The 115,547-nt window shown below is 38.9% G+C and overlaps 12 protein-coding genes across 16 annotated transcripts; 7 read left to right on the top strand and 5 right to left on the bottom strand.

Annotated features, from left to right (window-relative positions):
* Positions 1-1,314: 1,314 nt before the first annotated feature.
* Positions 1,315-13,839, top strand: myhb (myosin, heavy chain b). The gene is made up of 40 exons (XM_072684515.1): positions 1,315-1,371; positions 1,772-1,987; positions 2,255-2,398; positions 2,494-2,650; positions 2,741-2,768; positions 3,303-3,414; positions 3,522-3,614; positions 3,711-3,774; positions 4,383-4,481; positions 4,685-4,788; positions 4,982-5,120; positions 5,277-5,395; positions 5,506-5,655; positions 5,746-5,916; positions 6,037-6,343; positions 6,442-6,512; positions 6,617-6,704; positions 6,868-6,985; positions 7,152-7,275; positions 7,389-7,525; positions 7,607-7,862; positions 7,970-8,212; positions 8,303-8,479; positions 8,590-8,735; positions 8,833-8,923; positions 9,012-9,401; positions 9,485-9,611; positions 9,709-9,827; positions 9,920-10,116; positions 10,200-10,383; positions 10,628-10,793; positions 10,922-11,046; positions 11,145-11,453; positions 11,559-11,762; positions 11,850-11,975; positions 12,113-12,283; positions 12,395-12,499; positions 13,017-13,112; positions 13,500-13,631; positions 13,718-13,839. The coding sequence occupies exons 2-40, from the start codon at positions 1,784-1,786 to the stop codon at positions 13,733-13,735; spliced, it is 5,811 nt and encodes a 1,936-aa protein (XP_072540616.1). The 5' UTR covers positions 1,315-1,371; positions 1,772-1,783; the 3' UTR covers positions 13,736-13,839.
* Positions 13,840-15,042: 1,203 nt separating this feature from the next.
* p4htmb (prolyl 4-hydroxylase, transmembrane b) lies at positions 15,043-25,485 on the top strand. The gene is made up of 9 exons (XM_072684514.1): positions 15,043-16,057; positions 17,874-17,955; positions 18,106-18,296; positions 18,456-18,552; positions 18,650-18,812; positions 20,127-20,312; positions 20,474-20,564; positions 20,675-20,798; positions 22,046-25,485. The coding sequence occupies exons 1-9, from the start codon at positions 15,728-15,730 to the stop codon at positions 22,255-22,257; spliced, it is 1,476 nt and encodes a 491-aa protein (XP_072540615.1). The 5' UTR covers positions 15,043-15,727; the 3' UTR covers positions 22,258-25,485.
* A 287-nt stretch (positions 25,486-25,772) lies between these two features.
* slc26a6l1 (solute carrier family 26 member 6, like 1) lies at positions 25,773-34,149 on the bottom strand. The gene is made up of 19 exons (XM_072683088.1): positions 34,010-34,149; positions 33,587-33,726; positions 33,308-33,418; positions 32,716-32,891; positions 32,326-32,490; positions 32,082-32,234; positions 31,699-31,781; positions 30,793-30,940; positions 29,935-30,048; positions 29,492-29,569; positions 28,969-29,064; positions 28,712-28,818; positions 28,234-28,303; positions 27,923-28,015; positions 27,702-27,812; positions 27,110-27,517; positions 26,928-26,982; positions 26,362-26,504; positions 25,773-25,834 (listed from the first exon to the last, which is right to left on the bottom strand). Exons 1-19 carry the CDS (start codon positions 34,147-34,149, stop codon positions 25,793-25,795), a joined length of 2,433 nt encoding a protein of 810 aa, XP_072539189.1. The 3' UTR covers positions 25,773-25,792.
* A 2,251-nt stretch (positions 34,150-36,400) lies between these two features.
* kbtbd12 (kelch repeat and BTB (POZ) domain containing 12) lies at positions 36,401-40,274 on the top strand. The gene is made up of 6 exons (XM_072683087.1): positions 36,401-36,454; positions 36,807-38,003; positions 38,448-38,718; positions 39,009-39,159; positions 39,600-39,797; positions 39,964-40,274. Exons 2-6 carry the CDS (start codon positions 36,922-36,924, stop codon positions 40,131-40,133), a joined length of 1,872 nt encoding a protein of 623 aa, XP_072539188.1. The 5' UTR covers positions 36,401-36,454; positions 36,807-36,921; the 3' UTR covers positions 40,134-40,274.
* A 747-nt stretch (positions 40,275-41,021) lies between these two features.
* Positions 41,022-44,702, bottom strand: ccdc36 (coiled-coil domain containing 36). Its single transcript, XM_072683341.1, has 9 exons — positions 44,660-44,702; positions 44,493-44,562; positions 43,986-44,051; positions 43,507-43,653; positions 43,174-43,313; positions 42,997-43,045; positions 42,824-42,914; positions 42,377-42,483; positions 41,022-41,909 (listed from the first exon to the last, which is right to left on the bottom strand). Exons 3-9 carry the CDS (start codon positions 44,037-44,039, stop codon positions 41,022-41,024), a joined length of 1,476 nt encoding a protein of 491 aa, XP_072539442.1. The 5' UTR covers positions 44,040-44,051; positions 44,493-44,562; positions 44,660-44,702.
* A 682-nt stretch (positions 44,703-45,384) lies between these two features.
* On the top strand, positions 45,385-51,313 carry c7h1orf159 (chromosome 7 C1orf159 homolog). Of its 4 annotated transcripts, XM_072684511.1 has the most exons (11): positions 45,401-45,453; positions 45,749-45,768; positions 45,932-46,007; positions 46,251-46,356; positions 46,701-46,739; positions 47,313-47,405; positions 47,951-47,989; positions 48,716-48,850; positions 48,984-49,009; positions 49,101-49,131; positions 49,670-51,313. In XM_072684511.1, the coding sequence occupies exons 3-11, from the start codon at positions 45,945-45,947 to the stop codon at positions 49,780-49,782; spliced, it is 645 nt and encodes a 214-aa protein (XP_072540612.1). In that variant the 5' UTR covers positions 45,401-45,453; positions 45,749-45,768; positions 45,932-45,944; the 3' UTR covers positions 49,783-51,313. The 4 variants fall into 4 exon arrangements, with proteins under 4 accessions (XP_072540611.1, XP_072540614.1, XP_072540612.1 ...); XM_072684510.1 differs by lacking the exon at positions 45,749-45,768 and having other exon boundaries at positions 45,385-45,453; XM_072684509.1 differs by lacking the exon at positions 45,749-45,768 and having other exon boundaries at positions 45,417-45,453; positions 45,785-46,007.
* A 5,075-nt stretch (positions 51,314-56,388) lies between these two features.
* On the top strand, positions 56,389-58,751 carry LOC140559552 (RING finger protein 223). Of its 2 annotated transcripts, none has more exons than XM_072683086.1 (2): positions 56,389-56,647; positions 57,459-58,751. In XM_072683086.1, the coding sequence occupies exon 2, from the start codon at positions 57,469-57,471 to the stop codon at positions 58,147-58,149; it is 681 nt and encodes a 226-aa protein (XP_072539187.1). In that variant the 5' UTR covers positions 56,389-56,647; positions 57,459-57,468; the 3' UTR covers positions 58,150-58,751. The 2 variants fall into 2 exon arrangements, with proteins under 2 accessions (XP_072539187.1, XP_072539186.1); XM_072683085.1 differs by having other exon boundaries at positions 57,432-58,751.
* Positions 58,752-62,408: 3,657 nt separating this feature from the next.
* On the top strand, positions 62,409-65,924 carry perm1b (PPARGC1 and ESRR induced regulator, muscle 1b). The gene is made up of 4 exons (XM_072683340.1): positions 62,409-63,045; positions 63,322-65,034; positions 65,174-65,290; positions 65,427-65,924. Exons 1-4 carry the CDS (start codon positions 62,409-62,411, stop codon positions 65,510-65,512), a joined length of 2,553 nt encoding a protein of 850 aa, XP_072539441.1. The 3' UTR covers positions 65,513-65,924.
* A 142-nt stretch (positions 65,925-66,066) lies between these two features.
* rereb (arginine-glutamic acid dipeptide (RE) repeats b) lies at positions 66,067-77,080 on the bottom strand. Its single transcript, XM_072684508.1, has 17 exons — positions 76,651-77,080; positions 75,462-75,510; positions 75,119-75,243; positions 74,872-74,971; positions 74,379-74,477; positions 74,180-74,260; positions 73,947-74,100; positions 73,702-73,794; positions 72,585-72,781; positions 71,750-71,926; positions 71,532-71,642; positions 70,158-71,347; positions 69,829-70,057; positions 68,876-69,569; positions 68,382-68,522; positions 67,869-68,046; positions 66,067-67,615 (listed from the first exon to the last, which is right to left on the bottom strand). The coding sequence occupies exons 1-17, from the start codon at positions 76,674-76,676 to the stop codon at positions 67,582-67,584; spliced, it is 3,678 nt and encodes a 1,225-aa protein (XP_072540609.1). The 5' UTR covers positions 76,677-77,080; the 3' UTR covers positions 66,067-67,581.
* A 619-nt stretch (positions 77,081-77,699) lies between these two features.
* Positions 77,700-85,857, bottom strand: eno1b (enolase 1b, (alpha)). Its single transcript, XM_072684507.1, has 12 exons — positions 85,751-85,857; positions 83,992-84,080; positions 83,785-83,880; positions 82,696-82,754; positions 82,328-82,397; positions 81,906-82,039; positions 80,726-80,948; positions 80,428-80,625; positions 79,744-79,945; positions 78,714-78,822; positions 78,518-78,576; positions 77,700-78,054 (listed from the first exon to the last, which is right to left on the bottom strand). The coding sequence occupies exons 2-12, from the start codon at positions 84,074-84,076 to the stop codon at positions 77,988-77,990; spliced, it is 1,302 nt and encodes a 433-aa protein (XP_072540608.1). The 5' UTR covers positions 84,077-84,080; positions 85,751-85,857; the 3' UTR covers positions 77,700-77,987.
* A 10,095-nt stretch (positions 85,858-95,952) lies between these two features.
* Positions 95,953-98,539, top strand: ppil1 (peptidylprolyl isomerase (cyclophilin)-like 1). The gene is made up of 4 exons (XM_072683084.1): positions 95,953-96,108; positions 96,538-96,692; positions 97,643-97,711; positions 98,251-98,539. The coding sequence occupies exons 1-4, from the start codon at positions 96,053-96,055 to the stop codon at positions 98,469-98,471; spliced, it is 501 nt and encodes a 166-aa protein (XP_072539185.1). The 5' UTR covers positions 95,953-96,052; the 3' UTR covers positions 98,472-98,539.
* Positions 98,540-102,413: 3,874 nt separating this feature from the next.
* slc6a11a (solute carrier family 6 member 11a) lies at positions 102,414-110,382 on the bottom strand. Its single transcript, XM_072683083.1, has 14 exons — positions 110,214-110,382; positions 108,770-108,904; positions 108,266-108,406; positions 107,534-107,621; positions 107,169-107,301; positions 106,898-107,032; positions 106,365-106,468; positions 105,372-105,496; positions 104,818-104,930; positions 104,603-104,740; positions 103,664-103,766; positions 103,046-103,146; positions 102,728-102,898; positions 102,414-102,558 (listed from the first exon to the last, which is right to left on the bottom strand). The coding sequence occupies exons 1-14, from the start codon at positions 110,380-110,382 to the stop codon at positions 102,442-102,444; spliced, it is 1,773 nt and encodes a 590-aa protein (XP_072539184.1). The 3' UTR covers positions 102,414-102,441.
* Positions 110,383-115,547: the final 5,165 nt, after the last annotated feature.

The raw sequence follows: 115,547 nt of genomic DNA, 5'->3' as shown, positions 1-115,547 counted from the left end.
TATCACTCTCCAAGCCAAACACCCTGTAGCCTCCTTAAGCAGCATCCTTTTTGTTTAGCATGGGAACTGGCTTAGTTCATCTCACAGCTGTTCCAGTTCCTTATTATCTAAGAAACCTAAGAAATCTAAGAAAAACATGTCAGTACAGACATTTCCACATCAGTTCATAATTCCTCACCGGGTTTGTGAAGCTCTTGCTTGTTTCCAGAATGTAACTGATAGATGAAAATAGACACGTGGAAAGCCAGTAAACACACATTTTGTCACTCCCTCTCTACGACTGTTGAGAGATATGGCTATAAGCACACAATGACTCAAGTGGGCCTGTTGACATCTTGAACTCTGTCACAGTTTAAGCCCCCGAGAGAGGCAGAAGGAACTCCAGCTGTCTTTACTGTGGCGCAGCATAATCCTTTGGCAGCTACTGCCATTTCTTAAAGCTTTTGGAATGAAAGTATGCCAAATTTATTTCTTTATAACACTTTAAGCTTGCATGGCCCTCGCAACCCTAAACCACTGACATTTGGTGGCTTATTCTCAGTGATAGTAGGGAGCCTTGTAGTGCCAGATTTAAAAAGAGGATTAACAACTACCTGGAAGTTATTTGACCTTGTGTTTCCTTTCTTACTGAGTTAACAGTTATAGCCACAACACAAAAGACCAAACAATACCATTTATAACCTTCAGCTTTGATGAGCTGTTTATTTCATTATAGAAAGGAGGGGATGGTCTTTAATCTTTAATGTTAAAAACAATTTTTCTTTGCAAAACCTTGTTCCTGAGCTATTATGTGATGTGAGACAATTTCAGACACAATTAGACATCTTTTAGACCTAATCAGTGGAGGTGCAGGACCACTGATGTGTATGCTATGCTAAGACAACAGCTTGGGGCTCGTTATATGGCTTCAGTTAATCACAGGATAAAAATAATCCACTGTGTGGTCATAAGATGCTGCAAACATTAGTGGACAAACAAGGTAATATTCATGACCAAATAGAGTGGCTCACATGTGCTGACGGCAGAGTGAAAGCCCTATATAAGAGGCCAGCCTAAACCTCCTCTTAGGACTCGCATGCACCCAGCTAAGGTGAGTAACTTCAGGGCTCTCTGTGGCCGTAATGGATATTTGCTTTTGGTGTATATTTTCTAATCTAATAAATAAACAAGTAAGTAAATAGAAATATAATATATATATATATATATATATATATATATATATATATAAAATTATAAATAATTAATATATTAATTATAATTAATTAATCAATCAATCAATCAATCAATTAATTAATTGGTTTTCTTTAACAGTACCACTAGGCAGCCCCCACATACATCAGCTTCAGGTTTCTGGAGAGGCGCCATACAAAGGTAAATCCAGAAGAGTGCATTTCTGTCATGTCTAACTGTATACAGCTACAGAACTCTTGTGCCAAGATTATTCAATTATTTAAGGATTAGATAAATAATGGAAAGAAGGTTTGACTGTGGCTTGACTTAGACTGTGGTCATTTAACAGACTCTTAAGCCTAGAACTGATATTAAACTACTGTGAAGACCAGGTTCCTCTGCAACTTAATTATTAAATGTTTAGTCAAACTGATGAAGGGTTGTCTTTAGTGTCTTTTAGTCGACTGCATACTTGTGTGTAGATTTAGCTACCTATAAATGCAGTTTTTTTCATATCACTTGTTGGTGCCACCTTTAATGAAACATCTTGTTAAAAACAGACATTAATATATAATAAAAGCAATGCCATGTATCTTTCCAGTAAGGTGTCACCATGAGTGTGGACGCAGAAATGGAGTGCTTTGGCCCGGCGGCCATATACCTCCGGAAGCCAGAGCGAGAGAGGATTGAGTGTCAAAACTTGCCTTTTGATGCCAAAACCGCTTACTATGTGTTTGAGCCAACTGAGATGTACCTCAAAGGGGTCCTCCAGAGCAAAGAGGGAGGCAAAGCAACCGTCAAAACTCTGAGTGGCAAAGTGAGTAAAAAAGATTGCCCCTGGCAATTAGGGCAATTCTAAGGGCCTATGATTGAGAGAAGCCCTAAAAATGTATTAAGTATTTTGGCAGAATTTGGTTAGAGTTGTTGGCAGCTGGCAGCAACCCTGGTTGTATGATACTGACGCTTACATTTACTCATCTCTAAATTTTGATCTGTCAGTTAAGTTCAACATAGTTTTTGTCCTGTATTCAACTTATCTAAATGATTCAAATGCTTCATTAATGACTTTGCATGGCATTTACAGGTCTTAACAGTGAAGGAGGATGACATCTATCCTATGAATCCTCCAAAGTTTGACAAGATTGAGGACATGGCCATGATGACCCACCTCAACGAGCCTGCTGTGCTGTATAACCTCAAAGAGCGTTATGCAGCATGGATGATCTACGTAAGCTTGAAGGCTGACATCTACATCTGTTATTAGGAAACTTCATCACAAGAATACTTTATGTATTGTAACCTGTTTGTTTTCTGCATCTGCAGACCTATTCTGGGTTGTTCTGCGTCACTGTGAACCCCTATAAGTGGCTCCCAGTGTACGATGCTGTGGTTGTAGGGGGTTACAGGGGCAAAAAGAGAATCGAGGCCCCACCCCACATCTTCTCCATCTCTGACAATGCTTATCAGTTCATGCTAACTGGTATGGAATGTTCAAGACAACAGTAAATATTAAGACTCAGCAATGAGGTCAGTGTATGTATGTGACATCTGTTTTTGTGCTTTTTTTCAGACCGCGAGAACCAGTCAATTCTGATCACGTAAGTCTTGAAAGGCTGGGTCCAGCAACAATCTGACATTGCTTGCTCATATTTGTGACCTCTAATAAATAATACTAGTCAGTAATGGGCCAGTGATAGGTGGGTGATACAGACTTATATAATATGATATCATCAAGAAGTGTTAGAATCATATTGTGATATACTGTGATGTACTTTTATATTATAACATTTTCCAGCCTATAATGGACTGTAAATACCAGGAGCTAGATCAGGAGATGATGGCCTGAAGCTCCTTCTTAAGCAAAACTGAAATTTTAATTGTGTGTGCTGCCAGCTGACCCAAATTAAGGAATCAAATTTTATGAAACTTTACTAAAACTGAAGAAACTCCTATTTCAGAAGTTTATAACTGTTCTAGGTATTGCTAGAACAATTCTAGTAATTTTCAACAAGTGAAAGATCATGTGCAGGTTTCAGATACCAACGAGTTGTTAAAAAACTTTTATTTTTGAATTTTGTGTTAAAATTAAAAAGTGCTTTAAGCTAAATTATGAACTGTGTTTTTGACTGTAGTGGAGAATCTGGTGCAGGAAAGACTGTAAACACCAAGCGTGTCATCCAGTACTTTGCGACAATCGCAGTGTCTGGACAGAAGAAGTCTGAGCCTGTTCCTGGCAAAATGCAGGTCAGTAAAATGATCTTCACTGCTCATGTCTGTAGTCATAACAGTCTACTACTTAGTGGAATGCTGATCATTGTTCAGAGTTTTAAGTTATGTGGTTGAATCTGCAGGGGTCGCTGGAGGATCAGATCATTGCTGCCAACCCTCTGCTGGAGGCTTATGGTAATGCCAAGACTGTGAGGAATGACAACTCCTCTCGCTTTGTAAGTTTTACTTACTGATATTTAAACACTGAAATCACAAAAGCTTTTTAAAATGGTAAACTATTAAATAACATGACTTTCCAATCTTATGTTTAGGGTAAATTCATTAGAATCCATTTTGGGTCCACTGGAAAGCTGGCTTCAGCTGATATTGAAACTTGTGAGTTGACACATTGTTTAACAACTTATACACATAATTGTTAAACAAAAAGCACCAGCATGTCTCAGTAGAATATCTCCCATCATGTGTTAGTCAGAAGAACTGAATTGATTTGCAGTGATCCTTTCCTAAAAAACAGTGGTCTCTCTTCCTGGAGAGCTATCTTTCTCCAAATCAAATCAAGAACCACCAGATCACTAACTCTAGGGGTTAAGCATCCAGACCTTCACTGTTTTCTTGATGTTGGTCACATATGCACTTAGGCTACACTACACATCTACACATAGGCAATAACATCCCTCTCTTTGTAGTTGTTGATGGCCTATTCTTGCTGATTAAGTCAGCAACCCATGCCCCAAAAATTAACTTTCTTTCATAGTCAGTTAGATCTTATGCTCATGACATGACATTTTGGCAGTTGGAGCAGCTCAGAATTACTATGTCGAAGAGCATGGTAGGATGTTCATAGGAAGCAGCTATTACATTTTATGATGTTTAATTGCGTCATGCAGTACATCTGTCTGGATGTATTTCCACTTGTTTATACACTAATTTATTTACTAATTTATTCACTAATTTACACACCTGTCTGTAAATCCCTTTTACAGATCTGCTGGAAAAGTCCAGAGTAACCTTCCAGCTTTCAGCTGAGAGAAGTTACCACATTTTCTATCAGCTCGCAACTGGCCACAAGCCTGAACTGCTGGGTAATACACTTCTTATTTCATCTGATTTTCATCTGCCCATCAAATTCAACACATTTGATCAATTTTTTCACAGAAATCATTAGCTGCCTGCAGTGCAGTCAGTATACTGCAATACATAATCAGAACAATCACACAGATAAATACAGATAAAGACAAAAAAAAAAAGACAAACAATGAAATTATGATGTTCTTTAATTCTGCAGAGGCTCTCCTGATCACCACTAACCCCTATGACTACCCAATGATCAGTCATGGTGAGATCACTGTCAAGAGCATCAATGATGTGGAGGAGTTCATTGCTACGGATGTAAGATAATATTAAGGCTTCATTTACCTGACTCTGTTTTCACTGTTTATTTATATTGTTTACTCTGTAACTTATAATATCTTTACATGTTGCCCATTCAGGCTCTAGAATTGCATCAGACTCTTGAAATAATTGGCATGTATTAAATGTATGGAATCCTTAAAGGAGCCGGTTTATTGTTTTGATTATTCAGACAGCCATTGACATCCTGGGCTTCAGTGCTGACGAGAAGATGGGCATCTACAAGCTGACAGGAGCTGTGATGCATCATGGAAACATGAAGTTCAAACAGAAGCAGAGGGAGGAGCAGGCTGAGCCTGATGGCACTGAGGGTAAGTGTGACTTCAATCCAAGCTCAAATGACTCACTATAGTAAGGTGTGAGCCTGCATGTATGAATGAACTTGAATACCTTCCTTGTTTATAATAGTGACAGAACATAAAGATTGCTTGCTGTTCTACAATCAAATGTTCAAATTACTCCCCCAGTGGCTGATAAAATCGCTTACCTCATGGGTCTGAACTCAGCTGACATGCTCAAAGCTTTGTGCTATCCCAGAGTCAAGGTCGGGAATGAGTTTGTTACCAAAGGGCAGACTGTTTCACAGGTAATGACCTCACCTAATCAGAACTTGAGAACTCTATGGGAAACATGGGTGATTTCCAGTTATAGACTTAACCAAGAATTAAAAGCATTGTTTTTTTTTCTTTTACAAAGGTCAACAATTCAGTCATGGCATTGTCCAAGTCAGTCTATGAGAAAATGTTCTTGTGGATGGTTGTCCGTATCAATGAGATGTTGGATACTAAGCAGCCAAGGCAGTTCTTTATTGGTGTGCTGGATATTGCTGGGTTTGAAATCTTTGATGTAAGTAAATCAGGTGGCAAATTAAAAAAATGACAAAATATTGTAAAATCGCATGGTGGGGAAAAGCTTAAATCTGTTTTTCTATTGTAGTTCAACAGCTTGGAACAGCTGTGCATCAACTTCACTAATGAGAAACTGCAACAGTTTTTCAACCACCACATGTTTGTGCTGGAGCAAGAAGAATACAAGAAAGAAGGAATTGAGTGGGAGTTCATTGACTTTGGTATGGACTTGGCTGCCTGCATTGAGCTTATTGAGAAGGTAGGCCATGCATATCAAGTCCATATTTTCTTTTAGGTTTAATAGATAAACAATAGGTAATGGATAGATTTATTCTCTCATTCTTAAGACAAAGTAAAACAAATGTCTTCTTGCCCACAGCCAATGGGCATTTTCTCCATCCTTGAAGAGGAGTGTATGTTCCCCAAGGCCTCAGACACTACTTTCAAGAACAAGCTCTATGACCAGCATTTGGGTAAAAGTGCATCCTTCCAGAAGCCAAAGCCTACTAAAGGCAAGGCAGAGGCCCACTTCTCCCTGGTGCACTATGCTGGTACTGTCGACTACAACATTAATGGCTGGTTGGATAAAAACAAGGACCCACTAAATGATTCAGTTGTCCAGCTCTATCAGAAGTCTTCAGTCAAACTGTTGGTCCATCTGTATGCTTCTCATGCCTCTTCTGAAGGTCTGTTGATTTTTGTAGTTCTTGGGGAATGTAAAACTGTTCAGTTTCAAAGTATTGCTGTATTAGTAAGTAACTTTCCCATCATTGTGAATTAACAGCTGAGGGAGGTGCTAAAAAAGCTGGGAAGAAGAAGGGTGGCTCTTTCCAGACTGTGTCTGCTCTTTTCCGGGTAAAAACATTGTTCTACATTTCTGTGTGTATTTCTGAAACAAGAATTGCTATCAGGTGTTTGAAAATGCCACTTATTCATTTCATTTCTCTGCAATTCAATAGGAAAACCTGGGCAAGCTGATGACCAACCTGAGAAGCACTCATCCTCACTTTGTGCGCTGCCTTATTCCAAATGAATCAAAGACACCAGGTCAGCTTTAGTTTCTATTCTATTATGCACAGGAATGTGAACTGTTGTTGTTTAATAGGAATTAGTCTCAGACCAGATTTACTCTATCATCCTAGACTCCAAGGAGAGATCAAACAAGATACCACTTCAAATATTGCCACTGACACATTTGTCTTAATTCTAGGACTGATGGAGAACCATTTGGTAATCCACCAGTTGCGCTGTAACGGTGTACTGGAAGGCATTAGAATCTGCAGAAAGGGCTTTCCCAGCAGAATCCTCTATGGTGACTTTAAGCAGAGGTATTTTGTATGCAGTATATATGAATTTAATTTTAATTTGTATGACTGGTGAAGAACATGATGAACATAATCTCTTTTAAACAGAGTATATGTGTACATTTGTACATTAACTTGATGTCATAACCTTAATCAAATTTCCTTTTGCTATCCTATTGCTGTATTTTAGATACAAAGTATTGAATGCCAGTGTTATCCCTGAGGGACAGTTCATTGATAACAAGAAAGCTTCAGAGAAGCTTCTTGGTTCCATTGATGTGGATCATACCCAGTACAAGTTTGGACACACCAAGGTAAAAGATGGTAACTTCAAAGAATGGTTCATGTAATAATATTAATAATAATAATAACAATAATAGAAAGAAGAAGTAGAAGAATAAACATAAAAAACACTTGTGTAATACAGGTGTTCTTCAAAGCTGGGCTTTTGGGTCTTCTTGAGGAGATGCGAGATGAAAAGCTTGCCATCCTTGTGACCATGACTCAGGCTCTGTGTAGAGGCTTCCTTATGAGAAGAGAGTTTGTCAAGATGATGGAGAGGAGGTAATGTCTGCACATGTAATAGTTTTTAAACCAGAAATATATTTCTTGATATGTCTCAAATAATTTGTACTTTTTTAACAGAGAATCAATCTTCTCCATTCAATATAACATTCGCTCATTCATGAATGTGAAACACTGGCCATGGATGAAGCTATATTTTAAGATCAAGCCTCTTCTGAAGAGTGCTGAGACTGAGAAGGAAATGGCAGCTATGAAAGAGAACTTTGAGAAAATGAAGGAGGATCTAGCAAAAGCTCTGGGCAAGAAAAAAGAGCTTGAGGAAAAGATGGTGTCACTACTGCAGGAAAAAAATGACTTGCAGTTACAAGTAGCTGCAGTAAGTTTTCTCATTTTAAACCAAGTGTAGTTTGTACAGCTTGGATTGCTGCTTGCCATACAATGATTTAGAGCTTTATAAAGCTTTATTAATATTTCCAATTATAGGAAGTTGAAAGTCTTTCTGATGCTGAGGAGAGATGTGAAGGGCTCATCAAAAGCAAGATCCAAATGGAGGCCAAACTCAAGGAGGCATGTGAGAGACTGGAGGATGAAGAGGAAATGAACGCTGAGCTGACAGCCAAGAAGAGGAAACTGGAGGATGAATGCTCTGAGCTGAAGAAAGACATAGATGATTTGGAGCTAACCTTAGCTAAAGTGGAAAAGGAGAAGCATGCCACTGAGAACAAGGTTCGTGTTTAATAGATAAGGCCTTTATCATTAGTACCATATGGTCAAAAGGCAATAATGTTTATACATTATCTTTACATATCTTTACAGGCCAAAAACCTCACTGAAGAGATGGCATCACAAGACGAGGCCATTGTCAAGCTGACCAAGGAAAAAAAAGCTCTTCAAGAGGCACATCAGCAAATTCTTGATGATCTCCAAGCAGAGGAAGACAAAGTCAACACTCTTACTAAAGCCAAAGCTAAGCTTGAACAGCAAGTAGATGATGTAAGTTGCTAGAGATGCAGCTAATACTTTCTGTAATGTAAAAAAAAAACTGCTGGTCTTTGATAAGTTGTAGATGATCTTTCCTATTTGACATTCTGTGTCCATAATAGCTTGAGGGATCTCTTGAACAAGAGAAGAAGCTCCGTATGGATCTAGAAAGAGCAAAGAGAAAGCTTGAGGGCGACCTCAAACTGGCCCATGAGTCCATAATGGACCTGGAAAATGACAAGCAGCAATCAGATGAAAAGCTCAAGAAGTGAGAGTTCAACAATCATGGCACCCTTGATTGATACAACTAATTAATTAAGCTTTCGTTCAAAACTTTAACCTGTTATCTCTGTTATTCCCTATAGGAAGGACTTTGAGACAAGCCAACTTCTTAGCAGGATTGAGGATGAGCAGTCTCTTGGTATAGGGCTTCAAAAGAAGATTAAAGAACTCCAGGTAATTCAAAGTTGTTTGTTACTTAGCACTATAATGTACTGGCCGCTAACAAAGTGCAGCTCATTACAATGTCACTTATTCACCACAGGCTCGTATTGAGGAGCTTGAAGAGGAGATTGAGGCTGAGCGTGCTGCTCGTGCCAAGGTTGAAAAGCAGAGGTGTGATCTCTCCCGGGAACTTGAAGAGATCACTGAGAGACTTGAGGAAGCTGGTGGTGCCACTTCTGCCCAAATTGAGATGAACAAGAAGCGTGAGTCTGAGTTCCAGAAGCTGCGCCGAGATCTTGAAGAGTCCACCTTGCAACATGAAGCAACTGCTGCAGCTCTCCGTAAGAAGCAGGCGGACAGCGTGGCTGAGCTAGGCGAGCAGATTGACAATCTCCAGCGGGTCAAACAGAAGCTGGAGAAAGAAAAGAGTGAATTCAAAATGGAGATTGATGACCTGTCCAGCAACATGGAGGCTGTTGCAAAATCAAAGGTAAAAGCAAAACAACCCAAATCAGCATGTCACAGCAGTGAGTTTGACTGTTTTTAAAACATTGCTTCTGTGGCTTTTGACAGGCTAATTTTGAAAAGCTGTGCCGTAGTCTGGAGGATCAAATGAGTGAGCTGAAGACAAAGAGTGAGGAACAACTTCGCCATCTGAATGACCTTAGTGCCAAAAAGGCACGATTACAGACTGAAAACGGTAAATTATTTTTTAAAACCAGAACAACAGTACATTCTTTCAAAGAATATGCTGACTGACAGTCAAATTTCCTTTTTTACCATTCTGGATGTGGTAGGTGAAATTGGACGTCAGCTGGAGGAGAAAGAATCCCTTGTTACTCAATTGACTCGAGGCAAGCAAGCTTATACTCAGCAAATTGAGGAGCTGAAAAGACAAATTGAGGAAGAGGTCAAGGTAAGCTGTTGTGTTGATGATGTTTAGACAATAATCAGAAATATTACCTATCCAATCATTAATGGCACATTTGTTGATTGGTCTGTTTAAAGGCAAAGAATGCCCTGGCTCATGCTGTGCAGTCAGCTCGCCACGACTGTGACCTTCTCAGGGAGCAGTTTGAAGAAGAGCAGGAAGCCAAAGCTGAGCTCCAACGTGGAATGTCTAAGGCAAATAGTGAGGTAGCAACATGGAGATCCAAATACGAGACTGATGCTATTCAGCGCACTGAGGAACTTGAGGAAGCAAAGTAAATCAGCCATTACATATCCTTTTATGATTACATAATGTAATTAAAGATCTCCATCATTAACACTTGGTTGCTTTTCTAAGGAAAAAGCTTGCCCAGCGCTTGCAGGATGCTGAAGAATCCATTGAAGCTGTGAATGCCAAGTGTGCCTCCTTGGAAAAAACCAAGCAGAGATTGCAGAATGAAGTGGAGGACCTCATGATTGATGTGGAGAGAGCTAATGCACTTGCTGCTAACCTTGACAAAAAACAAAGGAACTTTGACAAGGTAAAATAGCTTGACCCGAATTTGTGTATTTGGCAGTGTACCAAGTTTAGGGCCACTTTAGGTACCTTATTGTACCACACAAAACACACATGCATTGTAGTTTTACCAAAATGTCAATATTGTGCCTCCTCAACTATGTAGAACTCTGTAAACTGGCTCTAGTGTTTATTGTATAGTGTACATGAACCCACCACATAACAGAACCTGAAACCTGAAGGTTTTTGATTAATTTTAATCATTAAAGGTTTTGGCAGAATGGAAGCAGAAGTACGAGGAGAGCCAAGCAGAGCTAGAAGGAGCCCAAAAAGAGGCTCGCTCTCTCAGCACAGAGCTTTTCAAGATGAAGAACTCCTACGAAGAAACTTTAGACCACCTAGAGACTCTCAAAAGGGAGAACAAGAACCTTCAGCGTAAGTCAGAACATGTACCTCCCAGTGAAAAGGTGACATGATAAGTAAACTGGTGAGTTTTTAGTGTTTCTATGAGGATCACCGAATATTTCCAGTATTTTAGAATGTTTGTGTTCCTATTCATACAGAGGAGATCTCAGATTTAACTGAGCAGCTTGGTGAGACTGGAAAGACTATTCATGAGCTGGAGAAAGGAAAGAAGACAGTGGAAATTGAGAAAACAGAAGTACAGACAGCTCTTGAGGAGGCTGAGGTGTGTTAAATATAAATATAAATGTTGCTGGTCGTGCAGTGTTGAGTTAATATGTTCCTGTGAATACTATTATTTGAATATTTAACTCAATGTCACAGGCCACACTGGAACATGAGGAATCCAAGATTGTCCGTATTCAGCTTGAACTCACCCAAGTGAAGGGCGAGATTGACAGGAGGCTGGCTGAGAAGGATGAAGAGATTGAACAAATCAAGCGCAACAGCCAACGGGTGATTGACTCAATGCAGACCACTCTGGATGCTGAAATCAGAAGCAGAAATGATGCTCTGCGCATCAAGAAGAAGATGGAGGGTGATCTCAATGAGATGGAGATTCAGCTGAGCCATGCAAACCGTCAGGCTTCTGAAGCCCAGAAACAGCTCAGGAATGTCCAAGCACAGCTCAAGGTTTGTTTACAACTACTAAAGCTAAAAAACAAAACTAAAGCTAAAACTAATTTAAGAAACAAACCAAAAAACAAAAATCTTACATAACCTTGATGACTTTTCCAGGATGCCCTATTGCACCTTGATGAGGCTATAAGAGGACAAGAAGACATGAGGGAGCAGGTGGCCATGGTGGAGCGTAGAAACAATCTTATGCTGGCTGAGATTGAGGAGCTCAGATCTGCTCTAGAGCAAACCGAGAGAGGCCGCAAAGTGGCCGAGCAGGAGCTGGTGGATGCCAGTGAACGTGTAACTCTGCTTCACTCTCAGGTAAGTAAAGCAGCTCATTGTCAAATTTTTGAATTTTACATGTGAAGCATTAAGCATTAAGCCTTACTCGTTTCTCGTTGTGTTTAGAATACCAGCCTTATCAACACCAAGAAGAAGCTGGAGGCTGACTTTGTGCAGATTCAAGGTGAGATGGAAGACACCATTCAGGAAGCACGCAATGCTGAGGAAAAGGCCAAGAAAGCTATAACTGACGTGAGTAAAAAACTGCACATTGAATAATGGATTTCATGCACCACAGCATATGTAAGGATGTATGACACTGGTGCTTTCATTTTCCTAAGAAACATATACAGGCAACTAATCATGTCATAAATCATTTCTGACTGCAGGCTGCCATGATGGCAGAGGAGCTGAAGAAAGAGCAGGACACCAGTGCTCATCTGGAAAGGATGAAGAAGAACCTAGACGTTACAGTCAAGGACCTGCAGCACCGCCTGGACGAGGCTGAAAACCTGGCCATGAAGGGCGGGAAGAAACAACTCCAGAAACTGGAGACTAGAGTATGTCTCACTACATGCACTACGGAATCAGTCATACACATATGATTTCAATTTCGGATTTCCTTTACTCTCTACTGTAGTGACAACAGAACTCACACGCTAATGTTTCAGGTCCGTGAGCTGGAGGGCGAAGTCGAAGCTGAACAGAGGCGCGCCGCTGAGGCTATTAAAGGTGTCCGCAAATATGAGAGGAGAGTGAAGGAACTCACCTACCAGGTATTGCATCAGCACATATTCTCTTTTCTACTATTGAGACTTTTTGTAGCCCAACCCACACAAGTATTATAAATCAAGACCAAGGCAATAATGTACACATGCAGAAAGTATATTTGAAGATTTGTGCAAAATGTCAATGTTTTGATCTGCCATTTCCTGATCCTCACACTACTGTATCAATCATAAATCAGGATGGGATCCTTTAGCTTGTTTTCTCTCAGTTGGGCACAATATGACCCATTTACCCTGTTTAACTATTATTTTTAATGATGGCTATTCTAGGTAAATCCGTGAAAGTTCCAAATCAAGACTTGTTAGTAAAAGAGTTTATTTAATTTTAGCAAAATATGTGCACACTGTAATTTGCTCAATGCAATATTTCTGCAAACATCCAAAAACTATATTACTTGAGTGTTTCCAATGATGCATTTTTTGCAGACTAAGAACTTTCAGGGCTTTGTGGAATAGACAAAGAAATGTACTGATGTACTTACCTATAAATCATTGCTCTTCACAGACTGAAGAAGATAAGAAGAATGTGACCAGACTGCAGGACCTGGTGGACAAACTGCAGCTGAAAGTGAAGTCCTACAAGAGACAAGCTGAAGAATCTGTGAGTAATCCTTAGGCTTTTTGATACAGCAGTTATTCTAACTTATTATCAGGATTTGCAATGCTCCTTCCAATGCAAAGAAGGTTTAACAGTTTTTGCCACATCATAATGAGAATTTGATGGTTTATTTTTTAAGAGTTTAGTGTAATGGACTGTCAATATAATTCATTTCAGTAAATTACACTGACCACTACTGGGCTCAAAGAAGGGGATGGGTAACCCAAGCAGATAAAAAAAACTTTCAGAAATTCTAAAAATAACAAGAAAACCTGAGATTTTTCCTTCATAAAATACTGAAATTGTCGTGGTTCTAAGTTATTCAAAGTAAATCACTGGGCCTTTAGCCACATAGATTTAAATCCTTACTTCGTACCATTCCCTTTACAGGAGGAGCAGGCCAACACTCACCTGTCCAGGTACAGAAAGGTGCAGCATGAGCTAGAGGAAGCTCAGGAGAGAGCTGACATTGCAGAGTCCCAGGTCAACAAGCTCAGAGCTAAGAGCCGTGAATTAGGAAAGGTATGTACCTTTCATGCTTAAAGACATCAAAAGCATACATACTGTAAATGCATACATGTATTAAATACATTTTATTTTGTTTACAGGGAAAAGATGCTGAGTAACAAGGACATCAAAGAGGATGAGGCAGAGTAGCAAGAACTCATATAATATGAGTGCAATGCAGAATGTATTGAAACTGTTACTCTGAAGAAGGCCTGTCATCAATAAAACAGCTTGTGATCTAATGTCTGTCTTTGTTCTGACTATCTGCATTTCAGGGAAAATACACTGTATCTGTGTTAGCAATGGGTGTGACTCGAAGTAGAATGAAATTATTCATTAGAATGCATTAGAAGGGGTGTCCACAAACATAATAATGAGAAATAAAGCTGTTGTCACACAATCTCTAAACCTATTAAATCAAAGTACACTCAGAACAACTAACAGAAGAGATGTTCAGGAGAATATCTGAATTTAACTAGTAATGCAACCAGTTCAGCTATTCAAATTTCTCTATGGTTAGCAGAGCTTCCCAGGGTTTCAGCTTGGAAGAATGAGCAATTCTCTAGGTCAGTCACTACAAACTGCATAATTCACTGAAAGTAATTTTCATGTGGGGCAGTGGTGGTTCAGCGGTTAGAGACACCATTGTTGTGGGTTTTGATACAGGGGCTCGGCACTGCCACTGTTGGCTGCCCACCGCTCCGAGTATGTGTGCTCACTGTCCACTGTGTGTGTTTCACTGGTGTGTATGTGTGTGTTCACTGCATGGATGGGATAAAAGCGGAAGCCAAATTTAATCTGTGTCCATCACAAGTGGTAAATATGCTTGTCTTGCCTTGTCCAATTATAGTCCAACAATTCAAAAAAGAAGAACAATACATAATGCTAGTACACCCCATAAGCTACAACCACAAGAATCAGAATTAAACATAATATTAATTTTTGCATTAAATTATTGTTGTTTGTTTTTTGCATTAATTTACCTGACTGATATTAAATATTCTTGCAGTTCACATAATCTTTAATTATCTGTATACCTCCGCCTGAGACATGGAACCAATAAGAACGTATCACTACCCACGAAGTTCGAAAGAGGCCAGAGCAATAAAATAGTCCCCTAAAAAGTAGTGATATTTGCTCTTTATCACATCATGCTACAAGATGGGAATGAACAGCTTCTAAAATTATTTAGAAACTACTTCGTTCTGTGCCCTCATGGGTGCTTTTCGTTGCATCTTACTTTCAAAACATGTATTTCACATACTAAAGAAATAACACCAAAATCGTGTATTAAAGACCAAGGGTGGGGGCAGGCAAAGACAACTGGACTGTACCTTTAACCTCAAAGTCACGTCTTTGACTGCGGTCAGCACAGACCAGGATGAGCCTCGCCACCAGCAGGGGGCGCCTCACAGCGCGGGTCAGCTCACTGTCAGGGGGAGCGCGATGCCGCAGTTGTCAGGGCAATGGCGTCTTATCTTCTGCAAAGTGCTCTCTGCGGCACTGATAGATGTAGCAGTAGTTCCGAGCAAGTGACACCATCTAAACAATTTAGCAGATTTCTGAAACTGGTTTACAGCGAGGCATTTTAAGGACGATTTTCAATAATGCCATCAAACGAGGCAGCCGGCTGGATTTAGGGATCTTCCCAGTAGTGTTTACTGGAATTACGTCCCACCGTACACGAGAATGTAAATGTTGACGTCTGTGAGTAGCGCTTTTCCCCAGGGTTAGCAGGCTGAGTTAGCTTGTCAGAAATTGTAGCTAGCTAGGTAGCTAGCTGAGTGCTCCTGAAGACAGCGGTATCGTGGGCGCTGTAAATAAGTGTATCGTTTAGACGAATATGACTAGCAGCTAGCTAACTATTGTATTCACTGTTTATTTGGTTTATATTTCATTAGCTTTTGAAGGTTAGCTGAGAAGCTAGCGCTGTTGGCTGCGTGACGTATGTATGTATGTTTTCATGCGTAAACTTTGAGCAGCTGCAGCCACCAGCTGTGTGTCCGTGTGCTGCTCATACACAGCAGCTCTGTCTGCTCTGTGTAGGGTCTGTTCGGGTGGGTGAACTAAACAACAACTAGCTACATGTGTCTACGCCGATAGCCAGAAAAATGATGGAACCTCAGGAAAATACAAATGATGACACCGCACCATCACCAGCCCCGCCACCGCTGCCCCGAGAACGAATCCCGGTGCAGAAAGGCAGTGTGTGTTCACGGTCCTACTTCATGGTCGTTATGGTCTTCTTCCACGTGTACGTCCTCAATGTTATCGCACTGCTGCTGTATGTGCATTACAACAGCGGATCAGAGGAGGGCAGATCCAGCAGAGATTTCAGCAGCAGGAGCAGCGGCCACAAAGTAGCAGAACCACTGGACACGCAGCCTCCTGATCCTGGGTTTACACGAAAAATGCATCTTCCACGACTCGAAGGAATACGGGTTAGAAAATGATAACATACACACTGTATATGAGACCTAAGAAGGATATTGCATTTGAAAAAACGTAATTCACATGTGATACAGTGTAGGATTGTGTTTTCCCACATATCTGCAATATGCAACCCTTCATCTCAGCAATAAGGACTGTTGTTGCTTGTAAAACCACCAGATCAAACTTGCTAAGGATATTTTAATGTCGAACAGTGAAGCACTTTTGTAAGTCGCTCTGGATAAGAGCGTCTGCTAAATGCTTTAACTGTAAATGTAAGAATATAGATTAGCCATGTTAACCAGTGAGCAAACACATTTCCATAAAGTAAAGCATCTTTTCTTTCAAACCTCTTTGAATCACCTAGCGAGTAACGTAGATACAACTATTTGGACGGTGACACAATTTTTTTTGTCATTTCGTGTCGATACATCACCACAATGGATTTGAAATGAAGCAATCAAGATGTGATGGAAAGGGGGATTTTCACTTTAATTCAAGAGGCTTAACAAAGTATTCATCAAGATCAATCATGCAAATCAGTGCTAACACAGAGGAAGAGAAAAGCCAGATTAGACTGTGTAGACATCATTTCTGTAACAAGATTCTTTGGACAGATGAAACTAAGATTAACTTGAGTATTGGATAAGGAGAGGAAGGATTTATGATCCGTAGCATACCACATTATCTGCTATGTCACTGGCATGAATGCCTGCCGGTGGAACTGGGTGACTGGTATGTATTGATGATGTGACTGCTGTAAGCACCAGCAGGGTGGATTCTGCAGCGTATAAAGCTATACTTCCGGCTCCGAAATGTTTTTAAATGTCAGTCAGTCACCTGACCTCAACCTAATTAAGCAGCTTTTCACTTTCACTGAGGACAAAAGCAGCAACTAAAGGCAGCTGCAGTAAAGGCCTTTAAAGCATATTTAAAAAGTATTAAAAATACTGCTTAAATTAGAATTGTTAGTTTTATCCAATTACTTTTGAGGAGGTGAAAATGGAGGCACTATGTAATTATAAAAATAATGTCACTGTCCAAATATTCATGGACCTGACTGTACATAGCAGGTAATATGTTAAGGATGTTGATATCACAAGAATAGCGCACTAATCCAACCATGTAGAAACAGTGACTACTATTTCATGGACATTATATCATGGATACAATGCTCATTATTCATACCATATTGTGCATCTGAGAAAATGATTTGTACAGCTGTATTAATCTGGACAGTAAGCATTTTGTTGGGATTACTTTATCATAAGTACAAACACATTATTGCTGCTGGTGGATCTGAACTCATCCATACAGTGTCTAGAGTAGGGTTGCAAAAGTATGAGATTTTCACAGTATGATGACCGTCTTAGAAAATATCATGGTTTTACGGTATCACAGTTTTTCACAATTCTTCCACTTGTTGTTCTTCTTCTACTACTTATTATTATTTTTATTATTATCTGACCCTTAAATGACAGGGGTATTCTTTGCTTAAACAAAAGCTTTACTGCAGTTAAAGCTTGAAACAATTTATTAATAAAGGTATATGTAAAATGGCTCCCTTTCAGTTAATGATTATTTTCATTATGGATTTATCTGCTGATTATTTTCTCGATTAATCAATTGATGGTTTGATGCGATTGCATTTTGTTCCAGTACTGATGTTAATAATAACCATGAATGTTTAGACCATGATATATCAAAAAAGCAGCATACCACTGCAACCCTAGTCTAGAGTGAACAGTCAGCAACCGAACTTATGTTCTTCTGACCAATATATTACCCAGCCCTATTTCCTGATAGCATAAAATCTTTCTTTCTCAGGTTGGTCATGTCCAAAAAGTGTCTCTGGTGCCAGGAAAAGTACATGAAATGAAGACCCTAAGTCTAAAGCCCCTGCTCTTTGGTAATTACCCAAGCCTGTTTTATGTCTGTCTACTGAGTCTTGGTGCACATTCTGTCTGTGTTTGGTAAAGATGTGTCATTGATCTAAATGTCGTGTCGTGTAACTGTTTTGTCTGTGTGTGCGGGTGCATTCTCGAATGTGCTGCTGCAGAAATTCCTCATTTCCTCTCTGACGAGGAGTGTGCTGTGGTGATGCGCCTGGCTCAGCTGAAGGGCCTGATGGAGAGTCAGGTAATGGTGCCTGAGGGACAGGAGGAGCTCAACCAGCAACTCAACCTCAGCCCTGAAGAAATTTTCCATTTGCTTGACCTCAACCAGGATGGCCAGCTGCAGCAGCATGAGGTCTGTGTGTATGTGTGTGCGTGTGTATGTGGGTGTGTTTGTGTATTCGTGTCGCTGTGCCAGCCCTGTGTTTGTTTGTATGTGTTATTGCACACCTTTGTTCTATATCTTATGACATGGTATGCAATATGTATGTGGTTCCCTCTCCCTATACTGCAGATTTTAACACATTCTCGAGTGAGAGATGGAATCTGGTTGACTCCTGAGAATCTAAGGGAGATCTATGCTGGCCTCAATGCTGACCAGGATGGCAATGGTAACGTCATGTACTATACTGTGCATGCGCGCATGAAATTAACACAATCAAAAGGAGTTCCTTCTATATCGCGTTGTTTCTTTTGTGTTTTCTTCAGGACTGTTGAGTTTGGAGGAGTTTGGACAGCTGAGCAGTGATGCGTTCCAGCGTTTCCTTTTTCAGCGTGGGGTGAAGAGGAGTCAGTTGGTGAGAAACAGCAGACACACGTGGCTGTATCAGGGACAGGGAGCACACCAGGTCCTCAGAGAGCTCCGCAACAGGTATCCATCTGTCACACTGTCTAACGATCAACTGCCTTTGTGAATAGTCAAATGTACAATTTTTTTCCCCACTCAACCCAAATGTGGTTGATCACCCAGGATGTGTTTGCTGTCAAAGGTCTGGCTTCCTGTAGCTGCCTGCATCAGATTCAATACCTTGATGCTGGCCTACAAAGTCTAGAAAGGACCAGCCCCTCCGTACTTGATGGCAATGGTCAAAAGCCGATCCGCACCAAGAGCCCTTCGAGCTTTAGGTACAGCTTGGCTCGACCCGCCAACCCTCAAAATCCGCGGAAGACAAGCGTCCAGGCTTTTTTCTGTCCTGGCACCAAAGTGGTGTAACGAGCTTCCCCTGGGTGTCCGAACAGCAGAGTCCAACACTCGCTGTCTTCAAATGCAGACTGAAGACCCACCTCTTCTGAGAGTACTTGGGCGAATAGCAGAGTGGTCACCTTATTGATTTGTGTCTAGTAGTGTCTAAGCTTAGATGTATCTTTAAATTATTAGCCTATTCAAACTAGCTGAGGTTTTTCTTGGGTAAATAGCAAAGCACTTTTGTAAGTCACTCTGGATAAGAGCGTCTGCTAAATGCCTTAGATGTAAATGTAATGTAAATGTCTGCTTCTTTAGTTTTGCTTTAGAGATGCAATTGGAAATGTCAACAAACGATTATCGTTTGCAGAATTATTTCAATAAATGATCCTGATCCAAAATCATTTACCTTACATATAACTCACATGTCCCCTGATGGTATAATGACCATATTATTAACAAGGGGCAAGCTTGTTATATTACAAAATGACACTGACTGATATTGATAACTGTATTTTGTTGTGATATTTTCTGAAAAATAATGCAAAACTGGCATGTTGCCTGTTGACTGAAAATGTTATAATCCTTTCCAGTGACATTCAAAGTTCATGTTCGGTTTGTACGGCCTGTAATTAATAGCAAGCCTTTCTAATGTATATATTTTGAACAAACTGTAGGTTGGAATGATTGTAAAATTGTTAAATAAAAGCAACACATTTTTTTTAAACATGTTGCATGTAAGAGAACAAGAACAACAGTACTTCACACAATATTGACACATAAAGCAACTTTCTTTTTTATTTTACTTTAAACAGAATAACAATCACTGTCATGCTCCTATAACTTGTAAGTGCCTTTCTGGCACTGCATGACATACTGCTGTTTGTAGACATGGACAATTGTACAGAATTATATATATATATATATATATATATATATATATAAAATTTATAATGATTTAATTTTTTTCCCCCAAATGATGCTCTGTTTCTGTTTCTGTAGAGTCATGCGTTTAACCAGGCTCCCACCTTCTTTGGTGGAGTTGAGCGAGCCCCTTCAGGTGGTGCGCTATGAGCAAGGTGGTCATTACCATGCCCATCATGACAGCGGACCAGTGTACCCTGAGACGACCTGCACACACACACTACTTGCTGCCAACACCACCTCTCCCTTCCAAACGTCTTGCAGGTAAGCCAGCAGCATCAGTGCAGGGCTGTGTTTCAGATTTAACACGTGTTGATTAACTGAATATCTATTGACTGAATGCTTTCCTGTCAGTATACTACTTGTCTAAACTATTCACATACTTGCTTATTTTTCTGTTTAAGAGATTTATGTTGCATTTGCAGGTACATTACTGTACTGTTCTACCTGAACAATGTAGAGGAAGGAGGGGAAACTACTTTTCCTGTGGCAGACAACAGAACCTATGAAGAAGTGGTGAGTCCTAATGCTTATATTTGGATTGTGTGTGTGAATGTGTTGATTTGATGTTGCTGAATCAGTGTTTAAATGTTTTTAAAATACCTGGATGTTTTTGTGTTCTCCAGTCACTTATACAAAATGATGTGGACCTGTTGGACACGAGAAGGCACTGTGATAAAGGCAACCTGAGAGTAAAGCCCACCAGGGGGACAGCAGTGTTCTGGTACAACTATCTCTCTGATGGCAGAGGTACTGACAAAGATGAGTTGCTTTGTAGTGTCACGTTGTGCTTTCTGTTGTCTGAAGACTATTTCATTGATGCCAAACCCAGCTGAATACTATTCTTCTTAGTTTTTTTATGCATCTTAATTAGAATTTACAACACTACACTGGGAATTCTTTAGCTTGTGTGTTTTAATATACAGCTAGCATCCCTCAACATTTTGTTATCTACACAAGCCTTGTTTTACCCTCCCCCTAAAAAGCAGTTCCCTGTTATTTCTATGTCCTTATATCCTCTTTTTCTACACTATATGTGCAGATGTTTGCGGACTCTCCTTATAATAAATACATTCAGCTGCTTTAAGTTGCACTCCTTGCTGACACAGATGTGCAAATGCTCACACACAGCTTGTTTAGTCCCTGTAGAGAAGTATTGCCAATAGGACTCTTAGGAGCAGATCAACATGAACAAATTGGCACCGAGCCTAATGCCAGGCGTGGGCTAGATGGGCATAAAGCTCCCCAGCATTGAGCTTGTGGAGGAGTGGAACTTTGTGGTCTCTGGAATGAGCAGAAAGCTGGGGAGTGGGGGATGGAGGTGGGATGGTAATTATCTAACATCCTGACCTCACTAACGCTCATTAATGAATGTCACAGCAGCAGTGTTTCAAAATTTAGTAAAAAAAAAAAAAAGTCCCCTGGACAGTTACTCCAACAAAGCAGGATAGGCTCTTTTTTAAATACCTTTTATTTCAGACAAAACAGTGAACAATCAGATGTCCCAATACTTTTGTCCAAAGAGTGTGCATCATAACGAGAGATACGTTAAACGTTTCTATTGAATCTATGCAGTTTTTTAAAAGACAGATTAAATTCAATTTAGAGGAGCAGTATGCTGGAATTCTAACTTGATGAAAATGTTTTGTACCGATTTAGAGGTTCTTCACACATTTCTATTATAAACATGTTTTAGGGAACCAAACATGGTTCTTCAATGACGTCATTTAAATAACCCTGTGAAGCAGTTTACACAAATATGGTTAAGTAGTGTTATGCGATTCAGAGGTATTGTGCAGCTCCACCAAAATTATATGCAGTAACTTGCAGTTGCGTATCCTGGGCAAGTGACAATGACAGAGGCATAATTATTTCATAATTATCACATTTGTTAAAGGTAAAATTACTACTAAATGCTCCTTTGATTGGTGTACAAATAAATAAGCTTTTTTGCTTGCCTGTGTACCCTGAGCTGAGTTGTGTCTGATTCCCTGCAGGCTGGGTAGGGGAACAGGATGAGTACTCCCTGCATGGTGGCTGTGTGGTCACTCGAGGGATAAAATGGGTGGCCAACAACTGGATCAATGTAGATCCTGACTACCATCGACAAGCCCGCTACCAGCAGCTCGTCTCCCAGCCGGAGGAGACTCAGGACCCACAAACGGACACAAACCCAGAGCAGTACACAGACACACACCAAGACCTGTAAACACAAATATTCTCACAGGTAGGGGTGTAACGGCACAAAAAAATCACGGTTCAGTTCACACAATGGTTTGGAACTTCACGGTCAATCAAGAATAATTGTGTATGTTTATTTTATCTGTCCCCCCTGAGGTAGTTGCTATGGCCTGTAGTGTTAATTAAGCAGTAAATGTAAACAGGCCAGAATGTCGGTGAAATACTTGTTTATTCTTAGTCGTTTCACTTGCAGACAGAACAGAAAGAAAAGAAACAAACAAGTCAGTCTCAGTGCGGCAGCAAAAGAAGGAGGAGCGGGAACAGACAAAAAGACTATAGTTACCACAGCGATATTCTTGAATCCACTACAATTCTTGCAAACTTTACTTGCTTAAGGTTTTCGGGTGGAATCGATCACGGACGATTCATCCATAGCTTACCATGTACCATGTATTCTCCTTGCGACTGCGTGCACTGAACCGTGATGTGCATACCATGATGGTTCGGTATGAACACCGTTGCACCCTTACCCACACATGCATTTATCATCACTGTCCAAACAAGTATCTCCTAACTGATAACTTTACAGTAAAGGGGAAATATTTTTAACTTTTAATGTAAATTAATTTAATGTAAAGACATAAGATTTTGGGAACTTTTCTATTGGTCAATTTATCATGGAAGATTCACACACACACACAAAGGACAGCTGATGTGTTCAAATAATTAAAAAAAAAAGAGAATAAAAATATGGAGATATTTTTTTCAGACAGTGACGATATGCACCCAGAAACAGTGTTAACACAGACACATGTAGACAAGTGAACACGTACATAAACTTGCACATATGCACTCAGGCACATACCGCAACCTACACACACACTTGGAAACATGTTCAGCACTCATGTTCAACACACACTACAAAGGTATTTAGTAATCCAGCACAGTGGTGATGTCCCTGTTCAGGCACACCTTGGTCACCTCATTTGTTTATTGCCAGGTTAAGTCTGTGTGTTAAAGCAGGGAAAATACCAAACTTATCTGGCCACCACGAATACACATACACTGAGGTACAAACACATGTTATGAGATCATACCAGAACCTGAACAAAAGATGTCCAGGCTCAGTGTTTAAGTTCAGTGACCTGTACAAAGCCCAGAGCACACTGACCTAAAGGTCGGCAACAAACCCAAATGCTAGCTTGATGTGTGATTGTTGAGAGTCTTTAGGATGTTCTCCCCTATTCTCACCGTTCCTAAATGTTCTTCACCACTATTGTCATTGTTTCAGAATGATGTCCCCCATTACTCACAATGTTTCAAAATGTTCTCCCTTGTTCCCATTGTGCTAGAATGTTCTCCAACACTTTTACACAGTTCTAAAGTGTTCTTCCCTATTCATGTTGTTCTAGAACAGTCTCTCCAGTTGCACAGAGTTGTAGAACATTCTCCCCTATTCGTACTGTACTACAGAACTCTTATTTCATGCTATTGTAGAAAGGTTCTCCCCCATTTGCACTGTTCCAGAACGATCACACACACTCACACCGTTCTAGAATTTTCTCTTCCTTTCACATCTTTTTAGGATGTTCTCACATTTCACAGTGTTCTAGAATGTTTCTGATCCGTTCTCACTGTTCCAGAATACTCTCCCCCCTTTCATGCTATTCTAGAAGGTTCCCCTCTTTACAGTGTTTTAGAATGTTCTCCTCATTCACACTGTTCTAAAATGCCCTCTCCCAGTTCAAACCATTCTAGAACGTTCTTCATTCACACTGTTCTAAAATGCCCTCTCCCAGTTCAAACCATTCTAGAACTCTCTCCATTCACACTGTTCTAAAATGTTCTCTGCTAGTTCTAATTCTGGAACAGCTTACAGGTCCCTTGTGTCTTATTGTGTTGCAGAAACACACATGAGGCACACGGTCACGCCTGTTACCTGATCAAAACTAATTTCCTTGTTCTGCCCCTAAAGAACAGCCTGCTCCGGCAGCTGTTCATTCTTCAAGCATAAATACTGTAGTGGAAAAATTAACAGCTCTGTTGAAGGATATTTTACTTGTGGGTAAGCTTCTTCTTTATAATCGATGCTGCAACTGTACAACTGTTCAGACTTTGTCCAACTTCTTGAAGAGACAGGAAAATTAGTTAAATACTCAAAGATGAACCAAAAAATATATAGCGCAGTGTATGTCCATACCTCAAGTTAGATTTCCAACTAAAACAATGCACAGCTAACACTAAATACACATACACCCTGTAGCATATATGTACACATGTTGTTGGCATACATTTAAAGAGATACTGATCCGTAAATGCTTTCCTGCATAAAAACCTTTGATGCACATATAGAACATGAGCACTGTTTGACCTGCACGATATATATACAGCCTATGGTCCCATTTACAGCCTGCACATGTGAAGTGAAGCTTTACCTAACCCTTCCCTAGACTGATTTTGTATGTAAGGTTGGATTCAGGGAGAAGGAACTTGAGATTTATGCAATTGTGAAAGACAATGTTTGTGTTACACTCTGTAGAGCAGTGATTACCAACTCTTCATCTGGAGATCTACCTTCCTGCAGATTTCACCTCCAACCTGAATTGAACACACCTAGACAGATCAGTAGGAGCTGATTAGGGTTGGAGCATGGCGCAGGTCTGTAGGAAGGTATCTTCAGCAGAAAGGCTGACCACTGCTCTAGGGTACAGAAGGCACCATTATTTATTTATGGGAATGCAGCCATATTTTCTAACCTTCGTTTACATATTTATGCACTACAATACCTCCTAAGGAGTGTGAAAGAATGTTCACTTGAGATTTGATAAAAGTACATATATGTTTCAATGCGTCTGAGGGAAACAGATGTCGTCAGAAACAGCTGGTTATAGTTCAGTTCATCCGTTAAGTTGTTTAGACGTTTAGAATAATTGGTAAGATATTTGTGAAAATCAATCACCACTTACTACTGATGTGATGTGTCTCATAAAACCATTCTCTCAGTGAGAAGCATGTCTACACTGATCCTTGCACAAAGTCATTATTAGGGTTGTGTGTCTATTCGGGTTGTGATTATTTTTTACCTATTTCTGTTAATTATATATTTATTTACTTAGTAGACTTTCTCTTTTTTCACCTGCATCCAAAGATGTCTGACTGCTGGTTGGACAGTTATGTTTTATTTATAATGTTATTTATTGTAACATTGTTCAGTGTTCTCAGAATGCAGAGTCACAAATAAAAAAAATGGCTTTTATCTTTGAATATTTATCTTTTGAAGATGTTGTTCTTTTTCTTAACAGACAATATATAGTTGCCAGTATTTATTATATCATTAAACATTACTCCATAATGTAATAAATGTAATTCACAAATATCAGGGACCAGCTCCCATTCGTGCCCCACTTGCCTGCTACATTATTCAAGTTACAAGACACAAGTGAGCTGCTAACCTCACAAGCAAGCGGTCTAGCTGTACTCATATAGTACTGCCTAAATCGGAGTGTGTTATACACGTGTTTGTGAGGGGAACACAATGCAGGACATGTAGTTAGGACACCTTCTCATAGTTTGCTGCTTTGGTGCGTTGGTTGGTGGTTCACATCCTGCAATGACAGATTTCAAACATTAAACATACTTAAACATGTGACAAACGTCATTCACACTTCATTCATTTAAACTATAATACATTGTCAATTATGAACATTTTATTTCTCTGGCTATATAACATGCTATTCATGATAAACAGACCAATAGATAGAGATGGAAAATTGTTCCAACTGCCTGTTGTTACCTGGCTCAGGTGTGCTAAGAGAAAAAATGGCAAAACTGCTTAACTGCTTCTGGTCCTCTAGTAATGAGTTGCTGTAACCCTCCTTTGATGTAATGTACAACATTGTCTGAAAGGACTAGTAAAGACCTCCTCAAAAACACCTCTCCCTGAAACTAAAGGGTTCTGTAAACTCAACCCACAACACTGATCTTTGCATTTTACCACAGCATATTTATTTCTACTTTAGGCTTTATTCAAAATAGAAATGCATTTGGCTGTTAGAACCTGGAGGTCTTTGGCTTGGAAACTTTCTTTATGATTCCATTCACGTTCATGTGTATATGCGTCTGTGAATCTTACCACTGTTGTTTCATAGCTTGCCAAAGTTCCGGCTGCACGGTGGTTGAGGCAATGCAGTACTGCATCGTGAACTGTTGTGAAGAGACGTTCTTTGGGGATATCAGAAAAAAAGCCGCCTTGCTCCATCTGTTCCACCACTGGGGCTGAAGTGATCAGAATGAACAGATTCACTGGTGAGTCTAAAAGGTTCATGTGTTGCTGAACCAGCCAATGAGGAAATCAGAGAATACAGTACAAGTTTTAACCACTACTTTCACCTGATTTAAAGCAAACATAGTCTACATTTTTCTACAGCTAAAATGCTGTCGAATAGATGAGGGGTCATATGTAAATATATTCAAATAGGACCTTGTTTCCATAGACGGCACTTGACAAAACCTATTTATAAATATGTTATCAACATAATTAATATCTAGCAATGTTTAAATAGTACATTAATCTTTTCTATTTAAAAAAAGGTAAACATTTGGAAAATTCAGTTTTAGCCCTTTCAACATCCAACAAACCAGTAATGATGGATGTACTTATACCTTCACACAGATCTGCATTTGATATGTTAAACTTACCTTGACAACCGGCTATGTAGATATCCACGTCAATTTCTCCAAAATCATGGAATATCTTTCAACAGAGGGAAAACAAATTGCCCCGCTCTGAATTTTCTGTTCCACATGTAATGATGTACTTATGATTACATGTGTAGTTGATTTGTATAACTGTGTGTATGGATTTTCAAATAGTCACTCACATTTCTCAAGGTCTTTATGGCCACTGTATCAATGAAGTTGGCTGGAGAAATGTCCAGGATGATAGAGTGGATGTCCCAGGTCCATTTACCCAGTGACCCCAGTGAAACTCTCTCAAGATCTCTGCTGAGTGTGTCCTCGCTGCTGGAACCCAGCGTGGTGATGTCCCCGTCCTGTAAATCTGACATTGATCCTAGTGTAGTGGTCTCGGGGTCCGTCCCCTTTAGGTACACCCAGCTGTTGTGCGGCGTCTCAGGCATAACAAACACTGTGCTGTTTTCACGTTCCTTCCAACTTAGCTCCTCCTCCTGTACACTGTCCCCACCCATTTCTCTCAATTGCCCTGCCTCTTCTTCAACCGAAAACACGGTCCTTCGGGATCGCTGAGAGGCCAGTCTAAGAGCTTGTTTCTGCACAGACAGATACATTGTAGAAGTTTATGTTTTAATTACACTAAAGGGACATCTGAAATGTAATGTGTCATTAATTATGTTGGAGTTAGTAGAGACTCCTAGCCATCACAATAAATGATCAGTTGTAGGGTTTATTGTAAGATTTAAAATTTCACACAGTAAAATGAATGATAGGTAACACCTGTCTTTTGGCTTCTCTCCTTGCTCTTCTTGCTGCTCTCATCTCTCTTTTTCTCTGCTTGGCTTCCTGTCTGCGTTTATAAGTGATCATCTTGGTTATGTCCAAGCCACTCTGGAATCACAGTCATCAGCACAAATAGAGTGAAAAACATCATCCATGCCACATGCTGGCATATAAGGGGGATATGAGATGGGTATCTTAGTATTAGTAAAATATTGCACCTTTTGTTTGAGAGCCTCCAGGTAGAGTTCAGCATTAGCAAAGTATATGGTGGCTGAAGAGCGGAATATGGTGATACCTGGTACCTCCCTTACCTGTCAGATGAATAAGCACATTCATGTTGCCTTATAATAACAGTATATTATTATATTGTTTCATTATTAGGTTATCTGACCGTCTTTGGTTTAAACAACAAAGCCATATTTGAGAGCCTGTGAGATATATTCAACTATGTACACAAAAAATCATTTACTATAAACAAACAGAAATCCCGTCAGGGGAACATGTTTTAAATGAGCAGAATATGCCTCACTTTTTTGTGTGTCTCCATGTCCAAATAAAGGTCAGTACCAGGAAGATGCCCCAACACAGAATATCTGGGTCTGGGTTTAAGGAGGACAAAGCAGTCGTTTAGACAAGAAGCACTAAATGCAAACACACTGTATATATCATGTTAAGTATAAGTGCAGTTCTTAAATACTTCTTAAACACCTCCACCTCCACTCCACTATTCCTGTGTCTTATAAATCATACCGACACTCTTTCATTTTCTATGCTAACATAATTTGTATTCACCACTTCTTTTCCCATATTTACTCCTATCTCCTACTCTGTTAGAGGTGGTTCCAGCTTCCAGTATCCCATTAAAGCCTCTCAGAACTCCAGCCCAAAATTCATTTCCCCTTCCCCAGGCTCAGTTCGGAGCGTGGTCCACATTCACAAACAGCTTTTGTTATTAAATCATAGGGTGCTTTGAGGTAAAGATAGCAGTTACACAAAATGAGTCTAACCTCTGTGTTCTGAAGATTACGGTGAGCAGGGCAAAGCCAATAGAGGCTCCCAAACCCATATCCAGATTAAAGAGGACAGTGGACACCCACGTTACCAACCACACCAACTACACAGAGGAAATGCAAAACACAGTGCAACAGATGTACAACAATTTGAAGTAAAATAAATAAATAATGAAATACATAATTTACTAAACATATAGAGAAAGACGCTTCAATGAGAATAGAACTGCCTAAAAATGGGTATTAGATCATACCAGATCAATCTTGCTGCTTCTCCACAGTGTCACAATGTCAGTGTACTGTTTGAACATGCCCTTCAGATTCACAAAGACAATGGCAGCAAGCACCGCCTGCACATACACACACACATACATATATAGCATATACAGTTCATATTAAAGCCAGATACAGGAAATGCAAATAAGATATTATGCAGCTAATAATAATATAATATAATACTATAATGAATGTACCCAGCTACAGTATTATTTATAGGATATGGGCAGTGGTGGCTCAGTGGTTAGTACAACGGGTAAGTGATGACAGGGTTATGGGTTTGATACCCCAGTTCGCCAAGTTGCCACTGTTGGGCCCTTGAGCGAGGCACTTAAGCCTCTCTACTACCCACTGCTCTGGGGTTGTGTGCGCACTGTATCCCAGTGTGTGTAGGATTGCTAGTGTGTATGTGTGTGTTCACTGCAGAGATGTGTTAAAGAGAGAGGCCATTTTCCAATATTCATGTGCTACAAATAGTGTATATATTTAACTGAGTCTTACCTCGGGCAGGTCCTGAAACAATGGGCCCAACTTTAAAACAGTCACCAGCACTATCACAGCTGATGCCACACCCGCCATCTATATTAATGAAATGCAACACAGTTTAAGTGTTTATTAGGGATGCACTGATGCTGCATTTATAGCTATATATTTACTATTTTATATAGTGCATAAATTGTGATTAGATTAAGGTGGATAAGCATTATAGAGGAATGTTGTTTTGTTTCATTTTAATAAAGTTAAACAAAATGCAGACATTTTCTAACCATTCTTCTTGTTCTTTTTGAAATACAATGTGCCATCAAATATCACTTTACATTATCAGTCTTGTTATGCTGTAACTTTTCCTAAAAAATTATTTGCTGATACTGATATGTGTCCCTGGTGCATAAGTATAAAATCTTTGAGTTTAAACCTCTCTGTAACCTCTCTCTGTAACTTGCCTGTGTTCTGCCTCCGGTGGTCTCCTGTATGAGACTGCGAGACATTGAGGCACAGACAGAGTAACACTGGAAACATCCTCCAACTGCATTGCTGAGCCCCAGAGCCACCAGCTCCTACAAATCAGAGACTTCAATGGGATTTTACTGTAGGATTACACCTTGTGCATATCAAAATAATTTTTTTAAATATATTTTGTGTAAAAATTTTGAAATGGTCCAAAACTAGTTACATTAGTACAGTTGTTTCTTCATCTATGGTTACAATTTCAGTAAGCTTTTATACTGATAACAACTTGCTGTCATTTATAGAACTGTGATTAGGAGGTTAATCACATCTGGGGTATCCATAGCTAAGGGGGCCCTTGACCATGGCATCTAACCCATAATTGCTCCCTGTACGCTACAGTGGGCTGTGTATTCTCACTGTGTGTGTTGTGTGTGTGTTCACTGCCATGAATGAGCTAAACTCAGAAGTTGGATTCTGCTGTACTGCTGTTCTCAAGTTTCAGGTTTATTTGTCATTTGCACAACATGTCAGGACATTTATGCATTGATTTACTGCTTGTGGTGAGGCTCAGGTTGATGCTCTACAGGAGGACAAAACTATATACATACTAAACATTTTAAAATAAAGTTATATAAAGAATATATTAAATATACACAAAATACAGAATATACAAAGACAGGAGGGATCTGTAGAAATTCTTGATATGTACATTTATGAGACAGGTATAGTCTGAGAAAGAGTGGAGCTAAATATAAATATGTATGTTTATGTCTATTCCTGTTGTATAAAGGACTGTATTAATCAGACTGTAATAATCAGAATTCCTTATCTGGAGTACATGCCAGTCTCACCTGATTGCTGTCCACTTTGTAACCATGTTTGAGGGCAAATGTTTTGCCCAAAGAGATAGAAATGGCATAGCCTACAATAGCTAAGGCAAAGGCATCAACCACCACTTCAGAGAATACACTGGTTTTCGGCATAGTGGGGGGCTGAAGCCTGTGTTCGAAAAAAGACTAGATTAGAATAAAAGCACACATCTTCTGTATTCATGCATAATATTAAATAATATTAAATGTATCTATACTATTAGTAATATTCATATTTAGTCATGTCATACACTCACTGTACACAAGTATTTTGTACACCACCTCAGTGGATTTAAAATAAAGCAATCAAGTGTACACTTTCAGCTTTATTTCAAGAGATTTAACAAAATATAGCTTTGGTAGTGCTGTTAGTCTCCATTTGTCTAGTGGCATATTCTGTTTTCCAGCTATCTGTGTGTGTGTGTGTGTGTGTGTGTGTGTGTATGTGCTAGCTCTCTTCCTCCTTTTCTCTCCTTTTTTCTCGCCAGTCTCAGTCTGTGTTAGAGGTCTGGTGATGACCCCACTAATTTTGCTTTCTGTGGTTGTAGTTAAGATGGACCTTAAATTGCAGTTCAGGTTTTTGTTCTTTTTTCTGTGATACTGTTTGTTTCTAGTTTGTATGCAAATCCTTGTTAACTGATATCCTTCGGAGGAAAACTGTGCAGAGCTGCTTATCTGCAGTTTGATTTGGGGTACAAAATGGTTCATTAAGAAATTTAAAAAATGAAGGACCTTTGTGAAAATGGCTGTAATTCCTAAACAGTTATTGCAATATTTTTTATTAAACCCTTTGAAAAAAAGTTGAAACTCCTGCTTCATGTCATATCCATTGTGGTGGTGAACAGAGAGAGGCATAAGTCATATAAAATTATTAAGTAAATCACTCACCCATTGGGGATTTCTCCCACAACTGAAATCTCATAGGTTTCATTTAGATGAGTGTAGAATGATATTAATGTTCCCACCACAATCTACGATAAACAAGCACACAAACTTAAGTAGCATGAGAAAAATGTTAAATCCTTACCATGTATTATGGGCTCTATTCAAAGTTCTACATTTATCTAACATGTTGTTTACACAGTGTAGAGCTTAGTGCAACCGTCAAAACACAGGATGGTATGAACACATCAATTCTACAATGGGTGTACCTTAAAATAGATACTTTTACTATTTAAAAGTGGTGTCTGAATAGTTTTGGCCATGCAGTGTTTAGTGAATGAATACTGTCATTCATAAAAATGATGGATAGAAATGAAAAGGTAACATACCACAATGAGCTCCACAGGTACGGGCACAGGCAGTTTCTTTCTGAATCTGTTGTTCAGTTCTTTTGCAATGATGAGGACTATGATGGACACCACACTGGCCAGCAGTGTGGGCAGATGTGTACTGGGCAGTAGCATACACACATCCACCAGTGTCTATGTAAAGAATAAAGGGTTTAAGATTGCATTCTGAAAATGCTGATTACGTTTCTTTTGCCAATAAACAACTGAATGCCACAGTACTTACATATACCAGGGATAGCGGTCCACTGAAGCGAGTGGGAGACACTCCAAATATGTATTTTAACTGTGCCACTACAGCATGCACAGCAGCTGCTGAGGTATACCCTCTCACTAACGGCTCTGATAGATATGTACCCACAAAGCCAAACTGCACCAAACCCAGAATCATCTAAGGGACAGAGAAATTGCATTTACATTTTACATGTTCTTATATTTTGGGTGACATTAATATTATTACAAATATATTTCTAATGTAGTCATTTGTACTGTTATTGTGTAAACTCTATGTCCAGATCAGTCTGTTTATTTTATTTTATTTTTTAAGTTAGAGTCACATGATGAGTGTATAAATGTATCTACTGTTCCATCTATGTGTGTGTGAGTGTGCACATACCTGTATTAATCCTGCCAGTACAGTAGTGGCAGCTGCAACCTGTACTCTGTACAGATCTCTAGCAGTGATGTCCAAATCCGCTGTTACATTAGTACCATTAATGACCAGAAAGTTTGTGTCTGGAGCCAGTCTCTCTACAACACTCCCCACCATAATACTGAGAATCGTAAATGTGCCTGCAGAAACACATATAAAGACAGAGGGAGCTGTGTGACGTTTACAGAGTTACATTACCCATACGTAAATCTGATATATAGACATAGGCATATATACACATATATATTAAGATATAATATGGATTGGGCATACATATACTTGTATGTTAAATATATGTGTATATCTAATATATGGATCGTGCAGAAATTCATCATACAAGTCTCCAACATACTAGTCTCCAACATGAACTGTGGTAGTGTTACCCACTATGCCACACCAATCATTTAATTTAATTTATTAAAGTTACTATTCAATTTATTGTTTTGCTTTTCCAGTATTCTGGACATACTATACACGCTATGCACATATACATATATATGCACACTGTACAGACACTATGGTATGTGATTATTTGACAGGACCTGTGTATCTTTACCTATAGAGATGTGTCTGGAGGATCCAAAGAAGAAATACACAAGTGCAGGATAAAATGAGGTGTAAAGTCCAAACACTGGAGGCAGAGAAGCCAGCAAAGAATAGGCCATTCCTATAAAACACACACACACACAAACACACACACACACACACACACACACACACACACAAATGAGAATTTAACACATAAGGTAAGGTTACATGCTCCAGAAGAAGTAACTCTGGGAGAACTGAGCTGGTGAAATGAAGCAGGATCAGACCTCAACCAGTGTGTTCATACCTTGTGGTAGATGCATGATGCCCACACTGATCCCAGACACAAGGTCAGGCATGCCATAGTCCCATATAGAATAACGAGGCAACCAGTATAGCACAGGCAAACAACCTACCACCCTACGCTTCAGTGTGGGAAGAGAACATCTGACAGAGGGAAAGAAAGAAAACATTCAACAAGGACAAGATTGACAGACACTTCACATTAATGATGATGGCTGATAAGGACAACATACACTATATACCAGCTGAACTGCAGCATAATACCTTCAAAAATGTATTCAGGCACACATACGTGCACTGGCAAAAGTGATGCATGTAAATGTGAACAGCTCATGAATAGTCCAGAAGTAAGCAAACGGAAAGATAAATTCACATCTGTACGAAATAAATTACTTTATTGGGTGCACTCAATAAAGCTGAGTCTTACCTGAGTGAGTTTTTCAGGCGGTAGGATAATGGAGGACGGGTTTGTGAGATGTTCAGCCTCTGAGACAGTTCCTCCAGTCTCTCTTCATCCAGGATTTCTCTATCCACACGGTAACCACCACTTTTCCTTCCTGTGACCATACTTGCAAAAGCCTTGCTAAGTCTGACTTAGCCTACAGTATTCTTATCCTAAAGCTTGTTGGTATTTATTTTATTTTAACTTAACAATTTGGCTTTCTACTGTTTCTTCTGTGCAGTTACACTCTATTTATAAGTCTGATCTCTTCTATCTGTCACTCGTGACTGGCACTAATGGAACACTCACAGATACTGAAAATGACAGGGAGGTTGTTTATAATGAAAGGAGGTGTCCTCTTAGCTAACCATTAATTGAAGACATTATCCAAAATACTTATACATAAACTTAAAAAATTATGTTTCAAACACAAATACTGTGATATGAAGTCAATGCTTAATTAAATTTGACTTAATTCAAAATGTCATAAACTACACTCTATTCTTAATTCTGTATTTATGCTGATTCAGCTTGTTTTCTTATTCGTTTCCACTGGGTTGTCTGTCCCAGGTCAGCAGCACATTTTCCATTCTAATGATGGATTCTTTCCGGGTGTTGTGTAAGTCAAGGATGAATTAATAATCTCATCACAGGAAACAGAAAAAATATTTAGTCATCAGTGTTTCGTAACAGACAGACTGTTTTTAGATGCCTTACACTGGAAAAGTGAACCAAACAAAGTATCAAATGCATTATTGTACATCTTAGAAGCTCTACCCAGTTTACATTATCAATGTCATCATATCTTACAAAAACACCAACCAATAACCTGATCTCTTTTGGAGAATTTTCATATGTTTTTTAAAACATATGTGACGTTGGTGCTAGACATAATAAATAATCTGTAGATTCTGATGAACATTTCTCAAGGGCAAAGCCCTCTATGGTTAATATTTTCATTAATAATTGGGCTGCCGGTTTAAAGGTTAGTCTTCAAAGCAAGGGAACTACTGTCTGGAAACTGCTGATTCATCATTGTACCCTTCTTGACTTATTACTCTTGAGTGTAGTAGGGCCTTATGGGGCATTACATTAACTCAGCTTCCTCTGAAGCTTGTTCAGTAGCATTTCTGGTTTAAAGATTTTTTTTTACTGTAAAAAGTTTATATAGGATTTAGTATTTGATCATCGTCATGCGGAATTTTAACATACTTTGAATCTGTCCGTTGTTCTTTACATTGTGACAGAATTTCATGGTGGATGGATCAACAGACATGCTTGAAAATGGCTTGAGTAATGTATTTTTACATTGACATCCATTGAAAGTAAAAAGTTTTTTTCTTTCTCCTACAAAGGTTCCATTTTGTCAGACAGTGACAATATGTAATCTTGTCTTCTTAAGGTGTTGGTTTATTTGCATGATCAGGTTCCTGGCTACACTCAAAAGTCATAATTGAATATGTTTCTGTGAAGGAATATTTTATCCAGGTACTCTGCAGCTTCACAGAGTAATTTGTCATGTGACATTATGTTGTTGGGAAAATGTGTCATGTGAATGTAAATTGAGCACAAAAAAGTGTTCTAAAAAACATTCCTCACGCCTAACTGGACAAGATGGATGTGATAGTTTATAAACTTTATACTCCTTGTTTATTTTTAGGGATATTTAAAGGTGCAGTAATACATTCATGGTTTGATTCACAACTGAATTAAGAAAAATGAAAGAATTTATGTTGTTGCATAATCTACTGATGAAACTGATGAAGCTATGATGAGTGATGCTTGGAGCTGGGACTGTGATGGATGATTGGTCTGGTTTGATTATGACCTTTGATGTTTAGGGAAGGCAATTGCATTATATGCCACAATTAAGAAAATACAGCTGCTGATGCATTTTTGCATAATGATGTACAGTGAATACCACATTAAATATATGTGAACAGGTGTGAAAAGCCATATTTAGGCCACTTTAACTGCTGTGAACATACCCTAATTCACTGCTAGTGCAGAGCCTGTAGTCTCTTTAACAGCATGATGGGTTTGAAATCTGACCCCAAATACCCAACAGCCTGGAAAGCCATTGCACACATGACCCTGAAAAAAAGGAAATAAAAAAAATGCAAAAAAAAATCACCTTCTCACTAAATATTAAAAGTAACCATTAGTATCTAGGTAGTCTACAACATGTCTAGAAACCTGTTAGAACTCTGTTTTTCCTTTCTAATTTTACCCCCTTTGGCTATTTGACACATCATGGTCTATTATTAGCAATGTTGCTTAGCGCGCTGCATAGAGGGTTGAGTAAACAGATTTCTCTTGCACTCTCTCCTCCTCCATGTACTGTCAGAGGCATAGCGTGTTTGTGCGTGAGGCGTGGGTAATGGACGGCTTGTCTCCCGCAGGCAAAGAACACAGTAGGCCAGTGATCTGGTACGACTCATCAATGCATGTGCTAATCTAACCCAGTAGAGCTGGCGCGTCTCTCTCAGTAGTCAATACTACAATTGAAACAGCAGTGACTGTGATCCATATTTAACTGGTAGGCTTGTTGTGTGTTGGTATGTACTGAGTACTGCTGTGTTTTGCTAGGTGTTTGCTTTTGTGGACATGGTTAAAGGACTGGGAACTTACATTATAAGACTATGCATGAAAAGACACTATAAAATAGTTGTGCTCTTTAATGTGTCAACCTCAATGTATTTCAACATGTAAACAGCATGTCTAAAATAGTTTTTAAAATTGTCAATGACAACTAGCTGAGCCTGTGTCTGTGTCTTGCCAGATGTACCTCCCATGCCATTTTGAAAATATATCCTCCAGAATGTCCTTGGGCTGATGGAAACTGTAGTCAAGTTTGGAGCATTTTTTAAGTAACAGAATTCCCATAAAGAAGCAGAATGGATCTAAGAGCTAAGCATGGGCTGGCCTTGTTGGACCAGTTAAATCGAATGCGAGAGGCTGAGCAGTTGACAGATGTGGTGCTAGTTGCTGAAGGTGTCAGTTTTCCATGTCACCGTTCTGTCCTTGCTGCATTCAGCCCTTACTTCCGTGTCATGTTCACCTGTGGCCTGCGTGAGAGTACCCACCGAGAGGTAGTTTTGAGGGACATGCCGTCACAAAGCTTAGCCCTCTTGTTGCAATACATGTACAGCTCCAAGCTCCCACTGACCCCTGGAAATGTGCAGGGTATCTCTGTTGCTGCCTTTTTACTGCAGATGGATGATGTTTTTGGCCGCTGCCAGATCTACATGACTGAAAAGATGGATGCCTCAAACTGCCTGGGAATCTATTACTATGCCCGGGACTTGGGAGCTGAGGACTTGGCTGATCAGGCTCAGCGCTACCTCCGGCAACACTTCACTGAGGTCTGTTTGAGCGAAGAAGTTTTGGAGCTGGAGCCCCATCAGCTAGGAGCCCTGCTGGCTTCAGACGACCTGAATGTAACCCGGGAGGAGACCATTCTTGACATGGTGATGCGATGGGTGAGACACTGCTCTATTGGTCCAGGGCTGGAGGAAGAAAACCGTGCCCGGCATCTGCCTGAGCTCCTGAAGAAGGTACGTCTTCCACTGATTAGTGAAAGTTACCTCAAAGAGACCCTGAAACGCAACACAGCAGTGCTGGCGGATGCAGAGTGTGTACAGATGATGGAGGATGCGATGGAAGCGGCAGGTATGCCCGCAGATGCTCCACCCCGTCGACTGAAGCTACGCTATGGCATGGAGACCACTGACCTGCTACTTTGCATCGGCAATGACAGCGGGGGGATACGGTCACGCTACAGTAGTTATTCGGACCGCAGCTTCTGCTACGCCCCCAACACTGGTCGCATGTTTTACATCACCTCCCCTCGCTATGGTGATGCCCTTGGATATGTTTGCGCTGGTGTTGTCACTGAAGGGAATGACATCATCGTGGCAGGAGAGTTAGGAGCAAGAAGGATGGCAAGACAGAAGGAAAGGAATGTTGAAATTTTCAAGTAAGGCTTCACTAGTATCAATTTATCCCTGTTTAAACTTGTTTTAACCGAATATATATGTTGGAACTAGTATGTTCTAATACATTGCAAATTGAAACATTGAAACCAAGCACAACAGTTTTATTGTACATATAGAGAGAATATGGAAAACTCATTGGGAGAAATCCTTTAAAATCCAGCCACTGATTGACCTTCCCTACCACTAAGAAAAATCAGATATTGTTATCTGGGCAGTCTTGAATTAGGCCAACTGATATAAACTGAACAGGTCAATATGTATCAATTTGGCCTGTTCGACCCTTGAATTAATTCCCTAGCCCTTTTTAATCAGACGTGCCAAAGTATAGAAAGGACTTTGTACAGCAAAGAAAATGTACATGTAGGAACAGAATTTAAGAAGGCTTTTAAAAAATATATATCAATTTTATATTTGTTCTTATTTAGGTATAATCAGGAAGCACAGGGAAGCTGGAAGCACTTGAGTTCAGCAGAATATCGAGATTCATATGCACTGAGTTCCCTGAGTGACAACCTGTACCTAATCGGAGGTCAGATGAAGCTGAAGAACCAGTACCTTATCACCAACAGTGTTGACCGCTGGTCCTTACAAGGCGGGCCTTGGCGCAGCGCAGCCCCTCTGCCTATGCCTTTGGCCTATCACAGTGTAGTCAGGATGAAAAACTGCCTCTATGTGCTTGGGGGGCGGACACCACAGGTAAGGGACAAACGAGTTTAATAACTAAGTCGTACGATACATCTTCAATACACACTGTGTCTGACTGCCCTGACAAGAGTGGTATGGAAGAGAAAGCACTAAAATGTGCAGAGCAGTGAAAACAGGAGTCTACATTGTACTAGATCACTTTTCTGTGATGGATAGGACGGGTTAAAGGAATCACATTGAGAGAGGCAAACAGTAACTGTGTCAATGTGTAACCCTACTCTGCTTCTCTCCTTTTTGCTCACCCCAACTGCACCTGCTGGGACTCGTCTCATGAATGACAGACATACCGCACAGATGAGGAGCCTGACCGTATGAGCAACCGTCTGCTGGAGTATGAACCAGAGACCAACAAGTGGAATGAGCTCTGTCCTATGAAATATTCCAAATATCGCTGTAGTGCCGTTGCACTCAATGGGGAAATCTATGTTATAGGTGCAACACAACAGAACTTTGTATATTAAAGGATTACAATAACCTAGACATTGTACTTGGATGCCGTTTTAACTAGCAAACAACTTTTAAGGCAGAATAAATGTTTCAAATAAAAAATACTGATTTATCCTGACATATTAGCTTAGAAAATAATGGTTCAATGGCACTGTGCCACAGTGCAGGAGGTTAACACTGTTCTGCAGAATGCTGCTGGCTAATATGAATATGACATCATAGGGTTTTTATGTCACTTATACAACATGCCACCCGTGGTATCAAATTTATTTTAGTCAGAAAGAAAAAACTAAATACTACATGTGATAAAGTAATTAATAGCCTACATGTAGACTTCAGATGAAGTCTCGCATGGCATTAAATGTGCATTAGGCGGCAATCTTCTTATGTAATACCTATATACAGCTTTGTCTCTGTCTTTATAGGCGGCATTGGGTGTGAGGGTGTGGATCGTGGGCAGTCACGCCGCTGTCTTGACGCAGTAGAGATCTATAACCCTGATGGAGATTTCTGGAGAGACGGCCCTCCCCTACCCTGGCCTCTTCTTTCCCTGCGAAGCAATGCCCCAAATGCTGGTGTTGTGGATGGAAAACTATATGTTTGTGGCTACTATAAAGGAGCAGGTAAAGTAATCCACTCCAAAGCTAGTTAAAGAGAACCATTATATCTTGTATGTGCCTAAAATGTCTTCGAAATCAATGTGAAATGTATATCTATTTATAAAAATGTCACTGTAGATTTAGATATTTGCGTGTCTTTGCATATCTATATTCATGATATTCTCCCCAGATCGCCATGATATTATCACCAAGGACATCCTGCAGCTGGACCCATTTGAGAATGAGTGGACTGTGGTGGTAAAACAGGCCATAATGCATGACAGTTATGACGTGTGTCTGGTGGCAAACCTTAACCCACGAGGACTCATGCCCCCTCCTGCTGACTTGGTGGATGAATAACAAAAAGCATTCAAGTCTGACAACAAATGGTGCTGTCAGGAACTGGAAATGGCAAACTTTTGAACAGGTTACAAATTAGAAGCTTCTCATCTGTATATAGAGGGTGTTTTTGTGAGGGTGTTTTTTCATTTCATTTGTAGATTAGCAGATTTTGGAAATTCTGATCTGATGTATGTTATTTTGGGTCAGTATTTTGGCACCCTTGAATGATTCTTCAGCATTTTAAGCTACAAGATACGCTCAGTTTTACATTTGTTAAACTGTGTTTAAAGAGCTGCTTCTTTGTGTGAATGCAACACTTAAATCACATTTGTTTGTAGATAAAAGGGTACTTGCTCAATATGACTGCACTATGAAATAACTCTTCAGTTGTTAATGTATTACAAATATGCTGTTTACACACTGTTATGCACCTTATAAAATGTGTACTTTTGATTTATATAATATTATTGAGAATATGCTTGTGAAATATAAATCAAACCAAAGTTACTATTTTACTTTTACTAATCTCTTGTAGTCAAGGTAAATACAGTATTTCTATGACCAGAAAACAGCAGAAAACAGGAAAATCATGTAGGAAACCTAGTAATGATTATTATGATACCACATTTTGTAATTGTGAAATGTTAAATGCAACATTAATGTAAGAATGTACACACACACATCTAAAAGAATGCACTACAAATATATTACCTTAAACAAGCCTGGATAATGAACACTTCTAGATTGCTTCTAGATTTATGGATTTGTGGGTTTTAACTGTCATCAAAAGAATAAACTCTTCTGAACCCCCACGAACAACGAATGTGACTTCCCCATAGAACATGTTTTGCAACATTTATCTGGCACTAAATAGCCTAAAGGGAATTAAAAATACATGCTGGACAATTAATCAGAGTCACTGATGAAGTCAAAGAGCTGCCAGATGCCTCTCTGTCTCACTATGGTATTGGTTTTGTGCTCAGACATCACCATCTCCTGTTCAGCTTTCTTGTATTCCACCATCATCTCAGAGCTGCTGCTGCTCTGAGACCATGCCCAAGAATTCAGGTGCTGTCCACATTCACTTCTGCATGTCAGTCCAGCTGCGCCTTGATGCTGAGTAGACAAATTACGTTTATTTGAATCAGTTTTGATTGTTGATAGAGGCACCCTGTTTTCCTTTTCCTCAATGTATTGGCTATCCTCAAATATGTTTCCCGAAGCCATCCGGTCATTTGATCTCCTCTGTGGCAAAATCAAAGCCCTCTTTTTCCTTCTGAAATTCTGACTCCTCTGTCCTCTCTTGGGCATTTTTCTCTGTCTGGGCACCTCAGCCCAGGTTGTGAACCTGTTCTCCTCCACATCAGTCAAAGGCTTCACATGAACAGGGGCTCTGACAACATAGCTCCTATCAAGATCGTCAGTGACTGGGAAAGATGCACCTGTGTTGAGCTTTTCTGGAGATTTCGCTTTAACATGACACAAATCCCAATGTCCTCTTTCCTCTGAATGAGTAATGCCCCCACTGCACAGCCTCATGCCCTCACAGCAGCGTTTTTCCTCTGAAATGACACAGCACTTTCCTACAAAGCCAGGTGATGTCTGAACGGTGTTGTCAGTCATTCTGGCAGGCCTAGGACAAGCTCCAGCTGACTGAGCAGCAATTATTGTGCCAAGTAGAGACTGAATCTCTCCAAACACGCTCTGCTCCTTGCTCTGCTCTATTCTCAGAGATTCCAAATCCTGCTGCAGACTGAGCACAAGTGAGCTCAAGTTTTTCACAGCCAATGTGGTCTGAACCATGTGAAAACAGAGAAATCAGCCTCAGGGTGTTGATATAAAATATAATATCGGTAAGCTATACAATGCTAGGTTGTGTTTTATAGTTTTTAATGTATGTTTTTAATTGTGACAAATATTATTCCAGTTGATGTTTCAAATGAAACAATTAGCTATATTAAAAGGATGATGCTGACAATAAGCAAATCACCAATTTCTCAACAGAATCATCAGGCAGTAGAAAACAATGTGAAGTGGTGCAGGAGCAAGGTTTGTTATTCATTATCTGTGCTTGCCCTTGATGAAGCACCAGAGCAATTACTAAAAGCAGCCAATCATCACCAAGCAACTTCAAAGCCAAAACTATAACGTTTTCCAAAAGTCTGAAACGGAAGTCGGAAGTGGAAAAAGACTTGTTCCTTTTATGACTACTATAAAGACATGCAGTATAGTTCAGTCTTCTTTCTCACCACCTCTCTCACCTTAGCCTCAATGTCCTTCATCTCTTTCTTTGTCTGGTTCTGCAGACTCACCAGCATTTCTGCCTGACTTGCAATGTGTTCCTTTATATTGGCTAGATCATCTTGAACTGTAATACACAACAATTTTTTAAAAATAATTATTCCACAAATAAAAATATATATAATGGGCTTTAAAGATGATGTTTGTGTTTGAACACTAGCACCCTCTACTTGACAGGAGAGATTTATTGTGTATATGCACTTCATCAGTATATGGTTATTTTATAGAAGAAGAACTTTTAACATACATGACTATTTTAAAATGGACCATTTGAACCATTTCTACAATCATTACAAATTAACAAACAGTAATAGTGTAAAAGTAAATGTTCTATCCTGTCAGTGAGGAGATGGCAGAGAGATAAACAAGTGTAAATTAAAAAGGAAATAACCAACAATGACAGTTACTTGTTTTTCTAAGACCATCAAGTCCTTCTGCCACAACATTTTTAGTGAGGTCACAGCTCCCATCAACAAAGTTTAAAAAAGTCCTTTTGATCTGAAACGGAAAAAAAAAATGAGATGACATCATTAATAAAAAATAATTTAAAGAAAAAATAAAATCCTCTCTCACCACTTACATTTTCCAGACTTTCATGCAGCTGTCGGAATCCATGAGTGAGAACTTCACTGAATAAAACAGTGAAAGTTATTTTAAAAGTCATCATAATTCATATGATTTTCCTAAATATCTTAAATCACCTCTAAATTCTAAATATAACAAAATTAAAGGCTATCAGATGAGAAACTTGACTTACTTCTCTTTGGCCTTTCTCTTGTCTTCTTCAAATCTGTCTAACATGCCCAAGGTTTTACCACCAGTGATATGTGTTGCTTTACCATCTCCAAACAACAAAGGCTTGGAGTGATAACTGGTTGACACCTTCAGTTCATTTATCTGTCAAGGTAGAAGTATTATAAATTTTTTTGACAATACATATAATAATATGAATAAAAAGTAGTGTTTATAGTGTTGTACATATTACACTTAGTCATTTCACAGGCAAGAGCAATTTAGAGTCTATGTGAGATTGAAATGATCGGAAGCATGCCAGCTAACTCAGTGTAACTTACTGTGTGGTAAACCCTACCTCCTGTGAGGCCGGCTGAGAACCTCTGGATGGTCCACTCATCTCCTGGGAAAAGCTTTGAGAGTTCTCAGGCCAGAACTGAGATCCAAACAGAAACTGGGAGTCACTCAGATTGCAGTAGTCACTAGTTTTACCTCCCTTCCCAGACTGTGCTCTATGAAATAAAAGGTCTGATTAATATGTTGAAATCCACATCAGGTGTAACATAATATTTATTTATAACATTTATTTATTGACTTAATCATTTATTTGCACAATGTACAAAACAAGAAAGTAGAAACTAGGACGTACAACACAGTGGTGAGAAAAATAATGTGCAGGGAAAGTAAAAAGCCCAGAGGGAACTGTATGAAGTACTTTCCCCTCAAAGGAAAAACAACAAGATCAAAAACAGGAAATTATTACGTTACATAACAGTGGGAAAAATATAGAATAGTATAATTATGACCCAAAAAAATGCCACATCTGGAGACATACACAGAGGTTGATGGGATATTCAAAATCTCCTTGATGTTCCAAACGTTGGGCTTCATTTTCCGGTTTTGCTGAGAGACACAAAATGACAGACATGGTCGAGGTTATTCTTTATCCTTATCCGACCAAAACTATTACACAATAAATCATCATTAATCAAACAGCACGCAGAACAATCATTTACTACGTATTTTTGAGACGCTGACATAACTTCTTGTTAAGCTGGCTAACATGTTTTAGCTACCCAGCGTTAGCCACATAGCGTGTATTACTATTGGTGCAGCTTACATACGCTAGTTAACTAGTTAACGTTAGCGGTCATTCCTTCCTTTCTTTCCTAATGATTCAGTATTTTGCCACAGAGAAGTATATGGTTCTCTCCAAACGTATTCCGAGCATCTGCGCCTAAAACAAATGCTATTTTAATGGCAGCACTCAAAGCAAACTGTGCTGAAAGTCGGCTGTGGGCTGAAGTAACACCGAGGCTAACAGAACGCGCCACGCGAGCTCACCAGACATGTATCACAGCACGTGACACTAATGAACGAGTCATTCGGCTGCAGTGGATCTGTCTATCGACACCTGTGGATTAAAGACTGAATTAATCTCTTAAAAAAGAACTATGCTGACATCTGTCATCATGTTTATCGGCTTCAATACTGCCGGGATAATCCACTACCTGCTCTCCCAACTAGATAATACACCTTCCACTTTATTATCTACACAAAACCATCCAATGCTTTTCAGATCAGCAGCTTCTAACACATCACTATCAGTTGAGACGTTGTAAATAGAAAACACCTGACAGAGTCACACAGACATGATCTGTCCTCTGTAAGAACCACAGTTAGATCTGTGTAGTCTCTGTTTATGCATCTAATTCAATTTCCATCCTCGGTTCTGTCCCTGACTGCATCGTATTGAAACATTAAATTAAAAATTACACAGATTAAATTTTATTTATTTATTTATTTATTTGCAATTTTAGAGCATTTATATCCATTCTGCTTATGAATTTGTTGAGCACAAACTCTGCAAATCAATTTCAAAAGACATAATGGTTATACTACTGCACTATATGTATATATAGCTACTACGACACACCCGATTTACCTAATCAACTTATAAATAGATAAATTAGCTTCGTATCTCTTCATGAGTTCAGGGACATTTCTACAGTGTAGTGTTGTAGCTCTCTAGCACTGAAACTGCCCGTTACTGGGTTTTTACATATTAGTAATCCCAATTAATTTTTTTCTCTTTTATCGCTTACACAACTAATGCAAAATGTAAAATACATTTAGTTAAATTACATTAAATGCAGTGTCAACTTACAATTAAGAGTAAACATTATAGTGTTTACTTGAATCAAAAAAATGACTTTTATTTTGGCAATCAATTTGATAAACAGGAAGTGCATTGCGGTAGAAACGAATTTCAGAAGCTGTCAGACTCAGAAACTTGATCCAGAAGGTAAGTTGTGTTTATTCCAGTCCTCAGATATCTGTACAGGCACAAATGCTTAATTGACCCGTTTATTTTCACCACTGTGAGACCCTGTTGGCTCTTTAAACGTTTTGGGCGTTTTGGGATTATAAAAAGGCAGCAAGCTAATGCGTTACTAGCCATTTGTCTAGCGTTAGCTGGTGATCAGCTTAGTTTAAATTTAAATTAAAAACAGAAGTCTCACCAGTTATAACTGGGTTTGTTATTTACGCAGCTGCCAGTTTACTTTTTGAAAATATGACTCTTGTTATACTCACTGCAGTGAACCACTTCATCATCAAGGTAAACATTCGAACAGGTGTTGTGTTGGATGTGCCGTCAGTGCTTTCATCTCTGAATCTGAGGCTGAATCTGAAGGGACAAGATAACACTCTCTCATTTCTTCCCTGAGACACATTCAGCACATTTACTGATCAATCCTGACTCTATCCAATATAACTCACAGGACCTCCTTCATCATGATCAGAGTCTGCTTCATCATCGGGGTGGCAGTTTTTTTCTTAGAAGTTGGGGTGGTCCAGGTACCAGTCTTACTTCTTATAAGAAAATGCTTTGTAGGTTTAGGCATTTTACCCTGTGTTAAAGTAAGGCAGCTCCATGTTAATAAAATATCAAAACATTTTTGAAAAGAAACTTTCAACCAGGTTGTACATATGCAGTCTTAGGCATGTAAAGTGGATTATATTTAGATATATTTAAAAGATATAAATTATTAAATGTCAATATTTCATGCATTTTTAATAAGCTGTATGTGTGTTTTGTAGGCTTTGCAAGAAAACACAAATGATTGTTGTGGAAGAATGCAGAAAATGAATGAAACCTGTGCAAACAGCACACATTGTGATCCTGTTATATTCCCCATTTTACATGGTAACTCATAGTTTTATTCATCAATTTATACTCATATATATGGTACAGGGTTATGCACACTTGGCCAAATGACTTTGTTGTATTTTTTTTTATGAAAAGAAACTTCAGTAACTACTTCAACTGCAAACAGTTGTAATAATGTATAATTCTGCAATTGCACAGTTAGCCTACTTTATATTGAGTTACATTTTAAAAATACAACATAGTAATTTAGGCACCTGTACATGTTACATGTACCCTATCCTAACTCAAACTTATCAAGGATCAACTTGTCCTTTATTTCATCTAAATATGCTATTGTGGCAAAAGAAGTTTAATTTTTATTTTATTTCATCCTTCAACAGCACTGTGTTCCAGGATGGTTTTCAGATCCTCAGTGCAAGGTTAAAGCTGACAGTTTTTGATCTGCCTAACCAGTCCTATTGAGTTCATTTAGGTGTTAAAATTTTTGGACATGCCAAAGTTGCTGTTTTTGTTCTATTTCTTATATCTGTCATACTGTGTGTTAAAACTGTGCAGAAAATTGTTACATTTGTAAATAGTTCACTGTCCGCAAATAAAAATATAGTTTGCTTCACTCAAAAAGGAACAAAATATATAATTAAGTCAGGGTGGTATCTATATCAGTGACACTATCATGAAAAATACACGTAGCTATGATGAGAGAGAATATTTGTAGCTTAAAAAAGGTGGAAAATAAAGTAATACGTAGAGTGGCCTAACTGTGTGTGTGTGTGTGTGTGTGTGTGTGTGTGTGTGTGTGTGTGTGTGTTTTTTTTTTATTTTTTTTTTTTATGTATTTATTTTTTTTTATGTATTTATCAGTTTTAAAGCAAAATCTGAACCTAGATCAGCACTCATCCTCTAAACAGGACACTAAATGTGTCAAGCTGAAATGTTACATGATTGGAGAGTTAAACACTTTTCTCTTTATGATGATGCATGTTCTCCGCTAGGGTGTCTCCATGGTCTGGAGAACAACACTGTTGTATGCATGCCATGTGACCCTTTGACTTCAGAGCTGGAAAACGTGACACTGTGCAACTACAGTAAGTGTTATATGAAGGGAAACTGTGGAACTAAATCTTATGACATTTTATTATATGCGGACCATCGTCATGAATGAAGAATCTTGATGTAAGCAACATGGTTTTGTAATAAATAATGTTATGTATAGTCATATGCAGAAGTTTAAATTACATTGTTTATTTTATAAGAGAATTTTATTTCATTTTTTAAGTTTTAATTTTCTGCCAATTTAATAAGAGTACACTTTACTTTTACTCTTAAAATCTATTAACCACGGGTGCCCAATGCTTTTTGCATATGACTGTACCTTTTAGCCATTGAATTTAAGTAGAATTTAAGTAGTTTGTTTATTTGTTTGATTGGTCAAAGTTCAGTTCATGTGATAACATTGCCAATAATAGAGCTTTTGATATGTAAGTAGTATTGTTCATATATTTGTTGTGTAATCTTTAATCTTTATTTAAACAATCTTTTGCAATAAGTGAAAAGTGATATGTTTTTTTTTTTCTTTTTTTTCTTTTTTTTTTTTTGCTCTTTCTTTTGTTTTGCTTTATACGTTTCTTAGCAAGGACCAGTGATAGCCCTTCAATATTTTTTAAGATAGGTAAGATCACAACATTTTAATTTTGTTATATATTAGTAAATATTATGTCTCAGATGGCACATCACCATGACCTTTATGTATCAAAACCCTTGTGTACAGTCCAAGGTGAAACAAGGTTTGCTTATGGTAATTTGTAAACAGGCCTAAGAACAGTTTTGAAGAACAAAAACAAGAACCAGAAACTAATGGTGTTTTGCTAGGAACAGAAAACTTAACTTAGTCTTACCCTCAAGTGTTTTTGAATAATAATCATGTCTTACAATTTCATTCAGGCTACTTCATTCTATTATTGTTTTTTACACTGTTTATATGACCAACATTGTTAATTTAGTGCTTAACCAGAAGATGCATGCAATGCACATGCACAGGTTAGACACCTGTGTCGGCTGTATGATGTGACATACATAGTGGTTCAACCATGTAGTGTACGTTTTGTTTGCATATTTACCACTGTATTAATATAACTTTGTATCTCTAGACAAAGGAGAAATTGTTAAAGGGATGTTGAGGGATTAGACTAGACTCTAACTCCTTCATGTAATTTAGGTCTATATCTATTCTTTCTTTCACTGTAAAATGTTCACACAATGTAAGAGGCAGCTGTTGTTTATATATATATATATATATATATATATATATATATATATATATATATATATATTCTAGATATCATGATGTGACAGTGATGTTATGCAGTTATTAACTTGTTTTCATTTGCAACCACAGGTGGTCCAGGGGTAGCAGCCTCTGTTCTTTTGGGGACTTTGCTGATAAGTCTTTTCCTCATTCTTGCTGTCGCCTCTTTCTTCTACCTCAAGCGCTCCAACCGTCTGCCTGGTGTCTTCTACAGGCGCAATAAAGGTAATGCAAATCAATGAGCTGCATGGGACTGTGATATATTGGCTGGATCAATTTCATTTTAATGTAAAAAAAAAATTAATAAAGTTTAAAGTTTCTATTCATTGTCTAAAAGCATATCTTTTCTCTCCACCAGCTTTCATTTTTCAACCCAGTGAGACAGTAAGTGTGTCTAGTTTATCTACATGCTCAGAGCTGTTATTCAGCAGATATCAAAACTTGTTATATAAAAAGCTGTTGTGTTTATTTTAAGGCTGTGATGATACCTGCCGACACATCCTCAGGTAAGAACATGTTTATGCCTTTTTTATCTGTGTATTAAATCCTTTAGTTCTTGACCATCTTGGCTACAGTTATCAGTGCGGTGTAATGGCACACTGAAGTCACTGTTACAGTTATACAGTTATACAGCACTAGATGTAATATCTAGTGCTGTATAGCGCCCCCCTGAGGTAGTTAATACAGCATGTAATGTGCTAATTAAGCAGTAAAGTGTAAACATTAGCATGTTTAATGTGTTTCCACACACGCACACCCTCCCCCAAAAACACAAACATATTGTCCTCGCCACTGGGATTTCATTAGCTGCAATAAGATGTTAAAAGCCAGAATTTCTGTGAAGGAGAACCATCACAATACTATGAAAATCTAATGACATACTGATTACGGTTTCCGTAATTTTGATGGTTCAGTACAAATACACGTACCTTTACACTCATAGTTCTTGTGTGAATCTTATTGAAAATGAATAGTTAATCAGTGTTTTTGTAATGAGGGGCTGATTAGAGTTATTTATGTTGGGTTTATAAATTTAATCTGCAGTGCGCAAACCAAGATATGTCAGAAGAGAGAGACCCTCCGCATCCTCAGCTGCCAGCAGTGCTACCATGGCAACAGGACCAATAACGAAAGTGTACAATGTCACTATCCAGTGAAGGCCAGCACTTAACTGATGAAGTATTGTTTACACCCTTCATGTTTGAGTATTTCTTTGCTTTTTTTAAATGGGCCAATATGATTGTATGATTGTTTATTCTCCAGTTTCTTTCTGTATGCACAAATTGAGAATGTTATTTCTGTTTCTGGTTCAGTTTTTTTAAAGAGACCAACTGTGTTTGATGCACTACGGGAGTATTTTTTATGTTTTAGGTGTCCTAAAGTAAGTGTTTTTGTTTGTTTGTTAGTTTGCTTTGTTTTTTGCATAACATTTAACTTATATATTTATTTTTATGTTGTTGTCATACTTTTCTGACCTTGCGTCCAAAAGAAATCCTTAAAAGTGTTTGCACATGATGGCTTCTTCCCAGCTTCTTGAGAACACAACAGCCTTTATTGTTTAGGATGTATTGTTTAATGTACTTAACAGATTTCTCTAATCATTTTATGGCTGTAATTTTGCAGGTTACTGCCAGCATCAGCATTTGCTGCTGGTGCTAAATAATGTCACTGTGTTTTGCAGAAAAAGTGGCATTAAGGATGCATATTTAATCCCGAAGTTATTTGATGAGCTGTAAAGTGTCCCATATCTGTGAAACTACAATACCTTGGCATGAAGGATCCTTATTGCACTTTTGCCAATAACAGCCTCTGACATTTGTTTTGAGGAAAAAGTGTCAAATTATAAAGTAACCTATTGTTTAGCTTCAGGTTACTTACCAGTGATTTTTAAAGCACTACAAATTTCAACCAAATATGAAGCTTACGAGAAAAAAAAATGCTGTTCCGTTTGCACTGTCTACCCTTTTTAAATCCAAATTTACTGACTCTTCCTTAGTTCCTGCATTTGCCATGTTAATTTTATGCCACAGAAACACAGTAGAAGAATGTGAACTTGTTTGAATGTGGTCTGCCAATTTGTTGCATTGATTATTGATTGCACAGCTACCATCACTGAAGTGCCAAAAAGATAGATAATATACACTGTGTTGTCTTTTTAGGCAAGGGCTGGAAAGGTCTGCTGTTGAATTACTGAATTATTGTGTGCATCTTATATGGATATTATGAGTAGGTAGTCGATGACTGTTCATAAAATGTCAGCATTCCAGTCTGTATTTTTGCTTTCATCCCTTTTTTTCTAAAAATCAGGTTTTCTGTTTGTATATGGTGTCCTGTTGGATTTAAGGTTTGGCTAAACTTTGCTGTATACTTTTTTTTATATTTTATTAATTCATTTAGTGGAATGATCAAGTTCTTCATTATGCGAGATGAACAATAGCAAAACGTTCTTTAGCTAAATAAAAAAGCAGAAACCAAAACGTGAATTTGTGAGGAAATGTAGTAGCTGTTGAGAATAAAACCACTGAGTTTTTAATTAGCTGTTGTGCAGCCACTGGAAATCTTGTACAAATAGTTTTTATATATTGATGTATAGATTTATGAAGCTGTATTCTTTGTATGTTGGTATTGATATTGTAATAATCATTAAGTTAAAAAAAATCTGATGTCTACTTTAATGTTTACAGAAATAAAGCCTTCATTTACTTAGAAGAAATTGATGATATTCAAGTTATTTTTTACTGTTTCCTTTCTTTTTATCAGTGATTGACAATGTACACTGCTACATCAGGTACATTACCCAATACCTTCTTCCGGTTTATTCCCGACTGGAAAAAGGTTATGCCATAATGTTGTTGTAAAAAACAATTTCAGCTTGAATGGCCACAACTGCAAACACATGATCTACATATCAGTTAAATAAATGATTCATCTGTCAGTTACTAACTCATATGTACACTAATGAGTGTGCCGGTTAACGTGATTGATAGTTTGCTCAAATATCTAATGTACACAGTTAAACATTTTATTCAAACCAAGTCACTTTATTGTTTTGCTATTGCATTTTCAACAATGTTCGGGCTTTAGGAAGGCTGATTTTAGCCATGTGATTCATTTATTTGAGATAACAGTAACAATGTTTATTTACTTTATAAACCAACATTTCAACAGCGCAGCTGCAGTCAGGGCTTATGTTTGATATGCAAAATAGTTGAGCAACAAGAACAAGCATTCCCCTGTGTGTTCGATCAAAAGTAAAAGAAAGAGTCCAACATGAAAAGATATTGCTTAAGGTGAGTGATCCCAGTCATGGCTCCATTAGTATTACATTAGCCTATTTACATGGTAGAACAATTGCCTTGCTAATGGTTAACAAGTAGTGAATGTAACAGAGATTAAAACAGCCATGGTAGCATGAGGTTGTTGTGTTTGCAAAATCAACACCACAGACATCTGTCAGAGGTGGCTAGGAGTCCAGGCAACACTATACAACTCCTGCTGTTGGCTGCATGGTTGACCTGGTAGAGCGTGGAGATGTTACCACCATCCAAAAAGTGTTGTGACATAAGAGCCCACCGAAGCAAACAAAAATGAACTGGTCTATCAGTCACTGGTACAACACAGCCCGAAAACCCACTGTAATCACAAGGATTCAGTTGAACTAATATTCAATCTGTTGAGTTTTCTGGAGATTCCTAGAATGTTTTTTGAACTTGTTTATGTTTATTTCCATAATTGAATTCAGATATTTTACAAAAGGCACTTTTGCATGCCACTGTATAGAGCTGCTATCCAATGAAATACATTTCAGAAGTACACTGTGTAAATATATCAGGATGAATAGACTAATAGAAATGCTCTAAAATCCTTGGAATAAAATCCATTCAAAGTTAAGAACATTTATATCACCATTTTGGAGATACATTGAACAGAGAGTATATAGACATTTATAAGGCTTAGGCATCGGCTGTCATAAAGCCAGCATGGCACATTCGTAAGCAAGTATTATGACAACTGACCCTTGGAAATAAGCCTTGATCAATATCAATACACGTTGTTTAGATCACATGGCCTCAATAATGCTGCCTTTAAGTAAAGTACTGCATATTAATAAACTGCAAAGATATTCATTGTGCAGCTGAGTTTGTGAGAAATATCTGCCTGTGTTCAAGGTGTTTTGCTACAAATGTTTACAGCATATTAAATTTGATGGATTGTACCATCCTCACATCTGAATTATTTCTCACTTACTCACTATATTGCTTGAGTGAAACCATAAATGCTTTTAAACATTCATTACGACTGCTTCACTTCAGTAAACAGAGATAATGAGAGAAAGGCATTTGAGGACTTTGGGCTCACGTTCATCTTAAAGCGTGACTACTTCCTGAAAAAGGCCTTAGAGGTCCATAAACTAATCCTCAGCATGGCCCTCTGTTTACAAGCTCCCTGTTTGCCTCTGTGACTGCAATTATTACTGTGCAATTAATGAAACGGCAGCAAGCACATGCCAGCACTGTCAGGATCTGTTAGAGGTTAGGTTAGAGGTCAGTATAATAGCACACAAATCAAAAAGCACTCATGCAATAATAACTTCTAAATTACTGTAAATGCGGTAAAAGTAATAACAGTAAAGGTTAAAGTGGTTCAGGTATCAAAACCATCTAAATAACCCAGTTACTTTGTATATTTTAAAATTCACTATTTTTGCATTATTTACATTTACATACTACATTCTCTACTCCTAGTGAGCTGGTGTGTGGAGAACTAGAAGTTGGTAAGCAATGGTATAGCAGGCAATGATATAGCAGGGCCAAGTCAGCAAGCCAGTAAATAATTCCATGTTCATTAAATATTTGTCCAGATGCTGAGGCAGCAAAATATCCCCACACTGTCTCACTACCAGGTTTGAGTGTTTTGGCTGGTGGGCAGTTTTATATCATGCTGAGACATGGATTAAAAAACAAAAACAAACCACAGCAGAGAAGGTGTGCCAACCCCACCACACCCCACCCCAAAAAACATTGATATTATTATTATTATCTACATTTATTTAAGCAGTTTGCAGCTGATGATGAGGACATCCACCCCATCCCACCTTCATGTTTTTTTTACCCATTTCAGACTTATTTCAGATTTTTTCATCTCTCATTGACTTATTATGGTATTGTGTGCTTGTAAACTGTTGTGGATACATCACAAGCTTGTATGAAGGAGGTTTATATTCTGCAGAGCTGGCTGTTTTCAATCTAAACCTCATTAAACTTAATTCATCAGAACCACCGGTGGTTCCTGACTTTTTCCACACTGTTATGACTAAGAAACAACTCAGCCAGTTTGCACTGCTTTGCATAAAGTTACCAATTAGTAATCCTTATGATGTGATAAGAGTTACAGAGTCACAGAGCATAAGGGGTTTTTGTTCAATAAGCTGAATGTCACTATTAATTAAATTTGATTAATCTGTTGTTGAGTTACTAGTACTTTTTCACACAGGTGATTGGCAAGTTAGGTAAACTGATTAATAATATAACTATTTGTTAAAAGGTTTAATGTTAAGAATCCTCTTTGATCTACCTTTGCCTCGTTGAAGCCAAATGTTGATGCTTGGGGAAAAAAGACGCTCCTGGACTATTACAGTGATTAAGAGGATTTTTGCTATGATTTTTGAAATGATTTTGATATGATTATGGATTTTTGTGAAAAGAAGAAACTTGCTGACTTCAAGGACTGATAATTAAATGATTATATTTTGATATTTTGTAAATATATCTAGACTGCTATGCTGAGAAGAGGAACAGTATAAAATATACGGATTTCAAATATGCAAATATGCAATAATATGCAAGATATGCAATAATAAAGAAAATTAGGAGGAGGGTAGTTCATGTGTAGTCACTTTATATTGTATCATTGATTAAAAAAATGTAGGCATCTCAGAGAACAAAGGAACTGTAAAATGTCACGTGTACATTATTATCTTAATTATTATTTCGAAAGTTGATTTGGTAACATTATACATGTATAGTATGTATACATACATATAATGTTTTTTAGGCCCATAAGCTGGGTCTATCACTAGGAAAATGTGAGATTATACTGCATTGGCACAATTAAAATTTTCTTCAAAATGTAATTTCTTTTTTCTCACAAAATGTCTTACAAGATGCAAGTTTTGGTCAAAATGTCAGTGATATTTACTGTTCCAGTTTCTGTAAAAAATTATTTATTCTACCTGCTATCTATGGATGGGAAAATAAACATGCAAGCATAAACATTCATTGAGTCCTTCCTTATATCTGACCGCTTATCACCCAGAAAAAACACTAGGCTTTCAGCAGAAAGGCAGCTGTTGTTCTTGTAAGCCTTTGGCAAGGCTTTGAATTCTGCCTGTATTTCCTCAATTGATATGTTTTTATGATCCTTTCTTGCTGGTTATCAATATTATAGAGTAGTAGGAGAAGCCGTAGAGTGCTGTTAGTGACATGTTAGCAAGAGAAACAGTTAGGGTGTGGTGTGTGTGTGTCATTTATCACAGGATCCACAGAGCAAAATAAGCACTAAACCTGTCAGTTGTTGTGTACAATAAAAGTACAGCATCAAATTCCAGTTTAACAACGTCCAACCAGACGCAATCATAAAGTACACAAATAATCTAAATATGTAGTGCATCAAATATGTAATACATATTTTACCCAATGTGTCACAATGTATTATGTATTATTAAAAAAGCCTCTAAATGAACTTTCAGTGGATGGTTCTTTGAAACCCAGAAGAACTAATACTGTGCATGCTGAATGTGTTGACTGTTTAAAGGAGCCGTTTCCTTAATATTCAAAAAGCAAAGTAACCTGCACTGCATGCATGCAGGCAAATATTGCTTGTATTTTTGGGCAGTTCATGTTTTGTGTGCAATCTTAATATAAAGGGATGAAAAAATGTTTTTTGCATTATGCCACAGGAGAACCTCATTTCAAGAGATCTATAAAAAATATTTTTTCAAAGTGTAAAGAGCCTCATATAGAGAGAATGTATATTATTTTAGTTTTACATTATGTAAAAAACAAACAAACAAAAAAAAAAACGTTTTTTAGAGAATTTAGAGAATCATATCAACCCAATCACATTTTGTATTTTCTATTGACATATAAAGCCCTGCACAGGCTCACCCCTGAGTACTTGTGAGACCTCATTTTCTCTTATGAACACCACTATTACTTGGAGCACAGAGTACTGGCTTCCTACATGCTGAGTTCCCAGAATTTAGAAGACTTTGGCATGAGAAAGAGCCTTTTCTTATAAAGCCCCCAACTCTGAAACAATCACTCACTCACTCGTTTAGTTCAGCTTTTGGTAATTAATGTGCTCATTAGAGAAAGGTTGCAAATCCAGGGATTCATGACCATAGGGATTAATGTTTCAGGTATGTTGTGTAAGTGTCCTTGAGTAATTCAGCTGCGTCTCAGTGTTTTACTTCATTTTATTTAGTTTAGTCATCAACTTCAAAGGCATGGAAAACCTTACTCATAGCAATCATACAGGTAAATGCTTTGTCATTCTTACTCTCCAGGATATGAATACCTGCTTGTGTGTGTGTGTGTGTGTACGTGTGCACGTAAGTGTGATACGTGTGTGTGTGTATTTTTTATTGTGAGTGTTATCATTTTCTGGAAAGCCTTCCTTCTTCCCTTTCTCTTTGTCCCCGCCTGTTTGTCCACCATGGCGTGGAGAAAGGGAGGTTACTGGATTACAGAGAGTGAGGAGGGAGGAAAACAACCTTGTATGAAGAGAGAGGAAGACAGACTAACAGTCACAGTTTACTTTATTCCAGTTGTGCACACAGTAGCTGCGAAACAGGGAGAAAGCAGTGGGCTGGGATTAGCACATGGGTTTGGAGGGGAGAAGGAGCTCCATGCTTCAGGAAATATAGAAGCTTGGTCTGATGTGGATTGAAATAGAAGAATCTTTCGGTCGTGATTTATTTCAGCAAGCTTTACACAGAGCAAGACATCACCTTTAACTGTGGTAAGATGTTGTCCTTGTTCTTGATCTTGGGAATAAGTGGGAATTAGGTGGGACAAGTAATACATAAGAGCTGCTTTAGCTTCGCTGAACATATACAGTATATATTGTTAATAACTTACTTATTTCATTGTTACTGAATGAAAATAACATTAGATTAAACAGCTCTGCGTATTATGTGTTTATTTGCTCAGTAAAACCCTTATATTGGAATAAATACAAATAACATTTATACAACAAGTAGTGATTTTACATCACTGTGTTCACTGGAATATTTCCAAAGCTCTCCTCAAGGTAGTCTACTACTATTTTTAGTCATCCAACACTTACAATTGAACAAACGGACGCACTGGCTGAGATAAGCCTAATCTACTACCTACAAATAAAGCTTAGCACCTACATCTTTCAAAATGAAGTCTATTATAAAGCCTGCCTGGTGTCTGTATGTGTACTGTAGTGTTTACAATGTATGTTACCGTATAAACAGCAAAGTGGAAGAATGGAAGCTTTTTTATAGTGTACTTGTAAAATGACAATAAAGCTGAATTGGACTGAATTATTGATCATTATGATCACATTACATACAGTTTGACAACTAGGCTTCAGTGTTCAGTAGCAGGCCAGTTTTTAAATGTACATAATAAATAAATAAATTAATAAAACTATACAAATGAAGTAACTGTCTCAGTAAGCTTTATCAAAATTATTAGAAGAAAATACCAATTTACTAATACTAAATACTAATTATTAGAAAAATACAAATTTCATGTTACCTTTTGATCAACAGAAAATCCTCATTTTGGGTTTCTTGAAGGGGAGAAAGGATGCAAGAACCAGAGGTAATCACAAGGTCTCCTTCTAGCGCATCATCACACAGACATGAGACAACACCCCCTAGCGATGCGGATGATCAAGCGTGGGATCCTAGTCCTGAATGTTCCATCTGCTTCAGCTCATATGACAACACCTTCAAAACTCCCAAGATCCTGGAGTGTAATCATACCTTCTGCCTGGAGTGTCTGTCTCGCTTCATCACAGTTTCACCAGAAAAGGAGGGCACCCAGATCACCTGCCCTCTTTGCCGACAGCCAACCTCTGTGCCTGAGAGTGGCCCACCAGCTTTGACCACCAGCCAAGAGGTGCTGGACCAACTCCCCAGCCACCAACAGCAAGAGGAAAATGTGTGGCTAGATGGAAAAAAACTCTGCTACTCCAACCCTATGACACCCAACTTCGTCTGCATTGACATTGGAGGGAGTAAACAGGAGATTGAGAATCAACAGGAACAAAGAGAGAGCTGTGGGAGCAGGCTTCTGCGTTTTCTGGGCTTTTATGGCAACTGGAAGCGGCTGCTGATTCTCACGGTGGTCCTCCTCATAGTGTTTGCCATTATCCTCTGGCCCATACAGTGCACCTTCAGTAGGGGTATGATGCCAGGCTGCTTCAGGGAGCGAACACAGACCATGAACACCTTCCCTACAGCTTTCACCACCACTCGTGGGTAAAGATTTGACATCTGTGCATAGAATTCTTCAGGTGAGCCCACAGTACGCTTGGTTCAGTCTTCATGTTCGCCATTTCAGATCAGTTCTTCAATATAACAGAACCTTTTTATGCCTATCAGGTTAATCTTGGTCTTAACCAGGCTGCAATGCCTTAAGATTGTTGTGTTGAGTTTTGACAGAATGTTGAAAAGGATTCTTCACCTAAATTGCCTTCCAATAAAGAGACAATGTATATCGCTGCTAAAATGAACTGAGCCAAACATCTAGCAAACTGTCACCAAGGAAGCTATATCTGAAAACAAGGGCAGTTTGCAGGCACTACTACTCTAGCTTTTCTCTCAGGAGCCTTTATGACAATTGTTCCTCTGTTTTGTAAATCATTTCCTTTTTTTGGAAATCACCTTTGTACTGTTCAGATTGTGTATATTTCTATTACAGACCAGAACACATGTACAGTAAATGTAACTATGTTATAATGTACAGCAGACCATTTTTCAATGAAAACCTAACCTACACCGAAAACCTCTTGGTGATTCTGAAGGATGAAATGACTGGAGATGTGAATGTTATTACTGCCTTCTTAATAAAAAAACAGAAATGCACCCAGTGTCATTCCCTTGCTTGAAAACGACAAGTCTTGTCATTGTGCTTCAACTATTTTCATTTAGGATATATTAGGATAGACACAATTATTAACAGTGATCCATGTGTATCCGATGAATGGAGCTCTATCACTCCAGAGAATGCAGTACTACTGCTCCACAGCCCAGTGCTGAGGAGCTTTACAGGCCTCTAGCAGGCACCTGGCATTAGTCATGATGATTATAGACCTAATGTTTTAGGAGTTATCGCGCTCCCAAAACACCTAAGAACTACTGAGGCATGGACTCCACAAGACCTCTGAAGGTGTCCTGTGGTATCTGACACCAAGATGTTAACAGCAGATTCTTCTGCTGCAAGTCCTGCAAGTTGAGAGGTGAGGCCTCCAAAGATCACATCAATGAGCATTTGCACCAATGACCCTGTGGCCAGTTCACTGGTGGTCCTTTCTCTGAGCATTTTTGGAATGTGCTGACCACTGGATCCCAGGAAACACCCCACATTTTGGAGATTTCCTGACCCAGATATCTAGCCATCAAAAGTGGTGTTGCTTAGATCCTTATGCTTGCCTATTTGTACTGCTTCCAACACATTAACTTTAAAAACGTACTCTTCACTTGCTGTCAAACATGTATATTCCAACCCTTTGACAGGGGCCATTGTAATAATTCACCCGGTATTAATGTTATGGCTGATCAGTGTACTTTGTGTCTATGCAGTTACATTTCCTTTCATCTCAGACTGTAATCACCATTACTGCAATCAGGAAATTACCTTTGGAACCTCATGTGCAGTAGCCTTCCCGGAACCACCCCAGTCCAGGGTTGTTGTTTTTTTGCTTGTGTCTGCAATATAGTTTTAAAACAGCATGACACTACACAGTTTCCAACACGGAAAACCAACTTTCCAGGACATGAAAATGCTTAATGATTAACTAGCAATCCCGGAAAGACCTTAAAGTACTTATCAGGAAGACTGGACTTTTACACTATTTGGAATGTGCTAGATTTGAGATCACAAAGATATAAGCCAAGGATGGAATATTGGCTTGTTTGCTGGGAAGACAAGCCCAGATGCCCACATTTGTCTCCTTTGCTGCTCAGAGCACAGTGAACAATGAAGTTAAGCCTTTGACAGCAGCTGGGGTAAAACTAACACCAAGGCGGTGACACACATACAGTGTTAAATGTGTTATGTAAGCACTGAGGGGATGACGCCAGCATGATTGTCCAATAAATTCAGGTGTTTAGTAAGGTCCTCTGCAGTGGAAAAGTTGAAAAATAAAAACACAAGAGCAGAACATTTGGGGTTTCCAATTCTCAAAGGCTGGCCTTGAAGGAAAATTACAATCTTTGGCTATTTTTTAAAGATTAGGCAAGTAGTAGTTCTTTTCTCTGATGCAACACCGTCAGATGGAGTTTGCTGTCAGAGGGGAGTTGGCAACTCTAAGCGTTACTGACAGCGAGACAGCTGAATTGAGTATAGAATACAGAAGCTGAAACTTGGTTAATAGTACAGAGGTGATCAATGATAGATCTGTCCTGTTTCTCCTGACAAGTGCTATTTAAGGCAGAGTAATGGAATGCTTCTCTTAGTACGGCAGCAGACACGCAAGCCTTCATGTGACCAGACACACGTCTCTATTTATAACAGAACAGGACAGGACAGAGGCCCCCCACTCCCACATGCAAGGGCAGTAGGGATACTTCCATGCCAACCCTGTGCCAGTGCTCAAGCATTTGGGAAGTATAACACAGCTAAAGGTAAGACAAACATGAAGGAAACCTTTTTGAGTTTCAATAACCAAATAATTTCTAAAGTCGGATGAATAAGTGCTCTACTGGATTTTGATGATTTTTTAAAAACAGATTTGACTTAATGTGCCTTGTCATATGTAGTGTAGTTGTGCTGTCCTAGCAGTGCTAGTCCTCTTGATTTAATAACATCTACTGTAACATAACTGCAGAGGGCAAAATGAGTCAAATGATGCAAATGCTTTGACTGATGTTTAACTAAGTGCATGACCACTACATCTACGCCCAAAGTTAAGCAACAGAGGAACACTGTTATCATCTTCACAATCATGCTTAATTTACTGCACCCTGTCTGCCAACAACACCCATTTTTTTATTTTTGTTCAGGTCAAACTGACTCATATTGTAAACACTGCACCTGTTCTGAGTAGATTAGTTTATTAGTCTGGCCTACCATACCAATATGGGCCAGAACTGTGTTGTAAGGAATGTTTATGTAGGTTTTCTTTATTTAAATCTTTTAGCTTGAACTCTAGCCCCACCTGTGGACCGTACAGTATAACTTGTAAAACTGTCAGTGCAGTGTAAATACTGTTTACAAAAGAGCCTTCAGAAAAGAGTTGTTTACATGGTTCCTGGTAGAGAGCCGAAGTGGATATGGATCTATTAGTCCTGGCACAGTAAGGGAAATAGATCTTCAGATGTAGGCTGAAAATACCCAAGTAACGTAATTAGACCGTGACTGAAATAATACTGTGCCCAGGACTTCTTATAGCTCTATAGATCTAATTTCAATATTTGAAAAACAGAACTTTCCTGCATGTACTGTGACATTACAAAACTAGTAGGAGATCTATTGGATGCATGACTCTTGGATGCATAACCTGTTTCCTAGCAGCAGTGTGGCTTCTGGTGTATTCTGAGAATTTGTTGTTTGTTCGGTCCATACTGACCCTTGCCAAAGTCTTATGCATATTTCCCCTGGGTACAGCATGCTCTGGGGTCAGTTTACAGTCCAACCAGGACCTGCTCCAATACAGACCAAACCCTGTGACTGCAGTAGTAAACATTAGGTTTTATTATACAGTGTTATGAAATTCAATTTACTGTGAGCTCATCATTGAAAGGGTACAATCTCTTAGGGCTTTTTGTTATTTTAAACAGTCATTATCAGTGCTGGAGTACCCCTGCCCTTCCCAATGCAGTGTTTTCTCCACTCCAAGCACACTTGATCTAACTAATTAGCTAATTAACAAGCTCTTCCAGGTTATATTATATTATATAAATTATGCATCAATTTAATCTAATAGCCATTTGGTGTTTGACCGGTGGCTGAGTTAAGGTATGATACCTTCACAACTACACTATATTGACAAACGGATTGGGTCACTTGCTCATTCACTGTTTCTTCTAAAATCAAGGGTTTTCTGTATTCTGCTTTTGTTGGAGTACCTGTCTCTACTGTCCGGGAAGGTTTTGTACTACATTTCTACTAGCATTGCTGTGAGAATTTGATTGCATTAACAACAAGAACATTAGAGAGGTCAGGATGTTGGATGATCACTACCTCAGCTCATCCCAAACATATGGAGCACCATTATTCCACAGAGCACTCTGCTCCACAGCTCAATGTTGGATGGCTTTATACTCCTCCAGCTCATGCCTGGCACTATGCTGCCAATAGGTTCATTTTTATTTTTAGTCTATTGTTACATATTTTATTGACAAACATTCTTAGCAATGGGTGCAACTCCACAAACATTTGGACATATGGTGTGTAAATGTTCCTGCATACTGTGCAAATGCTACTTTCCCAAGTGTTTCCCTTACAACCCATGCTGAACCTAAGAAAAAAAATCTTTTTACTTTTCAGATGCTGGATCACACTGAGTAAATTCAGCAGTCATGGATGACTTAGACCACAGTGTTCTAATAGCAGAACGAGACTGGGACAGTTTCTATGAGGAGAGTGAGGAGTGCTCAATTCAGCAGGCAAGGCTTGCAGGCCTGGATGACTCAGGCCTCAGTGATACTGATGATGAGAAGAATTCCACCCAAAAGCCGGTTCTTCCTAGTCAGACCGACACTGGGACACCTGAAGAGGAACGTGGTGCTGCATCACAAGCACTGAGTGCAGTAGATGACCGTGAAGTAGGAAAAGCATCAGAGGACTCTGAATGCTTTTGCTGTAAATCAGACTTAGAGACAACCGCACCGATGAGTTTGAATGATAGTACAGCCACATGTGCATGCTTGATCTCAGACAGCAGTCTTAACGACATGCCTCCTAACGACGGCCAGCAAAACAGTGCCTCAGACACAAAGAACATCAAAAGGCATGATCAAAGTCACAGCGAGGATAAATTCAGTCAAGTCGTGGATGAGCCAATCACAGTCACTTCTTCCTCATGTACCCCGGACATGGAGTATGCTGACAGTGCAGAAGGAGAAACTGTCACAAAAGTGGTGGAGAGTTTGGCAACTCCAAAAAAAGAGAAGGAAAGGTGGTTTGTCACAGTGAATGACAGTCCAGTCAAGCAAAGTGTATACTCTGGCACTTCGGGCCAAAAAAAAAAAAGAAAAAAAAAAACCTCCAGGAAACGGAGCCAGCGAAGCAGAGCTACAGAAGGACAGTGTCCTCGCTCAAATAATGAGAGAGAAGAGGGAGAAAAAAGTAAAAAAGAGGGACAAAAAGCACCGAATGAATTGAAGCCAACTATCTACAGAAGTTCAGAATATTTACATTTCAATACATTTCCAGATTATGTTAATGAAGATGTGGTGTCAGACTCAATTAATATTCAAAATGTCATTTTAGCACCTGCAAAAGAGCCTGAAGAAGAAGGCTGTGAAAAGTCTACTGTGCCAAAAACCAAAGTTGAAACATACGCCTTTAGCATACAAAGCAAAGGCACTACAGACGTTCCTACAGAAAATCCAGAAAACAATCCCTTTCCTTCTCTTAACACTCAGCCCTCCTTAATTCTCATGCAGAGTTCACAATTACAAGCTAATATCCCAGAGGTTCCCATGACACAACTTGCTACTGACCAAAGCACAGTTATGGGTCTGACCAACGACCCCAAAAGTAACCAAGATATCACCCCTCAAAATCAACCAGTGACCAACAATTCCAGTGACGTTAACAATGACCCAAAAGAAAACAGTTCAAGATTCATTTTGGGGGTCTCTTCAACTATCTGTCTGTTAGATGAGCAACATAACCAGCAAGCATCTCAAGAAGAAGAGAAAATGTCCTCCATTCAGGAGACACATAATCTGGAACCACCAACCAAAAGTCTAAAAGCAGCTGTAGGTCCATCTCGTCCAATATACGCCCTTTCGTCCTTCTGGGATGAAATGGAAAAGTTGACAATAAATGACATTTTGCATCTTAGAGTGGCTGATAATAAGTCTCCACTCAGTGGAAGTACTTATTCTGAAGAGAACGATGTCCACCTACAAGACAGAGATCTCGTGGATTCTAAAGATGCTAGTCTACAAGACAGTAGCATAGTGGATGAAAGTGCTGACTCTGATTATTTCACACATTTGGATGACTTTAAACCAGACCGTTCAAGCTGTGAATTCTCAACTCTGTCTGATTTTGATGACGAGTTCCTACAAATAATAAACACAAGTGCAAACCCCAGCCCTGCGCCCCAAAATTTGAGGCAGACCGAAAGTTTTTTGGAGTCCACCTACACATCAGAACTTGAGATAACCACAGTGAACAATGAAAGTGAATCAGAAGATGTCATAATGCTGTGTCCTCAGAATGGGTCGCCACTTTACCTGTATCCAGCTACCGAGGCTCAGAGCGTATTTCATATACACAAACCGGACTGTATCGGTGGTCCTTTTGAACTGGAATGCATCAGGAAAACACCTTCACCAGTTTTATCAGTTGGCAACATTCTAGCTGACCAGTGCCCATTGCTTTTCTCTGAGATTGTTGATGGAGAAGGATTTCAGAAAATGAACCCTGACAGATGCAGCCCCGTTGTCTCATTTTATTCCTCAAAGAAGTTGTCAGTGCCTGAGACCTATGATGATTTCTTCACAGATTTTGTAGTTGGGAATCTTTTCTTTCCTTCCATACAAGATCAGACAGTTCCCATTCCCATCTTCTCCTCCTCACGCTCAGTGGTAAGAGATCTGGTATTCCCTGAGGTGGAGGAACTGATGGAGTCAGATTTTGAAGACAATAATTGCCCAATACGGGTCATGACTCGCTTTAGCAATCAGCCAGAAAGGTCTACGAGTCCCTCAGGAACGCCAAACCTTTTCTTTTTTACAAGCCAGAGAAGAAACTGGAGAAGTCTACTTTCTCTGAGAAGAATCAGCTTTATAGGGAAAGGGAGTGCATGGTGCCAGAAAGTTAGCTCATGGATTTTCCCAAAAGAAGCAAAACTTATGTCTCATGTCTCAAGAGCTCAGCCAGTACCACATCTCTTTCACTTGAAGGACCAGGCCCTTGTACAGTGTGTAGAGCAGCAGACGTATGTTCAACATACTGCATCGATCTTAAGTAAGTAAACACCTTTATAAATCTATTCACTGTGTCCACTGGTCAAATTTGTTTTAGGATGTCCATACACAGAACATACCGTATATTTACGGCAGGTGGAATTAATATGAGGTTCAAGAATGTAATATTTATTTTCCAGAAAGAGAGGGTCTCTTCTTTTCCATAAAGCAAGCAGACATGTGCCTAGTGTGCATTGCCTTTGCTTCCTGGGTCCTTAAATCATATAACACACAGTCTGCAGACATGTGGAAAGCAGGTAAGTAAAAGTATCATGAACACTATTATGTGGTCATACTGTTACGTAGTTCAGTGTACAACATCAGTAGGAATTTATGGTCACTTAATCACAGAAAATTAACTGTGTCTTATTTCTCCCCCTAAATCATTCTCAGCTCTGCTGGCGAACGTAAGTGCGTTATCTGCCATCCAATACTTGCGGAAACATGAGAAAAAGGAAGTACATGAAGATGACCCATGATGTCCACTCCTAGAACTTTTTTCCCAGGAATTTCTCAGAAGGGGCCAAAATATGTATAACTAAGGGCTAATTTTGCACAAATTCATGGCACAAAACAATTATTTTTGTATTTGGTTTGATTCACCTTCGATACACCTTCACACAAATAACATAATTCCAACCCATTTCTGCAACTCGGTCACGTAATGTCTTTCAAAAGACAGCATGCAAAGCATAGCAGAAGTCCATTACTTTTTACCATTCACTGTGGCTATTACACTAACATTTGTGTGGTTCAAAGACAGATATTGCTTTAGATATCAGGTTGGTAAGGACCAGAAGAGGGCACTGGTAGGTTTTGTGTCAGTGATATTTTGCACTGTCGATGCGCTAAACATAGGTAAGTTGTGTACTAAACAGAACAGAAGGTGATGCAGTAGGTCAGGTTAAATGTGAAACTTTTTTTTAAAGAAATAGGAGCTATGTTTCATCATTGTTAATAAAATAATTACAGTTGTTTGTCTAGTAAACTGTATTTCTAACAACCTGATGACTGTTTGTGTCATACAGAAGAGTTACCAGAAGACTTTTTTATTCAGTTATAACAATTTCATAAAAGAAAAACAAAATAACGATGTATCTTCCTGACCTTCTGAGCCATATCTAAATTCAAATCATTCATATTCATTCAGTCTCAAGTCACTATGGCTTGGCTTTAAAATCTGTATGCTAACAGACCTATATTGCAATTGATGGCGACAAAATTAAAGTATTTAAACTTTGAGAAAAATGAGTGAAATAATACAGGAAGATGAAAACATCCTGCACCTAACAACTGGGGTTACATACAGGGCCTAGCCCATTTCCTTTTACCACTACATAGCAAGCTCCATCAGGTAGGCACCTCCCTTCGTCAGTAGGATTCACACGTTTCAAGACAGTAATCAGCAGTCAGTAGCACTCAATTCACTTTCAGTTAAGGCACAAATGCATAAATAATACATTTCTAATCTTGAAAATGAACAATGTATAAATACACTATTGATGAAAGTATATGTCTAAACATGTCTACTTTTAAAACAAGCTCAATTCTTTAAAACATACAGACTATGTATTAAATAACGAGTTACTCAGTCAGTGTTGATAGATGTATGATAGAAAATACTGAATTTTTGGTAGTTATAAAGTGGTTTCACATCAGAAGTTGTTGGATAATCAGGTTAGTAATTCTAACTCGTGTCCACTTAAGTACACAAATAAGAATGACACTCCACTTTGTTGTCACAGCTAGCTTTATATTGTTACTTAGACATAATACTATATCCAGGGATATATGACATGGTGTCAATGAATTAGTTATTTGCTATTAATACAGTTTCACTTGTATTGCAATAAACAGTCCAAAACTATTCTCTCTCTCTCTCTCTCTCTCTCTCTCTCTCTCTTCCTTTTGTCTATGTTATATAAACAAATGTTAAAAGGGATAACACAGTGGAATATAGGTGATGTATAGGCCAGTTAAGGAATCACTACTACTGTGTGTTATATACTGATTAGAGTGTCCCCTCTAAGATATACCTGAAAAGAGGAAGTTAAAGAAAGGGTATGATACAGTATGTAAAGCATGCACTTTCTGCACACAGGTTATTTTAGCCCAAAACTACCATTGCAACATTTTAATTTACATGTGTAATATATTATTTGATACATATACTATTTACAATCTTAGAGAGTAAAGTTTCAATAAATTTTGAAACTTTTTTGCTATATTGTGAATATTCATGATATTGGACAGCACCTCGCAAATACTAAATAAATCTAGTGCTTTAGCACTGTAACAAAGTTACATTAAATTGCCTTTTTTAACAGTAAAAACTGCTAAGTAATATTCATGCAAGGAAAACAAAGTCAATGTGCTTGGAAAAGGCTAGTTATTTCATACAATACAACAAAGTAGGGCAAACTCTTAAGTGCAGAAAAAGAGGGAAAACTGATCCTGTACAGGGTTATCTTAAGAAAACCAAAACAAAACAGAGCTAATACCCTGAATACAGAATTCACTCCGTAGTCCACAGTGTTCGTCAATCATTTCAAGACTGCTTATCTCCCTCTTTCTTCAGACGGCTGTTGAACAGGCAACACCACAACATGAGTAAGAGAACAATGAAAACAATTGAACAACAAATGAAAAAAAAAAGAAGTATGGTTTAAGGGTATAATATTAACCAAAATGAGCTAAAACATTAAAAACAATTAAAGCACTACTGTTGCATGATGTATTAGAATGTAAGTAAGTATTTATAAACATCTTTCTACATGAGCCCTGTTTATAATACAGCTCATGTGTAAACTTCATGGTGAAGTCTTGGCAGCTCACCTGTAGTAGTCTTCTTGACTAGGGAGTGGAGCACTGTGCAGGTGCGCGTGACCATGCAGCCACTGCTGCTCCAGAGCCAGTCTCTGCAGCTCCGCCGACTGCGCCTGCATTGCCTGCAGCTGATGTGCAGCTGACATGGGCCCTAGGGGTCCTGGCATATCTCTAGGGAATGCTGCACCTAATCACACAATGCAAAGTGGTGAGTAAAAATTGCAAAAGCAGTTATTTTATACAATCATAAAGAAACTTCCTGATGACTGTGTCATATTAAAGCTAAAACAAATCACATATTTGAACTGCTTGCTACTAGCAGCTATTGGAAAGTGCTTTATGAGGAGTTACACATAGTTACTTCCCCAGCAAGTTAACAACCACTTCTCCCACGACCATATAAATCATTACTGAAGTAAGAAGTAAGGTACTGTCTCTAAATAGTCAACAGCAGCCTACAGTGCAGCCTAGTGGATTTGATAGGGGTCTATACAACTCCTACAGTTGTCCAATACGACTCACCAAAGAGAGGGTGCCGCAGCATTTCATGTTCATGGGGCAGCTCACTCAACAGAGGGTTGGGAATAGCACCTGGTGGATATGGGAATCGTGCCAGAGGGGGACCTGCAGCAAGCGGATCCACCAGTGGATGAGGCCCAGGACCTAAAAAAAAAAAAAAAAACGTAATTTAACTACTGCTCCTCCAGTGTTCTTTCATTTCACACTTAACACTTATGTTGCCTGCTTTACTGGTTACAAAGAAAGCTTGGTGTAATCTGATATTAATTATCACTCATATCACTGAAATTCGTGAAGAAAATCTGCCAAAAGTAAAGAAACTTTCATTTACCACATGTATATTAGTGGGTAGGTTAGAAGGTCCCACACAAACTTGTCAATACAGTGAGTACATTGAATGTAAATGTAATTCATTAAGTCAGTAATATTTATTAAATTATAAGGTCTAATTATTATTATGATATGGTTTTATAAATCTACAAAGCTGGGATTCTAACCCTGGTTTAGTGGGTCCTGCTGGTGCAGATGGAGGTGAGAGTGAATGTGCGAGTGCTGGTGATGATGCGGCGTTACATTCAGCATCTGCAGCCTAGCAACCGGGTCGCCAGCGACAACAGTTGCAGCCATCCTCTCGGCATGAAGCCGCTCTGCTGTCAGACGCTCGGCGTAAGTTATCTCTGGCCGTGGTGGCGCTGCCATGCTTCGCTCCATGGCCGGGTGGAATGGGGCAAAAGGGTGTGGCCCAGCCACATGAGGAAGTGCCAGGACTCCGTGGCGGCCAAAATGCTCCATTGGATTGGCTGCGGGATGGAGTGCATTCTCCAGCTCTGGTGGTTTTACCTCGAAGCCTGGCTTCATCCTCTCTCGGATCTCTCTCTCTCTGAGCTCCCGCAGCTCTCGCTCGCGGAGAGCAGGATCGGCTGCATAGAGGCTCTGCATGTGATAGGCCAAAAGGTGATCACCTGGCCCCAGGGGCATGAAGAAGGGGTGGTTGCGGTTGCTGGGCGACATGACATGTGGTCGGGCATACTCGCTGAGTGTACGCAGGGCTGGGGTGTCTGGGCCCAAGTATGGGGGAACTGCAGCCACAGTGGTCGGGGGAGGTGGCTCAAATGATGCGCGGCCTGGCTGTGCATGGGCGGTGAGCGGGTGATCACTCAAACGACCATCATGGGAGGAGCTGGAGGCTCTCTGTGAGAAAAAAGATTAAGATTAAGATTGCCTGTCCGTGTTACGGACAGGCAATATGGGAAAACAGGTTATTTTCCAGGAGTTGTTTGCATTTTGTCCCCCGAGGTTCACTTATGACATTTATGTCCTAGTATTGTACATTGAAATTGGAATTTTACTTGATCGTTTCCCAACCTCTCTATATTCCTAATTAAACAGGCTGTTGCAAAATATGTGACTATGCAGTAAATCAGCACTTTAAAATCCTCAAAAAACTTACCGAAGCTCTGTCTGAATCTCTCTCCCTCTCTCGCTCCCTTTCTCTCTCCCTTTCTCTTTCCCTCTCCCTCTCTCTTTCTCGACCCTGACGAGCGTTCTGCTCTGCCTCCCTTCTGAGCTTTTCGGCAGCCTCCTCTCGTTTCTTAGCCAGTTTGGAGGAAGCAAGTGGTGTGAAGTAGAGGTCTGTCCTAGAGCAGGAGTTGTAGCCTCTGCTCAGATGTTTGATGAACCTGTTATTGATACAAAACACATAGCAGTGAACTTCATCAGTGAGCAAAGCCCTTACTTTCCATATAATCTAGACTTTGGATTTACTGTATTCACATCTACCTTGCTGACTGGCTTGCATGGCTGGGTATATTGACCACTGTCGGTTCTGGAGAGGGGCTCCTGCGAGGAGGTGGCGGGCTATCGCAATCTTCTTCCTCATCTACTGGCTCCTCTTTAATGGTAATGCTTGGTGCAGAGGAAGTGGAAGGCTGGGGGCCAGGACCAGGGACAGGAGCTGATGATGAGGGCAAAGGGAATGGAGCAGTCGATTCGGGTATAGGACGGGGGATCTGTGAGAGGGAAGGATGAGGGCAGGCAGCCGTTGGAGGTGGTCCAGCAAGATGGCTTTTGACCTGATGGCTTTGAGACTGAGTCAGCACAGGAGGCTGAGGAGGAAGAGGCTGGGGCATGATATGGAGTGGAGGGGGCTGAGAGCATGGGGGGTGTTGAGCAGGTAGAGAGGCCAGGGGCTTTAGGGCTGGAGGAGGAGGCAGATTGGGGTGGATTTGGAGAAATGGAGGAGAAGCAGGGAGGTGTGGAGGAGGATGCTTATGAGAAGAGGGGATTGGAGTGGTTGGTGGGGGTTTGATCTGAGATGTGGAGGATAGAGGCTGAGGAGGATGGAGGCTTTCTCTTGGGAGGTGAACAGGCTTTGGGGGAAAGCTGTGAGTAGGATGGTGTCCTGGTGGGTGGTTCTGGAGCTGGCTGGGGTGGGGATGATACTGAGAAGGTGGAGGGAAGGATTGTCCTTGTCCTTGTCCAGGGACTTGGGCAGGGCCTGGAAAAGATGAAGGCCCAGAGTGAGGCTGGGAGGTGGGAGTGGGTGGTCCCTCTTGGCCCCTCTGAACCCTTCGCTGAGCTATTACAGATGGATCATCTTGGGAAAGGTCCACAGGTACAACAATTCTTGAGGTGGTGCTGGTGGCGGCAGTGGTGATGGTGGACACTCCAGGGGAAGGTACGCTTGAGGGTGATGGTTGAGATGGCATAGGGGATGGTGTCTGAGATGGGGCCGGGGTGGCAGGTGCTGCAGCAGGCTGCTGGACTTGGGTCTGTGGGCCAGGTTGAGGTGGAGGGACAGGGGAGTCAGAATCACTCTCATTGGCTTGCATAGGGCTGGCTAAGCTGGGAGAGGAGCTGCGATTGTCCTGGTCTATATCTTTAGTGTCGCTGCTGCCATCATCATTAGCACTACGGCTGTCCGAGCTTTCGCCTTCACCTTCTCCCTCTGACTGTGAGTCTGGACCCACCTGAAGAAGAGAAGCAGACTTTCAGAAATTAATACATATAATATTTATTTATATAAAACAAATGTAATACATACAAATAAACTAAAGCAAAACATAAGATAATTAGCACTAAGCTGTCTGATAGCTTATGAAGCTGTTTGTGTAAATCTGAATAAATAAGCCAGCACCATTTTGTCCCTCTCACCTGATTCTTAGGTCTTTTCATGTTTTTTCTTTCTGGTTCATCTGTATCTGGGACACCAGTCTCTCTCTGCCTCTTCACTCCTTTTACTACGGACGTTTCCACTTTAATCTTCTAAAACCGTCAGGAACCGTCAGGAAGGTTAATGGCCAAAAATACAGCAATTCAAAACCCAATCACGAAATCACACAATGATTTATGTTGAAAAAAAGAATTACTACCTTGTTGGTCTTCCCAGCTACGCCAGTTTTGGTGTCAGCACTGGATGCCCTGGTTGCCATGGCAGAGGAGCTAGATCTGGGGGTGTGGCCACTAGCTCGGACATCATCATGGGAGGGAGACAGACCCCTGTCAGGACTTCCTGTCAACCTGTTCCGCCCACTTCTGAGAGAAGACATCTAGAAACAGAGCAAGTGTTATCTAAACACTATGTGTAGTAGTCTTTACATGTTAGAAGCAACAGCAATGAGAAAAGTGTGTTCTAACTCAATGAGATAAATCAAGACATTTTCTCAAAAATGTTGATGGAACTTTCAAAATATTTATGTTTTTAAAGGAATTTAAAGGCCTTACATTAGATTCTGGAACACTGCATTCAGTTATGATGGCAATCAGCCATGAGTGAGGTGAATTGATATTTATAGATCAAAATGCCACTTAAACTTATCCCAGAGGTATTGGCAGGAGCTCCAACACTCTAGAAAAGTCAGCTCCGCTGCCCAGTGCTGCTGGGCTTTTTACCCCTACTGGATGTCATTGGGCATGGTGAGCGTCCTGTTATGTTGGCAATGCTGTTATATGGCAATTAAACAAGCTGTGCATGCGCAACTAAATGCCTGTGTATCAGTAATGGGTGCACTGCAAGTAGATGAACTCTCTATTACTCATTAAAAGCAGTGTCTGGTTACTTTTGTGAGTGTATGTGTACTTAATTAATAATGTAATCTAGTTATTATATTTCAATAGTATAGCAAAATTATAATAATTCAGCTAATGTACTACAAGAAGCAAAACATCTGATTGAAAAGCTTGAAGATGGTGGAACACTGAACTCACTGGTGCTCTGCTACGACGCGTCTTCATTCCGTGACGCCCGCCTGGCCCCTCCTCCTCCTCTCGGACAGGTTTGAACAGGTAGGGTGGGTCGGCTGGTTTGGGCGCAGGCGGCAGGCGTCTGTGCTTGCTGAAGTGGGAGTGGCAGCTGGAGCACAGCAGGAAGTTGTCGCGAACTCCGTGATGCCAGTCCTTCGAGTCTAGGGGTGACATTACAGCCTATCAGAAGCAGAAAGCTAAGACAAAAGTACAAAAACCTGATGGGTGACAGCACTAAAACAGGCATTAAAAAAAAACATTTTAAGAACTTCAGCAAATATCCACAGACAATAACTGAACACTTCCTGCCTCCTTTTCACTTTAAAAAATGCTCAGAGCAGTGGAAGCTGCTGTTTAAATATTCATGCTTCACAAAAGCACAACGAAACCTTAAGCTGTCACCCACATAGAGGTGGATGGCAGAATGGAATAACAACTGTAAAAAAATCCTGATAAAATGTGCAGTTGACCTTCACTTAGGATTTTTATTTTCTCACACACGTCCAAACTACAACACAAGGTCGGATTGTGTGTGTTAATTGTTAAAGACAAATAATGATGTGCAAGCGTGCTACACTACATGTAAACATTATTATCCTTGTTTAACGAAAGGACACCTGGGAGCAAGTGTCATACCTCAGTGATACTGGAGTAATCCTTAAAAATGATGCACCATCCTCATGAGCTAAACTTTAATTCTACAGGTTTTTGGTAGTCATAAGTGGGTTTGGCCAAACCAGCATACGAGCAGTACTTTACAAGAGTTACTACCAAATCTCAGATTGACCTCCACAGTTCCCCTACATAGACATTCCTTAATGACATTCTACACTGTAGAAATCACAAGCTGAAAAACCTCAGTCTCTGTCTGACAGCGTTCCTTGCCTAATCTAGTAGAAAATCTTCCCTGGACAGTAAAGCCAGTTCATCATAAGCAGGATAAACTCTTTTTTCATACCCTTGATTTTGGAAGAAACAATTAATAAGTAGGTGTCCCAATACTTTTACTGCATTTACTGTAATTTGCCCAAGAGTGACCAGCCTTTTAGTGAATATAGAACCATGGGAGAGATATACTTACTGGTGGTCAGACAGTGGCTGCAGGCTTGACCTTTGCCTCCTTGCTCACTGTCCTCACTGTCCAGATCGTCTTCACTGGCTGAACTGAGTTCCACTACAGAGTGCAAGTGAGTGAAAGAGAGAGAGATGGAGAGACAGAGAGAGAGAAAGAGAGAAAACAGGCATTATATAATCATACCGTTTGCTCTCTGCTAACTAGTCACACCAAAAAAGTACAACATGTGTGAGCTGAGGTGAGGAACTTACTAGAGGACGTGCGAGAGGTAGTATTGGCAGCAGTCGCAGTGTTGCGAGTTTTGACCTTGCGGGAAGCAGGCTGCCTGCGGTGTTGGCGCTGAGGTCGTGACCCCACAGCTTCAGGAGTTTTCTTCCAGTAGTAGTAAAACGTGATCAACTCACCCTGAAGGCCAAAGTGGATTATAAAAGTTAAAATACCCACTTAAGCAATCTTTTTAAGAAAGAACAAATGAAGTCCTTACCGTTTTCTTACTGGGGAGCAGATCTTTGCGGATCCTAAAAAAGTTTTTGCCATACTGTCTGAGGCCTTTGATGAATCGTTTCTGGAATTGTAGGACAAAGTAATAGAAAGCAAACTGTTATATATATTACCATACAAACAATTATATAATAGAGTGAATTTAAAACTGGGAACCATGATGTTAAAACAGTATTTCTCACCACTTCATCCTCTGACCAGCATTTCTCAATAAGTTTAGGGACTGGCTTCTTCACAAGACACTGCAGAGCTTTGGCTGCATCATAATGGCTTTCATGGAGCTGAAGAGCATAAAAAAAAAACCTTCCTTATAAAGCTATTGTACTGTCACAACCTACTGTTACCTAATTAACCATAACAGCCGCAGTGAGCTTTATTTTAGTATTTTTTCAGCATAAAATACCATAACAATGTTATTACACAATGAATAGCACATGTAAACAGTCTCTTTCTTCTATAAATTTACATGCGTTCAATTCGATATCAATGCGATATCAATTTGAACCTATTCTATGTTGGCTATTTTTCATTACATTTTGACAACTGGCAGATTCAAATAATGACAACATGACATGGCAAAAGAGGAGATTTTTGTATAGCGGTTATATATATGTACATATATATATATAGGACTGATTAAAAAGTTTGTGTTGACAAAATGTTCACACAACTAACCGTGTTCAAAGCATTCAAAGTAGTATCATCACGTGAGGCAGCCAGACAGCCGTCCTCTGTTGAGCCTCCATCACACATCCCTGCAAATGCTGCCATGCTCCTAATTATATAGACAACATATAAACAAAACAGTTAAAGATAAGCTGCCATATAAACACTGGCCAAATTGACGCCCATCATCCTTCCCTAGAACCTAGTTACTTGATTTTAAGGGGGTAGATTTAGCATCCGGACCGAGCCTACTCACCTGGCAGCGCGCAGGTACATCAGGAGGTCACAGTCATTGACTCCTGGTGTCCAGACCAGCTCCTCTTTCTCTGTGACTGAGTCTGCACCAGGGGCCGGAAGAGGCTGCAGCTCGGGGAGTTTAGCCTGCACATCCAAACAAACACAATGCAACATTATACCTACGCACACTCACAACTGAAGGAGAGCACTGGATAATTGAGTGTGCAGAGACATATACGCACATGGGAAATTCAACTAGCCAGAGTAAAGCACAGTTACAACCCATGTATCTACGATTGTGTTATTATGTTTTGATGAGTTTATTGCTCATCTGATAACCCAATGAGTACTCTTCACCTCACCTGATGACTTGGACCCACACGAATTTCTCCTTGTGTGCTGTTTAGTTGCCTGAAACACAGAAGTTCTATTTAGTCACACAGTTTAGGTCTTGAAAACATGCAGCATGAAGCTTTACTGTCCAGAAAATAAAGACTATATAGAGAGAATAGCAAATCTAATGCCAGTGGCATACTGACAACCTTATAAAGCAATGTAAATGACATACAGTAAAGGAGAGAGGAGAAGGGGGGTGAATATTAAACCACCAACAACAGACAAATCTCCAAGGCTTAAATTAGTTAACAGTTCAATAAAATCATCAGTATGTTGGTTCAGAGAGAATCTAAAGGGTGCAAGCCACACTGAAGGGAAGGGTGCCCTTAATCTGGCTGCAGATAACCGTGGCTTCAGGACTGGTGTGTGTGCTGGAGAAATAAAGACAACACTTTATACTCATACACATATAAAACACACACACACGCAAACAAGTTCCTGGCACTTTAATGCGAGCAGATAAGCTTTAAAAAGTTTGAGCAGTGCCATGGCGGACGCTGCGTTGACGTTTCCACCCTTTTAAATCGCCTCATTTTTTAGCGTTAATCACAACATGTCATTTGCCTATCAGCGGTCTGCAGGATCAACCCAAATCCCACCCATTTATCTCCAGTAGCCAATCTCCAGCCGTCGGCCCCGTTCCCTCCAAAGGTTATATAAACAGGGGCTTAAACATGGAGCTCTTTACAAATCGGTAATTTTGCAGATGAGAGCACAGAGTGACACACAAGCACTCCGGTCTTCACAATCGAAATCTGGACAGAAATGTCCGAGTCTCTAATGCTATTTTAATCGGCGATTGCTAACGCCACGGAGAACAGCCGGTGAAGAGGATTTCCTCCCCCGAGAATAATTAGGCGTTCAAGTAGACCAACAAAACTAACATGCAAGCACAATGTTCGCTAAAATCCCCAGCACGAACATGAAATGACCATCCGCCATGGTAGATAACCAGCAGCTGCCCCCCTTTCCTTCTTGTCAGAGTGCTAGCTAGCCTCCTTCGCCTCGGCGTGTAGCCGAGCGAGGCAAGCTGTCAAGTTCATAACCATCTATATTCGCACCAGAATGCAAAAGTACTTGCGGTGTCTGGCGGACAAAATGCAAGTGCAGATTCAAAAGAGGAAGCTCGGGAAAAGGCAAATAAACCCAACAAACCTTCGAGGACTGAATAAGTCGTCCATGGCGGAGGCTCTTTCGGTTGTGTTTACAGTTTGTTTGCTTCTGCGGCGGCTCAAAACTATGCTATTCCTCCTATTTCATACTACTCAAAATGGAGGCTACGCGGAGTATTTTTTCCGAGCTCAGCCGATGACCTCAGTCTTCACGCACAGCCTACCGAGATCCCCTTCCATAAGCATAACTGAGCATGTGCCGCCGCCGCCGCCGCCGTCGCTAATACAATCATCTCCGTGTCCGGTCTGTCCGTCCACAAACGAGCGAGAAAACCGAGACCGCCCGGAACGTAGACGATCCGGGGAGACTATCGACGGGGGCGTAGCGCGTAAACTGTGAAACCGAGGGGCTAAATTACAAACCGCACGTTCACAGCGCCTCTCTGAGCTATGTCAGTACGGTAACGCTATCCTCTGGTCGTAGTGCAGTTATTTACACTTCAAAATGTCCACGGCTGCTCACTTATCCTATCGTGACTGGATATAGGACTGCTCCCCTCCCCCAAGTGTTAAATCCAATGTCCATCCACAGGCATTCAACTTCATTATGTAATGTATAATCTCACAACCCAGCCATGGATAACTAATGTAGGAGCTGGATATACAACACTACATCAGAAATGACTAGAACTGTCACTGTAATTGTGTTTACTCTTATTAAATGTGCTTTTCTTAAGATGAGGTAAAATAGTGACCTGGTTTTACTAACATATAAAACAGTGGACAAGATGACCAATTAGCTAGGTTGTCAGAACAGGCCTAGTGTACAGTATCTTAACCTGACCTACTTAACACACAGCCAACAAGCTAACTGGTTTCTTTAACACCTATTGAATTTCTAATTAAATGTTAAAAAAAAAAAAAAAAAAAAACTCTAAACATTTATTTTTAACAATGGAATTAAACATTTAAATTAAAGCACCATTTACCTAATATGCTAACTGTGATGCTAAAGAAATAAAAATGTCCCCAATGCTTACCGATGTCAAACCAACCCAACGGTAAAAGTTTTCACATGCTGAAACAAAGCTCTTAGTTTTTGGAGTAAACTTTTATTTATTCCTATGCATTGCAACAACCACAGGATTCTCTAACATATTTGTAATTATCTCTACATAAATACAATCATCTGTCAATAAGTAGGTCACTGACCGCATGGTCACAATCAAATACTGCTTATATTTCTTATTTCAGTAGTTTCAGTTCAAACATAGCACAAAGCTTTCTACAGTAGCACATTTTCCAGTTTACTGTCTGCAAGCATACACGTTACTGTATATTGCCCTAATAGTGATTTAAAGTGTATTCAGTAGCTCAGTCTTAGTTCAGTGGGTTTCTGAAGCTTTTTCCTGCAAAGCGAGCTTTCTCTCCCAGTTCCTCTTCAATTCTGTGCACAGAAAAACAGGAACAAAATAAAATATATTAGTTTCATATCATTCTCTCAGTCTGGTGTCATTCACTAAGCAGAAGAGTGGAATGATTAAGATGGTCTAATGGTGTCCTAATATTATATATATTTCACAATCCAACATGTTATAGTCACATTTTTTACTTTAATATAATTTAAAATCAAGTGTAATGTGATGTATATTGAAGTTTTAACTTCAAGGACAGAATCCTTTGTTAAGCCTTCTACATAGAGCAGAAAGTAAGGAGGTCACATTTTGTTTAGCATAATATTTAAGTAGCTCTAATGGGCTCAGATTTACATAGAATGCTTGTAAAAATCAAAATGGTTATAATTATATAAATGCTTGATGTATCAAGGAAACACATTACAAGATATAGTTCAACTGGTTATGTCTACATGCATCATCAAGTTCTAGTAGAAATATGACCAGGACAGACACCTGAGAATCTGGTTGTATTTGGCCAGACGCTCAGAACGGCAAGGTGCCCCGGTTTTGATCTGAAAACAAACCCCAAAAAAATAATTGTGATAAGTTACTATAAAATAACTTTAAATTTAAATCCAAATGATCTTGAAAAACATTTTATCTGACATGTCCTAGTCCATTTGTGGTTAAAGGTTTAACCACTTTGTACCTGTCCAGTGCACAGGCCCACCACCAGGTCAGCGATGAAGGTGTCCTCTGTCTCTCCTGAGCGATGGCTCACCATCACACCCCAGCCGCTGGACTGGGCCATTTTACAGCTATAAACAATTATATACAAATATAGTGTATATCAAGGTTTTCAATTTTCAAATACATGCTTAATCTGTTCATTAAACTTTACCTATAACTTTACCCTGAAAGCTAATAGATTGAGTATTACAATACTACCTTGCTGTAATAGGTACTCTATTAGGTGGCCCCAACAATAAAACTTGCAACAAATTGCAACAGTAAAAACAAAGCTATAGCAAAGCAAAAAATCCTTTCTAGACTTAGACCCAATCCGGGTTTGAGAAACTGGTTGTTAGTCTGGTTGTGATCATTTTATGATCATAGTATTCCCAGTTCCAGATGGCATCTTATGTAATCTGTTGTTCACAGTGTGTTCTTACCAAGTCCAGCCAAAAATGCTTAATTACTAACTTAAAAAATAATGACCTGTAACAATCAGGGACTGTTTTATACTAAATGGTCCAAAGTAATTCAGTCTCCCTGCTTAATATCGTTTTGTTCCATGCACTGCAATATTTTACAATGTTTTGAATATATCTTAAAATACATATTTTAGTTTTTAAACATGTATATAAAAACAAAGGCAAGACATGCTTCTTTGTGTGGACTAACACCTCCTTTTAACTGTAACAGTTAACACTTACGACACAGAATGGGATGCTGGTGCCACAATTATGCAAGAATGCTAATGAGACTCATTTGCATATTAGAATATCTAGCCTCTAATAACTATTTTATTAGTAAATCATATAATTTGCTTACAGATAGATAGAAACCTGTAGTTTAATGTAGTTTAATGTAGTTTCTGGTGCAGTGCTATTGGTCCATTCATCACATATCATGTTTTTGGCCAGTAATGATATTTTGGTACAAACATTCCCCTAATGCAGGCTATTTGTGTTTGCAGCTACTAAACCTAAACATGTGAAGAGGGGATCCAGACTCACGCCTTCAAAGACTCAGTGACAGAGCCAATCTGGTTCACTTTGAGCAGCAGACAGTTGCAGGCCTTCTCATCCACAGCTTTGGAAATGCGGTTGGGATTTGTCACAGTCAAATCATCTCCCACTACCTGGATCTCTGTGCTGCCAGTAAAATTAGTCCAGGCCTGCCAGTCATCCTGGTCAAAGGGGTCTTCAATGGACACCACTTGGACAAGAGTAGAAAAAAAAAATGAACAAAAGTTAGCAAATTTAATGACAGTTATAAATTGATAAATTGAAATTCTAAAGTCTATTAACTGGAATGCAGTCTAAAGCTTTCTGCTTTATTATTCCACTCTATGTTTAAAGGCTTTTTTGACTTTGCAATTTTTTATCTGGCATGCTGGAGAGCATAATGGAGATGCTTTTGTTGGCAGTGATCACAAAGTCTAGAAAACAGATCATATTTAGCCTGATGTTTATCCAGACTGAACATTTTAGGAATGGTTTTGAAGGCAGTGATTGATGAACATGTTTTTTGGATAATTTCTAATTACGTTGTGCATTTTTTACTGTCTTCATCTTCCTTACTGATGAAAGCTATATTTTTCCAGTTTGGACAGAATTTTGTTGCACTGCAGAAAGATTCAGATGCAGTATTTGGAAATGACAGGGTGTTACATTAAGGCCTCATTAAATCTCTAGTACCTGGGTATTCATCAACAAAGCTCTTATAAAGATCAGCAAGCTCATCAGAGCTTATATAACGGCTGGGGTCATCAGGTGACTTGAAGTCCAAATCATATTGCCCATCACGGTAGAACTCTGATGCGGCCACATCCATGCCAATCACAATCTCGTCTGTGTATCCAGCTTTGCTGATGGCGTTCTTCAGCAGCTCCAGGGCTTTGGCAGACAGAGATATTACAGTTAGCTTTCATCAGCATTACTTCAAAAGCACAATACACTCTGCTACGGTAACACATTTTGTGATCCGTCTGACTACCTTCTTTATTCTCCAGGATGTTTGGAGCAAATCCCCCCTCATCTCCTACATTGGTGGCATCCTTTCCGTACTTTTCCTTAATGACATTCTTCAGGTTGTGGTAGACCTCAGCACCAATGCGCATGGCTTCCTTAAAGCTACTTGCTCCCACGGGCAGGATCATGAACTCCTGCATGGCCAGCTTATTACCCGCGTGGGAACCTCCGTTTATCACATTAAAAGCCTTGAGGAACACAGAAGGCAAGATTTCTAGTATGGGGACTGTAACATAGGTGTAGGTTTCTCAGTTCACATGAATCATTCAATAATATAGAATAACTTGACAACAAAAATAAATAAAATGTAAAGTGCTATTTTAAAAGTGCATTTTCTGAAGCAAACACAGATTGGCTGTGCAGCCTAAATTGTTCCCACTTACTTGGCTGTTGCTACATGGTCGCTATGGTATTGCAAATGGTTTCTATGATGTTGCTAGCTAGTTGCCAAAGTATTCCAGATGGTTCTTATAGTGTTGCTAGGTGGTTGCTTTAGTATCCCAGGTAGTTGGTCTGGTGTTTAAGTGTTAACTGAATGGGTGCTACACTGTTGCAAGGTGACTGCAATGGTATTTTAAGCAGTTACTATGGTGTTGTTTAGTGGTTGCTAGATGCTAGTTGCTATGGTATCCCAGATGGTTGCTAAGGTGAGTTGGTTGTCAAGAGATTGGTGGGGTATCCCATGTGATTTGTTGTGTGTTTGTATTGTGACATAATAAGGAATGCCAACATGTTGCCCCCACCCTTTATTCCTATGGGAATAATTCTGCAAATATCTGTAGCCAAGCAGAAACCCAGCTCTGTTCAAAACATAATCAGACTGAACAGTCTGGAGTTGAAACAAAAAGGAGAGCAATATAAACCAGACAACAATACAGTATAATAATCTATAGAATGCACATTCATCAAATATGATGTACTGGACTTATACCAACAAATAATATATGAATAACAAATAATATATTGGAAATGTCTATTTATAATAACCTTTGTCATCTATTCAGTCTCATGATCACAACTAAAACCTGTTGCATAGGAACGGCAAAATATTTATACTTTTACATTTCACATATGTATTGAAAACACTGATTGCTAACATGTTTTCATTTCAAGTTGGTAGTGCTTCAGACATATCTCCTTCTCACCGGCACTGGCAGGATGACCTCTGGATTTCCTGCAAGGTCAGCAATATGGCGATACAGAGGGACACCTTTCTCTGCAGCTCCTGCCTTACACACAGCCAGGGACACGCCCAGGATGGCATTAGCACCAAATTTAGCTGAGATGTGAAAGGGAGAGGCACATGAAGGGATAAGAGTCATATTTAACACCTACATTATTGACATATTCAGCATGTTCTGATAAGATCAGTTTTCCACTGCTGAAACAGCACTAACGGCCAGTTGCCAGTTATTTTGTTTAACATGGTTTATAGTGTTTGGTTTAAACACACAGACACCCTGTTTTTTTTAAATGAGTGACACACTGCTTCTAATAATTAGATGAGCTACACACATAAGTGGGCCAAGGGTATGTTGAGTAATTACATGCACAGCTCACAGCTTACATTTGTTTTCTGTTCCGTCCAAATCTAGCATGAACTGATCAATCTTCTCTTGCTCAACTACAGGGATTCCCTAAAAGAGAAGAAAATACAGAGGTTAAATTGATCTGTGGAATCACTGTTTAAATGTTTGGAATCAAAACGTTCAATAATATAAATTCAAGAATTCTTAAAAAACTAAATAAAACATTTATAGATTCTAAAAAAAAGTTCTTCTAGCGCAGAACTACAAATGTCATTATTGTCATTATTGTTAATTAAATCAAAACTGCAAGTATTTCCACACTTTTGCATGGAAGTATAGCTACAATACCATGTAAGAGCACATTATTGTTGTGCTCTTTTTGGCCAGTAATTAAAAAAATTCTTACCTGGTCAATCAGTGCTGGTGCGATAGTTTGATTGACATGCTCAACAGCTTTTGAGACCCCTGCAGTGAATAAATAAACAGTGCATTACTGGGAAAATAGTGGAGAACTGTGAAATAGAGGAGTAGAATTAATCACCACAAACATTTACCCATAGCTAAAGCAAGACTTTCATACACAGAGAAAGAGTACAGAGAAAGGTCTAGATGTGAACTGGACAATGACTGCAATTGCAAGAACATCCCAGCATCAGCCTCCTTTTCTTGCATGCACTTAGATACATTAGTGATCACACAGATATGAAACAGACAGTGAATTTCCTCAATGGAATCAACATATCCCACTTCATTCCATTATACCCCTTCTATGGTGATTACATGAATACTGCACTTAAAGTACCAAAAAACAAGCCATCATCCCATCACTATACATGCTCTACCAGCATTTTGGATCACTAGACATGCAATGAATTCTTTGAACTTTTCCTGTAAATGTAATCACCACTACAGAACACACAGATTTTCATTTCATTCAGTTGCATCATGCTGCAACTTTCATTAAAGTTACCTGGTATTACAAAGCTGGGCCCAAAAAGAACAAAACACTAAGGGTTAGGTAAAAAATATTGAAAAAGTTAAATTATTTACAGTAACAGTTTTTACCATAAATAACATTACTTAAAGGATCCTCACTGTATATAAACACAAGCTTCACATATCACATATATATTGCTGTGTGGAGAAATGTGAGATCTACAAAAGAGCAACTTGGTATGCGAGGTGAAAAGGCTTTTGTGAGTGACAGCTTTGTTTTACTCATCAATGATTCAAGACATTTACTGCTTGTTTTCATACAGCGATTAAAAGGCCACAGAGAACATAATACATTCTTAATAGCTGTCGATATAATGCCATACAGTTTCAAAGGCAGGGCACCCAATTCATAACATTACAGAATAATACTTATTTAAAACACCCATACTAAAAACAATTACATATGACAATACCTATGTTACAGATGCCTGTATCGATATTACAGAGTATTTTGGATTGTAATTTATTACTGCAAATGTGACCATGGACTCTTACATACCTTTGCCCAGATAGCGTGACTTATCATTGTCCCTCAGCTCCAAAGCTTCATAGATGCCAGTGGATGCTCCACTAGGAACTGCTGCTCGAAACAGACCTGTACAAAATATAACAGACAGCAAGTAAAGGAGACTGATAATGAATATCAAAAAATAAATAATACTGTTTAGATCATTCTATACTTAAAATTGTGCAAAAAGCAAATAACCTTTATCAGTGTAAAGGTCCACTTCTACAGTAGGGTTCCCTCTGGAGTCAAAAATCTCACGGGCATGAATCTTCAAGATAGACATGTTGCTGAAAAAGAATAACAGGAAAGCAGAAAGAACAAGATTTAAATACAGATTGTTTAACAAAACCAGATTTCAATATTTGAACCTAATTTTAAAATGAGTTCTACCTACATTAAATATGACTTCTGTAAAGAACAGTTAGCCCTAATCAATATTTCTGGTTCAAAAGGCTCTTTAGTTCAGCTTGTACAATTATTCGAACTGGCTGATTTCTCTGAACCTGTCAGACATAAGCTACTTTCTTATACTCGGTTGAACTATTAATTATTTGAACTATTCTTACATCATTCTGTCACCTAGAGCTGACTACTGTAATGTCAGTTTACTGTGACAGTGACACTACTTTCAGTTTTTAAGAACAACATGTTTAGCAATATCTAGCAATGCAAAAGTATTGGGACAGCTACTCAATTGCTGTTTCGTCCAAAATCAACAAGATCCATAAAAAGAGTTTAGCCTGTCTTTTGTTGTGACTGTATCTACTGTCCAAAGAAGGTTTCCACCTAGATTTCAGAACACTGTTTAGAACAGTGATTTTAAACAAAATCAGTAAATATAGTGTACAGTATACAGTATTTTCTGTCTAGTTAACATTAGCAACACTTGCAAGAACCCTTTGGTGTTACTTTCAAGACATCCTTATGTACTGCATTTACTCACATACTGTGGAGGGGTTCTGAACTTTATGAGAAAGTGAAAGATGACTTTATTGGTTAATATTATTGATCCCAGCCCGCTGGTTCATAATGATGTTACTGAAAACCCTACAGAGACCCTCAAAAGCCATTACATTTTTTATGTAAATTACAGTACAACCGTACATATTTATCTTTTACATTCTAATATATGGTAAATCATCTGAATATAACCAGGAACATAAACAACCTTGGTAAAAGGACATTTTTAAGAGACGAAGAGAGGACAAAACTGTCTGACCTTTCTGTCTGCATATGTCATTTTCAAACAGATACCTGGCTGTTCTCTGTTTTGGTATGTGCTGCCAACAGGCCTAAGCACTAATTCGATTAGGCGCTGTCACTCATCGGTTTACAGAGCCTGCCTGCATCTCTCTCCTTCTGCCTGTGAAAGGGATTTTGAAGGGTTTTGTGTCATGCTTATTCCAAGGTGTTGTGCAGGACGTCTATGTAACTCATTCAGCAAACTACTGGACACAGACTGAGTCTAATAAATGTCTCTTTCTTCAGATTGTGGCCCATCGTGCTCTGACTAAAGCTTTTCTTCCAGGCCAGAAATGGTGGCTTTTAATCCTCGGTGCAGGCAAACGGGGTTCTGGCGTATTGTTAACACAATCGATCAGAAATGAAGGGCAGCGGGAGAGAAAATCGACCCACAGTGTGGAAATGGAGGGATTTGATCCGTATGGACCGGAATGACTTATTTTCGGAGGTTCCGAGAGATCCGTTTAAAGACAATGAAAAGCCATAACAGCCCTTTAATGTAGCGCGTTTGACTAAATGTTTATTAGCGTTTATTAGGTAACTACAGTTCATACTTCAGGGATGTAGATAGCTAGTAGGGTTCTTACTAACTCTTACTAGATCTTACTAGCTAGCTAAGTACAAAAAATTAAATTAACACATAAATAATAAATCGAACAGACCGTCTAATAATATAAAATATAAGTAATGCAGCAAAGAGAAGAGCGTTTCTTACCTGAGCGAAGGGAAAGCTGCTAGCCAGCGCTGAAGGACACCAGAGCTGATTCTGATCCCGAGGGGTGTGTCGTACAGAAGCGGATTTTCTTCGGGAACTCAGCCCAGCTGCGAAACACAGCATACCGCCACCTGCTGTTACATTGGGGGGTTGTGCTCTCCGAGTCTTCGTTATCTTAGCATTAGCGATTCAAAAAATACTTTCTCCATGTCTTTTAAGACATGTTTGCTAGTCAAATTACGATTTTTCTGAGTTTCCATATGATGCCAATATGATCAATTCAGAAAATAAATAGCTGTGTTCCAACAAAACATATTTCTATCCTTTTCACTGAGAAAATCAAGGAAATGTGGAATTTGATTGGGCCAAATGTCTTTGTACCATCACTCACCACATTGAGTCGTTTCTTGCATACACTAACCGAGCACTTTTTTAGAAGCATTATACTAATATTGGGCATGGCCTCCTTTTTCTGCCGAAAACAGAACAGTTCTTAAAATTTCACACCTTGTTGGAAACCATCCACTGACATGACTGCATCACACAATTCATCACACAATAATAAGGTAAATGTCGGCATGGAGGGAGGCACAGTGATCAGCAACAATGCTATAAGGCTATATTTTTCCAGGAAAAAAATCCCCACACTATTACACCACCTCTACCAGCCTGGACTGTTGATACAAGGCAGGTTGGGTTTATGGAATTATGCTGCTGATGCCAGATTCTGACCCTACCATCTGTGTACCATCACTGCAGCTTCAGCTTTCTGTTTTTGGCTGACAGAAGTGAATCTAACATGCTTTGTCTTCTGCTGTTGTAGCTCATCTGCCTCAAGGTTTAACGTGCATTCTGGGATGCTTTTTTGCTCACCAGAGAGGTTTCTGAGCACTTGCTCATCAACAAGATGTTTACTTCTGCAGAACTGCTGCTCTTTCTTCTTTTTATTATTTTGACTACAGACAGTCTTCCAGCATATATGAGACCAACAGTCAAACCACATTTAAAATCAGTACTTTCTTATTCTGATGGTTCTTGTGAACATTACCAAAAGCTGCTGTTCTGCATCTGCATGATTTCATTGCATTGTAATGCTACCAAATGATTGGCTGATTAGATAATTGCATGAATGAATGAGCATCTAATAAAGTGCTGAGTGGTGAGTGTAGTGGCTGATTGACTTTATTTATCAGAGAATGGTGAAATGACTAGAAGTGGTTAAAATCCAGTACAGACGCAACTCAATATGATTAATGTGCATGGAATTTTGGGTCAGCCTGAGTGTCTAGGCCCAGAGCTAGGCAGGTGTGTCTGACCAGGCCCAGTCCCTACAAGGATGCAGGGGAAGGTTAGACGCATTATGAACCTGACCCTGAATTCCATTCAACTTTCCTCAGTGCCTCAAGGGAAGTGTCCATAAAGTCTTTGAGTCCAGATAGCTGGATGCAGTTTGTTCTTTATGTGCTGCAGGAGTGTATGAATATAATAACGGCAGTATCAGCCAATGCATTTCAGTCTGGTTTTGTATAAATATCACAGCCACACAGTTTAGATTAAATGTGCTGCTAACACTTCAACACTTCAATAATAACTTTAATTTAATTTAATAATTCTGTCTAGTTTCTAGACAGAGACATTATGGGCTTATTTAGGTTAGTAGGGGCTTTTCTTAAAATGACTGATTTATAGTGTGCTTTATATCTTATAATCCAATCTGACTCCCCTCCCTGACCATTCAGCTCCCAGTCCCTTAAAACACTGATCTAAACTCTTTAATTTACCTTCCGAGAATGCTCCTCAGTGCTGATGGCTGGGCAGTAATGTCCATTAATGGTGTCCTGAGGACACCAAATGGTGCTCTGAACACTGTGGTTAAAACAAAGACTTAGATTGGAATTAAAAAAGCTGATACCCAAGCCATTAAAATATTCATCAATCATCCCAGTGCCACTCCACTGGATCAGTTTGGGACACCCCTACAACTAGGAAACTTCATGAAAAATGACAGGTGGTACAATAGACTGTATATAGAGTTGGTGTTATTCTGTACAATGTTGGGTGCACTGACCCAGACATGAGGTATTGTAAAATTATAACATTGTCATGCCAGCCCATCTCAAGTGATCATTGTCTCTATACGAACGGGCAAAAGACTCTAGTATGTCTAACTAGAGATATTTAAGGCCTGAAGAGTAAAAGGCATGTGATTTGTTTAAAGTATCCACTTTTATTATATTTGGTTCTCTATGAAATATCATCTCTATGGTACACTCTGGGTGGTTTTATGCACTAAAAACAACTGAAATTAATTTTTATGTAACCAGACAATTTTCTATTAAACATTTTGTGACTGTGCCTTTAAGACTAATATATGTAAATAACTTGTTTTGATTGGTGTTCTTGTATACTATGAGCATTAATGGGAGGAGCTAAACCACACAACTGAATCAGACTGGTAAGAATTGTTGTTTCGATACATACCAAAAACACTGGATTCAACACTGAATCTTTGCATCTTAGATTCCATATATCAGCTGTATGGACTGGGGAATCAGTGAAATCTTAAGGTTTCTTTGTACTTCACCAAACATATTTATTTCAACAAAATGAGGGTAATTAGTTTTTCCACGATTTTAGAAGCAAAAGTGTAACTTTTTCATTTCTCTGATATACACACATGCACAGGAAAAACTAAAATGAATGTCATGGCCTTGGTGTACTAAGGGTCACCAACCTTTTTTGATTTTCCTATGCTCATTTTTCCTACAAATCTCAAATTTTTACATACTTTAACCCAGTAAAGAAAGTGATGAAACAAGCTAAGGGACAATGGAGTGTTTGTGAGCAAGCTAACCCTGACAACTCCATTGGATCAGTAATCCCTCAGGTCATATCTCCCCATGGACAAACACACACACTCACTTACTCGCTCTCTGCACGAGTGGGTCGAGTGGTGATGGAGGTGGTAGCGGTAGCTTGTTTTGTTGTTGCTGTATTGCATGAGCTCTCTGGAGGCTGCTTTGATAACCAGCTGATCCCAGTGTCCCACCTCTCTCCTGCCACAGAAAACGACATCAGGGAGCTCATTAGCAGACTGCAGGAGCAGAGCAAGGGAAAGCAGCCAACTGTCACCTGGGTTACAGTTCTGATTCGTGTCCCAGGATAAACTCAGACATTCCATCCACTTTATAAAACATATATCAGGAAAATATATCTGAATAAAACACATGAACAGAACTAGAGGTGAACGATAGGGCAACAATGCAATACTATGATGCTTGAAGACATCTTCATGATGCACAATATAGCACAATATGCAATGCAACAAGAGAGTATTGGTTTAAATTAAAAAAGGTGAAATGCTAGATTTTTATATTCAACAACAAACAACTTGTGTTAATGAAACATTAATAGTTGTATAATTAGATGTTATTCAATCAGCTCCTCGTTACTTTGAAGTGAGTAGACAGTGTGAGACAACTGGTTGTTGTTTACAGGCCCTTGACAGTTGGTAAAGCTATATTTCTTGGGCATAGAAAAGGCTATTGTGACTAAATGCAATTAAAAAATATGTACAGTTGTACACAAAACTGAGAAAAAATTATTTATTTTTAACACTTCAAATGAAATCTGAATTTTCTGCCAATTCTATAGCACATTATTGCAAATTATAAGACCCAACATGAAATGAGCCTTTTTACATGACACTCATTATGTTTTTGTTCTTTTGTTCTGTTTTTGTATTTCTTCCAATATGTTCAATTAAGCCAATAAACAGTAATTGTTTATTAAAATGTGCAGAAGGGTGTCTACCATACAGGATTTATTGACTGATTTTTACTTAGAATGTAATTTCACCAGGGGTGCTCAAATCTTTTACATATGACTGTAATTCGTAAATACAGTTACACTGTCTCTCCTAAACAGAACACATTTGGGGGTAAATTAGTTACATTGTATGAATACGTGTGATTTTCAGTGCATAGTGTATTCTGAATTACTGATTTTCAGACATCAATATGACATTCCCAACCTCATACCTTTGTGAAGTTAATTTAACAAACATTTATATCTTCTTATAGGGGGTGTCACTAATTCTCCAAACATTTCACAATATTTCTGTTGTTCAGATGTAACTTGATGTGGAAGGGTGGAGAAATGTAGTCTTTACAGTGGTGGTTATAGGAACCAGAAAATTCTACTGGGCAAATATAGCCTTTATATTTACTTACCAAAACAAGCGGTTAACTTACTTGTGTCTTCTGAGTTTGCATATGTAAAACTGGTGATGATATAATGGGCCGAAATACTAAAATATAAGCTATCCTTGGGTACTATTTGACCCATTTCGTGCGTTTTGTTTTTGTATCTCTCCACCAACATTGTATTTAAAATATAATTTAAACTAAAATCTAATCACAGGACTATGCATTTGTACTACATTTCTGTAATGTAATATTTAGAGGCATTGAACTCCTCAGATGTCTGGTTTCTATCACTTCCACTTTGAGCAAATGTTTCTCTAGAACAGTGCATTTCACATAAAGCCACTCTAAATAACTGTTTACCACTTAACTCTTTAACAGTTTACTATAATTCCATATTACTGTACAAATAAAGAAAAAATGCATGACACAATTAGATGCTCAGACTGACTGTGCACATTAATCATGTAAACAATCAGAGTAAAATGTATAACCTGGCATGAAGCAGTCAGAAAGATCAATCTGGCCTTGGTTCAAAACTAGACAGTATTTCTGGAGCAAAGCTTTACAAAACTGTCAGCAACTGAATAGTAATACAATACTCTGCATTAGTGTCCATGTAGTTGTTGAATAATAATGTCTAGGATGTGGATATACAAAGCTTAAGAGGTTAATTTCCACAAGAATTTAATACCTTCAGGCCAACAGAGAACTAAGATTCTTAACAATGAGTTCACTGAATCAAAATGAAGCCCCGAGACTGTGCTGTAGAGTCACATATTCTTTAAACTCCTTTCTATCACTTTTCTATCACTATATTCCATATAGTTATTCATTTGTTGTACATTTGTATTGGCCCATTCGAGATCACTGCTACAACAAACATGATTTTCCTACAAAAGCCGTGCTTCTTCTCATTCTTCCCATGAGAACATCCTGAAATGCAGATGAAACCATGCTTGTGCTTTGAGACACAGTCTGCCCTGAGCCAGAGAGTGTTGGTGAGGGGTGTGGTTTCTTAAAGGCTTACCACATAAACCTTAGACCTCTCTGCTCCGCTGGCCAATCACAGGGCTTGAGACACACCTGTGTGTGCATGGAGCCTGTGGATTGGCCACAGCGTGAAAACGATACCTGGGCAGGGCTCCAAGGCGTACCTGAAAACCCAGATCTTTTTTGTAGAGGCAGTTTCTTCGCTTCAGGAGCTTAAGGAGATTGTGTTTCTAGTAGTGCTTGAGATTCCACCTCCATTGTTCCACTCTTTTCTTTCCCCACGCAACATCAGCGGCTCCACTCAAACTGGTTTGTGAACTTTCGGCCAACATGGAAGGAGCAGAGGGCCCTTCAGCAAATGGAAGGAGCAGGAAGTGAACGTCTCTGGCTGAAGCAGCACGGCGAGGCGACACAATGGCATCTCTTGTTCGCGGCTGCATACTGAATGGCCACTGCGAGAATCAACAGGGTAACTTCATTACAACTCATTTCCTGTGTTTCTTCTTCATTTTGAGTAATGCCACTAAAATGACTGTTTAATTTTGATTTTTTGTGTTTAAGTGTGCAGGTGATGTAAAAGTTAAGTTATGGCCTAAATGCTAGACATCGTACTGTAAATTAGGGTACGAGACTTGGATTAGAAGACGAAAAAAGATTTAGTTCAGTCTAAACCACGGAAATATAGACGCTTACCAGATAAGCCATAACGTCTATGACCTGACAAACCTGTTAGGCCAGCTCAAACCAAACAGAACGTAAATGAGAACTTATTTGTTTAGATACTAAACATTGAATATGCAATGCACAACTGAAGCAGTTTTCGAATGCTTGTAGGCTTTGGTGAACTGAAAAACAGGAATTTCGTCTAATTAGAGAAGTTTTTCAATCTTCATCACCTTTTGTTTTCAAAAGTGTTTCATTACCCAATGTTTTGTAGATTCTTTTCCCTTTAAATAGCTTCAAAACACTGCACAGGCCTGTTCTTTCATGTTTTATTGTTATAATTAGCGAGGGGTCTAAGTAAGCACCTGTCACCATCCCTTTGATGCAGATGCGATAGATAGATAGATCGAGAGAGAGAGAGAGAGAGAGAGAGAGAGAGAGAATATGAAAGAGCGCAAGAGACCGAGAATTAAGTATGTTCTTAATGACTTCATGCTATCGCATGTACCAGATATAAAAACAAGGGAAGATAAGTACTGGGATACTATTTTCTATGTCTTACCAAGACAAGTGTAAGATGCTGCTGGAGTGTGGCTTTAGTAGTAACGTATCTGATAAGTACGCAATACAGGTGAGGGGTTAGTCAGGTGCGGGCTCAGGTGCAGGTGACAAAGGTGCCATTTTGATAAGCATGACTAAGCGCTTTCATTGGCACTTCAGCAAACGGCTTCAACTGCAACGCTGTGTACCGCAGACGCAGTTTTGTTTTGATGAAGATGCAACCAAGTAGGTTAGCTCTCCCGAGCTTAGACGTCCTTGGTGATCTCTCTGGGGAGACGGTCATCCCCGGAGACACTTCAGTGTTAATTAGGCTCAGGTAACTTTGCAATGAGTTGGCAGGTGTGAGGTCACAAATAATACATTGTTATATTAACTAAAGTGTAGATAATATGAGGTTCTACATCAGGTGACACAGGTGAAGAAAACAAGCCAAAGGAACACCGCGCTAACAACTGAAATAAAGATGAAGGTTTAATTTTAATGTTTTTAAAAATGGATTCTAGACTGTGGCTACAGTTATGTCTAAAAGAAATATTACAATAGGAGAATTTAGAGGGAGGTATAATATTTGTCTTGTCTTTTAGCCTTATGCCAACTAATGGCCACAGCAGCTTTACATAAACATTATAAAACTGGTAATTATAGAACCATATTCCAATGGTTAACCTATTCTTTTTTTTAATTATTATTATTATTAACAACAACAACAACAACAACAATAATAATAATAATAATAATAACTATTATGATGATGATGATGATTATTATTACTATTATTGTTCAGGTATTCATCTTAAGACATGTCCAGTATATGGTATTCAATGACTAATATTAGATAGATATTTAAGGTATGCCGTTTTGTCAGTGAGGAACTGGGAACTAAAGACATAGGGTTTAAGAGGTTAAGAGATGCCTCAAAATCCAGAGCAGGTTTTCCATCCAAGCTGAAAATATACATATGGTTACACAGAGATGGATAATTAACAAACAATTAATAGAATTATGCTTCACTTTGTGATACCTCATTCATTCACACAAGAGTCTAAAGTGAGGTGACCTACGTGGATAGAAATGTATAGCAGACACCTTTACTTGTTCTTGTGACTTATGTGTGCAGGACCAACGGACAAAGGATGGTCATCTCCATCTTACAAGGCAGTCTTGGATGTCATAAAATTTCTAATACTGCCTGGTAATGATGCAGATGATCCTCTACAGACATCACTACAATCACTTAAAACTAAAAATATGAATTCATGTGCAAATACACACTATGCTACAGTAGTACGGAGGAAATGCAGCTACTGTATGACTGAAGCATCATCTGGCTTAAGCAAATGTGATGTTGACTCTCTGCTCTCAGGGCACATCTTACCCGGCAGTGCTGGGCTGATCACAGGTGTTCTAACACTGTCTGGTAATGATGCACACTGGGAGCTCTGTGAACAACAAGACAACCAAGGCTCAGCATATAAGAAGATCTGTGTCACGTATTGTACAAATATTTGCTTTCAGGATCTGAAAAGGGACAAAACAGCAAGAATAACGTCACTGTCATTCCAAAACCCTGTAACACCATTTGACAAAAAGCTGCTTTTTACATTGGGTGGAAAGGCATGAAGAATAAACCTGAAATACTTGGAATAAAATGCCAACTTAAAACATTAATGATTAAGAATGTTGTTTTCCTTTTTTTAAAACACTAGGATTTGCTCAGACAGCGATGAGAATAAATAATGTATGTAATCAACTCTAAATAAATCAGCCAAAAGTCAGTGACCTACATCATTTAAGCATGTCTCCTAATAAAGGCAGTCCACTGCTTCAAACAGAGTGTAAAAATACAGAAGTATATTGTTGACCCCCCACCATTCATCATTCTGCTTCAAAGGCTTCAAATTAACCCATTTGTTTTTTGCCAACCCCACCCTGTTACATTAAAATGCTTGCAGAATGACTGCAACAGTGGCTGGTGTAAGAATGCCCCCCTCCCCAATACACTCACACATGTACACACCCCTATTAGTGTGCTTTGTCAACCTCTGATTGGTCCACCCAGTCGTACCTGCGTGGCTTTATTGTGCTGGTGACATCTGAGATCTGTGAGGAAAAAAAGGTCCCCTTTTACGCTCTGTGATGAAGGAAGAGGAAGTCGCCGCTGTCACTATAAAGATGAATAACGCTGTGAACAGAGCAGGCATGAAGGTACTGAACTGGAAAGAGTTTTGCATTCTCAGTGGAGATCTTTAGGCCTAATTAGGAAGAGCAACAACTAACAGGCCGCTTCATGGTCCTACATGTCTCACTAAATATTTGCATTACAATTTGAACATTTAAACAACATTTTGTGTGTGGAAATAATTCAGCACATGCACATCCACCCCTAATGGGCTGGGTGTTACACAAACCAGCATTTAACGACCACATCATGTTCAAGGTAATGTTTGCCAAGGGCCTGCTCTTAAATTCTAGTGTAACCAAACCTTTCTTTACTTTACCCCCACCCCACCCCCACCCCCAGCAGCAGCAGTCTACTGTTAAAGTTCATGCTGTTTATGTTTATAAATCCTTTTCTATAAACACATTTTATTCCTAATTCTGTCCTTCTGTCACTTTCTGTCTTTGTGCAGTTTCACTACAAAGTGATTCCTCTCAGAGATCTTCACTCTGCCCCTGTCTGTCTCTATAAAAAATCCTCTGATTTGCGTCTTACCAGGCATGTTTAGATGTTGCTATTTTCTCTAATACTGCCTGGTAATGCCGCCAATCACAAGGAAGTTGATCATCATTCTGACCTCCTTGCTCCAATATTGGAAAACTTTTTTTTTTATCTCCTGCCTTGCTCATCTTTATCTACAGTATTTTCATCCTTATCATGCTCATCTTTATGTAGAGAGTTTTTCATCTTTTACATGCAAAATCAATCAATTTTGTATTATTTATTTTTAAATGATGATGATGATTAATTGTAAGTAATGATATATTCAAATACAAATCTGAATGCAATTTAGTTGTATCTGCCTTTGTTTTCAATAAAAATGTTTTTGACCAAAGTTTGGATTCAGTTTTTGCCTCATTCATCATATTGCTGCCATTTCATGCACAGTATTCTACAAACAGTTGAGTAGAAAAACAACAAAACAAGTAAACTAATTAGTAATATCATACTTAAAATATATATTTGTGTAATTAAATAAAAAAAGAAGCTTAGACCAAACTGTAAATCAAGGATTCATGGTTTCATATAAGAATGTTGCTACATACTGAGAGAATGATCACCTCTGCACCGTCTCCAAAGGGGTGGCTAATGGTAGCTAGCTAGCAAGCTAGCACTGTAAGTTATCGCTGTAAATAGAAAGCATGCTCTAAGACTGGTCTTTCAATAGATTAAGTACAGGTAGAACTGTTATTTGAGGAATTGTTAAACTGGTAAAAGTTTATTTTATTGAGTACGTAGCTACCTATAGCTAGGTCCACGATATATAGCGCTACCTACACCAGACAAATCCAGCATTGTTAGCATAATAGCTATAAATGTAACATGTTTCTCTACTGTTCCGACTGTTTTATGTTTTTTGGTTGAATTATATTATCATGGTAATGAATTATGCTTCAGTTTGTTTCGATTTCATGGCGGTTTCGCCTCGGGCTTCTTTCACACACGAGGGAAGGACGGACGTTAAAAGCGGAACTTTCTGTTTAACTGACCTGCCTGAGCTCCTCCGCTCCACCAGATGGAGGCACACGTGTTATTTTTCTCTTCACAGCTACAACGAAGAAGCGGCACACACGAGTCACTTCCTGATCACGTTTTTTGGCGAACAATTAAAGATTATTTTAGCGTATTTAACATCTTCTTTTCTTCTGTTAACAACCAGCAATGTCAGGAATACCACCAGACTCATGGCAACCGTCAACAGTTTCAATTGAGACTACGTAAGTCTAAACACTCTGCCCTTTTTTAGCAGTGAATGAACAGCAGGGCTCTAAACCTGACCGGTGTTTCCCAACTTGTTCTTAGTAGTTTTGTTGGTCAGTTTTTGCCCGCAGTTAAATAATAATAATAATAATAATAATAATAATAATAAGCTGGAGCTCAATATTCCGTACATAAAAATACAAAAAAAAAAATAATAACCTATATGTTCATATATTCTATATTTTCTATCTGTGTACTAAGACATAATCAACGGTATGTCGTAATTTACGTTCAATTTTAAGTTTAATTCATTGTTTTAATTAGTCTAATTATGAACATTTAAGTCTTATTATGAATATTTTCTTAAATAAATGTCTAGATTGTTGACAGGATGAGGAATAATATATGTCTGTAAAGTGGTGTCCTTTGTGTTTAATGACCATCAGTATGGGCACCATCGTGGTGGAACTGTACTGGAAGCACGCGCCTAAAACCTGCAAGAACTTCGCAGAGCTGGGCAGAAGAGGATATTACAACAATACCAAGTTCCATCGTATCATTAAAGACTTCATGGTCCAGGGTGGTGACCCGACAGGAACAGGTAAGCTGACTCATTTTTGACTCAGTATTATTAACAAAATACTTGCTTGATTTATGCCTTGTGTTTTCAGTGAGATCATGTTTGGATTTCATGTGACCACAAAACACTAATGTGAACACACTCCGGTCGTGTCGTGATCAGGTTATAATCTTATCATTTGTAGTTGATCAGAAGCAGATATTGACCACATTCAAAGTGTAAATGGAATTCTGTTTTCTGTTTCCCGGTTTTCTATTTCTGCATACAACAATCTCCTTCTAAAGCATTGGAACAGGTGAATCCCTGTTGATGCCACAGCCATCTGTGGCTGAGCGTGCAGTGCCAGCATCTCTTTGGTGAAGTAACAGCACTGGCAGTTCAGCTGTCCAATGGTGTTGCATTTCTGGTTGTTTGAAAAGATGTGGTGGCTCGCTTCATGTGTTTTGGTGGAAGCACATGCTAGTTTTGACACTTGTTGTTTTATATATGTTTTGCTATTATTTTCCTATCCCGAGTGTCGACCAGAGGAGGATGGTTTCCCCTTTTGAGTCTATGTCCTCTCAAGGTTTCTTCCTCTTGATCTAAGGGAGTTTTAGTCAGCACTGGTTTGCTCAAAAGAGGATTGGAGGCTTTGAGACAACATTAGTTGTAAAAATACATTTGAATTAAATTAGAGAAGTCCTTCCTACTGGGTGGAAATTGGAAATGGGGTTAATACTAATTTTAAAAAGCTTAAGAAATCTTCTTGTGTAAACACAGTGGTGCTACTATGACCCAGAGAACCATTTGAAAACATAAATGTTTCTTTGCCTATAAATCACCAAAGAGACTTTGACTGTTAGGAGTTAAAAGACTTTTCTATGTAAAACTATTTATAACAGATCTTATAAAACTGATGGGTTGTTACTGCTATTAAAAAACAATGTAGTTCATGGAATTTTAAATATTTATATTGTCTAATAATCTCTCAGGCCGAGGTGGTGCATCTATTTTTGGGAAACAGTTTGAAGATGAGCTTCACCCTGAGCTGAAATTCACAGGTAGGAAATAATGTTATTGACTAAATTGTTTTTTACATAGCACCTTTTTTTTTAACTAAAGGTTACTATATTATTATATTATTATTAATATTATTAAGGCATATAAGAGAACATACATGTAGCTCATCTAAACTCCTTATTTTTCAGTTATTAATCATATTTCTTTGTAACTCTCCCGTGTAACTGCAATGAATTATTCACTAATTATTAACTAATATGAAACTATGAGAAATACACAGTTCTGAGACTTAGTAAAGGGAGTTTAAGAGGTTAAACGTGAAAAGATATGTTTAATTTTGTGTGAGCATATCAGTGAGTGTTTACGTGTAACAGTAAGGTTAATATTTAACCAGGAAATATGCATATATGTGTCCATAAAAAGAACACACCCCAGTTCTGTCCTCTACTGAGGGTAAAGCCTTAGAAATGGCCTATTGCCGTTTAAACACTGATAATTGTTTTTTTTTTTTTTTTGACACTAGTCAGTTTATTAAATTGCTAATATTTGTTTTTTTTTGTTCTATGATATTCCTGTCTAGGTGCTGGAATCCTTGCGATGGCTAACGCAGGTCCAGACACTAACGGCAGTCAGTTCTTTTTGACCTTGGCTCCCACACAGTGGCTTGATGGCAAACATAGCATATTTGGGCGAGTTTACCAGGGCATGGGTGTTCTTAATCGAATTGGCATGGTGGAGACCAACAGTCAAGATCGCCCTGTTGATGATATAAAGATACTCCGAGTGAGTTTACCAAACTGAAATGCATGGCTCCGACTTTGTTCCTCAAGTTTTCCATAATTTTGTACAGTTTTTTTTTTTACAATAAACACATGGTTTGTAATTTGTGCTGTTATTCTTTCCCCTCAAATCCATGTGTAAAGCTGTAACCTCAAGTGTCTTACAAAAGTGGAATTCAGGCCCTAATAAGTACAGGATTAGTGCTGATTTAGGTACTCTTGAAAGAGATAGGTCTTCAGTCAGCATTTGAAGACAGTGAGTGACTAATGGAAGTTCGTTCCATCACTTCAATGCCAGGACAGAGAATCTCTGGAGGCTTGTCTTCTGTGCATCTTGGGTGGGATGGTGGGTCAAGCTGAGCTGTATTTGAAGCTTGAAGGGCTCTTGGTACAGATCAAGTTTTGACCACTGCAGCAAAGGGCAAACATGGCTGAAACATTGAAGACAAGTTGTATCGCTATGTTCTGGATCAAATCCAAGAGCCTGGTGGTACGCATACGTAGACCAGCAAAAAGTTGCAGTAGCCAAGTCTTGAAATGACAAGAGACTAAACAAGAACCTGGGTGGCCTCTCTAGAGGAAAGGTCAAATTCTCCAGATGTTGTACAGGAGAAATCTGCATGACCGAGTCAGGTTTGCCACATAAGTCGAGAATGATGCATCCAGGACTACACCAAGGCTTAGTATTTCTGTAGTGACCAGCGAGCTCTTGAAGGAGATGGCAAGATCATGGTGAAGTCCAGTAGTTCCAGGTATGTACAGCAGTTTGGTCATGCTGTTGTTGAGTTTCAGGTGATGGGCTGCCATCTAAGATTAGATGTCATTGAGGCATGCTGAGATGCGAGTTGAAACCTAGGTATCAGAAGGTGGCAAAGAAAAGGTGAGCATCATCAGCATAGCAGTGGTAAGAGAATATTGCTTCACCTTGTGTAGAGTAAGAGAAGAAGTGGAACGCCAGCCAAGAGCCTACATTGAGCAGGTGTTGCCCCCATGTTATCTGGTAAGAGTACTCCCCCAGGTATGATGCAAACCATCACCATGCAGTGTTTAGCATTATGTTCCATAGTTCATAAATGTTACATAAAGTAGATGGTTGGGTTTTTGTCATTGGCTTAGCTATTGGGAAGGTAGGGGATAACTGCATTATGTCACAATGCAAAAAATCTTTATTGGTCCCTCACATTGTTACTGACTGATGTTCACCCAGAGAACATTTTTTAGCAGTTTCCCATTTATACACATCTTTTTAAATGAATCCTGAAATCATATATGTAATATTTGTAACACTAAAATCTTACAAGATCAAAACGATTCTGCTCAAATAATATATTTAAATTTGAAATCCTTGCACAGCAAGAATTCTTGGGAATTGAGTGTATATTACATTCCTAATGGGCCTGTGGTGTGTTACGTATAGTTATTGCCATCCAAATAGGTACTCTAATGTAAACATTTAATTACATTTGTATGTTTAGTTTTGTTTTTTGCACTGTCTGTAAGAGTCCATAAGATCCTAGTTACACAACTGGTTTTCATTTAGGCCCTGGTGTAAGTGCAGACTGTGGCCACATGATGGTGACATCCAATAGTAGTTAAACACCTCAACATAGCCAAGGTCCTCATCTGGTGAAGTTTGGGGGGAAAAAAATATTACAAATAGATATAACCATTGGTCATTAGTGATGAATACATGTGCTGGTTAGACTAACTCATGCAGCACGGCACACAATATTGAATTACACAATCGAGGCAAATACAGGACCTTCATTAGTTTTAATGAAGGCTATTTGTATCTGATATTAAAGCAGTAGATTTGAAGAAATTTTTTTTTTTTAACATTTTGTAATGTAAACATTTGCTTAAACATGCATTTCTAACATGAACCTCACTGTATATGGCGGACGCATGGTAATACAGAGGGTCACGGGATGGATGGAAGTGTGCTGACTAACTAAGCTGAATTTAAGTTAGCTTGCTAAACTGTAAGCCAGGTTTCTGCCAGCAGTGAGCATGAAAGAGTCAAGTGTTGACTTGTGTTGGATTCCTTCCCCTGGCATTCTGTGTAGGGCCTGGACACATCACCTCCGCAGTCTGCACTGCTTCAGGCCAATTCATCATTGGTGAATCTGACAGCTGTTGGAGTGTATGAGTGACTTGTATCCCAAACGTTATGATATTGTACTGTATAGGTATTATTTTATCATGACCACGCAGGTAGCTTGTGAATGAGAAGCAGTAGGGTATAAGGCCTGATAAATGGCCTCAGTACGTTCATTGCATTTCCCTGAGATCCTATTATGATTTTAATCCATTTGAATAAAACAGTCTGTTTTTACTAAGCTAATGGATGTAAATGCAATCTGTTTTGATTGTACTTTCTAAAAAAAAAAAAGTATAAAACCCCCAGCATCAAGTTGTGGGGTAGTGAGACTGTGTTCTCTAGAATGATGGTGCTCTATTCAGTACTTTTGGCCTCACTAATGCTTTTATTGTTGAATACATTCAAATCCTCATGGCAATGCTCCAGAATCTAATAGAATACCTTCCTTGGACAGTGGAGAGAGGTACACCAACAAAAGAAAGGTTTTTTAAGACCCTTGATTTCACTAGAAACAGTGAATGAGTAAGGGTCCTGATACGTTTGTCTGTATAGTGTATCACAATAATAATTCATTTGAAATTAGCTGTTTTAGCAGCTTAGTTTTACAACTTGCATGCAATTAATTTTTTTTTTTTGTGAAAATACGCAAACAAATCCTTTACAGGAACGGACTTAAATATGGCTTTTTAAAAACCATGTAAATAAAAATATTATAAAGCATATAAAATGCATTACATTACATTTGCTGTTGCATTAATGTGCAGATGTGTTCTCTGTAGAACATTTGTACTTCTCATTACTTAAAAAAAAATCAACAAAGTATGCAATATGACTAGGGTTGCATACAATTTAGGGTTATGTATTTTTCTTTATTTCTTTGCTAATGTTTATTTTCCTACTTTTAAGCAACATTAACATTTCTATATGTAAGAATAACATGTTAGTAAACCAGTGCACTGTATGTAACCATTCAAAAAACCTTTATTTATTCTATAAGCACGTTCTAGCATGTTCTTTTAAGAACACACATTAAGAGGGATTAAGCTGACACCTGCTGATTTACTTACTGTGTGATGTCAGGAGACACAATTATAGGCAGAACATGACAACTTACTTTCTTTCAGGCATCCACAGAAATCACCTGTTGTTTTCAGGATGTCCCTAATGATGGATTTATCTGAACCCCAGGAGATTAGTTCATTGATGTGTAATATTTTTTGGCACCCATGCTGATTTCAGTAACCTTTTCTGGAAGGCGTGTGGAGTATTCTTTTGTCTTTATGGTGTATTTGTAACCAGGAGTACTGACTAAAAAGTGACTGGACTTTCCAAACAGGTGTCTTTATACTACAATCACTTGGGACACATGGGGTCACATCCCTTTGCCAAAAATTATTTGATGAAAAATGAAACAAAGGGAAAATAGTTACATACAAACAAACCGAGTTTATTGTATTTTATTACTGAGTAAACAAGAATTTACATAACAGTGCAAAATCAACATTGATTACAGTTGACTACCGTTACAACCTACTGGCCGGCTATGTTTCCAAAGTACTTTTGCCTCCTCGCTGCACACACACCCAATAATGTTTGTAAACAGATAACCCACAACAAATGTACTGTTTCTACTGAATATAAATATATATATATATATATATATATATATATATATATATATGTGTATATATATATATATATTTATATATATATATATATATATATGTGTATATATATATATATATATATGTGTATATATATATATATATATATATATATATATATATATATATGTATATATATATGTATATATATGTATGATATATGTTTTATATATTTGTTTAAAACAAAGTTTTTGTTCTGTAATAACAATTCCTAGTGTATAGGAGTTCTATATGTTGTTGGAGATCTTTTTTCTATCTTTGAGTTGAGGCAGAGGGCAGTGTCCTGCTGGATTTCTCTGTGACTGAGGCAGATCATCTGCAGGGTTACAAGCCACCTGGAGACGCTAGGACATAACCACACACAAGCATTACCAAGTGTCCATTACACCGTTGTTTTAAAACCTTTTTCTATTAAGCCTTTGGGCACATAATGCTTTGATTATTTAGATCATATTATGTTAACGACACATGTAAACTCTAAATGGGATCACTGGTGAAGATTTTTTTTCTTACCTCCCAAATCGTCCCTTTGCCCTTGTAAAGTTTGTAAATCATGGTGATGGGGATAAGTAAGAGAGAGGATGAAGCTAGGAACCAGCCAAGCCCGTATGCCCACCATGGATAAACATAGGTGTTATTGAACTTCAGAGGACTGTATCTGATCAGGGAGAAGATAAAGGTTCCCTGTAGGAAACAGCATTAATACAGGGGTTCAGTCACAGCATTCACATTACAAACAATGCACTTGTGGTCCAAAATTGGCTTCAGCCAAGGATAGACTTCAAACCATTGGAATGGTGTCATGATGATGGGAAGAGGAAACATATTCACCATACAGATGGAAGGAGTGATATAGAGCCAGCAATATTTGACCATAGGCCAAGGCCGATAGCCAATCATATCCTCTATGTTCTCATAGAAACGTTCAGCACCTGGGAGAGAGACCGATCTGTTTTAAACACTTCCTAACCTAAAGTCCTGTAACATATCTCATGTCCAGGTGTGATGCTCATTCTAAGTATTTGAATCTGCTGTTTCTTAGTAGTTGAAGCACCCATTTCTAGATTTTGTCTTTTGTCCATGTTCTGTTTGGGAGTACTTTACAGCTCAACACAGTTTGAACAAGTATGTGTGCTTTAGGCATGTAGCATGACGCTAATTAAGAGATAAAAGCTTCCACAATTTGTTAGCTACATTACCCTCAAAGCTCCAGCATAAAAGTACACAAAAACACCTGAGGTACCTAATATGGCTTTACTCATCAACTGAATTTCAAATAAGTAAGCAACTTGTGAATTTTTTTTTTTTTTTTTTTTTTGCCAATCACTGCTTCTTTGTCCCCTCCACGCAGTTATCTGTAACAATCAGTGATTAAGTTTATAAAAATTAAACGATGCCTTTCTGAATTTTGTGTTGTATAATAATAATCTGATGCTGCATGCTGCTTACCGTAAACCCATCCAATAGCCACAGACTGGCAGATTGCAAAGAACAGCAGAGTGGCACCGCTACAGACATAGTGATCAAACAGCTGGATGATGTAAAGACCACCCTGCAAGAATCAGGCAAATAATTTATATTAAAAGCACCTGAAATGTTCCAGCTTTTCTTTTATCCCTTTTTTATTCTGGTAGCAACTGGAGAGATTTAAACAGTATGTGTAAATGGGAATACATATAATTCAGCTGAAATATTCATAATATTCAAATAAAAGGGTTTGTCCTGCCTTTTTTGGAGTAACTGTCTCTACTGTATATGGAAGCCCTTCTACTAGATGTTAGAGCATTGATTTAAGGAATTGATTACATTAAGTGTTAGTGAGGTCAGCATGTTGAATGATCACCATCCCACCTCATTAATTAGGCATGGAGGTTTATCTGCTCGCAAGAGTCATATTCTATTGGCAGTCCTTCTCTACATGGACTAGACAAGCTGTATGTGTGCATTTGCACTTCTGTTTCAGCAATGGGTGCAACTATAGCTAAATGGATGCAAGGGGTGTCAACAAACAGATGTCAACAAACATTTATCAACAAACATTTGTACATATAGTGTAGGTCCATTTCTATTCAAGATCCAGATATGTTTCGAAGATGTCTTTAGTAAAGGCACTCTATATAGAACCATGAAAGTCAAGTTGATGTTAAAATGGTTCTTTGCCATTACTGGGTTCTTCGATTTGGTGGAAAACCTAAAAATAAAGACTCCACAATTCCATATAATAATGAATGAATTTAATTAATATAAGCTGTACTGTACACTCCTCAACTGAAACTGACTAAACTGACCAATGTTGAGATCACAAAGAACTAGGAGGAATCGTTTGTGGAGGAATCGCTTGTGGAGGAATCGGAGGAGGAATCGATTGTGAACCACACAGATTCTTACCTCAGCGATCATAAATAGGCCCATGAAGTAGCAGAAGAGGCAAAGTGCTAACAGCAGCAACTCTCTGCGGTAGCCACGTCTTAGCACACTTGGAAACACATCTGTCACTGACGTCATGATGCTCTCCATCCCCACGAACTGAAGGACACAAGAAATAGGGCAGTCGACATGGAAACAGGGAAGGGGAAGAAAAGCGTTAGGTTGTTCATTCTGACCTGGCTATCCAAACCGAGGAGGATGATCATGGTGAAGAAGCACACAGCCCAGAACTGAGACCACGGCAGCAGTGTAACCGCCTGTGGGTACACTATAAACACCAACCCTGGACCTACAATAAGCAACGGAGGAGGCACATTCACCAACCACACCTGTACCTGCACCTAGTCAATAAGCTTCTATAATGACTCTCCCAGAGAGAGAGATTACATTGTTATGACTTTTATTGAGGGCTAAAAAGAGATCATAATAATGATGATATTTTTGTTCTAATCTTAAATGGCTGATCATTTTACTTATTTGCACAGGGTGAGCTAGTCCATGTATTAGGTTAAATCAATCAGTGGGCAGGAAATAAAACCAAATTTGGTCTGATTTGCTTATGTACAAGCAACTAGATTGCCTTTGGCTTAATACCAGACAAAACATCTGACATTAGGTACAGAATGGTAAAAAAACGGAGTTCTACTTTAGCAACTTTGAACTTCACCTATACTGTAGATAAGGAAGAGTAAGAAAACCATATGATAAAATACTGTCATGGCTGTCTTACCGGACTCTGCCACTAAAGAGATATCCACCCCTTGTTCCTTTGCCATATGACCCAGCACAGAAAAGATGGCAAACCCAGACACAAAACTGGTCCCACTGTTCAGGAGGCACAAATAGAAGGAATCTCTGCAAGAACAATATAGATAATGCTCAATTACAACACTATATTTTGAATACAAAGGAGTGGCTCAATCAAGCACCAATAATTTCTTTAAACCCCAAAACAAAAGTGTAAACCTTTGATTTATATCATGATAACTGGGAACCGTTCAACTATTTGTTGTACAGTACATGCATTTTGACAGGTTGCTGTTTAGAACATTGCAGATGATTTTTAATCTATTTTGTTTTATTGGATTTTAGATAATATCCACTCCATTACTATGCACTTGGGACATGGGATGGGAAGTGTCATTTACACCATGAGCCACCCCTCAAGAAGGACATGCTTACATGCATTTCTGGACAAGCCTGGAGATAAAGAACCTTTACTGAAAAGGAAAAAAGCATGTGGACTGATGTGGTAGAGTAATATTACAGGATTCTACACAAATATGACTCAGGTTGTCATGCAGTTCTCACAAGCGTTATCCCTGTTACAAGTCAATGGAGCATCACAATGATTTTGAAGCTGTTATTTTAAAGTAAATATGTTACATGATATTGCCTTAAATCACTGTTAATAAAGTGGCACACATCGACTAAATCCATTTATAGCTCTTAACCATGTCAAATGATAAAAGAAAAAGGATACATTAGTTTGACATCTGAAAAAATAGGTTCTGTTTTTATACAGACCAAAGCGCTTACTGTATGATCCACATTCTCCTCAGCACTGCATTGTGCTCCATTTGTTCTTCTTCACAGGAAAACAGTGGCTTTATTTAATCATTTTACATAATTCAGGGTTACACATGATGTATTTCATAACTCCATCAATTAGTCTGGTAGTTATATCTACATGAAATCTTTCTTAAATGTTACATTGACTTACCTATAGCAGTTGTTGTAATAACTGTTGTAGCTGCCAAGAGAAGAGAGATAGCCCAGACAAATGGCATATGAGTAGAAGATCTGAGTACCAGCATCCATCCAAACCTTATAACAGAAGAGACATGAATGTAAAACAGTGAAACACCGTGAGCAGTACTTTTTTTGTCTACATCTACTTTCAGAACCAACTCCTATTTAGACTGCCTGCGAACATAATCAAGGTTCCTCGTTAACTTTCGGACATTCTTCAAAACATCTTAAGCTGCTTTGAGAAACCTTCAAGAAAAGGTTTTTTAGAAGAAGAAAATTCCTTGAAGGTTCTTCATAGCATCTTAAGATGTTTTACCAGAGTTACAAACCCCTAAAAATTCCTCAAGGAACTTAAACGTAAACTGTGTAGACTTAGATTTATTTTCTCTGAATGCACACTGTCATTATGACCGGTCTACTGTATTAACAGCAAAATAGCAGTTTTTATGCTGAGCTGTCAAATAAGCAAGATCTCATTGCGTTAAGACACATTGTGGCCTTTACCTGTGGATCAGCAAGTCGTGAAACATTGGGGTACATGTAGTAGTGAATGCCATCCGCTGCACCAGGCAAAGTCACTCCTCGTAGCAGCAGCACCACAAGCGTCACATAAGGAAATGTGGCTGTGAAGTAGGCGGCCTATATTTACAATATATATACAATATATATTTACACTGCTGATTACTGCTGGATTTTAGCACTGTACCACTGTGGCCAAAATAACATTCTAGAAATGTATTGTAGAAAACAATATTTTCTATGAGGCTATCTGTACCTTGCCAGTGGACTTCACTCCTTTCCAGATGCAGAAGTAGATAATAACCCAGACCAAAAGAAGAATAAGGGCCAAATCCCACCTTACTGCACCCAGACTCTCCATTCCAGAGGATAGGTTCAGTACTCTGCGACTACACACACACAAGGATGAGAGAGAAACAAACGGAATATGTTTTTGTTGTGTATGTAAGTCAGATTAATAAATGTTTGCTTATTTTATTTTTTTTTTATTCATTCATTCATTTGTTTGTTATATAGCCTCATATTCACACACACTCCCACTTTAAACCGTTTTCAATGTGAATATTCTGTCTCTCAGAAAGTGTATACCCAGTCCCAGACATTACAGTACTTGTATCTCACCGCCAGAATTCCATAACAGATGAGGTGGCATTGAGAGGAGATGTCCCATTCAAACTGGAATTCTTCCCATTTAAGACTGTGCAGGCATCTAATGTACAGGCAAATGAGCACACACATACACACACACATGCAATGGCAGACAGGTGGGTTAGCAACACAGCATTACCAAACAGTAACACTTCTTTAGACTCAAAATAACACAACATCTATTAGGGGTACAGATTAACGCAAAAGGTAGATGTAGGTAGTTCAAAGGTTTTCAGACACCTCTTCTACATGCTGATCTACATTCATCTCCTTTAAGGTGCACCCATTCCTGACACACAGTTTGTATATTCTCCACTGAAAAAAACTGTGAATGCACTGGTACGCCCCAGTGGTTTGTGGGGTACTGGAACAGTGTTGAGATCAGTTGGAGTGGTTCCAGATCTTAAACTAATCAGTACCTAATCTCACTGATGCTCTTGTGGCTGAATGCAATTGAACCCTCACATTAATGTTCCAGCATCTAGTGCAAAGCCTTCCTTGAAGAGTGAAGGCTGTTCCTACAGCAAAGGAGGGACAAACTCCCTATAAATACCCAACACCAAATGTATGTACACAGTCACATTCATGCTTCCAAAGCTCATGTCTGAAACTTCATCAGACTTGAGAGTTTTTTGTCAGTCGTCTTGTCAATTGGACAGTCATCATGTAAATTCATCACACTCCAGTGTATAATTGAAGTTGTACCTGTATTCCAGGCATTTTCACAGCTGGCCCAAGGAAGCTCAAAACTCAAGGCTGACAGAAGGTAAAGAAAAGCCCAGACCATGATCACAATGTAGGTGATGCTACCGTACACGATGATCACCTGACTGGCATAACCCAATCCTGTGAAAAACAACATTTGCAGTATTCCTGTAAGAATAGATTTTATAACCAAAAGACGATGATGCAAGTATTGAGGTGAGATTTGTGTGTGTGTGTGTGTGTGTGTGTTTGTGTGCCTGTTGGAAGCTGTAAATACATTTCAAAACATAATTAAATTCTTAATTTCTTCAAACAAAGGCGCTGAACATTATGAAACTTTGCCCTTAGTCATTTTTATTTAGATGATTAATGGGTTTAGACATGCAGCCACAGAAAACTGAGGTGCTGACTGGATCTCTGGAATGTAATAATTAATGTAATTAAACTTGTTGTGCAGTTGTTTGTGTTTGACCCTGCTTTTATGATCAAACAGAAAGTTTATACCTTCGAACAGAGGACAGATCTTTGTCCAACAGGTGATTCCTCCCTGACTGGTGTACTGACCCAGTGACATCTCCAGTATAAACAGAGGGATCCCACATGTGACCAGGTACAGCACATAGGGAATGAAGAATGCCCCTAAAGACAACATTGAGGCAACATTAAGATTTTGCACCACATTTTCAGAGGCAGAGGGAAAAATAATTTGAGCACTTTGCATCTACACTCTTAAAGGTTTTCTAAAAAGGGATCTTTGAGTAACCCCATAGAAAAAAACACGTAAGCGTTCTTCAGATTGAACTGGATGGTTCTATTTATGACCACTGCTGTTCTACATATCACTAAACTGGGTTCCACTATTGTTACATGTCAAAGACGCTTCTTGCTTAGAGTGTAGAAAATACAGTTATTATACTGAAGACTGCATGTTGATGCCACTGTCCACATATCTATGTACTCTGTGGTTTGAAAGAAAGTAGTAGGATTATTATAGTAGTGGTTGGTGTGGTGCAACATATATCGCCAGTGAGCTATCACACTATGTGGGAGACAGGGTTCGATTCCCAGTCTGACTGTGCGCCGCTACAGCAATGAGAGTCCTTGGGCAAAACTCCTAACACTAAATTGGCCCAACTCTGTAATACGAGTAACCTTGTAAGTTGCTCTGGATAAGAGTGTCAACTAAATGCTATAAATGTAAATGTATTATGTCTCCTTCTGTAAATCAAATATGGTTGCAGTTGGATGGGCATATAACGGCACATTTTTTTAATTATTAAAATAACATTCACTCTTACCGCTTATCGCACCGCTTACCCCCAATTTCATAAATAAGTGTATACAGCATAACAAAATAATGCATTAAAAAGGGTTAAAGAAAGTCATACATTTAATGAAAAAAGCAGATTGATTTCTTACTAATTTTTTTGTCTAATACAATGACTAATATAATTATAACCAATTTAACATTTTGATAAACTATATTCTACATTTACACAACTTTATACTGCACAAAAAAATACTAAATTACCATGTAATATACCGCAGTAACACTTTATCTATGTCCAATGAAGATAGAGACCCCAGATGATAAGGGACTGAAAGAGACAGAAATATTTAGTGCTATTATAGAATTGTTATGTATTATAAAATAAGCTTTAATGATTAGCTGCTACTTCAGACAAGTTAGGTATTTCAGATCTGTTCTTCTATCCAGGTACAGTGAATACAAATGATGTAACGTAGGTTTAGAAAATTAGATTTACATTGCAGAGATTTTAAAATGTTCTATGTATTTTTTCAAATATATGTAATGATTAACATAATCGGCTTTACATATCCCGAAAAAAACTGTAAAATTTACTTTTAATATGTAAAACTTGAATAAAATGTCTAATAAACTGAGCAAAAATGAGTACAAATATTTTGACCGACCAGCAACTCTTACCTCCTCCATTTTTATAGCAGAGATATGGAAACCTCCAGACATTTCCCAGTCCTACAATGGCCCCTGCTACAGTCAGAATGAACTCCAGCTTGTTGGCCCATGCCCCCCGCTCCTGGGGTGCCAGAGCGGGCTGCTGGATCCTCGCCTGCCGGCTGGAGGAGCCTGACATGCTTACAAAGTCAGAGTTTGTTTGAGCACTGGAGGAGGGCTGAAGTGCAGGAACAGGATTGCCTGCAGCAGCTTTTTATCAGGGGGCAGGGGGTGCGGCCCAGCTGCCAAGGTTTGAGGTGAAGGGGGAAGCAGGAAAGTTGGCAACAGCATGGTGTTGATCTGTACTGGAGTTTGGCAGATTCTGTTCACATATACTTTTACATCAAAAGCCAAATCTGTGTGAATGTAGTTGACAAGTCATCTCATAACAGGCTTTGAAGGCTATATTAAGAAGAGGTTACTACCATGTCACTAAAAAAGCTCTTTATCTTGTAGTCCATGTTCTTGTAGCCAGAGCCTTTTAACAATGGACAAATGGGCATCATGACTAGTTGTAGTGTTGATGGTATCATAAAATGAAGCCAGTATTCTGAAATGAAGATGTGTCTAATGTGTAAGATTTCTGTTCAGTGTCTGTCTAGTGCAAGGCCAACAAACTCATTCCCCCCATGTGTGTCATGTTTAAACTTGAGGGGGAAAACATGCTCACCATAGCTCGATTGAAGGGGAGAAGTAAACCTGGCACGGGTTTACTAAAAGTGCCTGAAAAGTCAAAAACACAGCAGAACCGGTCTCGTTTGACCTTTCTGTTACTCTCAACACCAGTTGCACAACTTTCAACTCTCTCAGACACCTTTTTTTTCTCTGTCGATACTTGTCACTGAGCTTGTCTAAAACTCAGTGGCTGAGCTAGCTAAGCAAAGACAAGCTTAGCGAATGGGTTACAGATCCAAAACCACATGACTTTAAGTTCACTTTAAATTCAGCTTTCTGTAATTTCCTAAATGTTTTAAAGTGGGCTTTCAGTCAGCCAGACTTAAATTTGTTCTGTGGTGAACTAAACTACAGCTAACCAGCTTCTCTGTCCTGATTCAGAGAAGTTTAACATTTGCAGTTGTTGCTGGACTGACGGATTAACATTTATAGAAAGATTTCATTAAAATTGCCCACTGTGTTAATTTGTCTGTGATCCTGTGAGCAAACTGAACTTTGTATTTTATTGTTTTTTGATTTCATAATAAAGCAGGATGGGATTGTACCGAAGCCACATAAACATAGAACCATCGAGGTACCTGCACTAGCAACTTATTCTACTCTGGTAATACTATATACCACGGTAATATTTTGAGATAGTGTTACATGGTATGGAAAAAGTGGATACTGCCAAACCCTAATTATGACCTTTTTGAGCAGGCCATGGTTACTCCTTGGGTGTTAATAGATATATTGAGGTTAGTCATTCCAAAAGCACTATAACATGTACTCCAACATCAGGGCTTTTGGTCATCGGAAATGATGGAAACCTTATTAAAATAGTTCTATATTACATTTAAGGGGATCTCTTTTTAAGTTTTTTATATATTTTTTGGTGAGAATGTAGATATTATTATTATCTTCTTCAATATTTTCTAAACTTGGTTGGAAGGCTATCTGGACTGCACATAACCTCACAGTCTAACATGCTTTCACCAACCACACTTTAGGCAAGTTCTTAACAAAACCTCTGAAAAATGTATTTTATATATTTTAAAACAAGTTATTAACATTCACACAGTGTAAAGGGGGTTGTTGTTACTCAAAGATAGGCACACAAATGGAGATGGTTTTGGTATGACAGTGAAGTTATGGATCCCAATACCTGTCATATGCTGTAGTGACTATATTTGTGAGGACAGCTAAGGAGGACTGAGAGTGCAGCAGAGCACAGCTCCGGCCTTTGTGTGAGAGAGGAATGAAGTATGTTTTTTGGCGTTTGTATTAGTTAAGTCTACTGAGCTTCACACAGCTTCACCACTGAGAACTGTTTTTATAGTACTTAGGTTGCGAGCTACTGGTCAGAGTACATAAAAAAAAGTCATGCCAGAGCCTAGTGAGTGTATTTGTTATCTGAATTTGCTGTTAAAATTAGTTTTAAATGGAAATTAGTTCCTACAAAATGTTCTTAAATGTATTTATTTATTGATTGATTTATTTATAACAATCTTAAACTCCTAACTAACAATGGTTAAGAAGTCATTTATATGTTTGCATTAAGCATGACTGATGTTGGCCCTCAATAGTTCCAAAAACTAGTGATGGATAAATACTGAACACATTTTCCTAAAAAAAAAGTAGAATATATTAGAACATATACAGTGGTATGAAAAAGTTTGGACACCCCTGATAATTTTGATGATTTTCCTTTATAACTCATACACAAGTGAATCCAATTATGAGAAGGAGGTTAAGGTGGCCAATTTTTTTCAAGCTTTGCATCTTCTCTGAAGAGTGGCAACATGGGAGCCTCAAAACAACTCACAAATGACCAGAAAACAAAGATTGTTCAACATCAAGGTTTAGGGGAAGGATACAAAAAGCTATCTCAGAGACTTCAGCTTTCAGTTTCCACTGTGAGGAGCATAGTGAGGAAATGGAAGACCACAGGCACAGTTCTAGTTAAGGCCCGAAGTGTCAGGCCAAGAAAAATCTCAGAGGTGAAGGATGGTGAGAACAGTCACAGTCAACCCACAGACTAGCTCCAAAGACCTACAACATCATCTTGCTGCAGACGGTGTCGCTGTAAATCGTTCAACTATTCAGCGCACTTTGCACAAGGAGAGGCTGAATGAGAGAGTAATGTAGAAGAAGCTTTTTTCTGCACACATGCCACAAACAGAGTCGCTTGAGGTCTGCTAAAGCACATTTGGACAAGCCAGCTTCATTTTGGAATAAGGTGCTGGGGACTGATGAAGCTAAAATTGAGTTATTTGGACATAACAAGGGGCGGTATGCATGGCGGAAAAAGAAGCATTCCAAGACAAACACTTGCTACCCACAGCAAAATTTTGTGGCGGTTTCATCATGCTGTGGGGCTGTGTGGCCAGTGCAGGTACTGGGAATCTTGTTAAAGTTAAGGGTCGCATGGATTCCAGTCAATATCAGCAGATTCTTGAGAACAATGTTCAAGAATCAGTGACAAAGTTGAAGTTGCGCGGGGCTAAGGCATTCATGCAGAGGAACAAGTACATCATTCTGGAATGGCCATCTCAGTCCCCAGACCTGAATGTTACTGAAAATCTGTGGTGTGATTTAAAGCTGGCTGTCCAAGCTTAGAATCCCTTAAACCTGACTGAACTGGAGATGTTTTGTAAAGAAGAATGGTCCAAAATACCATCAACCAGAATCCAAACTCTCTTTGGAAGCTATAGGAAGCGTTTAGAGGCTGTTATTTCTGCAAAAGGATGATCTTTTAAATATTAATGTCATTTTTCAGTTGGGGTGCCCAAATTTATGCACCTGCCTAATTTCATTTAAACAATTATTGCACACTTTTTGTAAATCCTATGAACTTCATTTCACTTCTCAAATATCACTGGGTTTGTCTTCTATATGATATATTTAACTGAAATTGCTGATCCGAACAGCCAATGATTAATAAAGGAAAATCATCAAAATTATCAGGGGTGCCCAAACTTTTTCATACCACTGTAGTAGAATGTCAGTAGAAATATGTACAGAATACATTTAGAGGACATCTTGAGTTTTTTACCTTAGAGACCTTTACCTTCTCTGCTCCCCAGGTGCTGGAGTTGGCTGCCCACCACTCTGGGTGTGTGTGTACTCACTGCTCCTAGTTCACTAGTGTGTGTGTGTGCGTGTGTTCACTACCACAGATAGGGTTAAATGCGGAGGACACATTTCGCTGTACAGTAACAAATACATGCACCTTTACCTTTTTTGTTCTTTAACTGTTCTTTCTTACTCATCACTAACCTCTTTATTGTAAACTTGTTTAAACTGAACTGAGTGCCATTTTTATTTGGTTACTATAGTCACTGAAATAACATTAAGCATTTTTCACTACTGTGCTAAAGTAATCAGGTAACATGTTCAGTTTCAGCATCTCACAGCCAAGTTGTCTGGTACTGCCAGTGTGCTTTTTTCCAATCAACTGTCATGGCAGGCCGGTTTTGGTTTTGATTTGTCCTCTTTTGCCCCCCTGAGAACTGAGTGTTTTGACTGCCACAGTAACATAAGAGCGCACATAGAGTTTGTACAGCAGGGCCGTGCGTTTGCAGAACGTTGGCCGGGAGTTGGCATTTGCATTTGCGTTGAGTATGTTTTTGGCCAAAGTAAGAGCAGTCTTTTGAGTCTAAGTGGGTGAGCCTGTGCTTTCTCTATTTCTCTCAATTTAGAGTAAGATATCTAAACTTCTTCATCCTGAAAAACTGACAAAAGTATATTTCCATTACTGTTGACAGGTGTTGCACCTCAGCGTATTTGGTCAATTATTTTATGTCAAAATGTGAAGGTAGAGACTTGGCCTTCCCTGTGGAGCACATGCTGTTCTCCAACTGTTGAGGTTAAGCTGACGGAAATTGCCTTTCACTTACAAAAAAAAAATGCTGTTGTCTGTCTGTGACCTATAATCAAAAACAGTGATGTCCAGAGGGCATGCAGTATTTGTTGTTTTTATGATAACACACACAATAGAGATTTAAAGGAGCACTAGTCAAGATTCAAGGAACAAAAATCTTTTAGGGGTTAAGGAGGTGGACACAACAAAACTGGAAAAAAATCCCCTTTGTTCCACCATCTGTTCCTGGCCATGCATACTAAGCACACCTCTGATGTCTATTTTTCAAAGAGACTTCCCCACTAATCATGCTACCGAAGTACTCTATAAAGGCTTCTTATATTAAACTCCTGTGTCTGGGGTCATGATAGCATTACCATTTTACTCCATACTCCATACCATTTAGCTTTTTAATATTAAAATTATTAGCACTTAGAATTTGCTTTTAACGATTTGCGCCTATAGGAATAGTTGAGTGAATTCTCTGTCTGATAGTGATTTGTGAGTTTATCAGTCACAGGTAGTGTTAGCTAATTTGGGTTGTTCACTGCAGTTTACCTGTATTACCCAAAGGAGGTTCACCCTAAACTCATGTAAAATCTATCACTCAAACTAGTCCTGCACATTATACAGATGTACAACATTAACATACCTGCCTATGAGGAGCCATGTTAATTCTGCATCTAACTTCATCTCCTTCATGTGTAATAATCATCTTATTTTGGAAAACACTTCCAATGTTAACTTCTGTTTAACACATTTTTGGCGTGTTGTTTTTTGGAAGCACA

The sequence above is a fragment of the Salminus brasiliensis genome, chromosome 7 (genome assembly GCF_030463535.1).
Source record: "Salminus brasiliensis chromosome 7, fSalBra1.hap2, whole genome shotgun sequence".
Lineage (NCBI taxonomy): Eukaryota > Metazoa > Chordata > Actinopteri > Characiformes > Bryconidae > Salminus > Salminus brasiliensis.
This window is presented reverse-complemented; position numbering and strand designations above follow the sequence as displayed.

What these genes read in the sequence shown, in the direction of transcription:
- myhb (XM_072684515.1), top strand. Translation starts at nt 1,784, where the DNA reads ATGAGTGTGGACGCAGAAATGGAGTGCTTTGGCCCGGCGGCCATATAC. An exon ending in ATGCAGCATGGATGATCTAC is followed by an intron (nt 2,399 to 2,493) that starts GTAAGCTTGAAG and finishes CTGCATCTGCAG; the next exon opens with ACCTATTCTGGGTTGTTCTG. An exon ending in TGCAGTTACAAGTAGCTGCA is followed by an intron (nt 7,863 to 7,969) that starts GTAAGTTTTCTC and finishes TTCCAATTATAG; the next exon opens with GAAGTTGAAAGTCTTTCTGA.
- perm1b (XM_072683340.1), top strand. Translation starts at nt 62,409, where the DNA reads ATGGATGACTTAGACCACAGTGTTCTAATAGCAGAACGAGACTGGGAC. An exon ending in TGACAGTCCAGTCAAGCAAA is followed by an intron (nt 63,046 to 63,321) that starts GTGTATACTCTG and finishes ATGTCATTTTAG; the next exon opens with CACCTGCAAAAGAGCCTGAA. An exon ending in ACATACTGCATCGATCTTAA is followed by an intron (nt 65,035 to 65,173) that starts GTAAGTAAACAC and finishes TTTATTTTCCAG; the next exon opens with AAAGAGAGGGTCTCTTCTTT.
- slc6a11a (XM_072683083.1), bottom strand. Translation starts at nt 110,382, where the DNA reads ATGTCAGGCTCCTCCAGCCGGCAGGCGAGGATCCAGCAGCCCGCTCTG. An exon ending in CACGACTTGCTGATCCACAG is followed by an intron (nt 106,469 to 106,897) that starts GTAAAGGCCACA and finishes TTCTGTTATAAG; the next exon opens with GTTTGGATGGATGCTGGTAC. An exon ending in TATTACAACAACTGCTATAG is followed by an intron (nt 105,497 to 106,364) that starts GTAAGTCAATGT and finishes TTGTTCTTGCAG; the next exon opens with AGATTCCTTCTATTTGTGCC.
- p4htmb (XM_072684514.1), top strand. Translation starts at nt 15,728, where the DNA reads ATGATGGAACCTCAGGAAAATACAAATGATGACACCGCACCATCACCA. An exon ending in TCTAAAGCCCCTGCTCTTTG is followed by an intron (nt 17,956 to 18,105) that starts GTAATTACCCAA and finishes GTGCTGCTGCAG; the next exon opens with AAATTCCTCATTTCCTCTCT. An exon ending in GCCAGCTGCAGCAGCATGAG is followed by an intron (nt 18,297 to 18,455) that starts GTCTGTGTGTAT and finishes CCTATACTGCAG; the next exon opens with ATTTTAACACATTCTCGAGT.
- slc26a6l1 (XM_072683088.1), bottom strand. Translation starts at nt 34,149, where the DNA reads ATGGTCACAGGAAGGAAAAGTGGTGGTTACCGTGTGGATAGAGAAATC. An exon ending in GTGGGAGAAATCCCCAATGG is followed by an intron (nt 30,941 to 31,698) that starts GTGAGTGATTTA and finishes TTTCGAACACAG; the next exon opens with GCTTCAGCCCCCCACTATGC. An exon ending in TGTTTCAGGACCTGCCCGAG is followed by an intron (nt 29,065 to 29,491) that starts GTAAGACTCAGT and finishes GTGTATGTGCAG; the next exon opens with GCGGTGCTTGCTGCCATTGT.
- kbtbd12 (XM_072683087.1), top strand. Translation starts at nt 36,922, where the DNA reads ATGGATCTAAGAGCTAAGCATGGGCTGGCCTTGTTGGACCAGTTAAAT. An exon ending in AGGAATGTTGAAATTTTCAA is followed by an intron (nt 38,004 to 38,447) that starts GTAAGGCTTCAC and finishes GTTCTTATTTAG; the next exon opens with GTATAATCAGGAAGCACAGG. An exon ending in TGGGGAAATCTATGTTATAG is followed by an intron (nt 39,160 to 39,599) that starts GTGCAACACAAC and finishes CTGTCTTTATAG; the next exon opens with GCGGCATTGGGTGTGAGGGT.
- ppil1 (XM_072683084.1), top strand. Translation starts at nt 96,053, where the DNA reads ATGTCAGGAATACCACCAGACTCATGGCAACCGTCAACAGTTTCAATT. An exon ending in TGGTGACCCGACAGGAACAG is followed by an intron (nt 96,693 to 97,642) that starts GTAAGCTGACTC and finishes ATAATCTCTCAG; the next exon opens with GCCGAGGTGGTGCATCTATT. An exon ending in CCCTGAGCTGAAATTCACAG is followed by an intron (nt 97,712 to 98,250) that starts GTAGGAAATAAT and finishes ATTCCTGTCTAG; the next exon opens with GTGCTGGAATCCTTGCGATG.
- ccdc36 (XM_072683341.1), bottom strand. Translation starts at nt 44,039, where the DNA reads ATGAAGCCCAACGTTTGGAACATCAAGGAGATTTTGAATATCCCATCA. An exon ending in TGCATGAAAGTCTGGAAAAT is followed by an intron (nt 42,915 to 42,996) that starts GTAAGTGGTGAG and finishes TTTCCGTTTCAG; the next exon opens with ATCAAAAGGACTTTTTTAAA. An exon ending in TGAAGGACATTGAGGCTAAG is followed by an intron (nt 41,910 to 42,376) that starts GTGAGAGAGGTG and finishes CACATGGTTCAG; the next exon opens with ACCACATTGGCTGTGAAAAA.
- rereb (XM_072684508.1), bottom strand. Translation starts at nt 76,676, where the DNA reads ATGGACGACTTATTCAGTCCTCGAAG. An exon ending in ATGTACCTGCGCGCTGCCAG is followed by an intron (nt 74,972 to 75,118) that starts GTGAGTAGGCTC and finishes CTATATAATTAG; the next exon opens with GAGCATGGCAGCATTTGCAG. An exon ending in CAGCCACTGTCTGACCACCA is followed by an intron (nt 72,782 to 73,701) that starts GTAAGTATATCT and finishes TGTCACCCCTAG; the next exon opens with ACTCGAAGGACTGGCATCAC.
- c7h1orf159 (XM_072684510.1), top strand. Translation starts at nt 45,945, where the DNA reads ATGATCAGAGTCTGCTTCATCATCGGGGTGGCAGTTTTTTTCTTAGAA. An exon ending in TTCAATATTTTTTAAGATAG is followed by an intron (nt 47,990 to 48,715) that starts GTAAGATCACAA and finishes TTGCAACCACAG; the next exon opens with GTGGTCCAGGGGTAGCAGCC. An exon ending in TTTTTCAACCCAGTGAGACA is followed by an intron (nt 49,010 to 49,100) that starts GTAAGTGTGTCT and finishes GTTTATTTTAAG; the next exon opens with GCTGTGATGATACCTGCCGA.
- LOC140559552 (XM_072683086.1), top strand. Translation starts at nt 57,469, where the DNA reads ATGCAAGAACCAGAGGTAATCACAAGGTCTCCTTCTAGCGCATCATCA.
- eno1b (XM_072684507.1), bottom strand. Translation starts at nt 84,076, where the DNA reads ATGTCTATCTTGAAGATTCATGCCCGTGAGATTTTTGACTCCAGAGGG. An exon ending in GGACCTTTACACTGATAAAG is followed by an intron (nt 83,881 to 83,991) that starts GTTATTTGCTTT and finishes TATTTTGTACAG; the next exon opens with GTCTGTTTCGAGCAGCAGTT. An exon ending in CTTTGTTGATGAATACCCAG is followed by an intron (nt 79,946 to 80,427) that starts GTACTAGAGATT and finishes CTCTTGTCCAAG; the next exon opens with TGGTGTCCATTGAAGACCCC.